The sequence below is a fragment of the Hypanus sabinus genome, chromosome 25, assembly GCF_030144855.1.
Source record: "Hypanus sabinus isolate sHypSab1 chromosome 25, sHypSab1.hap1, whole genome shotgun sequence".
NCBI classification, from domain to species: domain Eukaryota; kingdom Metazoa; phylum Chordata; class Chondrichthyes; order Myliobatiformes; family Dasyatidae; genus Hypanus; species Hypanus sabinus.
In genome coordinates, this window is record NC_082730.1 from 34,815,932 (window position 1) to 34,921,155 (window position 105,224).

At 40.6% G+C, this 105,224-nt stretch overlaps 1 protein-coding gene across 2 annotated transcripts; it reads left to right on the forward strand.

Moving 5' to 3' along the window:
- Positions 1–25,341: 25,341 nt before the first annotated feature.
- Positions 25,342–99,558, forward strand: LOC132381166 (high mobility group protein HMG-I/HMG-Y-like). Of its 2 annotated transcripts, XM_059950453.1 has the most exons (6): positions 25,355–25,769; positions 25,925–26,055; positions 27,863–27,949; positions 54,622–54,675; positions 64,045–64,095; positions 93,782–99,558. In XM_059950453.1, exons 1-6 carry the CDS (start codon positions 25,682–25,684, stop codon positions 93,836–93,838), a joined length of 468 nt encoding a protein of 155 aa, XP_059806436.1. In that variant the 5' UTR covers positions 25,355–25,681; the 3' UTR covers positions 93,839–99,558. The 2 variants fall into 2 exon arrangements, with proteins under 2 accessions (XP_059806437.1, XP_059806436.1); XM_059950454.1 differs by lacking the exon at positions 64,045–64,095 and having other exon boundaries at positions 25,342–25,769.
- The last annotated feature ends 5,666 nt before the right edge of the window (positions 99,559–105,224 follow it).

The window sequence follows — 105,224 nt, forward strand, 5'->3', positions numbered from 1 at the left end:
GCTTAAGCGTATATCTTCTGAACTTTATAAGACTGAGGGAGATGTTGATTGAAATATAAAGTGCTGAGAGATCCTGACATTAAATGTGGTGAAGATGTTTGAGGGCTAAGGGTCCCAGTATAAAAATAAGGGGGTTACCCATTTAAGACAGAAATAAGGCACCTCTTTTTCTCTCAAAGATTTGTGAGTCTTTGGAGCTTGCTTCCTGTGAAGAAGAATGAATACTGCTCACTACCATACTGTCTTGCTGAAATCAAATTGTTAAAGGGTTTGATAGACTACATGTAGGAAGGATGGTTCCCTTAACTGAGGAGACGAGGCCCAGGGAAACGGTTTGAGGGTAAGAGAAAGGATATTTGGGACTGAAATGAGGAGAAACTTCAGTCAAAGTGAGAACATTCACCATGCTTTAAATTCTCAGTAGCTGTGGAAGTTGAGCCATGATATTTATTTAAAACAGACAGATTTCTAGGCATTAAGGGAATCAAGGATCTGGGGATAACGATGGAAAATAGCACTGCGTCAGAAGATAGGCCTTGATCTGAATGTCAAAGCAGTCCTAGTGGGAAGCATGGCCTATTCCTGTTCTTGCTCCTGCTCCTTATATTTGAGTGAAAAAAAATCATTATAATATTTCCAAAGTAGCCTTACGATATCAGAACCCTTTATGGAATTTGGTGTGTTTTAATCAACTTCATAAATACATCTTCAAGTAGTTTGAATGCAAGCAATATTACATATTGTCACTGAGTTAAATGTGCAAAACACAAGTAGTCACAAGAAAGACTAGCGCAGCTATCAGAGGGCACGTTGTACGAAGACACTAAACTAGTTGCTGTGTTTGAGTTGAAACAATGCTAAAACACCCTCATTGGAGATGTAATTGTCCCTCTGAACACTGGAGTAAAATCTCCAGGGAACAATATTGATTAAATCAGCAGATTAGTAATCCTGAGGTTTGAGCTAGTAATGAATGAATTCAGATCAGATCATATAAAGAAGGAAGGTGTACATGGGGGTCAGTCCCTCTGGTGGGTCTATCCTGTCAGTGCAATATCGACAGATAGTGATAGGTGTACTTAGCTGTCAGTGTGGCTTCCACAAACAATATCGTTATTGACCAAACTTCAGCTGGTCCAGCCATATAAACTCCATGAGTGCAAATGCAAGTCAGGTGATGGACATTCCATATCAGATGCACTTGCCTCTCGTCTCTTGTCTGCCCACCCATGTCATTGAATTTTCCATTCAGGACTTGCTTGGCTTTCCATTCCTTGCTTGGCTCCGGGCTGTCTGAAATCAGCTGACTCTGCACGGGGGAGATAGATGGTGACACCATATTTTCACCCCCTTTCCCACATCCTTCCTCCAGCCCTACCATTACTCATTTTTGACCCACTGCCCCTCCCAATTCCATCCACCTCCTATGTGCGCGTTTTATTTTGCTGGCTCTACCAGCCCCAGCAAAAGCTACTGTGAGCCACTACAGTAATGAATCCGTATAAATTCAACAGACAAAGCAGAGAAATTGCCTGTATGTAGTCGACCTTTGCCATTGGTTTGGGGGGAGGGGGGCAATTCATTGTTTTTCTTTGCAAAATCACACTTCTCATAGGTCGTGTTTGATTTGAAACCTTTAAAATGCTGGGTCATTGTGGCCTGTTGGAATTTGCAAAAATAAATGACTGGGTTCCTTTCTCCCTTTCACCTCTCCCCTAATGGCGCCAGTTACGTTATTTTACTTCAGAGGCCAGCAGTGATAGCCTTCACATTCCTGCTTATGCCCCTCCAGCAGGTTCGCCAACTTCACCCACCCCTACCCCTTCTGCCACCATCTTACTTACTCATTTGGTCTGCCCTATCTAACATGTCTCCCAATGCTACCTCTCTCCCTCCCTTACCTGGCTCATTTTACATTGTCCTTCAACACCCACTCCTCCCCTTCGTCCATTAATCACCTCTGGCCCCTGTCTCACCTGTCCTGCCTGGGTGGGCAAGCGGTTTGGGATGTTCCACATATATTCTGCTGATTGTGCATAGTCTCCTGATGTTTGAGGTCCTCAATGACTTTCAAGGTGCTCTTCTTCACTTCGAGCGGTCATAGGTGAGAGATTCCCATGGAGGCACAGGAGATGGCAGACAATGAAACTGTAACCAAACATCTGCTGGAGGAACTCAGCCGGACAAGCATGAAAGAGTCCCATGCGTTAATGAGGATGTTGCAAGTTTTCAAGGTAACTTTCAGAATATTCTTAAAAGTTTTTCTATGTCATCTTAAAAATCATTTACTTTGACGGAAGTGTACTGGTTTATGGATAGCTTTTGGACAATGTAGACCATCCGCTCCAGCTGGTTTAGTGTGACTGAGGTTGAGGATTAAAACATAAAATGCTGGAAATATTTTGCTAGTCCATCAGTATCCACAGGAAGAGAAACAGAATTAATGTTTCAGCTCCAAGACTCTTCATTGGAAGCTTGGCCTGAAATAAAGAGATAAGAGGAGCTTGTTAAAACTGCGAGGAGGGTGGTGGAGGGGGATGTATCTGATAAGAACATGGAGATAACCTGTGGACAAGGCATATGACCTTCACAGAGCAAAGTGCTAAGCCATATAGTGGTAGTGTCCTCAAACTGTAGCCTGAGAGTAACATTAAGTGCAGGAATATGTTCTTCTTGGGCGGAGTTAAAATGGCGCCAATTGGCTTCAAACTCATCTGCAGAAACAGCCTAAAATCCTCTCTTTAATGTCTTTTTCCCTTTTCAAGGTGGCTGGGGTTCTATTGAGCTCCTGATCTGCAACAGCACTCAAACTGGGTTTTATTTTCTGGCGGATGAGTTCCCGCTCGTGGAGCTCACCGGCTGACCACTTTCCGATATCCTCCGGGCTTTGCTTGGAAAATGGCGTCTCCAGGGTGCAGCCCTATGGACACCTGATTCCAGGCGTTTATTGCTGATTGATGCATTGTGGGAGAAGAACCTGAGGCTTTTCACTGGATGTACAGATGGAGGTAGTCTGTAGTCGAGCAATCGCACTCTCTCTCTCCTCCTCTTAATGTGGGGAGAGTTTGCTGCCAGTTCTCGAGTCAGAGAATCTCTGAGAAAAAAAGTGACGCAGTAGACTGTAATATTGGAACAGTGACTGTCAGCCTCCCCTTTTGCTGTGAAAGTGGGTGACATCTCTCTGTGCCTTGTTAGTTAGAGAGAGAGCCAGTGGCATGTTGAAATGTCGGGTAAACAATGGTTTTTGTTGACTGCAGATCATGGTCTCTCTTTGGGGGCTTTGCTCTTGCTTGATCGGTAGAGGGTGCTGACGTTTTCTTGCTGAGGCAGGAGGAGCGGGGAGGTTGATACGTTGATTATTGCTGCTTGCATGGGGTGGGGGGGGGGAAGAGGGAGCTTCAGGAATCTAACGTTTTTTTGTCGTTCATTCTTTCCGGGTTCGGTTTCTCATGGATGTCTGCGAAGACAAGTATTTCAGGTTGTGTACTGTATACATTCGCTGATAATAAACGGAGCCATTTGGAGAGCTTCTGGTTGATGGCAATCACTGTAGGCAAGCAACGCAGGTGTGATGAACTTGTGAACACCTTGGTCACCTCTGGGAGATCACTGAATTTATCTGTCAATAAACCCAGCTCCTGGTATAGACATTAGGATATCTCAGTTTTTCCACCAAGAGCTCCAATAATCAAGAATCAAGGACTGACTTTCATTATCATATACACTTACACGTATTGGCAATTTGCTGTGGTATGTCAGCATGGCATGCAACAAAAATGATAACACTTGACCATTATAAAGAATAAACTATATAAAATAAAAATAGTGAATCTCCAAGTTCTTGGTACCTACTTTCTTCTACAATGCACAATTTTGCATGATCAGATTTGCCCATGTGTGTCACGGCTTGATGCTGCTTCAGTATAGCTCCCTTTAAGTACCATAGGCTAATTTTCATTAACACTACCAAGTTTCAGTATTTAGAATCAGGATCAGGATCAGGATCAGGTTTATTATCATCGGAATGTGTAGTGAAAATTGTAAACTTAGCAGCAACAATTCAATGCAATACATAATATAGAATACGAAGAAAAAAAGATAAATAATAATAACATTAAATTCAATAGGTAGTGTTCATAGGTTCAATGTTCATTTAGCAAGCAGATGGCAGAAGGGAAGAAGCTGTTACTGAATTGCTGAGTGTGTGTGCCTTCAGGCTTCTGTGCCTCCTGTGAGAAAAGGGCATGCCCCGGGTGCTGGAGGTCCCTAATAATGGACGCTGCCTTTCTGAGACACCGCTCCTTAAAGATATCCTGGATACTTTGTAGGCTAGCACCCAAGATGGAATCAGCTAAATTTACAACCCTCTGCAGCTTCTTTTGGTCCTGTGCAGTAGCCCTCCCATACCAGACAGTGATACAGCCCGTCAGAATGCTCTCCAAGGTACATCTATAGAAGTTTTTGAGTGTATTTTTTGACATACCAAATTTCTTCAAACTCCTGATGAAGTATAATCGCTATCTTGCCTTCTTTATAACTGCATCGATATGTCGGGACCAGGTTAGATCCTTAGAGATCTGACACCTTGGAACTTGAAACTGCTCACTCTCTCCACTTCTGATCCCCTTTGTGGATTGGTAAGTTTTCCTTCATCTTACCCTTCCTGAAGTCCACAATCAACACTTTCGTCTTTCTAATGTTAAATGCAAGGTTGTAGCAGTGACACCACTCCACTAGTTGGCATATCTCACTCCTGTACACCCTCTCCATCTGAGATTCTACTAACAATGGTTGTATCATAATGAACATTATTAGTTTGTGCTGGCTATGTATATGAATGAAGCTTGCATGCTGCCTATTTTCTGATTAATGGATGGGGATTATTCCATATCACAATCCTTGAAACCAATATTAGGCGTCTCTTCAATGTTACCTTTTTCCTCAAGTAAATGAGCTGGTTAGGTTTTGTGCTAAATTATTGATTTTACAATGAATAGAGGAGATGAAATGGTGGTAGGAAAACAAAACTGAAACTTCTGTCTAAAACACAATATTTTTGACATTGGTGAAAACCTAGAGAGTTGCTCTAGGTGAATACTGAATATCAACAAGATGTTATTGGACAAAATATTTCATAGAAACATAGAAAATAGGTGCAGGAGTAGGCCATTCCGCCCTTCGAGCCTGCTCCACCATTCAGTATGATCATGGCTGATCATCCAACTCATAACCCTGTACCTGCTTTCTCTCCATACCCCCTGATCCCTTTAGCCACAAGGGCCATATCTGACTTCCTCTTAAATATAGCCAATGAACTGGCCTCAACTGTTTCCTGTGGCAGATAATTCCACAGATTCACCACTCTCTGTGTGAAGAAGTTTTTCCTCATCTCGATGCTAAAAGGCTTCCCCTTTATCGTTAAACTGTGACTCCTTGTTCTGGACTCCCCCAACATCGGAAACAAACTTCCTGCATCTAGCCTGTCCAATCCCTTTAGAATTTTATACGTTTCAATAAGATCCCCCCTCAATCTTCTAAATTCCAGTGAGTATAAGCCTAGTCGATCCAGTTTTTCTTCATATGAAAGTCCTGCCATCCCAGGAATCAATTAAATTCCAAGTGAAGAATAAGTTGTAACTTGTCTTTCTAAAGACTATTGTAAGGCAATAGAATGGATGACTTTATGCATAATCAAGATAAATACATGGGGCAAAGATCAAGTACTCTTCATCAGATAATACACTCGTTGGCCACTTTATTAGATACATCTGCTTGCTAATGGAAATACCTAAGCCAATCATGTGGCAGCAACTCAATACATAAAGCATGTAGATTTAGTCGAGAGTCATTCTGACTAAACAGAATGAGGAAGAAATGTGATCGAAGTGACTTTGACATGCAATGGTGCCAGGTGGAGTCGTTTGAGTATCTCAAGAATTGCTGATGTCCTGGGATTTTCACACGAAACACTCTCTAGAGTTTATTCTGAATGGTGCAAGAAACAAAAAAAAACATCCAGTGAGAGCCTGTTCTGTGGGTTAATATAGGCATCCATTAGTCTCACGAGACCATGGATTTGTGCCTTGGAAAGTTTCCAGGGCACAGGCCTGGCCACGCGCCAAGTCGGTTAAAACTCCTTGTTAATGAGAGAGGTCATGGGCGCCATGATAGTGTGACTCTTTTACAGCTCAGGGTGTTCCCGAGTTCAGAGTTCAATTCCAGCACTGTTGTGTAAGAATTCTCCCTCCGTACGTCCTCCCATGGCATGCATGGGTTTTCCCCAGGTGCTCCGGTTTTGCCCCCAGTCCGAAGACGCATTGGGTAGGTTAATGGGTCATTGTATATTGTCCTGTGGTTAGTCAGATCCGGGCAGCATGGCTCTAAGGACGGGAAGGGTCTGCTCTGCATTGTATTGCTAAGTTAAATAAATAAATACATAAATAAAATGTCCAGACAGGTTTGAGTTGACAAAAAGACAACAGTATCTCAAATAACCACGCATTACAACAGAAGAGCATTTCTGAATGAACAACGCATCGAATCTTATCCTGCAGCAGAAGACCACACTGGGTTCCATTCCTGTACCTAACATAGGCCACTGTGTGTAGATAGCAATAGGTTTTATTGATAGTATTAGATAAAGAAAAGAAGACAAGGTTAATACATAGCAAAAAAAAATGGTGTGAACCAATTGTCCCAAATCATTTGTTCCAGCTTTACCAATTCTATAGAATTTTATGCACATTAGAACGAATAAAAGGACATGAAAATTTATATCAACTTTCTGGTACTATCTAGTCTCATATATTGAATGTTCTTTTTGTCGCTTGAATTAACAATACAGCCAGAACTTGTCAAGTGACGGGACATCATTGGGTTAAATCTTCAAAATAGCTATACGTAAATTGCATGTAAAGTATTTGCATCCTTTGTACATGTATCTGCGAGTTCTGTTTTAAGTGGTAACTTGGAGATTCAGTTTAAAATACCACAGTTAAAACCACTTTGGAATGAGGTCAGGATTCCTGCACCAGCTGGCCTGCATTTTCAGTGCAATACTCACAGAAGAACATCTGGCTGTATTTCAAAACTGAAATATGGAAAGAGCGTTGAAAAAAAACCCACCCTGGTCTAGAGTAACATACGTGAGGAGAGCACAATCCAAGAATAACATGCAGAGCAGAAAATGGAATCCATTATAAGGTTTTGAATTTGGACTAATATGACTGAAGCGATTTCTTTTCTGTTCTGAACGTGTGTCAAAAAGGGTTGGGAAGGGCAGGGCAAGGTGAATTTAAAGAAACAATACCTCTATTGTTGCAGCATTTTAAGACCATATTAAGTGAAACCAAGCCTATATTGAAATCATTTATGTATTTGCTTCTGTTATACAAAAACAGCACTTAGAGAATTCAAGATTCAAGTTTGTTTAATGTCATTTCCAGTATACAAGTGTAAAGGAGAACGAAACAATGATTACACAATGATTACACAATGATTACAATGATTACAATGATGCAGCACGAGAAGAAAACAATAAGATAAAGAACATAATAAAAAAACACTAAAATATAAGTACATAAGATAGCTGATATACATAGATAGATTGATAGCTTATATACATAGATTGATTGTATGCCCAAGAAATGACGCAAGGCATAGAATGTCCTTACATCGGGTGACTCCAATGGGAAATGATAAAGTAGTGGTTGTGTGGGTGTGGAGAGGTGGGTCAGTGGGTGGAGCGATGGGATTGGGACAAACAGTTCATGAGCAGGTTGGGTAGGATCTTTTATGATGTTACTGACCCTTTCCCAGCACCTTTGTGTATATATGTCCTTGACGGCAGGTAGGTTGATGCCAGTGATATGTTGGACAGTTCAGAACATGTGTTGTAGAACCTTCTTGTCTGCTGCGGTGCTGTTTCCATATGTCTGCTTGGTAGAAAAACATATGAAACAATTAGGTTTTGGAAGTTAAATTTGTCTTTGAATAGTAACCATCGTCTTCTGATTCACTTTGCTCACATTTTGCTGTGGAAGTCTCTCATTAGGAACAATCCTGTTGGAAATCAAAAACCTTTCCTTTACTCAACTGTTCCTACTTAACAAAGGCTGTTGAATGCATGGGAAGTGAGTCAGTGCCTGAGTAAGTATTTCCAGTGGCAGGGCACCCATTAGCTGGTACATACTGTTTCATGGAATATCATTACGACAAATGGTGGTGATGATAAATGAAACTGTGGCTTGAAAAATGATCACTTTAATCAAATTTAGATGACGAATTTGGTAAGATGTATTTCCGAAACTTAGGATCATGGAAGTCGCATAGACTGTTGATTTCTGAATGGACACTCAACCCACGAACACAACCTCAATGCTTTCTTTAAAATTTCTGGTTTTTGAACTGCTTCAGTATTTAATTACTCGGCCTCGTAAAAACAAGAAGAGCTTGCTACAGGAACACCGTCATAACGGTGCCCCGATAACTCCACTGCTGAGTTAAAGGCTCTTCTTCTTCAATACTTAATATACAAATATATAATTACTATGCTCCAGTTTTTTCCCCCATATTTATCATGGATTGCATTGTACTGGTGTCCCAAAGATAACAAATTTCAAAATGTGTGCTGGTGATCTAAACATGATTCTGATTAGATCCATGTATGCATAAGAAAAGCTCATTTAATTATCAAATTGTATGATATTTAACTTTAATTTTCCTTAATCACATAGGAATATTACATTATGACCCTCTAATATTATATCAAGTTTAGTTTTAATTATTTGTGTAAAAGTGGGAGATTTCTATTGCACCAAATAGAATTGAATCAGAATTAGAATCAGGTTTATTATCACTGGATGTGATGTGAAATTTGCTAACTTAGCAGCAGCAGTTCAATGCAATACATAATCTAGCAGAGGGAGAGAAAAAAATAAATAGAATAAAACATAATTATAAATAAATAGGTAAATCATATTGGTAAATAGGTAAAACAGATATTGAATAGATTATTAAAAATGTGCAAAAACAGAAATACTGTATATTAAAAAAAGTGGGGTAGTGTCCAAAGCTTCGATGTCCATTTAGGAATCAGGTGGCAGAGGGGAAGAAGCCCTCACCCTGAAATGAAGGAAAAAACACATTTCTTGCTGATCGAAGTTTTGAGGAAGATTGAAACATTGAGGCAAATGCGGAGGAGGGCTGGGGTCGGGAGGCAGCTCCCTGAAAAGCTGAAATCCGCGTGGAAGGACTGAGTTCAAGCTGTTGCTGATGGAAGGTGTTTTTGAAATTCTGGGACGTATGTGTGGACTGTAGTTTATATTGGTCTCCTTCAGTTTTTCTGCTTTTTCTTTCTTGCTGCCAGTGGGCAGGTGGGCGATATGTTTGGTGAGGGAGGGGCTGGGGGTTTGATTGGTTTATTGTGTGGGAGGCTTGCGGTTTAGGGGTTTCAGCTGCCGTGTCCAGGCTGATGTTCTGTTAGTTTTTCTGGAGAGGTTGGGTAGGTTTGGGGTTTGTGAGTTTTGTTTCTGTTTCTTTTTCATGCGGGAGGGGAGCTCCAATGATTTTCTGCATTTTACAGCTAGCTGGAGAAGCCATATCTCAGAGTCGTATTCTGCATACATACCTTGATAATAAAGTGAACCTTTGAATGCCTTCCACGTTGTTTCCTCCAGCCCCACTAGAGTTTCTTCGAATTGCCTGTCATTGATGAACTATTTGATTTGTGGACCAACAAAAATGCCTTTCTTGATCTTGGCATCAGTCATTCTGAGAAACGTCTGTCTCAATTATCAAAATCCTTCACAGAAATGTTTCTGGCTGGTGACAGCAGATTCCATCCTTGCAGTCTTCACCCAGAAACTCTGCTTTTGCTTTTGGCAAACCTCAGCCTCACTTAACTCAGATTGAGTTAGATGATCTCACTCAACATAATGGGCTCAAAATCTCTATCCGTGTCAAGTGTCGTTTTCCATTCCTGGCTCACTCATCTTCGTCTGCCTCCTCTAGATTCCATGTCTCTGGTGGCTTTGGTACTGGAGGACTATCATCATGTGGTACAGGTTTCATGGCTGAAGGGATATTGGGGTGTTCAGCGGATTTCTTGTTTTTAGCAGAGAAACCAGACACACTGGTCAGACAGAGGTAGCAGTCTGTCTCATGATCTCCTTGCTCTCACCACGTCATCGGGACAGTGAACAGCATTGATTTCCAATTACCTCTGAGCCAAGCTCGGAGATCGACAGTGCATGTTGCTCAACTAATGTGAGGTTTTGTCTTGGTCAACCAAAATATAGCTCATGAGATTTCTTGATAAGAGGAGACTTGCCCCACCTTTGAAATCTAAGCATATACTCACCATAAATATAACAAAGTATCGTGGCTGTTGCAATATTGGCAAAACATTTTGCTATCACAAATATTTCTGAAAATACAATTACTTTGTTATAATGAGTACACACAATATGCTATGCGTGTAGAGCATGTGCATCAATGTGATTGTAAAGTGATATACATGAAAAGGCAATGCCATGAACGGTGTGTGAGTGATGCTTTTGCAGCCTTTCTAAAACGTGTCCTGCCATGTAGCATCTGTCAATTCTAAGCATACCCAGACAAGCCTGGACAAGAAAGAAAACTTTTCAGTGTACATTGTGGGCAACATTTTAATTGAAATAACAAATATAGATAATTTAACAGAATGGTGTGTGATAGGGAAATTTCATGGAGATTTTTGCGATCAGCAGCCCCAAATCCGTAAGATGCACCCAAAAGTATTCAGGAAGCAAAACCTTTGTTGTTCACTGTTATTGAATCTACTGTAACCCTAACCTGCAACATTTCCATCCTGTTCATCTACCCTATAGTCTTTCTCTTTAACATTGCAGGAATGAAGAACATTGCACTTATTAGCTGCTTCTATGTATTTCTCCCTTGGCTATCCCTATCTTGGTGCCTGAATGTCACTTTCTCACTTTTGCTGCTTAAAGCTGAGGGAGCAATGGCACCTGCAGAAAATTAACCAGCCATTCCTAAATCTTGCTATATTTGCTCTCCAGTCAGTACATAACCTGCTCTGGTGATGTGATTTCTAGCTTTCATTTTTTCACATTAATAATTTAATTCCAGATGGTATAGATATCTGTTACAGTATCTTGATTTGACTAAGTAATCAGGTTTACCTTGATTTCTGATTAATGGTGATTTTTTTGTTTGTTTTAGCTATGGAATCATACTGAATGAGAGCCCTCTGATCAAGCAATTCTGCTCCAGCTATCATTAATTCACCTAAACCAATCCTGCTCTAATCCCATTTTATTCTCACCACATTCCTTTTAAGAACATGAGATGAAGAGTCCTTGAAAGTGAGTCCACAGGTTGTGGGAATAGTTTAGTAACAGGGTGAGAAAAGTTGATTGGGGTTATCCCCACTGGTCCAAGAGCCCAATGGTTGAGGAGTCTTGGCCTGAAAAGTCAGCTTTTATTCCCCTCCATGGATGGCGCCTGACTTGTTGAGTTTCTCCAGCATTTTGTGTATGTTACTCAAGATTTCCAGTTTCTGAAGAATTTCCTGTTTCCCTTATCCCCTAATCTTTTCAATGTCATGGACTGGAGTTTGGGCCTTTCAAAATATTGATTGGAATCTGAACAGCACAACCCTTTGTCCTCCAGTGACCCATCACGTTCCCTGTATATTTGGCCAGAGTAAGAAATCCGCTTGGTCATTCCACGTTGCACACACATTTGTGCATGTTGGGAAATCGATCACTGTGTGTGCAAATACCATGGTTAGTTTCCAGGACCACGTGTCAAGTGGCTGCCTGCTATATGATATCACAGCTCTGTCTTGTGATATCAAAACCAATCATAGCTTGTAAGTATCAATAGAAGATTTAGTTCTCCGAGATTGTCTCTGTGGAAGAGGTTGTTCAAACTCCTCTGACTTTGTCTGCTTCCTATCAATTGGAAAATATATGAGACCTTCCACTTTGATGCTGGTAAAAGGCCATGACACAAATCGAGCCAGTTGTTCATCTCTCATTTCTACAAGTATAATAGAAGTACACCAATGTTATAATGTGATGCATCACAGAGAATGGATCATAATGATCAAAGGACTACAAATTCATCAACAATAGCTTTAAGTCTTGGAATGCAGATCCCTTTTCTCAAGTGCTTTTCTGTTTCTGACTTGTTGTCTTAAAGGAGGGAAGAAATGTTATGGGGTATGAAATTGAGTGGAAGAATTCCGAAGCTTTGTGGCGACCCATTTCCTAGCGTATCCGAACCGACTCACAATTAGATAGCCTACGGGGGTTTGCGAGCACAGAGCTTTGGAGCCTTTGCGCCATGGGGGGGGGGGGGCGGTTGACAGAGGCTTAAAAAGTGAGGCTGAAGTTTTCGAATAAAGTTTTTTCCTTCGACTGCAGTTACCGACTCCGTGTCGTAATTTTAGCGCTGCGTTTAGCACACCGCTACAGCTTGATATTTTGTGGACTGAGGAGCTGATTAATTTTGCAAATTTCTTTAGTTTCCCTTGATTCTGTACTGTAGTCCCCTCCATATCAGACAGTAATGCAGCCTGTCAGAATGCTCTGTAGAAGTTTTCAAGGGTTTTAGGTGACAAAGAAAATCTCCTCAAGCTTCTAATGAAATACAGCCACTGTCTTGCCTTCTTTATATATCGATATGTTGGGACCAGGTTACATCCTCAGAGATCCTGACACTCAGGAACTTCACATTGCTCACTCTCTCCACTTCTGATCCATCTATGAGGATTGGTTCCTGTTCCCTCATCTTACCCTTCCTTAAGTCCATAATCAGCTCTTTGGTTTTACTGACGTTGAGTGCAAGGTTGTTGCTGTAACACCACTTAACTAGCTGGTATATCTCGCTCCTGTATGGCCTCTCAGCTCCATCTGAGATTCTGCCAACAATAGTTGTATCATCAGCAAATTTATAGATGGCACTTGCACTAAACTTAGCCACTCAGTCACGGGTATAGAGAGAGTAGAGCAGTGGGCTAAGCACACATCCTGAAAGTTCCCCAGTGTTGATCATCAACGAGGAAAAGATATTATTATGGATCCGTGAAGATCGTAGTCTTATGGTTAGGAAGTCAAGGATCCAATTGCAGAGGGAGGTACAGAGGGCCAGGTTCTGTAGCTTATCAATCAAAACTGTAGGAATGATGGTGTTAAATGCTGATCTATAGTGAACAAACAGCATCCTGATATAGGTGTTTGTACTGTCCTGGTGATCTAAGGCCATGTAAGGACCTGTTGAGATTGCATCTGCCGTAGACCTATTATGGGTCCAGGTCCTTGCTGAGGCAGGAGTTGATTCTAGCCATGACCAACCTCTCAAAGCATTTTATCACCATAGATGAGAGTGCTACTGGATGATGGTCGTTAAGGCAACTCACACTACTCTCCTTGGGTACTGGTATAATTGTTTCTCTTTTTGAAGCAGGTGGGAACTTCTGAGTGTGCAGTAAGAGGTTGAAAATAAGCAGGCAGGAACAAATGAGGTACTAATGGAGTATAAGAAATACAAGAGAACATTTAAGGAAGAAATCAGGAGGGCTAAAAGAAGACATGAAATTGCTCTAGCAGACAAGGTGAAGGAGAATCCCAAGGGATTCTACAGATATGTTAAGAGCAAAAGGATTGCAAGGGACAAAATTGGTCCTCTGGAAGATCAAAAGAGATGGAGGAGATCTTGAGTGCATTTTTTGTATTTGTATTTACCAAGGAGAGGGATACAGAGTCGGTAGAAGTGAGGCAGTGAGATCATAGACTCTATAGAGGTTACAGAGCAAGAGATGTTTGCTGTCTTCAGGCAAATTATGGTAGATAAATCCAGAGGAGCTGACAAAGCATTCCCTCAGACCCCATGGGAGGCAAGTGCAGGAACTGCAGAGGGGCTAGCAGATGTATTGAAATCACCTTTAGTGATAGGTCGGGTACCAGAGGATTAGAGGATAGCCAGTATTGTTTCACTGTTTAAGAAAGGCTTTAAAAAGAAACCAGAAAATTATAGGCCAGTGAAATTGACATCAGCAATGGGAAATTTATTGGAAGGTATTCTAAGGGATTGTATATATAAGCATTTGGATAGACATGGATTGATAAGCGATAGCATGGCTTTGTGCATAATTGGTTGTGTCTAACCAATCTTATAGAGTATTTTGAACAAGTAACTAGGTATAATGTTGTAAATGAACTATAGTATGGCCATTGACAAGATTCCACATGAGAAGTTGGTCAAGAAGTGCCGCTTGGCATTTAAGATGAGGTAGTAAATTGGATTAGACATTGGCTTTGTGGGAGAAGCCAGGGAGTGGTAGTAGATGGTTGCCTCTCGGACTGGAGTTCTGTGACTAGTGCTGTGCTGCAGGGATCTGTGTTGGGCCCGCTGTTGTTTGTCTTCTCTATCAATGATCTGGATAATAATGTGGTTAATTGGATTGGCAAATTTGAGGATAATTGGGGTGTAGAGGACAGCAAAGAAAACTATTTCCCACTTGCAGTGGGAAAAATGGGCTGAAAAATGGTAGATGAAATTTAATGCAGACGACTGCAAAGTGTTGCATTGTGGTAGGACCAACCAGGGTAGGTCTTGTACAGAGAACAGTAGGGACTGAGGAATGCTGTAGAACAAAGGAATCTATGAATACAGGTCCATAATTTATGAAAAATGGCATTACAGGTTGATAGGGATGAAAGAAAGTTTTTGGCACATTGGTCTTCATAAATCAAAGTGTTGAGTACAGGAGATGGAATGGTACGTTGAAGTTGTATAAGACACTAGTGAGGCTTAATTTGGAGTATTGGGTGCAGTTTTGGTCACCTACCTACAGGGAAGATGTAAATAAGATTGAAAGAGCTTAGGAGGACGGTGGCGCCTAACGATGACTCCTTTGCTTGCATCTTCGGAAACAGCGCTATTTCTATCTTTGATATCTCTTTATTTTTCCTTTTCAATGTTCTTTTGAAGACCCTGATCTGGAGTTACATGCTGACTTTGGTTCTTTGCAGAAACGGGACCCGCTCTTGGGGCCTCATGAGTGGCCGCTTTTCGATATGCATGACAAAGAGCATTGGTGCCAAACACGGCCTGGTTTCGTGCCAGTACTGAAACTAGGCAGTGTTTTGGCACCAATGCTCTTTGCTATCTTTTTCAGCACAATGCTATGGGAAACAAAAGAGACAACCTTCAGACAGCATCTACATTTGGTTCCACACTGACAGAAATATTTTCAACCTCCGCCTCCTTCTCACCTGAACAAAAATCAGGCAAGAGCCCATTCTCGAGCTACTATGTGCGGACAACCGTGTTCTCACCAGGTACAGGAACAGTTGTTACCTTTCAACCTCACTTCACTTCACTCATCTCAACACTGAACTGTTCCCCAACCATTGGACTCACTTTGAAGGACTCTACTACTTGTGTTCTTATTATTTACTATTTGTTTATATAATTATTTATTATTATTGTTATTTGTTTGCTTTGTCATTGCGCAGGTTATCTTCTTGTGCAGATTGGGTGTCCATATGTGTGTGTAGTTTTTCACTGATTCTATTGTGATTTTTGTATATACTGAAAATGTCTACAAGAAAATGGACCTCAGGTATATATGTTGATATATACATAATTCGATAAGAGACTTACTTTGAACTTTAAACTTGGTGAATACTCTTCTGGCTGACTCTAGCATTTTGGGGAGAAAGCTCTTTGGGATTATTCATTTAAAATGTTGGAATATAAGTTACTAGTCCTCAAAAACACATGAGATGAAAATGCATATTTAACTCTCATATATCAGATGATGCAGGCATCACACAACATTTATGCTGTGTTCCCTTTGTAATAATATCACAATCCAGCCAATATTTACCATGGTGCTAAGTACCTATTGCCTCACCAGGTGTTCCATTTTTTTGTACATCTTGCACCAATTAACATGAGACCACGCTACTTAAAACACACCTTACTTTCTTAAAGTGAAGAGCTAGTACATTTTCAGCAGGCAGTTAATACTATGGTTGAAGGATTTGTGACTTGGAGAAAGCTTTTTTGCCCAAAAAAGAGACATAAAAAATGAGTACGCAGTTTTCTTCTGGCACACTGACAGTGGAGATGAGGACAGACGCTGTTTCCAGAGAGAGTCAGAGACCAGTCGAAAGGCACTCATAGGAGATATGTCCCTTGGATGGATTGCACAACCTCACAGAAGAACCCAAGGTCAGTTGAAACACATCAGCATCTGACATGCAAGTGATCAATGACACCTTTAAACATCACACATGGAAATGGTAGGTTGGCTTTTTGGCCAAGTTTGCAGATCATATAAAGACAGGTGGAACAGTAGCTAGTTTTTGAGAAAGCAGTGAGTCTGCAGAAAGACTTGGACAGATTAGGAGAATGAGCAAAGAATTGTCAGATAGAATACAGTGCAGGGAAGAGTATAGCCATGTACTTTGGTTGAAAGAATAAAGGCATGGACTATTTTCTAAACAGGGAAAAATGTCAGATTTGCACGTGTAAAGGGACTTGGGAGCTCTAGTGCAGGATTCTATAAAGGTTAACTTGTAGGTAGAGTTGGTAGTGAGGAATGCAAATGCAATGTTAGCATTTTAAGCCCCATATCTAAGAAAGAATCTGCTGATATTGGAGAAGATCCAGAGGAGGTTTACAACAACGATCTTAGGCCTGTGATTCAGTTAGAAGAATGAAGGGGGATCTCATTGAAACCTACCTAGTATTGAAAGACCTAGATAGATTGGATGTAGAGAGGATGTTTCCAGCAGTGGAGGAGTCTAGGACCAGAGTGCACAGACTCAGGATATAAGGCTGAGATGAACAGAGATGAGAATGAATTTCTTTCGCCAGAGGTTGGTGGATCTGTGGAATTGTTTGCCGCAGATAGCTATGGAGGACATTTCAATTTAAAATGGAGGGTGATAGGTGCTTGATTAGTAAAAGAATCAAAAACCAGAGGGAGAAGAAGTTGAGAGGGAAAAGAAATCAGCCATGATTGAATAAGAAACCAGACTCAATGGCCTAATTCGGCTTGTATGTCTTATGGAAAATAGAATGAAGAATCTCGCATGATGCAAGATAGAGAAAACCTTCAAATGCGGTTTTCTGCTGGTGATTAAGAGAATAACTAAAGCTGTCATGATTAAACATGTGTAATGCACGTTTACTTTGCTGTAGGTTTTGTTTTGAAATTTTACATTTATTTCACATGGTTACATTTATTATCAGAGAATGTATACAGTATGCAACCAGAAATCCTTGCCTTTGCAGATAGCGACGAAAAACTTAGGATTTATAATTGGGCATTTTTCAAATACAGAAGTACTAGTGATTTTGAGGAAGTATTGCCGGTTGTCAAATGACTATAGATCTGCTGAAAAAAGATCTTAAACTTTAAAATAAAGCAGTAAAATAAAACTGGCAAAGCATCTTATAGCATACCCTGTTGTGTGATTTAATCCAGGTAAAACCTGCATCAACATTGATATAAGCATTTGATCATTTATGGCTGATGCCTATAAATTGGACAGGATTTTACATGTTTTTCTTGACGTGCTTTTCATTAACTTGTACTTTGTTCTTTTGCAATTCATGTATGAAATGTTCCTAGTGAATATGTTTTTCCCCTCAGATGGTTAAATGCATTGATTTTCAGACGTTAAGATCAAATAAGTGCCTTTAAATTATGAAAATCTCTTGTTTTAACCAGTTGTTTTCTTTATGATGATCTGGTGTGTTGTAAAGTTCATTTTAAAAGAATAAATCTTGTTTTTGTATCGTGCCCTGACACACACACAATCAAGTGTAGTTATTCCTGTGTTGCTGGAAATTTAACACTGAATTTGTACATAAGGTTCCTAAGCATTAAGGTGGGAAATAACACAAATACTGAACCATATCAGATTGATTGCAAGAATGTGTTGGGTGCATATGCAGCTGATTGATCCATTGAGCCTATATGTACTCCTTTTTGGTGCAGGCTTTTGCGTGTGCATGCTTTTGTTTCAGCTGCTCAGTTCATAGCTCCCACACTGTAAGATGCCATGTGTGTACCATTGCTAACACGACTCAGTAAAAACATTTCATCATACTACTCTGTTGTCATTCTTGCTTTGAGCACATGTAACAAATACCTCAGAACTTTTTGGATGATAAACATTACTTTGATGTCTGAATTTCATTCACTTCTGCTGAATGCAATATGAAAAATCATTTTAACATATTATCCAAAGAATAAAACCTCTTTGAAGAATTTCATGAGAATTACATTTTAGTACATCTCCTATGAGATCTATGGGTCACCATGATGAAACTTAATATTCTGTATATTGAGATATCCATTAAACCACAGGACTCATTTATTGATTCTCAGTTGCATCCAGAAGATAATTACATATGGACAATTAATCAGCCGATATCCCAGTATACATCCAGCTTGTATAACCTATCTGATAAAAGCTCATCCTCAATCAATATATATATTCAACTCTTTTGCTGGTGCTTGGACCAAAGCTGCATAATGATCTGGAGTCGAAACCCAGACTGGGCATTGGTGATCAGGTGAAGAATTGGTGAAGAATTCCATTTAATAATGACACCTTCAATCACTGATGATGGAGACTAATAATTAGCCAGTTTGGATTTGTCCAATTCTGCTAATTACCTTGGTAATTTTCACATCTTGGGGTAAATGCTAGAATTGAAACTGCATTGGAACAGGTTGGCAGAAGCATACCTGGCTTTCGAGGACCAATTTTTGTTGCAATAGCTGGTATGTTGTCTGCTCCGAGAGCCTTTGATCTATGCAAGTACTGTCAGCTGGTTCTTGACATCACATGGAGTGAATCAAATTTACCAAACACATTTTTCTGCGCAGAACTCAGGAAGAAGCGTGCACACAACCTGCTTTATCATTTTCTGTTGATATAGTCTTTATGGTGAAGGTATTCCCAAAATTTCATTGAAGAGAGTGTTCTAGGATTTTGAGCCTGCAAAGAATTCATGTGTAGTGAGATACTGCTAGAGTAGTCCAGGTTAGTAACTGCAGTCAAGTTTCTGGATAGTACCCATGATGAATAAGCTCTCTGATGCATAAGTTTGATATGGTGATTGGCATCAAAAATATTGTTGTTATGTCACGGGGTACATCCCACCACGACTTACATAAAGTATGAAGCTCTGGACAATGTGGATCACCTCTGCCACTTCAGCTCAATTCTTCTTAGTTTGTTTAACCTTGACAGATAATGATTCTAATATCACATTTGCCAAAGTTACTTCATATACCTACTGCAACAGATTTCTAACTCCAAATATGAAGGCATTTATTTATTAGATTTACACCCTTAGTACAGCTCTGAATAGTGGGCCACATGTTACAAGAATGTCAGTGCCTCAAACATCTTTTGTTTATAACATATTTACATAAATATGTTATATATTTATACACAAATATGGAATTAAACTTAAATATAAAATAAATCTTCCATTTATGGTGACTCAAAAGAATATCTGAAATCACCTGACAAAGAGATTCTTCAGAGGGCTGGCCTGTAGACAACGTCATCACACTGGATTCTCCAGGACTTTTGATCTGGAACATCAGGATGGCATGCCTCAAGATTGTCTTTCAAATGCTGGGTCCTATGGACAATTCTGTAACCATTCAAGGTTAATCAAGATCTCAAGAAATTCTACATTCCTACTGTCAATTATGATAATTCTACCCATGATTACCAAACCTGGAGAAGTTGGTTAAAGGCCATTATTGTCACCGTGGAGAGCCAACATTGACCTTTACTAAAGCCCACAAAAAAGCTAAGAATCAAAATGTGCTCTAGCCTCCATCTATTGAGTGAACCAGTAGGAACTCTAGCAGTATCTCACTATGCATGAATTCTTTGCTGGCTCAAGATCCTCAAACAGTATCCTCAATGGAATGAAAATACTTGCCGTTCATCCTTCATCATGGAGCTGTCAAACACCATTGACAGACCTTGTTGTGCCAGTTTCACTTGACAACATGGTGGACATCCTCATCAGCACATGGCTTTCTAATTGAGTTTTTGTCAAGTTAACAGTTTAAATTCTTATTTCATTCATTCAGCTAAGTTAGCTTTTTTTTGGAAAAGATAACAAGGTTCTAATGTTTCCTTTGACCATCATCTTTTATGGAAATTGCGTGCACCAGTCCAATTTAGTGCATTAGGTCGCAGTGCAATTTAATCGAGCTATGGAAAGATACTCCAATGCAAGGAAACACAGCAGGAACAAAACAAAATGCTTTCTTTAATTTATTTAGGAAGCTAATTGGAAAAGTCCAATCATCTATAGCAAGTGAGTAATAAATGAGATATTTATGTTATATTTCAGTCTTAAACTTTTTTTTTGTTAAAATCTGCTCCAAAAAGGTGCTCTGTGAATGCAGGAAATTTTGAGCAACACCCACAAAAGGTTGAAGGAACTCAGCAAGTCAGGCGGCTTCTATGGAAGGGAAGAAACAAGTCAGTGTTTCAGGCCAAAACCTTTCATCAGGACTGGAAAGGAAGGGTGCAGAAGGCAGAATGACAAGATGGTGGGAGGTGAAGTAGTACAGGCTGGCAGGCGATAGGTGAGACCGGGTGAGGGGGGCCTGAAGTACGAAGCTGGGAGGGGATAAATGGAAGAGGTAAATAGCTGAAGAAGAAGGAATCTAATAGGAGTGCACATGGAAGGAAGGAAGGAGGAAGAGTACCAGAGGGAGGTGATGAGAAGAGGAAGGGTAGGAGTGTAAACAGTCTAAAGATTCCCCTCTAGAGAAGCTGCTGGATTTGCTGAGTTCCTCCAGCATTCTCTGTGTATTATTAATGGCTGCTGTACAATTTGTTATATCACCCAGAATAGTAGGAATTGAACTTAAATTTATTAGGATTGGAAATAAGCTTAAATGTGAAGTCCACATTAAAGACCTTATTACAGTGAGATAAATGCTATGTTCTGTAACTTCAAAAACTTTAAACTAATTCAAAGGAAAACGAGAGAGTTGAGAAATGCGAGTGTTATGTTTGTTCTTTACTTTAAGCGAGGCATTCTCTTGGTTTTCTTCAAATTAATTTAAAGTTTTGAAATTACAAAATGGGACAGGTACATATGCTACTCAGTTATTAATTCTACATGCGCACCAACAAAACCTGGGAACGTGTGCACACGATGTGCACTTATGAAGGACCATAGATATCAAAGAAGACATTCCACATGTGTAGCCGTGAAATACTAGAGGGGAACTATGGAAATCGGCATTGAAGGAGATTTATTAAGTTGTTTGTGTTATTCTTATAAACTCTTTATTGGCTAGATAAAGAATTCCATTGACAGAGATGAGATACTACTCATTCTCCTGTTGCTGATCATAGCTTTTACTACAGGTCTATAAAACCATGGTTAGACCTCACGGAGTGTTTTGCTAAGTTCTGGTCATCTCATTATAGGAAGGATGTGGAAGCTTTGGAGAGGATGAAGAGGAGATTAACTAGGATAACACCCGGATTAGAAAGCATATTTTATGAGGATAAGTTGAGTGAGCTAGAGCTTTTCTCTATGGACAGATGGAGGGTGAAAGGTGACTTGATAGAGGTGTACGGAATGATGTGAGGCAGAGATCGAGATTGAGTGGATAGCTGAAGAGCATTTCCAGGGCAGAAGTGGCTAATACAAGAGGGCATAACTTTAAGGAATTGGGAAGGAAGTATTAGTGGGGGAGGGGATATTAGAGGCAGTTTTTTATACAGGGTGTGGTAGGTGCATGGAACACAGGGCTGGTGATAGAGGCAGATATACTAAGAAAATTTAAGAGATAAGCACAAGGATGAATGGAAAATGGAAGGTTATATGAGAAGGAAGGGTTAGATTGATCATGATGTAGATTACATTGTAGGCACAACATCATGAGCTGAAGGGGCTGTACTGTTCCACGTTCTATGTAATTTTCTCTGGATTAATCACAGACGCGAATGGAATGGAGAAAAGAAAGTACTTTGTGCATTTCCTACTGTGGAAAATAAGCAACCATGAACACACTTGTCACATCCACACGATTAGAAGTCCTCCCCTATTAATAAATTAAACAGTCTGTTTTGTTTCCTATTGAACTATTACTTTAAAAAAAATTTAAATCACTGATATTCAAATGCATAATAATATTAACTGTTCTGTTTTGCAAAATAACTTTAAAATAGGACAAAAAGAACACCACAGTGAAATGGTAGTATTAAACAATAGCTTTGATTCTACTTATCTAAATAATATGGAAAACATATGATTTCCTCTGAGCTGAAAACAAAGACCGATAAAGATTCCTGCTTGAGGGCCACTTTACATTTAATTGTTTACATATGTTCAGCTGTCTGCTGTGGTTGAGAAGTCTTTTCATAGTTACTTGTTTACATAAGCGTTTAGTACTGTGAAGTAGCTTCCTGTTCTCTCTATACGTCTGAAACATTGGACTCAATGTTTCCGCTGTTTCCCTTCAAATTCTTCCCATTACTTGAAAATGAAGGCACTTGAGAGAAGAGTTTTATTACTGAACTTGCTAGATTGTCATTAACGGATACATATTTTAATCATATCAAAAGTTAAAATTCTTATGCTTCCAGTTTACCACAGGGACTTTACCAGTACAGGCATGACTCAATTATCTGACCACACTTCCTGTACAAACAGTGGAGTAGGATTAGGAAGTCTATCCTAAACAAAATTGCAAAACTTTCTGCATGAAGTGTGCTGCATAAGGCAGAGCTGCTGTTCTATTTGAGAAAAAGTGAGTTTTTTTTGGTTGGAGCAATATTTCACAAAAATCATTCATAACTGTATCTGGGGCATTGCCAATATGTTTGTATTCTCTGGGAACTGACTTTTATGTGTTTTTTTTTGTCGTGAGCATCCCTTTAAAATAGGTTGCATTAATACTGAATAATACCATGGACAGCAGCATTCTGCAACTGTAAACTTCTTTGAAACCTTTAACTATTTATTTCTAAGAGCAGTTTAAACCCGAGTCTATTTTATTAAGGAGGTCCTAGCATCAAATTTTTTTGAAAATATATGCAATGTAGGACATAGCAATTAATTAGGAGAGTATGTTCTTGAGGTTATTTTGTGGTTTTTTAGATGTAACAAAGCTCTTGCTTTGCAACTTCCAGAGAAGTATTCATGTGAAAGAATAATAAACAAGATGCTGCCCACGTTCCACGGTTCTTCCATCAGCTTCATGAAAATTATACTTTGCTACTTGTTTTACTGTTTACAAACTTCAAATTAGGACAAATTGCTTATCTGATCGGTGCACATCATTTAAGCTTACTGTAAAAAGCTAACTCTTGTCACTACAAGTCCAGGTCACTTTTTACTATCTGTTAAATATTAATTATATTCAAATATTTAAGCCACTGTTAAAGGTATGAAGTTTAATTCCTCCCATTGTTTATTGGCAATGGCCATTTTAGAACGGTTGATTTTTTCCCCCCCTTTTGTTTTGATCTATTTTTCTGTTCTATCACATAATTAACCTGCCTTTAAATTCCATATAATTTGAAATCAAGTTCACCCATGTTTCTACTTCTTTCTCTATTGCTTAAGTCTTAATATTAGAATTCCTGGATAGATTGGGATCAATGCACACTAGGAGTCCTACACATTTAGACACACATGCCTCGCTTCCCTCTGCAATGTTTTCAGCAGCATGCAAGAGCAAGTGTAACTAACATTTGGTACCCCTAGATGACTTCTATAGTAAATCTGGTTATTCTAGATATGGGTTGTTACTAAGCAGCATGGAGAAATACATCTTGTTATTTCCACTCCAACATTCTAACTTACCTATTGCATTCCATTGCTCTGTTTAATTTTGTTTGTGTAATGGAACAACTGAAACCATCTGTAGCTTATGTCAAAATCTAATCTTATAAGCAATGGGTATTTCATTCAAAAACTCAAATTTCAAGTCATTACTAATACTTTAGTAAACATCAACAAAATATATATATTAAAAAACAAAATGCTGCAAAATCTGAATTAAAATAGAAATTAATAAAAACTTGAAGCAGCAGTGATATAAAGAACAACAGTGATTATGAATTTGTGTAAAGGTATGACTTACTAATTCCCAGTGAAAATGCCTTTCAAGGCATTCAGTTGTGCCAAGGTATAAGATCTGACCTGGAAACCTATCAATAAATTGAAATCACTGGAATCCCCGACCAGAAGGTAACCTCCACCCACATGGTTGTAATTTTTCAAGATCCAGGAGTATGTTACCAAGGGCAATAAATGTGTCTTGCCAGTGATTCCAGCTCTTCTGAACTTTAAAAAATCTAGCAGAAATATTTAGCTATCACATGAAAACAGATAGTATATTGTTTGAAGCAGCGACTTTAAATTTATCGGACTTTCAAAGCAGTCTTTTCAGTAACAACATTTTAAGCATTTCTAGACAATTTAACTCTTATTCACTGCATCTGTTTTGAAGATTTTATGTCCTAAGGTTAACATAACTACTTTATATAACTTTATATAACTTTAATAAATACTTTATGGAATCAATGGCCCTCCTTGTCGTCATCTGCACATCAGATGGGATCACCTGAAATTTAAAATAGAAGCTTTATGAATGTGTTCCAATGATAAGGTGAAGTCACAATCTTAGCAAGGTGTTGTTCGGCTAGTTAATCCTCTTCAGTGGGTGTGTAGAAATTCTGTGGACTAAATCATGAAGGAAGTAACTGTCAGCCCCAGAAAGTATAGCTCAGAAAGAACGTTACTCCTGCCCACTTGTGAAAAATATATGTGAAAAGAAATTCAGGTATTAAGAGGAAGTTAATTAAGGTATAAAGGTCACCAGATTTGCATCTTTTTATACTACAGAATATTTTAGCATAAATATATATAGTTTTTAAAAGCTCCTGACATAAAGACCTTTTGTCACCAAGCTTCAGGGGTAAACAATTAAATAATGAAATTGAGAGCGTCAGCTAAAAAATGTCACCACAGACACTTGGATGTAGTTTTTACATCTGCCTAAGAGCTAGTGAAGTCAGCGTAGTTGTTGCTGATTTTGGAAGCCGGGAAAAGCCGTAGGCAGGGAGCAGATAGGTAGTGTGCGCTATCCTGATCAAAGTCTCGCCGCCTGGTGGGGAGGGAACAAAGTGAGGGCATGTGATAGTGCAAAGCACAAACCTCTGCACGTTGGCATGCGTAATAGGATCACTGCAACATGTTTTACATATTGATAATTTGTCCAAAAAAAATCCTCCTTTGCAAACAATAACAGTGAGTGCACATATTTGAGCGGGTAGATCATCCCTTAGGAGTATTCTGTTTAATAACCTGCTGGAAGGGATCCAATCAGAACTTGGTTTGCTGCTATGTAACTCAGTGCAGGCTGTGGAAAGTACTTTGATATTGTTTAGATTTTATTTAAATTACTTTTTATATAGTGTATAAAAATATCATCACTGTGCAGAGTATTGCCCGCCTTTGGATCTGAGCCAAGAGTGTTTTTTTTCATTTTCATTCTCCGTTTCCTTCCACCCGCCGTATTAGAGCAGCGTGATCATCATTCAGGGTACGAATTGACTCTAGAGGCAGGCCTAGTGTGTCTTATATGTGGGCTCTGCATCTGTACCAGCTTTTGTTTTATTTTGATCAAGGAGGGAAAGAGATTTCTATTGCACATTGGACGTTGCTTTCCTGTGAGTGTTTATTTTTTAAATTTAATTTGCCTTTTGAGCACAGCAATGCAAGCTTTTATTTGCATCGATTGTACGGCAATGTTTACTGTGGGAAGTTTCAATTTCTCTTTGCTGCATTGAAGCAATTTAATCCTCTGTCCTTTTCGCTTAAATAGGCGACTTACTCTTCTGCAGAAAAATAACGATGAGTGACACAGGTGCAAAATCCAGCCAACCTTTAGCAGTAAAGCAGGAGAAGGATGTAACACCAAAGAGAGGACGCGGCAGACCCAGAAAGCAAACCCAAGTATGAAATGTGTAAATTCTAAAATACTTAAAATATATATATATATATATATATATATATATATATATACATATATATATATAGAACTGGATGTGGAATAATTTCTTTCCAAATGGCAAGACACGCGTAAGGCAATTTCAGCTGAAGGTCTATATTTTCTCTTATAACTTTTTATCTGACCGACTATAGAAAATAGTATTTTAATGCAAGTTTTTACTGCTTTAAATATACAAATAGCATCTTCCGAATGCTAACACGTCTCCATAAAACACGCACGTTGGAGTCGGTTGTAGTTTTAATTCGATTTTAAGTACAGAATGCAGAAAGAATTTTTTTTGAATAATTTATCGATTTCAAAACTAGGAATTGCACAGCACCTTCGGGCTGTAAAGGAGCAAGCAGGTGTACATTTTCTTTGCTGGGTTTTTATTTGCACGACCCTCGAGGTACGCTTTCGGGGTTGCAAGCAGCAGTTGCTGTGGTTTTTATTTTGCAGCACGTTGCACACTCTCCTTTCTGCTGAGGTTTTGCCTTTGTTACAACGTTGCTTTCAGCACCAGCGCATAGCGAGACCTTTAAACCACGGTGAACCGGTAGTCCCGGCCCCTTCCCTCTGCTAATTGGTCGGGCGGCGGAGGTCGCCGCGCTGCTGCTGGCTGGGAGGGCTGCCAATCAGCGGGGAATCGCCAACTGTTTGGCTGCGTTTACTTTTCACTGGGTGACGTCACTGTGTTGCTCATGGCCGCAAGCCAAACAGAACTTTGGTGGATGGTTTGCAACTAGCATGGCAGGAAGGCTTTTAATACTTTAATTGTGATTTCTGTTCCCTCTGCCTGCTGATTAAGATCATGTTATACTAATGTCATATGGAAGTTAAATTGAAAAGTCATTTTCCTCACTGAAGGACAAAAGGTAAGATTTCAGACACACCAAACATGTACTATTTCAGTATAGGGTTGTGTGGTAATGAAATCACTTTTGCCTCCCATTCATTCCCTCGTGTGGAAATTACAGACTGTGTTTTTGAACATTTTGTAAGGAATTTGGTCCTCTGATTATTTCCTGGCAAGTTTTGTCGTTTTACTGCTGCACTGCAAGTTTATCAGTTTCCTGTGTTTTACTTGAATAATGCTTGAAGCCCTGTAATGAGGAGTTCTGATTGGATTGGAGACAAAGGAGAAGGTTATTATTTTAATGAGCTAGAAAATGTTATTTGATAAAGTATCAACGGAAGAGTAACGCAAAATGCTGGCGGAACTCAGCAGGCCACGTAGTGTGCATGGAGGGAAATTGACAGTCGACATTTTGGATCGTGACCCTTCGTCTAGACTTCATTGGATTCAGCCCCAAGTGTCAATTATCCTTCTTCCCTTCATAGATGCTACCTGACCCACTGAATTCCTGCAGCATCTTGTGTGTCACTGCAGATTCCAGCATTTGCAGTCTCTTGTGTATCATCGAAGAGATTGCCTTGTCTGTTTCCAAAGCAGCTCCCTTAAGTGGCCCCAAGCAGTGAATTAATAGCCTGTGATCTTAGTCATGGATGATCTAGTTTGGTTCTTTGTATGTTTTGTGTGTAAGACCTGTGAGAGTACATTTCTATTCAATATCTCTTTGTTTTTGGTAGTGGTATATGGTGTCTATAAAGATGAATTTTTGTAACGTGAACTGGAGTTACATGGAGTTACATTGTACTGGGGAGAAAACAACGGTGTAAATGAGTTTAAATAGGGTCGACTTGAAGCAAATATTTTACTTTACCATGATTGAGCCAGTAATTCTGATTAAAACCTTTTTATTTTTAAAGGAACCAACAGGGGCTCCTGTTCCAAAGCGTTCACGTGGAAGACCAAGAGGAAGTAAAAATAAGGTTTCTTCTTCTAAATCTGGCAGTGTAAGTGCATGCATTTGCAAGAACACCAGGGTCTCAGTAAATATTCGTCTTTGTTATTGAAGGTATTTGTAAGTCGACCACTCCCCCTTCCTTTCCATTCTGGTGTCCCCCACCCCCCTTCCTTTCCAGTGCTGCAGAAGGGTTTCAGCCTGAAACATTGACTGTTTATTCATTTCCATAGATGCTGCCTAACTTGCTGAGTTCCTCCAGCATTTGATGCGCATTGCTTTGGATTTCCAGCTTCTGCAGACTTTCTCGTGTTTGTAAATCTTCATTTGATATTGCTCATATTTTTGAGTAACTTGGGTTAAACTCATTTTCAGACTTAAGTTTGCACAGAAGTGAAATGTGCAGTGGTTTGACCTTTCAGAGTTGTGTGTATGCTGGTAATTTCTGTATTTTTTTTGTGGTGTATTTGTGCCCAGTGAGTAAAGATGTATTTCTTCATGATAAAGCATTTATTGATGTTAATAGTTAATTAGTGAAGACTTTTATTTGGAAAATTTTTGACTGACATGTGGAATAGTTATTTGAACTTACTGCAGAAGGTATAGCAGATTGCTTGTTAGCCTCAACCTCAACCTGGTTTTCATTGTGTCCCACTGCCAAGCATGGCTGTTGAAACACTCCATTGATAGATAAAATAGAAATTTCTATTGAGTATATGTAGAAATAGTGTTCCCTTAAGAACAGAAGCAATGTTACTTAATACTAAAGTAAAAGTTGAATTTGTTATATGCACAAATACATGTAAGTACAGATCTAATGAAAAATTTACTTGCAGCAGTAGCATAGGTACATAGCTTGAAGTAAATTTATTATCCAAGTACATATATGTCACCATCTACAACCCTGAGATTCATTTTCTTGTGAGCATAATCAATCGGTAATAGAATAATAACCATTATAGGATCAATGAAAGACTGCACCAATTTGGGTGTTCATCCAGTGTGCAAAAGACAACAAACTGCTTATATAAACAAAAACAATAATAATAAATAAAGTGATAAATATGAGAAAATGAGATGAGGAGTATTTTGGTTGTGGGAGCATTTCATTGATGGGCAAGTGAAGCCGAATGAAGTTATCCCCTTTGGCTCAAGAGCCTGATGGCTGAAGGCTAATAACTTTTCATGAACCTGGTGGTCTGAGTCATGAGGCTCTGGTATCTTCTTCCCGATGGCAGCAGTGGGAATAGAACAGTGGAGTCCTGTTGATGAATGCTGCTTTCCTGTGACAACGTTTTCTGTAGATGTACTCAATGGGGGGGACGGCTTTACTCATGATGGACTGGTCCATATCCTTAACTCAGCAGGCCAGGCAGCATCTATGGAAAAGAGTACAGTCAACTTTGTGGGCCAAGACTCTTCAGCAGGCCAGGGTGCTGAGTTCCTCCAGATTTTGTGTATGCTGCTTGGATTTCCAGCATCTGCAGATTTTCTCTTGTCCATATCCACAACTTGTAGGATTTTCCATTCAAGGGCATTGGTGTTTCCATACCAGGCTGGGATGCAACCAGTCCTCTCCTCTACAATTTCTTTGACAGAAATTTGTCAAAGTTTTAGATGTCATTCCAAATCAAGAAGTAGAGTAGAAGCATTGCTGTGCTTTCTTCATAATTGCACTTATGTGCTGGGCCCAGGAAAATCTTGAATCAGCAAATTTGAATGTGGCATTAGAGACAGTATTCATAAGAAAAGCATAAATTATACAAGGAAAAACAGGATTAGAACAGAAAAAGCTGGGTCTATTGGAGTGAAATGTGTTCATGTTTGTTGCTTTAGTGAAGTAGGGCTGTGAAATTTGACTCATCTCCTTTAATAAACCTTTTATGAAATACTTCTTGTAGGTTAAACACATGAGCTTCTTATAATTACAAATGGTTCACTTTTTTAAAAAACTGTCTGCCACAGTTACTACTGTGGAAAAGGTGGGGCTGTGGCGACCCATTTCCTGGCACATCCGAACCGGCTCACAATTAGATAGCCTACGGGGGTTTGCGAGCACAGAGCTTTGGAACCTCTGCGCCATGGGGGGGCAGGTTGAGGGAGGCTTAAAAGTGAGGCTGAGGATTTCGAATAAAGTTTTTTCCTTCGACTGCAGTTACCGACTCCGTGTCGTAATTTTAGCGCTGCGTGTAGTACACTGCTACAATTGGTGACCCCGACGGTCCAAATGATTTTTGGACCAGAAATGACCGACGCCGCCTCTGTTCATGCGGTTTCGTTGAAACTGCCGGGTTTCTGGACACAGTGACCGAACCTATGGTTCCAGCAAGCCGAAGCCCAATTCCACGTTCGCCAGATCACCTCAGAAGACACCCGCTACTACTACGTGGTGAGCTCCCTCGACCAGGACACAGCGGCCCAGGTCGCGGAGTTCGTACAGTCGCCCCCGGCAGACGGCAAGTACACGGAATTCAAAGCCCTGCTCCTCAGGACTTTCGGACTCTCACGGCATGAGCGGGCTGCCCGTTTACTGCACCTGGATGGCTTGGACGACAGACCTCCATCGGCTTTAATGAATGAGATGTTGTCTCTGGCTGACGGACACACACCCTGCCTCATGTTTGAGCAGGCATTCCTGGAGCAGCTGCCCGAGGACATACACCTGCTGCTGTCCGACGCGGATTTCAGTGACCCCCGGAAGGTGGCAGCCCGGGCGGACTTGCTGTGGAACGCCAAAAAGGTGAGCGGGGCGTCCATCGCACAGATCTCCCAGCCACGCTCCCGGCAGCAAACCAGTGCAGGCCCAGCCGCAGAGCCCGCCAACCCCCGGCCCAAGGAACACTGGTGCTTCTACTACCAGCGGTGGGGTGCAGAAGCCCGCCCGTTGTCGCCCGCCCTGCAAGTTCCCGGGAAATGCCAGGGCCAGCCGCCGCTGATGGTTATGGCGGCTGGCCATCGGGATAGCCTCTTGTATGTGTGGGATAGAAGGTCAGGACGCCGGTTTTTGGTCGATACTGGTGCCGAGATCAGCGTTTTACCTCCGACGAGCTACGACACCTGCAGCAGGGCACCGGGTCCCCCCCTGAGGGCTGTGAACGGCAGCACAGTAAGGACCTATGGCACCCGTCAGGTGCAGCTACAGTTCGGCTCCAGCCAGTTCACGTGGGACTTTACACTGGCCGCCGTAGCCCAACCGCTTCTGGGTGCGGATTTTTTGCGGGCTCACAGCCTACTGGTCGACCTGCCCAGGAAGAGACTGGTACACGCTGAGACCTTTCAGACGTTCTCCCTGGGTGCAGCCCAGTTGCCAGCCCCTCACCTCGGCTCCATCATGCTGTCTGACAACGACTTCACTAGGGTCTTGGCAGATTTCCCATCGGTTCTAGCACCGCGGTTCACGGCAGCCATGCCCCGACACGGCGTACAGCACCACATCCCGACCCAGGGACCACCCCTCCACGCCTGCGCTCGGCGGCTTCCCCCGGATAAGCTCCGACTGGCGAAGGAGGAGTTCCAGAGGATGGAGGAATTGGGGATCATCCGGCAGTCCGACAGCCCATGGGCCTCCCCCCTGCACATGGTGCCCAAAGCGACAGGAGGCTGGAGACCGTGCGGCGACTACTGCAGGCTGAACGAGGCTACCACACCGGACCGCTACCCTGTGCCGCACATTCAGGACTTTGCAGCAAACCTGCACGGCGCAAGGATCTTCTCCAAGGTAGACCTCGTCCGAGGGTACCATCAAATCCCGATGCATCCTGAGGACGTCCCCAAAACGGCTCTCATCACCCCGTTTGGCTTTTTCGAGTTCCTCCGCATGCCGTTCGGCCTGAAGAATGCTGCACAGACGTTCCAGCGGTTAATGGACGCGGTGGGACGGGACCTGGACTTCGCGTTCATCTATTTGGACGACATCCTCATAGCCAGCAGCAGTCGTCAGGAGCATCTGTCCCTCCTCCGTCAACTCTGCGCCCGACTGAGTGAGTACGGTCTTACAATCAACCCCGCCAAATGCCAGTTTGGACTCAATACCATTGACTTCCTGGGCCACAGGATTACTAAAGACGGGGCAAGCCCTCTGCCCGCTAAGGTAGATGCGGTCCGCCACTTCCCCCAACCCACCACGATCAAAGGCCTTCGGGAATTCGTAGGTATGGTCAATTTCTACCACCGCTTCCTCCCTTCAGCTGCCTGGATCATGCGCCCCCTGTTCGCCCTGATGTCGGGTCCGAGCAAGGACATTACCTGGGACGAGGAGTCCGCCGCCGCTTTCGTTCAAACGAAGGAAGCTTTGGCGAACGCCGCAATGCTAGTACATCCCAGAATGGATGCCCCTACCGCCCTCACAGGACGCATCTAACACGGCAGTCGGTGGGGTGCTGGAGCAACTCATCGCAGGTCGCTCGCAACCCCTGGCGTTTTTCAGCAAACACCTGCGGCCACCCGAGCTCAAGTACAGTGCTTTCGACCGGGAACTGTTGGCGCTCTACCTGGGAATCCGGCATTTCAGGTACTTCCTAGAAGGTCGGCACTTCACTGCGTTCACGGACCACAAACCGCTTACCTTTGTGTTTACAAAAGCGTCCGACCCCTGGTCGTCCCGCCAGCAACGCCACCTGTCCTACATCTCTGAATACACGACAGATGTCCGGCACGTCTCGGGTAAGGACAATGTCGTGGCGGATGCGCTCTCTCACCCTACCGTTCATGCCCTTTCCCAAGGGGTAGACTTTGAGGCACTGGCAGAGGCGCAGCAGGCGGATGAGGAGATTCCGAGTTACAGAACCGCAGTCTCCGGTTTGCAGCTCCAGGACCTCCCTGTAGGCCCGGGTGAGAGGACCCTACTCTGTGACGTCGCCACCGGCCAGCCCCGTCCCGTCGTCCCGACAGCCTGGCGGCGCCGTGTTTTCGACTCCATTCATAACTTGGCGCATCCCTCCATCCGGACAACTGTCCGGATGGTTTCCAGCAGGTTCGTTTGGCACGGACTCCGCAAATAGGTCAGTGAATGGGCCAAAACGTGCATGCACTGCCAGATGGCCAGGGTGCAGCGGCACACCAAAGCCCCATCGCAGCAGTTCCATCCCGCCCACCGGCGTTTTGACCACATTCATGTGGATATCGTGGGCTCCCTGCCAGTGTTGCGCGGAGTGCGGCACCTCCTGACTATCGTGGACCAGTTCACAAGATGGCCAGAGGCGGTCCCGCTCACCGACACCACCTCCGAACCTTGCGCCCGAGCCCTGATCACCACCTGGATATCTCGCTTTGGTGTACCGGCCCACATTACCTCCGACAGAGGCGCCCAGTTCACCTCCAGCCTGTGGTCAGCTATGGCCAGCCTTTTGGGGACTCAGCTGCACCACACAACTGCTTACCACCCACAGTCGAACGGGCTAGTGGAGTGTTTCCACCGTCACCTGAAGTCGGCCCTCATGGCCCGCCTGCGAGGAGCCAACTGGGCGGACGATTTTCCCTGGGTCCTACTCGGCATCCGCACAGCGCCCAAGGACGACCTGCACGCCTCGTCGGCCGAGTTGGTATACGGCGCGCCCCTGGTCGTCCCCGGGGAGTTCCTACCAGCCCCATGGGGGCAAGAGGAAGATCCTGCAGCAGTCCTGGGCAGACTACGCGAGAAGCTCGGTAACCTGGCCCCCATACCCACTTCACAGCACGGGCGGAACCCGACCTGCGTACCCAAAGACCTGCAGAACTGTAAGTTTGTGTTTGTATGAAGGGGCCTGCATCGGCCACCGCTGCAGCGGCCATACGAGGGGCCGTTTATGGTGCTCCGGAACAACGGGTCCACGTTCGTGCTGGACGTTGGGGGGAAAGAGGAGGTTTTCACTGTGGACCGCCTCAAACCGGTCCATGTGGACCTGGCACAACCGGCCGAGTTTCCGGCACCTCGGCACAGAGGCCGACCTCCCAAGCAGGTTCTGCCCAGACTGTGGACATTGGGGGGTGTATCGCCGGTTCTGGGGGGGGCGGGGGGGTGTTATGTGGCGACCCATTTCCTGGCACATCCGAACCGGCTCACAATTAGATAGCCTACGGGGGTTTGCAAGTACAGAGCTTTGGAGCCTCTGCGCCACGGGGTGCAGGTTGAGGGAGGCTTAAAAGTGAGGCTGAGGATTTCGAATAAAGTTTTTTCCTTTGACTGCAGTTACCGACTCCATGTTGTAATTTTAGCGCTGCGTGTAGCACACTGCTACAGGGCCACCTTTGCAAAAATTTTTTCTTATCTAGGAACATCTGTTTTTCACACTTCTGCTTTAGTGAAACCTTAATACCAACCTTTACTGTGATTTCCTCATGTTTTTAAATTGTTATGTGTAAATGGATGTAAGTCCTGGCAGTTCTAGAGTGGTTGCAATGATATCTTGCATACTGCATTGAACATGATGGACTGGATCATGTGGCAGGCATTATAAAATGGATAACTTCCTGAAGCACCGTATCTGTAATGGACCAAGAGCTGAGAAAAGGGGTTAATCTAAAATCCATCTTTTCGCTAGCATGAACAATGGCTGAATGATATTTTTTGTGCTGTAAATCTCTCTGATTCTGCAGTGCATTAGTAGGTACTGAGATGCAGGATACTTGGATAATGCTTTTAACTATATCAATTAAGGGGAAAAAAGTAAAGTTTGCATGTAATTGGTGAATGATCAATTTCCTAAGTCCATAGTCTATATTTTGTTTTAGAACAGAAGAGGCTCTCCATTGGTCAGGATCGACCATGGATATTGTGTCCAAGCTGTCTACGTGATTGGCAAGCCAGGGTAGTGCAATATGGAGAGCAGCTGTTGCCCATGTAACGGGCTCCCCCTCCCCACATAGCTGATGAATCCAAAGGAATGAAAGAGATTGATACGGCTTGGTACCAGTGGCATCTCTGGAGCTGCCACTGAGCAGCATTGAGGTAAACATGGGTCTGCCTTTGCTCCAGAGTTTTCCTCAGGGCTTACTCCCGAAGCCTTCCCCGTGAGTGGGTTTAGCTGCAAGGCAGCAGAGGTTTGAGATCAGAGTTTTCCTTGTACTAGATGAGCTGTCAACCATTGCTGATGGGCCCCATCTGCCCAATGCAGCTTGCCTTAAGGGGCCTTTGCCCCTTCTCCTGTCAGTGGAAATGGTTCCACTGGGCTTTGTAGCTAAGCCGTACGTGAAGGCCAGGAGCTGGGATTGCTTCTCAGAGGATATTTGAGAGGCACACCATTAGGAGTATTTAATAGGTAGGAGAGTTTATCCCACTACCTACCCCAACTATGACAACCTTAAGGAGCCAAAAGACATTGGACACTGTTTTAAAGAAATAGATGTCCTGTATGTAAAGTTATTATCTTCATTGTACTGGTAAGAATAGTTCATGACTTAATTGCTCTGATTGATGTAGTAAGAACTTATATTTAATGTCTCCAGAGATCCCAAAGATTTTAAAATAATCCTTGGAATTGTAATTTATACTATAGGGAATGTGGCTGTCAGTTGTGTAGTGTAATGTGGCGTAACCAACAACGGTCAGTACTCACTCTGATTAGTGTCTTTTTATCTTTCATACTTCAGAGCAGATTTAAAGTGCATCCAAAAAATGTCAAGACAATATTACTCCCCTGGGCTAAAATGTCAGCCTAATTTATAAACTAACATTTTTGGAATGGAACTGTGAACCTGTGTTCTGAATTTTAAAATAACACGTGTCAGCTTGGGTTTATAGCACTGTTGCCTCTCTTGCTAGGCTACATGACTGAGAGGCAGTATAACACTTTTTCTTTGGGTGCTACCTCTGCATGATGTTAAACTGAAGCCCTGTCTACTCTCTCATGTGGACCTAAATATACTATTTCAAAGAACAGTGAGGAGTTATTTATAGGTCTTGGTTAGGTGATCAACTGTTACTGAATCAAAAAAAGCACTGCTGGAAGAATTCAACCAGTCAGGCAGTGCAGATGGAAGTGAGGGAGTAGCTGATGCTTTTGGCTCAGGACCTGAGAATGGAAAGGAGAGCAATTCAATGTAATGAGAAATGAGGGAAAGAGGTGAGGCTGGAGCTGGTAAGCAATAGGTAGATCAAGGATAGCAGGGGTTGATTGGAAGATGGAGCCAGTGGGAGGAGGGATAGCTAAAGATTATGGTGGACACCACAGAGGGAGAGGGTCTCACAACTGTTGCAGAGAGGAAAAAAAACTTCTACAAAGGAATACCACTTATTCATGATGTCTTATTGTCACGTCTCTCTGTGGGAGATTGCTGTGTGCAAATTGGCTGATGTGTTGCAAATAAGATCTTTTTAAAATGATAATATTTCAATAGCTGTAAAATGATAAATGCTGTGATCAAAAAGCACATTGGTTGCTATTGTTGTGCTGAAAATAGAGGGTTCATTGTGTCACGCAGATAGTTAGTACTTTGCAACACAAATAGAGCTGCTGTATTTAAAATCCAATATCATTTGCTGTAATATGACTGGTATATTTTTTAAAAAAGTAAACAAGACTCTAGTTACAATCACATTAGTGTTGGGTGACAATGCAGGAAAGGATGTAAATAGTAGTAAATAGAATACGTGTAAAGACACATTTGTTGAGTATTAAAATGTTTGTATCGACCCATTATAATTGTATACTTATTGGTTGTAGGATATTTTGAGGTACTAATGCTGAAATATTATTATTTCAGCTTGCAATTGAATTCATTTTTCACAACTTTAGATATTCAGTTGAATATTGTAAAGAAAATTTTGGTTCTTTGCCTTCTATGTAGGGAAACGTAGATACAGGTGGTTTTAGTGCAGTGACCTCGCCAAAGGGTCTATTGAAGAGCTATTCAAGATAAATGCTTTTTCACAAAATGTACACAATAATTTTTAAGCTTCTGTCTCTTGATGTATCTAATGTGTATTTCACAGAACAGACACAAAATGCAGGAGGAACTCAGCAGTCCAGGCAGTATCTGTGGAAAAGATTACGGTTGATGTTTTGGGCAGATAAAGGGTTTCGGCCTGAAACATCAACTGTACTCTTTTCCATAGATGCTGCCTGGCTTGCTGAGTTACTCCAGCATTTTATGTGTGTTACTTGGATCTCTAGTATCTGCAGATTTTCTCCTGTTTGTGAGTGTATTTCACACATTTGTTTCAGTATAACTTATTTCTTAAGTGCTAAAACAAGCTTAACTTCATAAAACTTTTGTTAGCATCAGGGCATAGCAAACAAATTACAGCTGCTATATAAATAAAATACTTCATTAGTTTTCAAGTGAAGAAACCTGGTGCTTTCTTAATTATCTGGCAAAGGCATAGAAATGGTTCGTGCAAGTGAATCACCATGCTGTTTTGCCTGCCACAATTTATTAAAATGCTGGCATGCTGTATAACTAGCCGGCTGTTGGTGTAGTGGCATTCGCACTGCATTATGATATGAGTGGTCATGGGTTCAGATCCAGCTGACTCCTTGCACACTTTCTATCCATGCTGGGTTAAGTGTTGAGCTAGTTTAAAAAAAGACAAAAAATGCTGAAGAGGACTTAATGGTTGGCAGCCACATGGAGTAGTCGCAGAGAACAGGTGCTCAGTCCTACTTTTTATCTACACTCTCCTCTTTCCCCCTTACCTCACATCAAACTTTTGGACCTTTTGCTCTTCCCCCTGCCTGCGACTGTGTTCACTTCACAATGACCTCAAAGAGTACTAAATCGGGGAAAAAAGACAATTCGGTGGCTGGCTTGACAGTGGAGGCTATCTCCACGCTACTAGACCAACACCATGAGGCGTTAGCGGCCAAATTTAAATCTTCTTTCAGCCTGCTGGAAATGAAACTTAACCAAATTCAGTGCAAAGTGGAGGACGACGTCTACCCTCTCTCGAGCTTGCTACGGACAACCTGAGCCAGCGCATCAGTGAGTTGGAAAGCATCTACTCCAGCTTACATGAAAACAATACCAAGCTAATGGCTAATGTCACCGACCGGGAGGGCCAGCCAGATGGCAGAACCTACACATCCTGGGCCTGCCGGAATCTGTTGAAGGCGGGCGTCCTACTGAATTTTTTTCCAGTCTGCTTTGTGAGATCTTCAGGAAGGAGACGCTCCCATCTCCGCTGGAGATATGATAGAGCCCACCGTTCATTAGTAGCTAAACCAGCCCCAGGACAGAGACCGCGCCCAGTCATTCCTCGCCTACACTTGTGGAAATTGTTTTATCTCCCACAAAGCACAATGTTAGTTTAAGAGTGTTGAATGCTTACTTTTGCCTTTAAATAACCATAAAGGAGTTGAAGATGATGCTACGAGTGACGGGAAGTTGTACTGTTGGATGATTATTGTTCTTAAGAGCTTGCTGTAGGTGCTCTGGCAGCTGTCTTGTGGGTTGGGGTGGTGGGGGAGAGGGTACTCCAATGCCAGTTTTGTTTTAAGAACCCTTAGAAGTCCTTGTTATACAGGATCTGCCCTGTTTCTCTTTGTTTTACACTTTTGCCTCAGAACGGATATCTGAAATCTTGGCACCGCTGCCTGATCTGAGTTTGTACTTTCTCAATACTAGTTGGAGACTTCAGTTGTTGGTTAGGTCTAGTGTTGGATCGATCATCTCCTATTCCCAGAGTACTAAGCAAATCTGCCTCATTAATTCAGTCCTTCCTCTCCAACTATGGCATCTCTGATGTATGGTGCTTTCTCCACCCAAATAGAGAGAATATTCTTTCTTCTGACACGTCCATCACACCTTTTCCAGAATTGACTACTTTCTAATTGATAATCAGCTGATTCCATCAGTCTGTTCCTGTGTTTATCAGAGCATAGTGATATCAGACCATGCTCCGGTTGTCCTGTCTATAATGCTTCCTGGCCTTCCTCAAATAAATAAGCATCGGCGTTTTATTTCGACCTTACTGTCAGATAATGATTTTGTAAAATTTATGGAGGACCAGATAATCTTTTTCCTTGATACCAATACGTCACCTGAAACCTCAAGCCTGGTTGTTTGGGATGCTTTGAGAGCATACCTTCGGTCAAATAATTTCCTACACTGTGAATTTGAAAAGAAAGACCCATAAAGAATGACTAGTTCTGGCCAATCAACTTACAGAAATAGACCAACAATATGGTCAAATTAAAAATTCGGAGCTGTACAAAAATTGAGTGGAACTCCAAACTAAATTTGACCTTATTTCCACTCACCCAATTGAACGCCAACTTTTGAAGAGTAAGAGCAGGTTCTATATCCGTGGTGACAAATCTGGTAAATTTTTAGCCAACCAATTAAGGGGCCTCATAGCCAAACAACATATCACAAAAATTTGAATGGAAAATGGAAGCATCACCTGGAATCACTCTGCAATCAACAACATATTCGGGAGCTTTTACTCCCAACTTTACACTTCTGAATTCCCAAATGATAACATTTCGGTCGAGTATTTTTTAAACAGCTTAAATGTCCCCACCCTCTCTGCTGATCTCAAAATGAGACTGAATGAGTCAATATCATTAGAGGAAATATTCTCAGCCATCTCATTACAGCAGACTGGTAAATCTCCAGGACCTGACGGGTTCCCTGTGGAAATCTTTAAATCATTTTTGTCACTGATCTCACCTCAATTAACCTTTGTTCTATCTGACTCGTTTTAGCAATGTAAACTGCCAGCATCATTTAATGAGGCATGCATCATTCTGTTAGCGAAGAGAGGCAAAGATCCTTCTCATACAGGCCAATCAGTCTGTTAAATGTCGATGTCAAAATTTTAGCTAAAGTTCTGGCTGGTAGACTGGAGAATTCCCACACGCAATTAATTCTGAAGACAAAACAGGCTTTGTTAAAAAATTGCCTCCCCTTTTTTTAACATGCGCTGTCTATTACATATTTTATACTCATCTTCAGTTGGGATCCCTGAATGTGTCATCTCCTTAGACGCAGAGAAAGTGTTCGACTGTGTGGAATGGAATTACCTCTTTGCTGTTTTAGAAAAATTTGATTTTGGACCAAGTTTTATCACGTGGATTAAACTTAGAGGCGGTGTGACGTAAATATGTCTTGACAATTCTCAGCAATCCCAACCTTTCAACCTCAAACGTGGAACCTGCCAAGGGTGCCCTTTAAGCCCTTTACTTTTCAGTCTGGCCATAGAGCCACTGGCAATTGCGTTCTGCAGTTGTATGGACCTGACGGATTTGGAGGGAGGGAGTTGAACACAAAGTCTCCCTTTTTTGCTGGTAATCTTTTACTTTTTATATCAAACCCGATCACCTCATTACCCCCCATGTTCTCACTCCTTAACAAATTCAGCCAGTTTTCAGGATACAAACTTAATTTATACAAGAGCAAACTTTTTCCAATGAATGCAGAAGCACAGGCATCAGAGTAGCATAACCTTCATTTTAAGGTAGTAAATAACCAACTTACTTACCTTGGTGTCACAGTAACAAGGAAACATAAGTGTCTTTTTGGAGAAAATTTCATTAATTTGTTAAATCATACAAAACCAAGTCCAGCACAGTGGTCACCCCTGTCCATGTCCCTGATGGGCCGAATTAATGTTGTCAAAATGAACATCCTTCCTAAATTCTTATACCTTTTTCAATCCATACCAACTTTCATTCCTAAAGCCTTCTTTGACTTACTAGACTCAGTCATATCGTCCTACTTATAGAAGGGCAAGCGTCCCTGACTGCATAAAGTCCATCTTCAAAAATCTAAAAATGTTGGGGGCATGGCTCTGCCCAGTTTCTGTTTACATTACTGGGAAGCTAACGTACGCTGTCTCATCTTCTGGTCAACCAATCTGACTGCCCAATATGGGTGGCAATGGAGCTGAACTCTTAGTAAGAATTTCTCCATCTCCACACTTCTTGGATCTGTACTCCCTTTTCTTATGCCTAGACCAATTATTATCAGGCACAACCTGAGAGTATGGGCTCAGTTCAGAAAGCAAAGTGGACTCTATGGCTTCTTTCTTTCAAGTCCTATTCTATATAGTCATCTCTTCCAGCCTTCTATACATGATCCAACATTTCAAGACTGGTACAGAAAGGGCATCAGGCTCTTTAAAGATCTTTTTATAGACAACAGCTTTGCTTCATTTGAACAACTGTCTGCAAAGTTTAACTACCCAACACTCAGTTCTTCTGATATTTTGCAAATTAGACATTTTATCAGTGCTTTGATATCAAACATCATTGATGTGTTTCTCTGCATGAATCCATTGCGCGAAGGTCTAATATCTACTATTTGTGATAAGCTAGCGGTTTTGAGGCGAGAACCCTTTGACAAAATTAAAACTGCCTGGGAGCAAGATCTAAGTTTCTCACTGTCAGACAATGTATGGGATTCAGTTCTCAAGTTCGTTAACTCAACCTCTTTATGTGCCCGCCACTGCCTGTTACAGTTCAAGGTCGTACACAGGGCCCATATGTCAAACTAAATTACCTCGCATTTACCCAGACGTTAATCCCTGCTGCGACAAATGCAAAAGGGGCGAGGCTTCCCTTATCCACGTGTACTGGACATGCCCTAGCTTGGAAAAATACTGGAAAGATGTTTTCCAAACTGTATCCCAAATACTTAATTACAGTTTGGAACCTTTGATTGCTCTTTTCGGCACCTCCAGAGAGGGGTACACGCACCTAAGTCCAGTCAAACGTCGCACACTGACCTTTGCCTCTCTTTTGGCCAGGCGTGCAGTCTTGCTCAGGTGGAGGGATGCTGCCCTGCCCACCCACGCTCAGAGGCTCAGGGACAACATGTCCAGTCTATTGCTTGAGAAGATCCATTATTCAATTCTCAACTCAGACATAAAATTCCAAAAGGTGTGGGGACACTTTCTTGAATATTTTCAGAATTCCCAGCCAAACTAAAGATCCATTCTTTCTTCCTTTCCTCTGCACATAAATCCCTGACCTCCAGCATTTTTCGGTAAAATTCTACGGACTCAGATTTGTAAACACACAACAGTTTATGTATAAGGAAAATGCACCTTCTCTATACCAATGCAGCTCTGTGGGGACAAAGGTTCTGTTTAACCCTTTTTGCTAATGCACTGATGGCTTGGAGATGGGAATTGGGAGGGGTGGGTTGGGGCAGGGAGGTAACCAAAGCATGATTGTACTGTGGGTGCATCTCTTTTATAGGATGTGAATTGTACATTTGATACATTTGTTATGCACTACACAAACCTCCTTTATACTATGCTGTCTTTATTTTAAAAAACAATAAAAATATTGTTGAGAAAAAAATAGTAAAGAAATGTCAAAGTTGTTACCCGATGTACCACATGGTTATACAACAATGCTGTATAATTAATGCAAGCACATATTTAACTGATTTTTGGGTGGATGTTATAATCCTTTGTTCATATTCAGCTTTTACAGAATTAGAATCAGGTTTAATATCACTGACATGTGTAAACTTTGTTGTTTTGCAGTAGCAGTACAGTGCAGTACATAAAATCAAACTATAAATTATAATAAGAAATGCACTATATATACATGTATTCTGTATATTTAATTTTATATATATGTAAAATTAATTTAAGTAAGGAGTGCAAAATTAGTAAGGTAGTGTTGATGGTTTGTTTCATTGTCTGTTCAAAAATCTGATGGTGGGGGGGGGGAGGAAGAGGAAGAGGAGTGGTTTCTAAAATGTGGAGTGTATGTCTCCAGGCTCCTGTACCTCCTTCCTAATGGCAGCAATGTGGAGTGTATGTCTCCAGGCATCTGTACCTCCTTCCTAATGGTAGCAATGTGGAGTGTATGTCTCCAGGCTTCTGTACCTCCTTCCTAATGGCAGCAATGTGGAGTGTATGTCTCCAGGCATCTGTACCTCCTTCCTAATGGTAGCAATGTGGAGTGTATGTCTCCAGGCATCTGTACCTCCCTCCTAATGGTAGCAATGTGGAGTGTATGTCTCCAGGCTCCTGTACCTCCTTCCTGATGGTAGCAATGTGGAGTGTATGTCTCCAGGCTTCTGTACCTCCTTCCTAATGGCAGCAATGTGGAGTGTACGTCTCCAGGCTTCTGTACCTCCTTCCTAATGGCAGCAATGTTGACTGTACATCTCCAGGCTCCTGTACCTCCTTCCTAATGGTAGCAATGTGGAGTGTATGTCTCCAGGCTCCTGTACCTCCTTCCTAATGGTAGCAATGTGGAGTGTATGTCTCCAGGCATCTGTACCTCCTTCCTAATGGTAGCAATGTGGAGTGTATGTCTCCAGGCTCCTGTACCTCCTTCCTAATGGTAGCAATGTGGAGTGTATGTCTCCAGGCATCTGTACCTCCCTCCTAATGGTAGCAATGTGGAGTGTATGTCTCCAGGCATCTGTACCTCCTTCCTAATGGTAGCAATGTGGAGTGTATGTCTCCAGGCATCTGTACCTCCTTCCTAATGGTAGCAATGTGGAGTGTATGTCTCCAGGCTCCTGTACCTCCCTCCTAATGGTAGCAATGTGGAGTGTATGTCTCCAGGCTCCTGTACCTCCTTCCTAATGGCAGCAATGTGGAGTGTACGTCTCCAGGCTTCTGTACCTCCTTCCTGATGGTAGCAATGTGGAGTGTATGTCTCCAGGCATCTGTACCTCCTTCCTGATGGTAGCAATGTGGAGTGTATGTCTCCAGGCATCTGTACCTCCTTCCTAAGAAGAAAGACAAGTCTGATGTAGGTGGGGAAAAAATGCATTGAGGTGCCAAAAGCTGCTTATCTAAACATGTAGCATTTAGAAGAAATGTTTGTGTTTGTTAGTGCAAGATTATCAGCTACTTGTTTTGCTCATTACAAGTACATTTGATTCTGCTCAAGAATCTCCACCCTCTCCTATCAGTATTTGTTCAGGCGAAACAGGAGGAGGGATATACAGTATGTGTCCAAGTCTACCACCAGATAAGTGTAGCTTTTCCAAAGCAGCAGAGTAACTAAGCTGCTGTTTTCTCAATTGTTGCCTTAGTAACAAATGTTATTATTGATATTCATTAATCTTTCAATTTAAAGGATAAGTTTTGAAGTAAAGAAGTTAAGAATTAATTAACCTTCCAATAGTCCCAATACTCCTGGATCTATCTAGGCAACAGCAACATCGCAACACTACCAGGCACAAGCGTAAAAATCTGACGCTGTTTGAAAAATTAGGAATCTCACTGATGCTAAGTCTTCATGTATCATGGGTAGTGATTTATTTTCTTTTGGCCAGTGAGATACCCATCATTCAAATAAGAGTAGATTTAAAAAAAACTATTGACCACCTACATAAAATAAATTTAACTTAAATGCTTTGTGTAGGCTCACATCCTGCATGGAGCGAAGATTGCCTGCTGAGCAATATAATTCATGCCATTTGTCATTCTATTGCTCATTGATATATAAAAAACACTGGATTAAATATTATGAATAAAGCATTCAAAGTAATATTCATTCATTGATTCCAAGCCAAGAGAGGAAGTAAGAAATCTCTTTGGCAAAGAGACTTTTTTCTCTGCTCCTCTGAAATCCCACGGAAAATGAGCCTCTATACACATTTCAGATTTCATTTAATGTCCACTTCCTGTACAGAGGGAAAAAAATATTATTGTTTGTGTCATAAAACATTCAGTGTTGAAATAATTTTTGTCTGAGTGACACAATCTGAAATCCTGTTGCATCAGTCATTAGCTGTGGAAAGTTTTGATCACCTGGATGTGGTCTTGTGCATTTAAATTTATCCAGAGGTACTTCAATAATGTGATTACAAGAGAAGTTAAAGGTGGTGTTGGATCAAACAAGTATTTTTTTTGTGTTGCGAAAGAAATGGATTGAGGTTTGACTTACCTGGGAAGCAAAGGATGTCCAATATATTGATAAGAAATGAGAAGCACTGATGATAGACATTAAAAAAGAAGCTTCTATGGGTATGCAGATAGAAACACTGAAATCAGTTTGAACTCTATGTATTGAGACAGGCAAAATTGTATTGGGGAATAAGGAGATGCCACTGAAATGTAACTAACTTTTTTTGTCTCTGGCTGTATTGAAGAAAGCATAAAATATCCGATGATTTTGTAGGAGGAGCTGTAGGAAATTGCCGTTAGTACCAAAATATTATTATAGTAATGAACGATTCAAACTGCCACTAAATCCCAGAACCTGCAGAGGAGGCTTTAGGGGTCGTGACTCTATTGTCTGTCACTTTACAGAACTTCAGAGCCCAGAGAAGTTTTTGCAGATTGGAAGGCAGCAAATGTAACCACACTTTTTAAGAAAGGGGAAGAGGGAAAATTGGAAGCTACAGAATTGTGAGCTTGGCATCAACAATAGAGAAAGTACATGAGATATTGTTGGCAGGGATCTTAATCTGTTTAGTAAGAGTCGACATGGATGTATGGAAGGGAAATCTCGTGGCAAATCCTTATTTATTTTAGGTTGTAACCTGTACTAGAGGAGTGAGAGAACCAGCAGATGTGCTGAATTTGTACTTCCTGAGGACTTTCAAGAAGGTGCTACAAAAGTGACATTAAAGAAAATTAGAGGACAAAGAATTGGGGGTACGGTGCTGGTGTGGATGGAGGATTGCCTGATGTTTAGAAAGGAGTGTAGGGATAAATGGATCACTTTGGGTTAGGAGAGTGTGACTAGAGGAAAATAGGAGGCATTGGAATTGTGCCCCAGATTTTTACAATCTATATTAAGAATTTGGATGATGAGACAGAATGTAATAAATCCGTACTTGCTGATGAATCGAAGCTCACTGAGAGCCCAACAGACTGCTGATGCTGGAAAATCGAGCAACAAGCAGGATGCTTGCGTTGAGCTGTGTTGATTGTGTGAGGCTTCCTGGGAATAATATATAGGTTATGTGAATAGGCGATGCAAATGGATGGCAATGTTGAAAAATGCAGGGACATCCACTATGGTTAAAAAAAATATAAGCGTGGAGTCCCTTCTAAATGATGGGAGATTAGTTTTGGGTGTGGTACCTGAATTGCTGAAAGTTAATGTAAGTTTATGGTAAATGATTAGAAATGCAATAAAATGCTGAGGTAATAGTAAGGAGTATTGGGTGCAAGATTTAAAAACATTATCTGTATAATTTGACTTAAATTTCTCTGTGAAATTGACAGCTTAAATTGAAATTTGTAGCTTAATGCAGAAACCCTGAAGATGCTAAAGTGATTGCCACTTCACAGGCAACTCTTTTTTTTAATGTATAGCCATCTCCTGTCTGATGCAATCCCAGAAATCACTCGCTACGGTGAATGTCAAGTATTTGCAAACTAGGTCTGTTTAAAAACAGGCTGAAAATCTTCAGTTTAATTGCCTGGATTTCTCCAGTCTTTATAATATACTAGGCCATGACTTATGCTTATCAAGCTTTATGGCTTTAAAAAGCAACTATATCTAATGTATACAGGCAGTTTCCGGGTTACGAGCAAGTTCTGTTCCTGAGCCCGTCTTTAAGTTGGATTTGTACATGTCGGAATAGGTACATCTGGTATTATAAACTATGTACTGTATTTCAATAATTAAACCATTGTGTTGCTTAGTAATAATTGTAGCTTTCATCGGGGCAGGGCTTTTCACATGCTCCGTTATTCTCTCTTTATCCTTTAAAATTGTTCTGATCGTTGACCGACTGTAGCCTAATGCTTTTCCAGTGACCGATGGCGTTTCACCTATTTCCACCTTATTTTCAACCGTGATCGTTTTCCTTTTCTTTGATGCATCACCAGCACTTGCATTGGATTCATGCTTTGGAGACATGGTTAAAAGGGTAAATAACAGAAAAATTTAAGCCAGATACAAAGTTATGCCCTCAGCCCAGTGTTAACGGCAAATGGCAGACGGCGTTCTCCTTCCACGAGGCGACAAACTGCTGAAGCCGCACAATGTTTTCATGAGCGTCACAACGTAGTGCATGTGTTCGTTACCACGAACCATTGTATTTAACTCAGATTTTCAATATAATAGGCCTTATGGCAGTCCATTCGTAACTTGGGGACTGCCTGTCTGTGTTTCCATCTTCTATACATATTATCATCTTAAGAAATTTTAAGCTGTTCCAGAGATTTATAAGATTCTACTGGAGGTTGGAAGAAAATGGATATGGAAAACTGTTGCATACCTAAATGTTTAAATATAGTTTAATAACAGTTTGTTCCTGGTTTCCTGTCTGTACTCTTCATCCTGCATGGTTACTTAGCCATCTTGATGTGCACCAAAAAAAACACTTTGAATTAATGCTTCAACATTGGGGAAGCACTTTCCACAGGTTGGTATATCCTTTAGATGAATGCAGTGAAAATTGCACTGATACAGGATTTTTTTCTACGTTCCTAAGACCCTTAGTTACATTCCCATACATATAATGTCCATACCAAGGTTGACATTGCTGAATTGTATTTTTTTTTGCCAATTCTGAAACAAAGTTAATGTCTTATTGTTAGGTTGCCTGGCCTCAAGGTTTTTACTAATAATAGGTAGGAAGTGATATGGAAGCTCACAAAAAAGTTACACATGTTCAACAGGTCAGAAAACACGTGTGTATGTAGAGCAAATTTTAATGCTTCAGGTTGGTTTCTTTTGTCTCTAAACTGATGTCTTGTATTTCATATTGACTTGCCACGCATGTCAAGGAAGCTCGGTGGAGGATATGTGTGAACGAAGCGTGTTGTAGTATATTGTACAAAGCAATAAGTCTGGTGATTATAAGTAGTTTTCTGTCATTCAGGAAGAACTTAACAAGAAGGGCATTCTGATAGGGTGGCACCAATTGTTGAAGACTCTTAATTGAAGCTAGTCTTTGGAAGAACATTGATCAATGACAGTAGTAAGTGAATTTGTTTTTATATTGCAGGTAAAGACACTAACAACATTGTGCGCACACATACAGCTGTAATAATGAGTCATTGAATGTTTTCTGGGAAGTGCTCAAGTGTCTTAAACAGTTTCCTTTTGTGTACAATTAATTCATTTCAACTTATCTATTTTGATAATGTGAGGGCATTACGGTCCAATTTTCTCCGTAGGATATGCAGGCATATCACAACATAAAACTTTTAACAGAATAGGTTGTCACTCCTTTAATTGTTTTGGATTTTGTAATCCATTTGTCTGGGTCCAAAAGACACTTCATTTTCAGTTATTTTTGTGAATTTCATGTCCATCAATGTTGATTATACTCGTACATGCTTAATAAGCAAGGACAGAACTAATTTTAGTTTAAAAAATTATAAATAATTGTGCAGGGAAATATCCATTCTTATTTTATGCAGAAAATGTTACTGATCTTCAAGTATATTTGATATACAGTATAAAGTATATATTTTATGTGTCAGATAGCAGATGTCTGTTGTATCATCTTGCAGCTACCTTGTTTATGTTGTGTCACTAATAGGTGTACTGATGTCCAGATGAAGAACAATGCACCATTTATATTTTCAGTGGAAAGTTCCTGATGAGAGAGGATGACATTTTATAATAATTTTGTTAAGGAATCTATAGCATTGGGTGTGATTTCTGTTTGATTTGAGAACTTGTGCTTTTCTGCTAATGATATCCCATTGGCAGATAAGGATTGATTTTTTTCCATTGGTGATTTCAGCCATCTTGAGAGTAGCTTATGTAATTCCATTTTAAAACTCAATTGATAACTATAACGGAAAAAGAATTACATATATCACTATATTTTATTGGGGAAAATACTACATAAGAAGCCATTCTTATTTGGAAAAAATTGTGATTCTGAAGAGTTTTGCTTCAATTACATGAATCTGTTGCATATGTGAACTTCTAGTAATGTTATTTATACATTTAAAAAGTTAAATGATGAACGTATTGTCAAAGACATTTATGTACACTTAGAAATTCGATAGGTTAGTGCGTTCCTTTAACACTCAAATCATACAAAGGTTTTTAATCTAAGTATTTTCAGCTGAAATTGGACCTGCTACTTATGTTTATATTAACAAGTCTGATCTTGTGTCAGACTTGGTCCTAATGTTCCCAGTTTTTTTTCCCAACATCTGAGGTCCCTTGTCTCCCTTACACCTAGTGTTATTGCTATTTGTACAATGCTTTTATGCCCTTGCAGGTTTAAACAGGTACTTTTGGATGCAAGCTACAACCTTCATTGAACAGTCAAAGTGCAATTAGCATTCAATCTTGAACGATAGTGCCTCTGTCAAGGAGCCTGTTCAAGCATTGTTCCCAATCCAGGCAAAGTGACCCTCTCCACTCACCATTCAAAGTTTACATGCACTCAGTGGCTGTTTTATAGTTAATGCTTGTACCTAACAAAATGGCCACAATGTATGTTCATGGTCTTCTGCTTCTGTAGCCCATCCACTTTAAGGTTTGACACTGTTTCACTGTTGTAACGCCTGGCTGTTTGAGTTACAGTTGGCTTGAAACAGTCCAGCCATACATCCTCTAACCCCTCTCATCAACAAGACATTTTCACTCACAGAACTGCTGCTCACTGGAAGACACTAATGCATGAAAATCCCAGGAGATCAGCAGTTTCTGAGATACTCAACCCCCCGTCTGGTATCATCAATCATTTTACAGTCAAAGTCACTTAAATCACCTTTCTTCCTCATTCTGATGTTAGTTCTTAACAATTACTAAGTCTTTTGACCATGTCTGCATGGTTTTATGCTCTGAGTTGATGCCGCATGATTGCCTGATTAGACATTTACATTAACGTGTAGTGTACCTAATGCCCTTCCCTTGGACAACATCGGTGGCGTGGAGAGGGGAGACTTGCAGGTTGGGCAACTGCCGATCTTCCATATAAAAGCCTTGCCCAGGCTTGCGCCCTGGAAACTTTCCTAGGCGCAAATCCATGGTCTATCGAGACTAACGGAGGCCTACCAATGTACAGGTGTACCTAATAAAGTGACCACAGAGTGTAGTAATCAGTAATGAGGCGAGAAAGCCCACACAGGATGCAAAAATCCCTCACATCTTGTTTTACAGCACTATCTGCACTGCACATAACACATCCTGAATGAATTCCTGACTAGTTACTGAAGTAGCTTGTTTAGTTATTGTCAGCAGTATGTACCTTACACTCATGAATCTGGTGAGGGCGTGAAATTTATTCCTTTGTTCCTCATGCGAGTGGCATTTTGGAACAGACAGCTGAAGCCCCTATCTCCACCATGATAACCATGGAGTTTGCTGCCATGGAGAATGTTCACCTATCTCAGATCAGCAGATAGCAACATGTCTGTAGCTGCACTAAGTTGGGTGAAGTCCTGGGGGGGGGGGGGGGGGGGGGCATTTATGGCATTTATTTTTGAGTGTAAACCCACCATAGTTTGTAAAGTCTTTTTGGCCAATCTCATGATACTCTAACGGAAAACCAATTAGCTATTGTGCTTTATGCAGGACCTAAAACGCATGGACCAATTTTGAGATCATAGTTTGTTTTGTGAAAACACATTTGTAAATAGTAAATGAACCATTTCTGCTGGAACCATTTTTTAAAATAATATTTGGTTTGTTTTTGTTTTGTTATAGAGAGGGCCAACTGATGCATACCTTTGGAATTTCATGGCTGTTTGCCTGACACCTCCAGTTTGATATCTGGCAAAGTTTAGCATTCCAAATCTCTGACCAGCAAGAGTGATTAACTTCTTTGTTCGTTCCTACATTAAGCCAGTTGGTAAAACTGCTCTTCCTGATCCACCATCTCTTACTTTGTTTGCTTGTGCATAAACCACAAGCCACAGTGGAATCTGTGACCTTGGTGACTAATGTCAGGCTGAGAACAGAGTTGAATTTGAATTTATCTTATTCCAAGCATTTGAAAGACCTTGAAGAGTAAAGTTGCCAGTTACAAACTCCATGATGAGGAAGACTGGTCTTTTTATTTGAATTATGACCTTTCTATTATATTTGCACAGCTTTAAAATGTGATGGAACGATGAGGCATTTTTAAAATTCCTCTTTATAATCTCTAACTCCTCAGGAAAAATTATTTCGCTTCACAGAAAATAAAATTGCTGCATATTTAAAATTCATTTTTAGGATCGGAGTATCACTAGTAAAGCCAGCATTTTTGCCCATCCCTAATTGCCATGAGACAGTAATGGTGAATGACTGCCTTGAAATGCTTCAGTCCTTCTGATCAGAATCAGAATCCAGTTTAATATCACCGGCATATATCGTGAAATTTGTTGTCTTTGTGGCAACAGTACAATGCAAATAGAAAAAAAATCTGTGAATTACAATATGTGTGTGTGTGTGTATGTATATTAATATATATTAAAGTAGTGCAAAAATAGAAATTTAAAAAGTGGTGAAGTAGTGTTTTTAAAAAGCAAGCACGAGGAAATCTGAAGATGTTGGAAATTCAAGCAACACACACAAAATGCTGGTAGAACACAGCAGGCCAGGCAGCATCTATAGGGAGAAGCACTGTCAATATTTCGGGCCGAAACCCTTCTCCCTATAGATGCTACCTGGCCTGCTGCGTTCCACCAGCATTTTGTGTGTGTTGAATGAAGTAGTGTTCATGAGTTCACTGTCCATTTAGAAATCTGATGGCAGAGGGGAAGACACTGTTCCTGAGTCAGTCTGTCATTTGCCTTTCTTGGATCTTGCCCCCCCGGACACAGGTCATCGGGTTTGTGGGGGTGTAGCCAGGGTTAATCAGGGTGTGCCTAGGGTTAGTGGGGATGTGCCTTATTGGACCTTAGTGGAAGTTCCCACTTGTTTCAAAAAGGCAACCAGTGCCGAAGAAGAATAATGTGTGCTGCCTTTATGACTATCGCCCAGTAGCACTCACATCGACAGTGATGAAAGCTTTGAGAGGTTGGTCATGACTAGACTGAACTCCTGCCTGAGCAAGAACCTGGACCCATTGCAATTTGCCCATCGTCACAATAGGTCAACGGCAGATGCAATCTCAATGGCACTTCACACAGCTTTAGATCACCTGGACAACACAAACACCTATGTCAAGTGTTCATCGACTATAGCTCAGCATTTAATACCGTCATTCCCACAAATTGCAGAACCCGAGCCTCTGTACCTCTCTCTGCAATTGGATCTTCGACTTCCTAACTGGAAGACCACAATCTCTGCAGATTAGTGATATCATATCCTCCTCGCTGACGATCAACACTGGTGCATCTCAGGGGTGTGTGCTTAGTCCACTGCTGTACTCTCTATATGACTGTGTGGCTAGGATTAGCTCCAATACCATCTATAAATTTGCTGATGATACAACCATATTGGTAGAATCTCAGATGGTGTGACGAGAAGGTGTACAGGAGTGAGCTATGACAACTAGTGGAGTGGTGTCACAGCAATAACCTGGCACTCACTGTCAGTAAGACAGAAGAGCTGATTGTGAACTTCAGGAAGGGTAAGACATACCAATCCTTATAGAGGAATCAGAAATGGAGAGAGTTAACAGTTTCAGGTTCATGTGTGTCAAGATCTCTGAGGATCTAACCTGATCCCAACATATCAATGCAGTTATAAAGAAGGAAAGACAGTGGCTATACTTCATTAAGAGTTTGAAGAGATTTGGTATGTCACTGCATCCGCAAAGCAAACAGCATTATGAAGGACCCCACGCACCCCTCATACAATCTCTTCTCCCTCCTGCCATCTGGGAAAAGGCACCGAAGCATTCGGGCTCTTGCAATCAGACTATATAACAGTTTCTTCCCCCAGGCTGTCAGACTCCTCAATACCCAGAGCCTGGACTGACACGAATCTACTACCCTCTACTGTGTCTATTGTCTTGTTTATTATTTATTGTAATGCCTGCACTGTTTTGTGCACTTTATGCAGTCCTGGGTAGGTCTGTAGTCTAGTGTAGTTTTTTGTGTTGTTTTTACGTAGTTCAATGTAGTTTTTGTATTGTTTCATGTAGCACCATGGTCCTGAAAAGTGTTGTCTTGTTTTTACTGTGTACTGTACCAGCAGTTATGGTCAAAATGAAAATAAAAAGTGACTTGACTTGGAAAAACTTATATAGATGTATCGTGCATTCTGACAGGCTGCATCAGTCTGGTATTTGGTTGTGGGGGTGGGGGGGGGCAATGGTGCGGGGCTACTGCACAGGACTGAAAGAAGCTGCAGAGGATTGTAAATTTAGTCGGTTCCATCTTGGGTACTAGCCTACAAAGTATCCAGGATATCTTCAAGGAGCAGTGTCTCAGAAAGGCATCGTCCATTATTAAGGACCTCTAGCACCCAGGGTATGCCCTTTTCTCTGTTATCATCAGGTAGGAGGTACAGAAGCCTGAAGGCACACACTCAGCGATTCAGGAACAGCTTCTTCCCCTCTGCTATCCGACTCCTAAGTGGACGTTGAACCCTTGGACGTTACCTCACTTTTAAAAATTTATATATTTTTTCTCTTTTTTGCATGAATTTTAATTTATTCAATATGCATATAAGTGATTTATTTATTATTATTTTTGTTTTTTTCTTCTATATTATGTATTGCATTGAACTGCTGCTGAGTTAACAAATTTCACGACACATGCTGGTGATAATAAACCTGATTCTGATTCTTTAACTCACCATATTCAAGTACATGTTGATGGATTAAAGGGACAATTTACACTGATCTTCATCCAATACTCATCCCATTTTAATTTCCCCCAACATTTCCATCAATTCCCTATAGATTCTACCACTCACTACCCACTAAGGGCAATTTACGGTTCTCAGTTAACCTACCAACCTGCACGTCTTTTGAAATACGAGGGAAAGCTGAAGTACCGCCAGTAAACCCATGTGTTCACAGGGTGGACATCTATGCTCCATACAGAACACAGAGTACGTCTAATAGGAAGAGGTTCACTGACCTTAAAACATCTAATGCTCTCCTGGTTCCGCTGAGCATTTGGCAGATTTATTCAAATGAGATTATATGCCTGGGTTTACCATTGCTTCAGAGTACTTTCAAAATTGAGACCTGATGAAGGGCTTGTTTCAAAACATCAGCTGTGCATTCCCCTCTGACTTGATGATGCAGACTCTTTGATTATGCAAGAAGTTTGAAGTTAATAACTCATCTCCGTCTACCTTGGGCCACAAACTTATCAATCACCCTGAGGAGTTACTACAAACTTTCTGCGTAATCACTCAAAGAGTTGAATTGCATGTGCATGTAACGAGAGCCGTATAACTCATCTTTTGCGTTGAGCCACAAACTTATCAATCACCCCTGCTGTGGACATTTTCTGGAGGTCCAAGATCTGTATGCTCCACGACTGCTGGACTAAGTGTGTAAATGTAGGAGCGAACTATGTTGAGAAATAAATGTGCTAGCTTTTCTAAAATTGACTCCTTCTACCTTAGGCCAAAAACTTAGCAATCAGCCCTTGTAAATAATGAAAGATTCATTTTATTCTTTCCTTTTCAATTTTTCTTTCAGATATAAACTTTCCATTTAAATAAATGGATTGTGGAGACACTTTTATCCTGGTGCAGAATTTGGGAGTAGTGTAAATTCGACAAGTCTGTGCTCTCATGCTGCAGTGTCTTGCGATGGAGAGAGGTGGTAGATTTGTTGACAAGAATACGTCAGTGTGCTTTAACTTGCAAATACCTGTTTGATGTGGAGCTGGTGCCATTTACCAGCGTGTTCTGGGTCTTTGGTAGAGTTTTCCATTGTCCGCAAGGCTGCTAGTCATTTAGTCTTATCATGACTCCCAATTTTTACTTGAGTGAATGTAGGATGCAATTTAAAAAGACGATTAATTTATCGGTGCATGTTTGATTTTTGCATTTAATTCTTTTCCAGAAATCTGGTGGTGATGAAGAAGGAACAAAGCCCAGAGGTAGACCTAAAAAACTGGTAGGCAAACATTTCTGATACTGCATCTAAACCTGATTAGATCATGTCCATATATTAGAATCTGTGAATTAGGGGAATTGACAACAGTTTCCACTAGAACAAATGTACAGTCACATCAAATATTTCACAACATTTTACATTATTGGTTTTTTACTAACATGATACTGCAGTGGTGTTATTACAGCTCAGGGGAGTCTGGAGTTCAGAGTTCAATGCCAGTGCTGGTCTGTAAGGAGTTTGCACGGGTATTCCCCAGAGGCTCCGGCTTCCTCTACTGTCCTCAGATGTACCGGTTAGTAGGTTAATTGACCACTATAAATTGACCCATGGTTATGTTATGAATAATCAAGTTTGATGGGGATTGCGGTGACAGTGTGGTTAAAGGACCAGAAGGGCCTACTCTGCTCTGTATCACAAAATAAATAATAAATTCGTATGACAGTGGCATTCTCAAATTTTATTTGGCAAACAGTGAATGCAGTTAACTCAAATTTAGTGAATTTTTTTCTTTACTGTCTCATGTTATTTTGGTGAGATAATTTTCAGATGTGATACTGAAAAACTAATTGGTCTGTCTTGCAATTCATTGGACATTCTGAGATCTATATTTACATTTGGGGAATGGAACAAGCCATCAAGTTGTGTTAAAACATTTATTTATACTCCTAAATTGCCTGTGCATATAAAGCAATTCCAATTCTACAAGTATTCTGATACTAGAAATTGCAATATTAAAAGTACTAAAGTTCTGTAACATTACAGGATGTTTTTACTATTGTAATAATAATTATGAAGTCTAACACAAATTAACAGTGCCTTATTCTCATTTTTTATTTGGTGTTACTTTTCGTAAATGACCTCGTGTCTTGATATTTTTTCGAATTTGTTTAAGAAAATACTTAAATTTCCTTTCTTCCCTTTTTTTTAAATCTTGCTTCTGTTAATTATTTTAAAAATATGTGTAAATTGCCATTAAGATGTTACAGGGCCAGATTACAAAATTAAATGAATGGCTTTTAGTAAGTCTAAAACTGTGTGAAGCTGAAATGATTACACGGTATGAACAATTGGATCTTGTTATCCCAGTGTTTTATCAAATTTCTCTCCTTTTGTGTAGTATTGACTGTTTAGTTGAAATAAAAAGGAACCTTTAGCATGAGTTTTCATTTTCCAAAGTTTTAAAATGTTCTTTGTAGGTTGAGGGTTGGGACCACCTTGTGTCTCTATGCTCATCCAGCAACGGTTACTGGATAATGACTAAGAGTAGTAATTCAACTTGTCCCTGAGACTTTGAAGCCAGTTGTTTCAAAGCTGCCACAGTCTGGCTGGAAATGGGCTTATTTGACTTAGTATGTAAATTAAAAACTTTAATAGTTCTGTGGCTTATTAGGGGAATTTGCTGAGTCACTGCGCAAATCCCTGCAACAAACTTATTTTCATACCTAGGATAGGATCATTGGACAAGCATATTTGTGATAGATTTTCCAGTTGTCTTCATGAGGAAATTTATCTGCAATACTAGACAGATAAAAAGTGCTTTGGTTGCCTCTTTATAGACTGTGCCTACATTGTGTTTTTGTGACTTTGTATTTGAATTGTTTTCATCAATATGCAGACTTTGAAGAGCTTAAATATATTAAAATAGAGGTTTGCATTTTTAAAATGTCCAGATAGCAATCTCCTGGAAACAGAAACATGATGTTGATCAGGTAATTTGTTTTTTTAGTAGTATTGGTTCAGGGGTGATTATGTTGGGCAGGACTCTTAAGATTACTCCAATAGATGTCTTGCATCCAAGTGGGAACAGATGGTATAATACTGGTTTCACATCTCACCTGAAAAGCCGTATCTCCAAAAGTTTAAAATCTCGACTTGGTGCTTGGATTTCTATTGTGGGATTTGAATCTTACCATCTGACAACTTGCTGAGATACTGATTACAACAGCTGTTTTTGTTTTTATATATATACACACACACACAAAAAAATCATACTGCTTAGGAAAACAAAGGAATTAATAACGTTCATTTCTAAAATGTTGAGGTGTTTGCTGTACTTAGACAAGAAAATAGTTTTTTTCATACATTTTCTTTCATTGTTGTGGTTTTTCATATTTTTTTGTAGCATATAACGTTCACTTGCAGATTTCAGGAAAGTTTTTAACCAGTCTGCTCTGTGGATGATTGTTAATCCAGTATTCTAGTTCTTCAGTATTTTTCTTTCCCCACTAACTTAATGCTTCCAAAGATTGATTTCAGGAGCAGAATTAGGTTACTCGGCCATCAAGTCTGCTCTATTATCCCTTCATTAACCATTGACACCCTGATCAGCCAAGACCCTATCCACCTCTGTTTAAAAATACTTAATGACTTGGCCTCCATGGCTGTCTGTGGCAATGGTTCACCACCTTCTGGCTAACGAAATTCCTTCTCATCTCTGTTCTAAATGGACGTCCCTGTATTCTGAGGCTGTGCCCTCTGATCAGGCTTTCACCCACGATAGGAAATGTCCTCTCTGCATCCATTCTATCTAGACCTTTCAATAATTGGTATGTTTCAATGACATCCCCCTCATTCTTCTATATTCCAGCAAGTACAGGCACAGAGCTATTAAACAGTCCTCATACATTAATCATTTTATTCCTGGAATCTTTCTTGTGAACCTCATTCAGACACTCTGCAATGCCAGCACATTGCTTCTTAGATAAGGGGCTCAAATCTGCTCATTATACTGCAAGTGTGGGCTGACCAATGCCTCAGCATTACATCCTTCCTTTTATAGTCTGGTCCTCTCAAAATGAATGCTATCATTGCATTTGCCTTTCTCACCACTGACTCAACCTTCAAGTTAAGCTTCACGGAATCCTGCACAAGTCCCAAGTCCCTTTGCATCTCTGATTTTTGAATGTTCTTCCTGCTTGGAGAATAGTGATACTCCTTCTGAACGCTCTGCTCTCCACTCCTTCCGCACCAATCCCAACCTCACTATAAAACCCGCTGTTGTAGTCTAGCGTACTGATCTCTACCTTGCCAAGGCACAGCAACAACTCTTATTACCTCTTATTACCCCTCGATCATGACCCCACTAAGGAGCTCCAGGCCACTGTCTCCCACACCGTCACCAACCTTATCAGCTCTGGGGATCTCCCATCCACTGCCACCAACCTCATGGTTCCCACACCCTGCACTTCCCATTTCTATCTCCTACCCAAGATCCACAAACCTGTCTGTCCAGATAGAGCCGTTGTCTCAGCTTGCTCCTGCCACACCAAATTCATTTCTACATACCTTGACACTGTTTTATCCCCCCTCGTTCAATCCCTTCCCACCTATGTTCATGACACTTGTCACGCTTTGAATTTTTTCAATTATTTTAAGTTCCTGGCCCCCACTGCCTTATTTTCACCATGGACGTCCAGTCCCTATATACGTCCTTCCCCCACCAAGAAGGTCTCAAAGCTCTCCGCTTCTTTTTGGATTCCAGACCTAACCAGTTCCCCTCTCCTCTGTCTAGCGGAATTAGTTCTTACTTTCAATAATTTCTCCTTTGGCTCCTCCCACTTCCTCCAAACCAAAGGTGTAGTTATGGGCACCCGCATGGGTCCCAGCTTTGCCTGCCTTTTTGTTGGCTTTGTGGAACAGTCTATGTTCCAAGCCTATATGGGTATCCGTCCCCCTCTTTTCCTTCGCTACATTGATGACTGCATTGGCGCTGCCTCCTGCACGCATGCTGAGCTCATTGACTTCATTAACCTTGCCTCCAACTTTCACCCTGCCATCAAATTTACCTGGTCTATTTCTGACACCTCCCTCCCCTTTCTTGATCTTTCTGTCTCCATTTCTGGAGATGGCTTATCTACTGATATCTACTATAAGCCTACAGACTCTCACAGCTACCTGGACTATTCCTCTTTTCACCCTGTCTCTTGCAAAAATGCTATCTCCTTCCCACAATTCCTCTGTCTTTGCCGCATCTGCTCTCAGGATGAGGCTTTTCATTCCAGGACGAAGGAGATGTCTTCCTTTTTTAAACAAAGGGGCTTCCCTTCCTCCGCCAGCAACTCTGCTTTCAAACGCATCTCTCCCATTTCCTGCACATCTGCCCTCACCCCATCCACCTGCCACTCCACTTGGGATAGGGTTCCACTTGTCCTCACCTACCACCCCACCAGCCTCCGGGTCCAACGTATAATTCTCTGTAACTTCAGCCACCTCCAACGGGATCACAGTACCAAGCACATATTTCCCTCCCCCCCTTTCTGCTTTCCGCAGGGATTGCTCTCTACGAGACTCCTTTGTCCATTTGTCCCCCACCATCCTTTCCCACCGATCTCCCTTCTGGCACTTATCCTTGTAAATGGAACAAGTGCTGCACCTGCCCTTACACTTCCTCCCTCACCACCATTCAGGGCCCCAGACAGTCCTTCCAGGTGAGGCGACACTTCACCTGTGAGTCGGCTGATGTGGTATACTGTGTCCGGTGCTCCCGGTGTGGCCTTTTAATATATTGATGAGACCCGACGCAGACTGGGAGACCGTTTCGCTGAACACCTATGCTCTGTCCGCCAGAGAAAGCAGGATCTCCCAGTGGCCACGCATTTTAATTCCACATCCCATTCCCATTTTGACATGTCTATCCATGGCCTCCTCTATTGTCAAGATGAAACCACACTCAGGTTGGAGAAACAATACCTTATATTCCGTCTGGGTAGCCTCCAATCTGATGGCATGAACATTGATTTCTCTAACTTCCATTAATGCCCCTCCTCCCCTTCTTACCGCATCCCTGATTTATTTATTCCCCCCCCCTTTTTTTCTCTCTCTCTGCCCATCACTCTGCCTGTTCTCCATCTCCCTCCGGTGCTCCCCCCACTTTCTTTCTCCTGAGGCCTCCTGTCCCATGATCCTTTCCCTTCTCCAGCTCTATCCCTTTTGCCAATCACATTTCAAGCTCTTAGCTTCACCCCACCCCCTTCTGTCTTCTATCATTTCGGATTTCCCACTCCCCCTCCTAATTTCAAATCTCTTCCTATCTTTTCTTTCATTTAGTCCTGACGAAGAGTCTCAGCCCGAAATGTTGACTGTGCTTCTTTCTATAGATGCTGCCTGGCCTGCTGCGTTCCACCAACATTTTGTGTGTGTATGCCTTTATTCCTTTTACCAAAGTGCAAGACCATTACTTCCCTACACTATATTCCAGCTGCCACTTTTTTGCCCATACTCCCAGTCTGTCCAAGTCCGTGCATCAATAAGTTTATTAGTCCTTTTGTTAAACACATCACACAGACAACAGATTATACTGAAAACACAAGAGATTTTGCAGATGCTGGAAATCCAGAGTAACACATACAAGATGCTGGAGGAACTCAGCAGCTCATGCAGCGTCTATGGAAGTCAGTGTTCCAGGCCAAGACACTTCATCAGGACCTTCCAGAGGCAGAATCACTGACATATGTTACGAAATTGGTTGTTTTGCAGCTGCAGTGCAGTGCGATAAATATAAGAAAATGTGCTATAGGTTACAATAAGAAATATATACATTTCAACCCAGGGGAAATGATCCAGGATGAACTGCAAGCTTGGATTTCAAGCTAGCTTGTTCAGAGACGATGGAAGGATATTATTCTGGAAAGGAATAGAGTTCTGTGTCCAGTGATATGTCCAGCTACCAAGAATGGAATTGTGGACAGCATAAAGGACAATCTAAGTGGAATGTAGATCACTTACAGATATCAGCAGAGAAGTGTCAAGTGTGAGGTGTTGCACTTTGGGAGGTCAAATGACAGGACAAATGATAGAGTTTAAAGTAAAATCTATTATCAGAGTACATACATGTCACTACGTACAACCCTGAGATTATTTTTCCTGCCGGCTTACCCAGCAAGTCTATAGAAAAGTAACTGTAAACAGGATCATTGGAAGAGCCGAATTCACTACCTTTTGTATGATTTTCTGCTCAAAACCATTGGTGTTCCCATACCAGGCCGTAATGCAGCCAGTGACTACATGTTCCACTATACGTATATAGAAGCTTATCAAGATTTTTGGTGACATCCCAAATCTCCATGTACTCTTAAGGAAGTAGAGGCATTGTTGTGCTTTCTTTGCAATTACATTTATATGATGGGTCCAGAACAGATCCTCTGAGCTAGTGACACACAAGAATCTAAAGTTACTCTCTGCAACTTCTTAACTTGAAGACCACCATCTGTACGGATTTGAAGTAACATCTCCATCTCACTGACAGTCAACACTGGCATACCTCAGGGATGTGTGCTTAGCCCACTGCTCTACTCTCTCTACACCCATGAATGCATGGCTAGACATAGTTCAAATACCATCTATAAATTTGCTAACAATGCAACGATACTTGGCAGAATTTCAGATGATGACGAGGGCATACAGGAGCGGCTTATACCAGCTAGTTGTGTGGTGTCACAGCAAAAACCTTGCACTCAATGTCAGTAAGTCCAAAGAACAGATTGTGGAATTCAGGAAGGGTAAGATGAGGGAACACAAACCAATCCTTATAGAGAGATTAGAAGTGGAGAGAGTGGGCAGTTTTAAGTTCCTGGATGTCAATATCTCTGAGGATCTAACCTTGACCCAACATATCAATGCAGCCATAAAGAAGGCTATAATGACTATATTTCATTTGGAGTTTGAGGAGATTTGGTATGTCACCAAAAGCATTTGCAAATTTCTACTGATGTACTGTGGGGAGCATTCTAACTGGCTGCGTCACCGTCTGGTATGGGAGTGTAGGGGGCTATTGCACTGGATCGAAGTAAGCTGCAGAGAGTTGTAAAATTAATCAGCTCCATCATGGGCCTCCATAGTATCCAGGGCATCTTCATGGAGCGGTGCCTCAAAAAAGTGGAGTCCATATGCGCATCACCTAGGACATGTCTTCCTCTCATTGTTACCATCAGGAGGTACAGGAGCCTGAAGCAACACACTGGATGATTCAGGAACTGCTTCTTCCCCTCTGCCATCTAATTTCTGAATGGACACTGAATACATGAACACTATCTCACTGCGTTTTATTTCTATTGTTTGCACTACTAATTTAATTTAACTTTTAATATGCAATGGTTACTGTAATTCAGTTTTTGTTCTCCATTATTATGTATTGCACTGTACTGCTGCCACTTAAGTTAACAAATTTTACAACATATATCAGTGATATTAAACTTGATTCTAGTTTGACTGCTGGCCTGAGCCAGGCAACTCTGAATCCCACTTGGAGTGTGTAAGAAAATGAAAGCTTATGCAGTGATTGATTCAAGAAATAAAGTAGCTGCACTTCCATTGTTTCAGGATCTATAGTGTTCATTTTCTGATTTGTTTTCCCCTTAGCCTGCCTAGTTTGTTCATAAATCCCTTGGATCCGGAAGAAATTGCAACCAGCACATCATACTAGATAATTTCTAACTGTTTGCCCCTTCAGCACTGTTAATGTCCGTCCACCTGGGACAACTTCCATAAAAGGAACAGATCATCATTGAAATGAATGATAATGTAAATTATCAAAACTTTTTGACCTAGTATGAAATGTAAGGGCTTTAGCACCAGTGACACTGGTAAGGAAACTTGCAGAATATGAAGGCTTAACTACTGTAATGAAATTGGCAATTTCTGAAGGGAAATTGTAGACCGGTATTATTATCTGAGATCAATTTGAGGGGTGAGCAACCTTTTTTTGAAATGTTGGACACTTGGCAACATCAGAATGTTAAATAAATGCCTTCTGAAACTGTGGGTGAGCATTGATTCTGCTTGTTGGATTTTAAATAATCCATGTAATGATTATAATTAAGTAAGATAATGGCTAATAACTCATCCAACTTTTAACTTCAAAGGCAAAAAACTCTATTAAATCATTAGCAATTAACTGTTAAGAGACCCATGATGATTGCATGATAAGCATTGTGGTCAAGATGTCTGATAATTTTGTTTTTGTGCAGGATGTATTGTTTAATGACTGGTTTGTTATCTTAATCCTGTCAGTGACCCAAAATGATAACCCACAGAAAGTTGCCTTGTGCATTGATTTTTCTGCTTGTGGTTTTCAGTGTGGGTTTCTGTACCACACACACATTCAGAATTAAAGGAATTCTTGACCATTTGAAGATCAAACAATGTTTGCATTTTATAATTGGTTTGAAGCAGGATTATTGTAATTTTCATTGAAATTTAAACTGAGCCCACATGCAGTATGTTCAGTTGTTAAAAGGTTTGAATTGAGGCATAGGAAAATTTGGAAGACTTTATCAAATAATGAATTTAGGCCCAATGGTGACTCCTTACTGTAGAATTCAGTGATTCTTTTTATTGTTGATGTCCAATATAATTTTATTTTCAAAGTTAACTTTCATTTTCAGCTCAGAAATGGGCTGTTTGGCTCTTATAGTCTCTGTCAGCCTGTCTGTGCCTAGTTCCATCTCCCTCACTTGGACGTAGCCTTCCATAACTCTCATCCATGTAGCTATGCAATCTTCTCTTAAATGTTACAGTGGAACTCTTTACCATCTACCATTTCTACTGGCAGCTTATTCTTCCCACCACCCCCTGTGTGAACAAGCTCCCCCCTCAGATTCTCCTGAAGTACTTAACCTTTTACCCTAAACCTATGACTTTTAGTTTAAGTCTCAAACAACTTGAAGGGGGAAAAACATGCAAGTGTTCACCCTGTCTACTTGCCTCATAATTTTCTGTACCTCTATTAAGATCTCCCTTCATTCTCCTGCACTCCAGTGATTAGCCTTTCCTCTGGAGCCTTCCTCCAGAGGAAACTAATTTTCATCTTTACACTTACCAGTCTCTATTTTCTCCCATCATAAATGTTCTAATTGAAATCTTTGTTTAGAAGTCTCTTCACAACCTCACTACATTCTATATCATTGCACTGTATTACTTTCAAACTTACTTGCTCAGTTCTCCTCTCCCATTTACTGCTGCTTGGTACCAGTGCCTTCCAGTATTATGTATTTGCATCAGCACTGATTTCCTAAACCACCAGCACATCTTTCCCTCATTTTCAACATCACCTGAAGACACAGCCATTTAACAGCAACTTCTTCTTAAGCCCATCACCCCTGCTAGGGTAAAGGCCACTGACAGATCCTTCCTCTCCCGGGGGTGGGGTGTTTTGAAGTTTTGTTGGTGTAGCCCTGTGCTTGTACTGGATGGGCTTGCTCGCTCTGTGCCAATCATCCTCTTTTGGCCGCTGGTTTTGCGACCATCCGCGGCGGAGCTACCTTTGAACGACCAGGATTGCTACATTAAAGCTGCCATATAATTTTACGCTGTCTTTGTAGTGACTCTTTGAAAAATGATTGCATGTTAACTCTATTTTCCATGGAATTCCAGAAAGCTGAACCTACAGGAACAAAAAAGCCCAGAGGTAGACCAAGCAAAAGGGTAAGGATTTTTTAAATGCAGGAGCACTCCTACACTAACAGCATCTTTTTGTCTTTTTAAAAAAATGTTTTGACTCACTTGGGTACTGTAGTTTTTTTAAAACATGTAAATTTGTGCTATAACTCTAAAAGCTTAATTTTGCATGTAGAACAACTCTCAGTACAGTCACCTGTCATGCCAGGGCTGATTGTTTATGAATGAAGTTATTTATTTACATATCATGTTGTCTGCTTATCACGTATCTGCCACTTGAGGAAAAAGTAAATGCAGATGTGAGAATGCTTTGCTTGATTTAACACAGCGAAGTTCTACCACTGGCTGGCAATGAATAGTTGCCTAGTACTTCTGGCTCATCCTGTTTTTATCTTGCCAACTAATTAACTTGAATTTTCATCATCTTAAAAGTTCCTTTACTTTCTGAACTTGCTGATTACTTTTTTGTGTTAAGAAATCATTGGATGGAACATTTGGTTCCATCATGGGCACAGTTTGGGTATAATGAATGTCGTTTCTTTTCCAAAATGGCATAAGTATGCATTTACAAAGATAAATAAAAGTAGACTGGAGGTGTTGAAGAGTAAGATAGAAAGAGCCATATATTTGCATTATCTGCAACTTGTAATTTAGAAGAGAAATCAGAGGTAAGTGGCATGGAAGAAGATTTATCAATGACAATTTCACCTTCTTTCTGCGGCTTCAGCTTCACAATTGGCCATGGCTGCTCCAGTGTTGGCGAGTATAACATTCTCCATAAGGAGAGGATAGCTTCCATCTAAGTTAACTGCTTATCTTACCAACTGTAGCACTGCACTTTGTTTTCAAGTGTGTTCATTGGGTTTTGTGCAGTATGGTTGACATGCCTTTTTTAATAATGCTGTCACTCTGTGCAAAGTAATATGTGGGTGGCTTTTCTTAGCATTATACTTGAGGTTGGGGGTAAAGCTATTTAAATTGGTTCAATTTTAACGTTGGAGAAATGTATAGAATATGCATCCTGAAATTCTTTTTCTTTGCAAACATCCATGAAAACAGAGGAGTGCCCCAAAGAATGAATGACAGTTAAATGTTAGAAGTCTGAAGCCCACCCCCAGCTCCCCCTCCCATGCATAAGCAGAAGCAAAGTGATGACCCCCCCCCGACTAACAAAAAAGCATCGGCACCCCCTACCAAGCACTCAAGCTGCAGCAAAGCATCAATAAAGTCACATACTTCCTGTACCCCAAAGACTACTTGTTCACCCATTAACTTGACATACCATGGGTTCTCCCTAATAAGGGAAAAAGAGGTGTCCTCATTTCACAGCGAGAGGGGAGACATACAAAGCAACTCGGCAATTTGTGGTGTTAAAAGTCGTGTTGCTTTTTCTGATCCCTGTGCCAAAGATCTTGGGTCTCTGGGCACACAGCCAGCAGCCAGCTCACTGCTTACAGTCTTCTGTCGCCCACGACACACTGGTTTTCTGTGGTGGCACCGACCTCAAATCTGCCCGCCCCCAGAGCCACGAAAATCCAGCACCTTGAAGGCGCACTGGTCTTCTAGGCCGTGTCCTTAGCCTATTGAAAAGCAGCCGGTTGTGAGGCCCTGAGAGTGGGTCCCATTCCTGGAAAGAACCGAAGTCAACCTGTAATGAAAGAAGCCTGAAAAGGAAAAAAAAATTGATGTTAGCTTAAATGCTGATTAATGGAGGCTGTTGGTGGATAAACGATGGTGGTGCTGCTGTATTGAGTATTGCAGGTAACGTTGATGTTGGGCTTTATAATTTGACCAAGTATTTTGGTTCTTGATCACATATCTTGAATTAGTGGGAAGATGGTGTGGTCACCTTTCTGTCGTCTCCACCAAGACCTATAGAAAAACTTAGAAGTTCTAACCTTGTATTTCCTCTGTGAATTAAACTTTTTGTAGTGCTGAAAGCTTGAAAGTAGAAATGATAATGCAAATGAAACTGATTTTATTGGTAAGTTGCTTTTGGGGATGAGTGGGTGGGGGAAGACACCTCTCCCTCATGAAGAACTGAATCGATGACACTACTGGTCTCTGATCAGTTGTTAAACTTGCAACTGATTATCAGCACTTTCTTCCTTGTTTTAAGCAGCGGCTGCTTTACCAGATGTAATGTTATAGCTATACCTTCACACTTTAACCACCCACCACTTATGCCGACATAAGTTGGATGAGGATAAGTGCTTTGATGATATAATGAGAGAAATGTAAATGCATGTTTAATTACTGAGTGGATGGTAATGTATCATGGAAAATTAACACCCCCAAATATTTTAAAATAAATGTTTCATAGCCTACTTCTGTGTTCGGCTGCTAACTAAACACTCTGGTGCAGATCAAATTTGTAATCAGAGATCTGCCACTCATTCTGGTGGGTGGAGCAGTAGCCTCTGACTTGTATATTGCATGAGGCAATTATTGAAGTGGCTGAATTTTTTAATGGCTTATGTAGGCTCAAAACAAAAATCTTTACAGTTGAGAATAAACCATACATAGAGTAGGATGGTGAATCCTGTGATCTATGGTGCAAAGCTTCAGCAATGAAGTGTCACGAAACTTTGATATTTAGCTAATCTACTTAACTTCCCTGATTACCCATTTATTGAACTTGTATAATGCTTTAAATATAACAACTGTTCATGTTGTTTTAAAGATATTTTAAAATTACTGTTTATAAGCAAAAGCATTTAGAAACCCAATCTATTTAAATAAACTCAAGCATTTAAAAACTCTTTAGAACTACCTATGCTTAACTTTTCAGTTAAGCGTGGGAACTACCATTGAAATTAATGAAGAATTTTCTGTGCCTAATTTGGAGTTTCTGAATGTTGGATGTCTCAGCATCTGTTATTAAGCCTCTCATTTTTGCATCATATCCTGTTCTGCCATGCAACAATATATATCTTTCCCCAAAGACGGGTGTTATTTGTAATGGTTTATTATTCCCTCAATCCTCCATTCCACATGTAATCCTCTTGCAGATCAACGAGCCTCTAGACCTTTGAAGTCAGAGCCAGCAGTTTCAGTCAGGTATATATTGAATGGCTACAACTCACCTGGCATCTCTTGGAAAGACTCAAATTTGGCCATTATCTCATTTTGTGGAAGGTTGCTCAAACTCTGGGGTTTTGAGGATCTCTTCCAGCATCTAACTAGTAGGCTTGGTGTAGCACCTGGTTTCTTCAGGTGCTCCGGTTTCCTCCCACGGTCCAAAGATGTACTGTTTGGAAAGTGAATTGGTCATTGTAAATTGTCCTGTGACTAGGCTAGAGTTAAATTGAGGGTTGCTGGGTGGTGCAGCTTGGAAGAACCAGAAGGGCCTATTCTGCACTGTATCTCAAAAAATAAGTAAGTGCTATGAAAATGGAAGAGCTTGATTTGGTTGCCTTAGAGGCAATACGGCAATTTATCATGAATCTGTTTGTTATCCTGTGTTCCAGTGTTTTCTCTATGGAATTAAGTTTATTGTTACCTGTAGTTCCACCTCCCACAATTTCTTCTATTGCCTCTGGGGTGGCGGGGGGGGGGGGGGGGAGAGTCAATGCTGTTGATGTTGAAATCCCTATGGACCAATTAAGAAGTTAACAAATGACAGAATGGATGTAAGAAATAGAGGAGCCGAGGGTTAAGATATAAGACACATTAGCCTTGTAGTTCAATGACCTAATACTCTGATAGAAATAAAAATTGTTTTTCTCTGAATGAAATATCTACCATTTCCCTTCTGTTTTGTGTCATTCTGGATATTTGACTGGGCATTTCCTGTCATGAATCATACTTGCCTAATGTTACATTTATGGTATTGGACATAACAATGATGTTAATTGTGCAATGCTTTTTTTCCTAGTATTGGTGGATAAATTCCAATGACAGTGTATAAGCCCTGGAGGAAGAATCAGGATGTTCATTGTCTTACAGCAGATTTCAGATTAATTTATTCATCACATGTATATCAAAACATACAGTGAAATGTGTTCTTTGCGTTAAGAACCAACACAAGCTTAAGGTATACTAGGAGCAGTTTGCAAGTGTCACTGACGCCAACCTAGCATGCCCATGATGTTTAACAGGAAAACAGAAAAACATGCCCCTCTCCTTCCGCTGTCCACCCATCCACTCATAAACGGACAGTTTGACTTCAGACCTGTAGCCTCCATTGGACTCGCAGACATATGGCCTCCAAATTCACTGACTCACAGAACCGTCCTGTACCTCGGCTCCGGGGCTTCAGGTCGACCTGTGAACGTTGACCTTTGGTATCCACTCCAGGACACGCTGACGGTGGCAGCTGAACTCCAGAGGTGCGGACTCGTGTACCTAGAAGGTCACCAACCCTCATGCCTCCTGCCCACACAGATCTCAGTGAACTTGGGGGTGGGGGTTGGGTGGAGACCTGCCCTTGACTGGAAGCAGCATTGTTTGAAAGCAATCTCCTCCCTCAAATGCATTTTCTGAATTCTGTTGGCTAGAAGACTTGGATGTAGAAGACAGGACGATACAAGGACCAGAGCAAAGAGTATTATAATTTCTTCTGTCAGAGTCTATAGGGACCATTGTTTCTACCTTCTCTTTTTGAGACTCATTGTCTTGAGATGATAAAATAAAGGTGGTTGTCATGCTGACTGCAAACTCTGTGACTGTAACTCAGCTTGTGCCCATTTCTGGGTCTGGGTCAGGGTCATTGAATTATTCTGAGTATCTGTCGCTTGTGTCTACCAGTTCTCGTAGTTTTATTCCTTCAGAAGAAATGAGACAGGATGGGAATGAGGCTTTCGTGCAAGTTCAGATGGTAGGCAATGCTCATTTAGTGTTTTGGTGTGCACTGTAGTACCCCAAAATACCTTTATCAATCACAAGGGTTTCCACATCAAGGCTTGTGATTAACAATGCAAGAAACAATATGGTTAATGCCTGTGGAATCCTGAGGGAGGACAGAAATAGTCCTCTGCTGGATGAACATTGATACAACCAAGTGTCATGATTTGGAGTCTGCAAAAATTCTCCTTGCTCACAATGTCAATAGTGCACCTTCTACATCATTTCCTCCCTTACTGGCTGGTTGGCGGAATGCAAAGATTGGGAATAAAGGGAACCTTTTCTGTTTGGCTGCCAGTGACTAGTGGTCGGTGTTCAATATTTTGCACGTTGTATGTTAATGATCTGGATTACAAAATTGATCGCGACGTGGCCTATGTTTATGGATGTTACAAAGATAAATAGAGGAGTACAGAGTCTATAGAAAGATTTCAACAGATTGGGACAATGGGCAAATAAGTGGCAGATGGAATACAGTGTAAGGAAGTGTATGGTTATGCACTTCGACAGAAGGAATAAGGACATAACCTTCGATGTTCTAAGTGGGGAGCAAATTCAAAATTTGTAAGTGCAAAGTGAATGGGAGACCAAGTACAGAGTTCCCTAGTAGGGTAACTTGCAGGTTAAGTCAATGTAAGGAAGGCAAGTGTAATTTAGCCTTCATTTCCAGAGGACCAGATTATAAAAGGAAGGACTACATAAGGCATTGGTCAGACCACATATGGGGTATTGTAAGTAGTTTTGGGCTTCATATCAAGAAGTGATGTGCTGGTATAGGAGAGGGTCCAGATGAAGTTTACAAGGTTATGCCACCTGATCCTGGGAACAAAAGGGTTAATATATGAGGAGTGATGGCTTGATGGCTTCAATAGGTTCAGTAGAAATGTATACAATATTCAAACTTCTCAGGCTTGCTGAACTTTAGAAGATTGAAGGGGGATCTCATTGAAACCTAACGAATATTGAAAGGCCTAGACAGAGTGGATGTGGAGGGAGTGTTTCCAGTATTGGGAGATTCTGGGATCAGAGGTCTCAGACTCAGAATGTAAGGTCAGAGGTGAAGGGGAATTTCTTTAGCCAATGGGTGGTAGATCTGTTAAATTCATTGCTGAAGAAGGCTGTGAGCACCAAGTCTTTGGGTATATTTAAGGCAGAAGTTGATAGGTTTATGATTAGTAATTATGTCAAAGCTTGTGGAGAGAAGGCAGAAAAATGGGCCCGAGAGTGAAATCTAATCAGCTATGATGAAATTGCAAAACAGACTCGATGGACTGAATGGCCGAAATCTGCTGTTGTGTCTTATGGTCTTATTGGAGTGGCCTGTGTAAAAGATTCTGCAGATAGACTTGCCACTTTTCATGACGGGAACTAACACAGTAAGGAAGGGAGTAATAGGGTAGGGCTATGAGTCATGGAGACCTGATACCTGAATAGCCAACATTTCCGTTATGGACTATGCAAGTTATAAACACATTCTATGGACATTTCTCTGCAGATGAATGAGCTTCCATAACAATCAAATTTTAAAGTCCAACATGTATGCACACCTTTGCTCTTATGAAGGGCAGAATTTATTTCCTCTACCTAATAATTTTTAGTAATTGTTTGTATTAGTCTTATGTGGTTTTTGATGCTGCTCATTACAATATTGCAGAGGTGTGTTTACTGTATTTTCTGATTTGTGGACAGAATCGACTTCTGGACTTCTATATAACTGGAACCTGTTTATTGCATGAGAAAAGCTGTGCATCTCAGTAAAACATTGTAGAGGCAAAAAGTAGATTAAAATGGCCTTTCATCTACCAGAGCTCTTACTTTTATAAATCTTGTGAGCTCTGGATATTATTTTTATATTGATTCATATCTCAGATAAGGTGTTGCCTCCTGCCAAATACAGCTGAAGCCAGTCTTCCGACCACATGGTTCAATGGAAATTTTATTAGGCAATGCCACCTGGGCGGAAAATATGCTTTTGGGAGGGAACAAAATATATCTACATTGTATTAATGTCATTAAAGTTTGTATTCCTGAGGTACATTTTTAAAATGGTCAGTGTCAGCTGGAGCACTGTTAAGACAATTGTATTTGAGAGCAAGTGATCTTTTAGGCCACTATTTGATGACTTTATACAGTTTATTAATTTGTAAATTTTCTCCCTTAAGTGGAAACCTTTAATCATGTTCTCACTATTAATATTCAGGTTCTCAGGATTCAGTCTATTTTAGGTATTTATCGGTTATGTTTTAACAAAACCCGTGACTCTTTCTTCCCAATACCACACAAGCAGGAGAGGACATTGATGGTGATGGTGTTGAGGGAGGTAGAGTTGGGAAACTAGCATGTGTGAAAGTATCAAAAGGTGAAACATGGTCTCTTCCAATTGCACTTGTCCTTTCTTGCTTTAGAATTACCTCAGGACAAATTATTATTGTACTTGAATATAGTTGCTACTGTCTAGATATTAGGAGATGGAAGCTCCAAGTGATGAATGCCCCTTCTTGAACTTTTTGTGGGCCTGGTACAGTAGGTTTCACTGATGGTTTGAAATAAAAACACTGCTGCTAGTCTGGGCAGTTTGTCTCTAAATGCAGTAGGCTTTGCAAAATGGATGTCAATGGGTTAACTGAAGTGTGGTAAAGTTCCTGCTAGTGTCAAGAAAGGCCCCCTGTAGAGTTACAGTAGCAGACAAATCTAGCCTGCCAGTCTCCCAAATGTTTGTTCACATGTAAGGATTCATGTTGGGCACTTATAGCTTGGAGGGGATCTGCATATTATTAATGTGCGACAAGAGGCATGTGTATTTCAAACTAGTTCATCAATTTTGAAATGTATAACTTGAAAAATTCATCAGTACAGTTATGCTGCCAAAACAGAGCATCTAGGACCTGTATTTCCCATATCATATGATGCAAGCTGAGAGAAAATCCAGAGCTTAGATGGCTAGCAGTGTAAAGTTATAGGTCATTGTTGCATTGGTTGTGTTCTAAGCATTTTTATAAAATATATTCTACAGTATAGTAAGGATCATTTTCCTATTGTTAGAATTGGAATTTTGATTGCTGCTGTTCACTTTCTCATTAGGGATATTGGATTTTTGAGCTGGTAGTCAACATCGTGATGTGAGTCTGATCCTAATCAGAATTTCTTCCTGTTTCCTGTGCGAGTCAGCCTTTAGTCATAAGGGTTCCCATTTCCTCAAACTCACCACAAAATAAATAGGGTGTCTTACTCACACTGAAGCATGGGCGGTGATCCAGAGGTCCTTTGCTAGCTATTTATTGATATTTTCATTTCTTATACTTGGCCCAGAATATATATCCTTAATTTGTTTTGATTAAAAGAAAAAATCCTTTGCAAAAATGACATGATACATATCGTTTCTCCCTTCCTGTGAATACTCTGTGTGTGTGTGTGTGTGTGTGTGTGTGTGTGTGTGTGTGTGTGTGTGTGTATCTATATGTATATATAGATACACACACAAAAGGTAAAAGTTATCTGAAGCAATAAATAACAGCTTTTATTATTTAAAAAATATATTTGGAGGAAACTCTTTTGCTTTCGTGCCAACTCAGAGAACTTGCAAAAGCTGAGTGCAATGGGACATGAACTTCTTATAAGTAAAGCCACATGTGAATCCTTTGTGACACCATTAGTATTAGAGGTAAAGCATACATAAGTGGATTTATTTTTGAAATAGTAAATTAAGGAATGACTCAACTGAATATTAATATGGAACACGGTAAGTACATTTCCTAGAGGAACCTGGATACACTAACCCAATAAATGAACTGAAAACTCTTAGTCATTCTGCTCAAATGGCATGGATTCTGTGCTAAATGATTGGAGTAGCAGCATTTTGTTATTGCAGCTTCTACATTTCTGGCGTTGCACTAACACAGCAATCTTTTCTGCCGTATGTCTTGTCTTCTGCCTTTTCCTCTGCAAACCTACACACCATCAAGCCTGACGAATCCTCCAGCACTTAATTTTTCTGCTAACTTCCTAACATTAACACCTTAATGGATTATCCCTCAGCTTCTCTGTTCTGTTCTTGCCATTAATCTGTCTTCTGGTGTCAGTAGGCACAGTTTTTTTTTGTATGCAATTCATTTTACTTGAACATCACTTCCTGTATATAAGCTGAATTTTTAAAGCATTTCCTGCACGGGATAATCTGGATTTCAACTTGAACTACAAAGTGAAAAGACATCTATCTCCATTCTCACTTTATTTGCTCTTGAAGCAGCAATATTTATGAGTCTTAAATTTTGATAATATGTAAAGATTTAATAGATATATATAGAAGGAAGTATCGTTTGTCGTTATTAAGATGTTGCGCATAAATTTACTCTTGTCTACTTGGCATAGTTGTGTGTTGCTTGTGTGTATTATCTTGGTTGACAATGATTACGAGAATAATTAATATTATTAATATATTCAGGCACCCGACAATTCTATATTGAATTTAATACAAATTTTACTTGGCTCTCTGCAGTTTCACAAGTAAGATCTTAGTAAAAACCCTGAAGGAAGCTTCTGTCTCAGGTGATTTTTAAAAAAGGTATTTAACTCAGAACATAGTTTTGTACATCTGCACTGCGAGGACAGTATAGTGAAAAGATAACTCGTCCTCAAAGGAATGCTGTTCATTACAATGTCACCTTCCGATCAGAGCAACGTCGATCACTGAAACCTGGAAGTTAGGTCAAATGTGGCGCATTGAGCATGTCATCGCGATGCTCGAATGAATCAATAATTGGCATTGCTGCAGTATGAGCTTGTGCCAAAGCTGGAGTGGCAGGAATAAGAGCAGCTTGTGCTAAACGTGAAGTTGAGATGCAAATAGGGAACAGCTCATATAGACATGGAGAGAGCATATGTAGAAGCCGCATTAAGGAAAAGCATGAAACAGGCTGCTTACCAGAAGCAACCTGAAGTATGAAGCAGCAGCTGACTTAAACAGGATCAGTCATGTTTTGCCATCACAATAGTCAGTGCAGCTTCCTAAAGAATATGTCCAAACACATTTTGGTTATTAAAAGACGTGCTTGAAGCTGTTCACACCATGAAGCCTGCATGCCTTTCGCCTGGCAGGTGGAAAGCGCACAAGGAGCCAAATGGATTTGACCACAGGACCACTCACCATGAAGTCCGGTGTGGATGCCACTCGGTCACCAGCAAGCAAATGAAAGAGCCAGTGAAAAATGAGAGCAAGTGTAGCTGAGTGCAAAGGGTGCTCCAACGATACCAGCCGAAATGAGCTTTGTGATATTGGGAACATAATACAGGAACATTTAAAACCAAAGCTATTATTGATTGCAGAACACATTATGTTTCATAAGTGGAATCAAAAGGAAAGGGAGACAATTTCAGCTTACGTGGCTGAATTGAAGAAATTGTCCTAGCATTGTCAGTTCAGTGATGGGTTTAATGATGCACTGAAAGTTTGTGGAGTCTTCTAAGAAAGTATTCAGAAATGCCTCCTAACTGAAGCACAGCTCACATTTAAAAGAGCAGTTGAAATTGCTGTATCAATGGAAACGGCTGCCAGAGACGCAAATCAGTTGCAGTCAAGAATGAAAATGAGTGTGAACAAAATTGCAATGTCGAAGCAGAAACATGTCTGGCTGAACAAATTGTTACTGTTGTGTCAGAGGCGCACAAACACTGGACGAATGCAGATTAAAGTGAAAACGTGAAGAAAATGCAACAAAGTAGGACACACAAAGAGCATGTCAGGCAGACAGAAGTATATGGACTGCACAGGGTATAGAAAAAGATAAAAAGTCAAGTTGCATTTTCAGAAGAGCACTAATCTGCATGCTGTTGATGAAAAATCTGATAATGATAAGAATCAACAATTGGCATAGCTGTGGGACCAGCTAGCCTTGAGATTTACAATGTGAAATTAAAAGTCTCCCTACTGCAGCTGAGTTGATCCAAAAGGGAAACCAGAAAAGAAGCCCACACTGCCATGGCAACCTAAAATGACTGACTGGAACGTGCAGCAGAAATTCCAATTACCCCATTTTTATCAGCGCTGGAATGAACTTGCCCTTAATGGGGGGGGGGGGTTCCTTATGTGGGGAATAAGGAGTGTTGTATCATCCAAGCTGAGAGCTGAATGTTGGTGAAGCTACATGCTGGTCATCTAGGCGTGGTCAAAATGAAAGCACTGGCTCAAAGCTGTGGTTGTCTGCAATAAATTGGCAGATTGAGCAGCTTGCAGTGCGTGCACTGTTCGGGATGCTAACACATCCGGATGATGCCTAGAGCAGCACCTCTCCATCCCCGGGAATGGCCTGCATTGTCCTGGCAGAGGATTCATGTGGATTTCACGCAGCTACAAAGTGGCCAGAAGTATTCTCCGTAGCTTCCACCACAGCCTTGCTCGCTGTTGATGTGGTGTGAAGCCTCTTCCCGGGACTGGTGTCCCAGAATACTTGGTGACAATGGACACAGTTAGCTGTGGAACAGTTTCAGTCATTCTGGAAAATAGATGGAATAAGATCTATCTGCGCTGAATTACCCAGCGAAAGATGGCCTGCCCAGAGTCTAAAGAGCACGCTGCAAGCAATGTCGGCCACACACACTACACTCAGTCAGAAGCTTGCCAGCTTACTCTTTGCATATCATAATGTAGCATACTCCAGAACCAGCAGCTGGCCAGTTATCCCCTGCGCTCACGCTTGGAGCTCCTCAAACTCGGTCTCAGGAGGAATATGCCGGACGAATGGTTGAGACAAAATGAGGACTCCTCACATAAAAAGGTTTGATGTTTCACTCCTGGACAAGCAGTCCTGGGGAGTGACTAGAGAGAGGATCAAAAGTGGGTGTTTGCCAAAGATCAAGGACAGAACTGGACCAGTCTTGTACACAGTAGAGATTGCGTCCAATGTCATTTGGAGATGATGCTTTGATCAGTTGAGGAGAGCAGAGTCGATTATTAAGAAAGGTGTCTGGAGCTTTCAGAACCACTTCTTGCAGTCCCAGACGCAACTCCTGCAGTCACGATGAGGAGGCCCCAGAACCTGAAATTGTTTCACAGCCACAAGTCTCACCTGTCAGGCAGAGTGACCCCCCCCCACCCTTTGTTGGGAAAGACATTATTCCACAAGAGTTAGAAATCCTCCGGCTTGATGAAATCTTTAGGCCTGAATGGGACAATGTAAATATGTGTATATAAAAGACTAGAGAGCAATATGTTACATATTTGAGTTGAGATGCATTCTATATTGAGTTGTGAGTCTTAAGTTTTGTTAATATCAGTAAGCATTTAGTAGATGTATTTTGAAGGAAGTATCACTTGTCATTATTAAGATATTGCTCCACGAGTTTACTCTTGTCTATACAGCATAGTAAAGGAGTGTTGCATGTGTGTCTTAGCTTGGTTAACACCAATTGCAGGAATAATCGATGGTATATTCAGATCTGCAACAATTCTGTTTTGAAATTAATTTTACTGAACTTTCTGCAGTTTCACAAGTAAGATATCATTAAAAATCCTGAAGGAAGTTTCCTTCTCGGGTGTTTCGAGAAGGTTCTTAGCTCATTGTACATCCACATTGCGAAGGCTGTAGAGTCTAATAGGAACAGTGAAGCGTATCAGCACTTGATAGCAAGCAGCAATCCCAATGATGCTGTTCCGTTTTGTCCTATCTCCGAACTGGTGCACCTTCCGGGACCAAATCTTGCCGACCTCCACCACATTTCATTCACTGCTTCCATCTAGTGAACCAAACAGAATCACTGGTCAGCTCTGCATTTGGCTCTAGATTACACGTTCCAGGCATCCAGTACGTGGTGAAAGTAAGTAAATTCATTATGTTTATGGTCTTCCGCTGCTGGAGCCCATCCACTTCAAGATTTGATGTTACGTGTAAAAAGGATGCTGTTCTGCACGCCACTGTTGTAATATGTGGTTATTTGCGTTACTGTCGCCTTCCTGTCAGCTTCAATCTGTGGCCATTCTCTGACTTCTCTCATTAGCAAGGCGTTTTCACCCACAGAACTACAGCTCACTGGATGCTTTTTGTTTTTTGCACCACTCGCTGTAAACTCAAGAGACTGTCGTGTGAAAAAATCCCCAGGAGATTAGCAATTTCTGAGAATCTGAAACCACTGCATCTGGCACCAACAATCATTTCACTTAGGTCACATTTCTTCACCACTTTGATGTTTGGTCTGAACAGCAACTTTACCCCTTGACCACATCTGCATGCTTGTATGCATTGAACTGCAGCCACATGAATGGCTGATCAGGTATTTGCATTAACAAGCAGGTGTATAGGTGTACCTAATGAAGTGACCATTGGGTATAGTTACAGTACATACATTACATAAAACCTGTCTCTGACATGTCTCCGAAACTTTCCTTCACTCACTGCCCTGGTGATTGGTCATCTTTGTCCCTCGCGGTCTTATACACCTCTGTCAAGTCACCTTTCATCCTCCATCGTTCTAGAGAGAAAAGCCTTAGCTCATGCAACCTTTCCTCGTTGGGACCAGCATCTTGGTCAGTCTCCATTTAAAGCTTTTTACCCTCTTTAAAGCTTTTCCTCATCCTTCCTTTAATGAGGTGACCAGAACTGAACACAATACTCAGCGTTCTAACCAGTTGGCAAGATTGCACCAATGACTAACGGTAACATGTTGCAGATAGCTCAGGAAACAACTAGATACTCTTCTTCTGTATATACGGAACTGTGCAGAAGTCTTAGAGATATTTATATAGCTAGGGTGCTTAAGACTTTTACACAGTACTGTATTTGTCAGTGTGGAGCAGGGAAGGAGTTTGTAAGTCTGTCGGGAGCAAGGTGCATTGGGAATGGGGAAGGTGGCGCATTGTGGGAGGGATGTGGGACAGGTGAGAGAGAAGGCGTGCCACGGAAGGGAGGGGTGGGGGTTGGTGTGGATGCAGACGCTCCTGACCATGGGCCACCAGGCAAGGTGATTTGCTTCCAAGCAATTGGATTATTTGATCTCTCTGCTGCTTTCCTCTCCCTTCCCCTTTTCCCAAACATAATTCTCCTCTCCCTGCCCCCATCCCACTTCCAGTCTACAGTGGAGACCCATAGCAGAATCAGGTTTATCATCACTCACAAATTTATTTTTATTTTGTGACTGCAGTACAGTACAATACATAAAATGACTTCAGTACCGTGCAAAAGTCTTAGCATTGTACATGTGCCAAATACTTTTACACTGTCCTGTACTTCTGAACTATGAATGATTGCAGCTTGCAATTTCGGCTTTGAGGATTTATTTTTCAGCCGACTAAATGATCGGTGATTTTGTGATGATCCAGGGGATTTGGCACGGGCAAGAGTGAAGAGTGCAGGTATGTCATTGGTGCATATGCCTGTGTCGATTCCTGGTGGTGGAACATAAACCTGTGGTCAGCTCCCTTACTTTGTGCCTATGAAAGTGTGTGTAGGATTAAAATCAATGAGGACAAGAGCAGCAAATAAACGGGTATTCAGTGCCATCTGCCTGCATTTGGCTGATCTCCCTCTCCTCATGATGCTGCCTTCAGGCAGTGGGGGAGTACAGGAGTGTTGGGTCCCATGGTGACATGTTTGGGAGAAGTTGTTGCCCTGCAGCCATTGGCTCCTGGACAGGCTTGCCTCAGCGCTGAATGGGTTCACTTTTGGGGACTCTGCAGTTAATGTTCTGTGTCTTATTTGTGTGCTTTTTTATTGTTTGCAAGATTTGTTCTTTTTTTGTCCCCACACTTTGGGTCTGATGGCCTTTGTTGTATAGAGTTTTTAAAATGGGTTCTATTGTGCTTCTTCATTTTGTGGCTGTCTGCAAGAAGAGGAATCTCAAGATTGTACACAGTATACGTATTTTGATTGTAAATGTACTTTGAACTTTTAACTTTGAGTTTTTACAGAGTTACAGCATTGCTCTCGCTGCTCTTGAACTCAGTCCCTGACTAATGAAGGCAGCGCGCCATACACCTTCATATTCATCCCATAAATTTGTGCAGTAGCTCTGAGAGATCCAAGAACAAGATCCTTCTGTTCCTCCACACTGCTAATAATCTACCGTTATCCTCGTACTCTTCCTTCTGTTCCTCCATCCACACTGCTAATAATCGACCGTTATCCTCGTACTCTTCCTTCTGTTCCTCCACACTGCTAATAATCGACCGTTATCCTCAACTCTTCCTTCTGTTTGACCATCCAAAGTGTACCACTTCACCTTTTTCCTGATCAAACTCCATATGCCTCTTCTCTTCCCGGCTCTGTGTCTGTCTATATACTGAGCTTTCCTTGGCTGGTTGTAGCTTTATAAAACTCCTTGAGTTTCTTGAAACTTTCATCGGCTGTGGCTTATCTTTGTAAAATATTTATTTGGTGACAGAGTACTCTGTACAGTTCTGTTTGCCACAGTAAATATAGGACGTGATGTTACTAGAGAGAGCAGGTCTCTTCTGGTAAGATGGTGATGCATTGGCTTCTACAGGTCTAACCAAAGTTGTTACTTTCTGAACTGAAAGATAAGATTGGTAGCTCGAGTTGGCTGCTTGTTCGAAGGGTTGTTCGCCGAGGGTGGAGGTTAGGTCGCAAACGTTTCATCACCATTTGAGATGACATCATCAGTGCGCAACTGAGTGTTGTTTCTGCCAGTTGCTCACATATATGTTTGTCAATCTTGTTGTTCTGATTGGTTGGCTGTCATGCCGGCCACTTGTCTCCGCAGGATCTCGTCCAGCTGGATTGCTGAGTGATCTCCACTAGCCCGTATCCCTGGTTACCTGTTGTCGTGAGTGTTAGTTCCTTGGGTCTCTGTGGTTCACCGCTTGGCCCTGATCCTACAGACACATCGGTTGGTAAATTGCATCCAGTTCAGTATGATTCTTAATAGCCTTCGGTTGAGAACCAAGCTTCAAAGAATTTTCTTGATTTCTTGGTTTGTGCAACTGCCAAGATTTTTATAGTTTCCAGAGGAACTTGTGTCCTCCTTGTCCTTCCTGAACTGCGATGAGTGGCAGAGGATTGTGTCTTCATACGACTAGTCTCTTGGATGGTTCACTCCCTGTCTGTCCCAAATAGTGTTTGGGGCAGTCTCCACACTGGATTTGGTATACTACATTTGTTCTGTCCGTGTGGGCTGTTGGATCTTTGGGTTTTGAGATGAGCGTTCTGATGATGGTGCTGGGTTCGTGTGCTACCATTATTCCATGTCGTTGGGGCAGTCTTGTAGGACTGCAGGACTGTGCCACCAGCAAGTTGCTCACAAGCGGAGAAACTGAAGGAGATGGACTTGGTGTGGACCACGTTGCTGCTGCCTGCTACAGAGTCGCTGCACAAAGGTGTGTGCAGCTGGACAGCGAGTGATTCTCTTAGACGCTTCTCTTGTGATTGCAAGACCCTGTTGGACATTGATGATGTGAAATACTGCCAGAGCAGTTAACTGATTTATTGGCAGACAATGGTGAGGTTGCGTGGCATCAGTCATGAGGACTAGGCTTCAAGCCACGATGTTGCCTGTTTGCACTGTTCAGGAGAGAGGTGTTGGGGTCAGTTCTGGAGGTGTCGATGCTGCGCTCCGGTGTTCACCTGCCAGGAGATCAGTTGTTTCACGTTGGACTGCAGACTGCTGCAGCGTTCGTAGACTCAGAGACTTGAACTATTTCTTTTGTTTGACTATTTTACAGCTGCCTTATATGTGCTATATGTGCTTGTGCTGTGTGTGACTGACTGTTGGTATTGTGTTTTGTAGCTTGGCCCTGGAGCAATGCTGTTTCACTTGGCTATATTCATGGGTATTCTTGTATGGTCAAATGACAATTAAACTTAATTAAACTTACTCGGATAGGGGTTTCATTTTGGAGGAGAGACTGAAAAGTGGGTTTGCGTTCCTTGGAATGGAGAAGGCTGGAAGGGAAGCTGGTGCATGCACACAAAATTGGGAGGGGTGTATATAGTGGGGAAACTTTTCTGTATAGCAGAGATCTCCATAACAAGAGGGTAACACAGAAAACTGGATGAACTCAGTAGGTAAGGCTGCATCCGTGGAGGGGTAAAAAAAGCTGTCACTGTTAAGGCTGAGATCCTTCATCAGGACTGGATGAGAGAATGAACCAGAACTGTGCTTGTGTCCCCTTGCTTTCTAGTCCTGATTAAGGGGCTCAGCCCATAATATTGCCTGTTTATTTCCCTCTATGGATGCCGCGTGTGTGTTACTGTTCAAGATTTCCCATATCTATAATTTCTCTTGTGTCTATAACAAGAAGGAATAGTTTTAGAGTAAGAGGTAGGAAGATTTGAGGGGAGCTGAGGAAGAAATTTTATGGTCCACAACGTGGCTGGAATTGAATCCTCGATGATTGGCACAGACTGGGTGGGCTGAAAGGCCATTTCTGTGCACCTTGTTTTGTGAAACTTGGAAGTAAAATTATACACAGCTCTGTTGAAATAAAAATATTCTCAGAGGTTCAGTTTTTTTTCCCCCTTAGCTGTCCAGACTTACAGGCATGTACATCCTCACCCTTTGGAATATTATCAGTGTCAATAATCCAAGAAAGCAAACTGGTCTCAACCAGTGCATGTTTGTTTGTTCAGTGTATTGTTTTCCTTGTGGAATCATGAATTGTTTGATTAAGTCATCACTAATCAGACTTGGTATATTCAGTCAATTTCTGGATCATGACCCACTATCAAATTGTTTTAATGCCTGCAGAAAACAGAAATGTCTCCATCATACCAAACAATGGATCATAAATCTATTATGTAAAACTTGCCCTTCAAATGAACAATGCCTGTTAGGAGGTTAATATTTTGCTGTAATTCTGGCTGAGGAGACATGAGAGATTTGATGCAACCTGGTGCCTTGACTGCAAACAAAACAAAACTTTGCCTTTCAAGTTTCTGCTTCTCTGCTTGCTGCCTTTATTGCTCAAGTGTGTGAGTGCCATCAGACAACTGTCACAGCCTTTAATGGACAGTGTACAATTGCTGCTCGAGGACAGTGTAATTGCTGTAAGATTCTATACTGCTGAGTATAAGCCAAAAGCAACCTTGTTTTCAATAGTAATTTTTATATAATGTTTCTCTACTTAAGGAAAACCATTTGACCCCTGTTGCAAATATAACTGTTTTAAATGTCAGTTATTTGCATACACTATATTACAGTGCAGGCGTGATTAGAGAGCAGAGCTCCAATACAGTGCTTAATTGAGCTTCTCTTTCTATGGATATAGAAGGATATTTTCTCCTTGTATTTTATATTGAGATTACACACAACACACACTCTCTCTACTGTAGGGTGGTAGACGTTTTTTATATTACTATAATCTCACAGGAAGTTACCTGCAAAAGTAAACATAGGCACTTTGTTTCACCATATCCATGCCCATGTACCTGTCTATCATGCCAAAGCACTCAAAGTACTGGAGCAACTTAGCAGGTCAGGCAGCATCTTTGGAAAGGAATGGGGTTGACTTTTTGGGCCAAGACCCTTCCCAAAATTCTGACTCTTTATTCCTTTCCATAGATGCTACCTGATCGGTTGATTTTCACCAGCATTTCAGGTGTGTTGCTCTGGATTTTCACCATTTGCTGGATCTCTTATGTCTGTCATGTCAGACAAGACTTAAAATCAGGGAAAAAATTTTTAATGAGTGAAGCAAGATTTCAGCTTTGCATAAATGGTGAGGTAAGAAGATATAAATTTATAATAGCTTGTCACTGAATGAAACCACAATTTTTGGTGGTAAATTGCAAGGAGCACCTGCCCGGTTTCAGTCAATAATTTCCCAATGAGTTACCTGGGAGTGTAGTTTCTATAAAATTATCCATTTATTCAATGATGTTTTTATTAAACAACAGTAATGAGTTACTTAATAAAACAAAGGGCGTGTATTTAATCAGCAGGGTTTTAATTTTGTGTTCAGTTTCAACATACTTGAGTCCCTTGGGAATTACTTTAAATGTACATTCAGAATATATAAATTATTGAATATAACTCTAGGACTGAGCAAAGCACTCCAAATGAGAGAGATTTTGTTCTGTAGAAATGAACAGAAATATGTGCAAATACTCAGTTAAATTCCTAATTCTTGTGGGAAGCTGGATTGCATGTATCTTATACTCGATTACTCACTATTTTCATATTTTATGATATTTCCTTTGTTGTCAAAATGACTTTGCAATGTTCGTAATAGTCACAAGGTTATCAAATTATAGGACCATTTTATACATTATTTGTTATTTGAAAATACTTTGATATGGTTTGTTGGGTTTGGACATTGTATGTATCTGAAAAGTGCAGGGGATAGTGTCCTTGAAGGTGTATTTTATTGACATGTTAGTGTATTGAGAAAGCTTAGAGATTGCTGAATTTCTATAACTGTGCTTCGTTGATATCTATAATAATGCACTGGAAAAATTACAGGGTTGGAATATTTGTAGTTGCTGATGGCTTCAGTCATAGCCTTATTGTAAAGTGTTCAGAAGTTATATGCAGTAATTGTTGGGATGAAGCTGACAATTCTAATTGTTTACAAATGCTAATTGTAATGATTTTGCTAAGGGGTAATGCAGCTACTGCTTAACTTGTTAGTTATGCTGTGATCCCCAAAAGACAAATAAGGTAAAAATAAATATTGTAAGTGTTGCAGTAAAATAAACACAATGGTCTAGATCCTGCTAAGTGAATCCTACTGCCAGTGTTCACCGTTTAGATTCCCTCTTTGCTCTGTTCTTGCCCGGTTCAGTTCAAGGGAATGAATTTCCTGATTGACAGTGTCTTGGAACCCATTGTGCCAGAAACTCAAGGCACATTGAAATGTCGCAGAACATGGAGTCCTGCAAAAAGAATGGCAGGGTCACTTCCCTAGCTCTGTTGTCAAGTTTATGAAATGCTTCTGAATATCCCTGAATGAATCGTCCAAAAACAATTAAATGATGTTTTCAGTTATTTAAAATCCTGTATTTCCCTTGCTTGTCTTCCTCACAGCTGTACACTATCTATTGAAATAAATGGGCCGGGTGGTACTGTATCAGATTTCAGTTGGTGCACAATTCTAGAGCAGATTCTTCAGTATAAGTACTGGGGAATCTCTGCGAAACCTCCTGGAGTTGATTTGGTGGAGCACGTTAACAGATTTGGCTGCTGGAATGTATTCAGAGTTTCCAGCTTTGGGTGGGCTTGAGCTGAAGAACTGAACTTACTGGTCTTTTTGGAGAAACCGCATTGCATTTCCCAGCAGCTTCAAAGCTTTCAGATTCTTGTAGAGGAGCAAAGTCAAAACACTAGAAGAGGAATAAGTCATATACTTACGATAATGGGGGAGAACTTTAAAATGCATATCAGTAAGGAAGCAAAATAAGCAGGTCATAAGATTTGGGCAAGTGAAAATTAAAATTAAACTTTGTGGTTTTATGTTAATTTCCTTGTGGTTAGTAGCATTTGAGCTTTGCTTCAGATGAATGGTGATCATGGTCTTCATTTATATAACTGGAAATAACTAGAGACTGGCTGCAGCATAGCCTAATTCTTGCACTGTTCTTATGCGATTTTGAAAATAAGATAGAATTCTGATAGGTCCTCAACACTTACAATTGTGTTATCAGAATCAGGTTTAATATCACTGGCATATGTTGTGAAATTTGTTGTTTTGCATCAGCAGTAAGATTCAATACACAATATAAAAAAAAAACCTAAAAATTACAATATAAATTAAGTGGTAGTGCAAAAAGAGAGAGGAAAAAATAGAGAGGTAGTGTACTTGAGTTCCTTGTCTGTACAAAAATCTAATGGTGGACCGGATGAAGCTCTTTCTAAAATGTTGAGTGTGTGTCTTCAGGCTCCTGCACCACCTCCTTGATGGAGGCAATGAGAAGAGGGCATGTCCTGGGTGATGGGTGCCACCTATTTGAGACTAGTGCCCACGATGGAGCTACACACACAAAATGCTGGAGGCCAGGCAGCACCTAGGAAAGTCGTACAGTCAATGTTACGGGCCAAAACCCTTAAGAAATTCCTCCATCATTTGCTTGGATTTTCAGCATCTGCAGATTTTCTCTGCTTTGCCCATGATGGAGCTAGTTGAGTTTGCAGTTTTTTTTTTATCATCTACTGTTGTAACCAATACTTCTGTCCAGAAATAGAAACAGTAATTTTGAATCAGTGTTTTGTGATTCTAATGGTTTGAAGTGTGTTTCTGTGTATATCTTGGGTGTTCATAAGATTATCGTTCAACTTGTCATGCATTTTGTACTTCAATTTTCAATGTTATATCATTCATTAACTCATAGTTTCTTCTCAATAGGTTGAACTTATTAATTAGAAGCATTGGGGTACTGTATGTAAGTTAGTTCCAGTTTGCAAAAAGCTGCCAATTAATTTGTACAGGGCCTTTCGGCTCAATAGCAGGTACTCAGTGCACTCCATACTTTCTGGTCTACATTGACATGTTCAATTCATAATTGATATTATATCTGCCACACTTTTCCTGACCTACTTCTGATCTACCGCCATCAATTCTCCAGCTGGCAACGATCTCAATAACCTTCCTTGTGTCCTAAATAAAGTGCCTTTTCATCTTACGCTAGTTCAAGGACTTCCTTGACAGTCGTTCATCTTGCCTAACTGATTTTACCCCGTGGTTTACAATGCTATTGCTCAGTGAAGTAAGTTCACACGCATCTTGCTGGCAATGGTGGGCTTGAGTTATAAGGAGAGACTGGAGCGGCTTGGACTATTTTGCTGAAGTGTAGGAGGCTGAGGGATGTCCTTATAGAGGATTATAAAGTCATGAAAGGAATAGACAGGTCTCTTTCCCAGGGTAGACGAGTTTAAAATCGGAGGATATAGATTAAAGGTAATAGGGGAATGATTTATAGAGAACCTGACGGACAAATCTTTCCGCACAGGATGGTGGGTGTATGGAATGAACAGTTGGAGGAAATGGGTGAGGCAGGTACAATTAGTGCTTCAAATCCATTTAGATAGGCACATTTGGAAAGGTTGAGAGAGATATGAGCTAAACATGGGCAAATAGGGCTAGCTCAGTTCGGCAGTTTGGTCAGCATGGACAATTGGGCCGAAGGGTCTGTTTTTGTGCTTTAAAATATAGAGGCAGCCTGATCTGTGTTACATGAAAGGAAAACCACTGATTTCTTGATTTCTTCTGATTTTATAGTTTTGAGTATTTTCTTAGTGGAAACTAGTACCTCTGTTTATTTTCTGAGTTATTCTTTTATTATCGAGACACATACAATTTTGACCTCGGTTCTGGAATTGGTTTCTCATTTTAAGACTCTGCAGTTGGTACCTTTTTAAAAAGCAGTCGTTTATATGGACCTTATTCTGTCACTGGTGACATGAGACTGCATTGCTGGAATCTGGAGCAACCAAGAGGATTCTGGAGGAAAAAGCAGGACAGGCAGAGTCTGTGGAGAGAAATGGACACTCGGCATTTTGAGTCGCGACTGTTCATCCAGTCATCAGCCAAGATGAAAAGTCTCAGCCTGAAATGTCGATTGTTCATTTTCCTTCACAGCTGTGGCCTGACCCGCTGAGTTCCAACAATTGTCATCTTGGAAAAGTTTCTGCAGAACTGGGTTTATTTTGCTTTTATTTAAAGGGACATTGATGACATTGACAGATCTGACCTAGCAGCCTCAGATACAGTCCTCAGAATACTCTACCACTCACATGGGGTGTATTTTCAAATTATAGCTTATGCGGAATGTGGGAGGGGCACTCAGATGGTCAAATACCCAAAACCAGGAACAAAACCATGCCTTCTGCAAAGTGCTTGTTCCAAACTAATCTTCAGAAACTCCGGCCTAGACCTGTCAGAAAAGTGGTGTAGTTGCTGGTTTGGGTTTGCAGTGTCTGTCATCAGAAAGGTAGGCTCTATTTGGAGAGAAGACTTCTGTGTATATTTTTGTGGCCATTTGCAGTTAAAGTAACATTACGCTTCCTTGCCACTGGGCTATCCCAGATGGAAACAGTTAATTTCTTAGTATCTCACAATTTCATGAGCAGATTCAAGTGAACTCGGGCTAGATTCATCTGAAGGTGGCATAGCATGAGGTCTTACTTTTGAGAAACATCACAGATAAGTTGTTGCATTGCTGATTGATCTCATTCCAAATAAAGATACAGTTGGCTCTCCTCATCCACAAGGTTCCGGGACCTTTCGCGGATACCAAAAAACACGGATGCTCAAGTCCCTTATATAAAATGGCGTAGTATTTGCATATAACCTACACACATCCTCCTGGATACTTTAAATCATCTCTAGATTACTTATAATACCTAATACAATGGAAATGCTATGTAAATAGTTGTTGCACTGACTTGCTAAGGGAATATTGACAAGAAAAAACTGTACATGTTCCTCTTGCTCACAACACAAGCAGCGAACGAATGAGACGTGAGGCGACCAATGATCAAACAACGAGTAAAACTTGTAATACCTGTACAGTAGTTGTTACACTGTCTTGTTCAGGGAATAAGGACGCTTTGGAGGAGGCTTAATAATAAAGTCAGGAACTGTGGAAGTTGAGGGCTGAGGACCTTCAAGCATTGAACGTCGAGACTTTAGTATTGTAGTAATGCAGCTCCTCTGGGAATGCTGCTGTGGCCTGTCTGACATGTCCTCCAGCCACACACTTAATGCTTTCTCCGTCTTCGCAAGCACTTTACCACGGACCAGAGAGACCACTTTTGCCGTCGTAGGGGCAACACTAACACTTCCACGAATTTCAGCTTCTTTCTGCTTTATTGTGCGGATGCTCGATTCGTTCTTACCGACCTTACGGCCCACTTCGGAATGCGACATGCCACTTTTCAAAAGATCTAATGTTTCTACTTTGTCGGCGAGAGACGGCACTTTACGCCTTTGAGGAATTGCTTTGACCACCTAATTGCTTTTTAGGAGCCAATTTTTCACAGGAACAGAGTAGTGAACGAATGAGACACGAAGCAAACAATGCTCGAACAACAAGTGCTGGAAGAGCACTTCTGGGTTTTCTCGATTCGCGGTTGGTTGAATTCACACATGTGGAACTCGCGGATAAGGAGGAGCTCTCTGAAGGTTCTGTCTGAAAAGAGGATGCTGTCCAAGTTGCATGCCATCTTGGACAATGACTCCCACCCACTCCATAATGTACTGGTTAGGCACAGGAGTACATTCAGACAGAGACTCATTCCACTGAGATGTAACACTGAGCGTCACAGGAGGTCATTCCTGCCTGTGGCCATCAAACTTTACAACTCCTCCCTCGGAGTGTCAGACACCCTGAGCCAGTAGGCTGGTCCTGGATTTATTTCCCCTTGGCATGATTAACTTATTATTGTTTAATTATTTATGGTTTTATATTGCTATATTTCTACATTATTCTTGGTTGGTGCAGCTGTAACGAAACCCAATTTCCCTTGGGATCAATAAAGTACGTCTGTCTGTCTGACGGTACTGTAAGTTATTGTGATTGTTGGGATAACATTTAAAAACTGGGAAAATGGATTTGGTTCCATGGTTGTTTGGCCTCTATGGAAATGCTAAGGTCACCTCTTGATATTGGAAAACATTCCCCCTGTGTTTGCTTCCTCTGAGTCTAGTTTTCTGTTTTTCCTTCTTTTTGCCTCTTGGGGTTGGCTGATATTGAGAAAAACATGGGTTGGGTGGGCAGAAGCTGATGGTGGGATGGGTGTTGTGATTCTTTGGTGCGCCATAAGAGAGTAAAGTCTTTGGGACTTCGTTATATCCTGGGTATGGGTATTGCTTATTGGCAGTAATTTCTAATTGGAGGAGTAGAGATGTGTTGGTTTTCAGATGCATCTTGAATATGTACACCCTATCCTCGTTATACGTGTCTTCAGACAATGCGGATTCACAGTTATGCGAGGAACCTATTTCTACCAACGTCTCCTTATATGCGTCCAAAACTCACAGTTATGCGAGGAGCACTGCTTTCCCACCAATACAAGTCAGGTGTGCGCGCCTCACAGTCTCACTCCTGCCAGTCTCGCATTGGTTTTGGCAAGGTGTGGATGTGCGATCTTGCGCTCTTAAACTTCTGTTGGTTTTACCTACGGTGCAGCAATTTTGTGCTTGAAATATTTAACTATACCTCCTAAGCATCCGATGTCATGTCCTGGGCCATCAGCCGAGCAGCAGAGAACCACTTTAACACTTGAAAAAGAAGTTGGAAATTATAAACTGTGCGGCATCAGGTGAAGGTAACACAGCTCTGGGACGCTACTACCGGGAACAGGATCTCGCCTTTAAAGTTCTTTTGTTGCTTGACAATGCGCCAGCCCATCCTAAACATATGGACAACATTCACCCTAACATAACAGTGCGTTTCTTGCCGCCTAAAACTACATTGCTGATTCAACCAATCCACCAAGGTGTGATCCACATTCAAGGTGTTTTTTTTTAACGACTAACTATCTCTCAGATGCTGCAAGCAACAGACAATTTTGAAAATCCCGGGAGTTTACCAATGGTGAGGGAATGGTGGAAGTCGGAACACTTGGCACAAATGGCGATGAACATGGACCCAAGTTTAGAACGGAGTCAGCATTTCAGTCGTTCCCTGCCGTCAACCCTTCTTCCCTACAAGCAAATTTATGCTGAAAAACAAAATGCTGCCAAGCAAACAACCCTCACCACTTTCTTAAAACCAGTGTTATCTCCTGCTGCCGGCAGTTCTAAGAGTTCTGAGTGTTCCTTCACCCCTTGCTGTGCTTGATATGATCCTGACGATCACAATCATCCACCTTATCCATGTAAAGCTGCCCGACACCACAACAACCACTCATCTCTTGGAGCAAACACACCTGCCACTGTTGGTGAGTACTGTAGACCCTAGTATGTTAACTTTCTATGATTTATTACATTATTGCCTTAAATTGATGAAATAGAATACGAATTTTGCCTTGTGGTACTGCTTTTGTGTTGTATTGGTATGAAAATGTGAATAAATTACAGATAAAACATATTTAGGAAGCCTTCTGGAACACATCCCTATTTTTCTCCATTTAAATAATTATTCACATTGTGTGATTTCACATTAGGCGTCAACTGCAAGGAACGTATCCCCTGTGTATAACAAGGATAGGGTGTATTAGTACAGAGTCGTTCGTGCTGCTTTCTGAGGTTCCTTGCTATTGTGAAAATTCTGTGTGTAGTTGGGTATATGACAAAAACAGCTCTGTGTTTTGGTGGAGAAACGTAAAATACCTCCATTCTTTCTAAGCATGTTAAGTTTCATTGTTTTAATGTTTTGAAGACCATGTTAATGGGAACAATTTTATAGAGACTTCATTTCTGGGAATTCACCATAGCGTCTTACTTTTGTTAATGCTAATATATAAAGACAGTTGAACAGGGCAGACACAAATGAATAGCAGAGGGATATGTGGCTAAATTTTAAAAACATGTTCGGTTTATTTATTCACCAGTTTATTTTAAAATAAAAAGACAATGTAATAAGAAAAGGCAAGGGACTAAGAAATGTCTGTTTTGTTTGGCATAAACACATAGATTAGCAGCTGAAGCTTCCCTTCAGGCCAGGGTATATCAGTGAATACTTGACTGCTGACCTACTGTATGCTGTGTTTCACTCAGTAAATTTTCTGCATCCGATTCTCTCAATCATTTTGCCAAGGAGGAAGTGGCAGTGCTGACTCAGAGTCACATTTGAAATTGACTCATCTGTTTTCCACAATACTTCACTTTGAATCTGGCACTGATGTCAAGTATTGCAATGTTTTACTATAGGAATCTTCTTAATAAATCTTCCTGGCAGAATAAGCACTGTTAGGAGCCAATAATCCCATATAGACTTCCCTTTAGTATAAGTGCCATGAACTGAAATCTGGAATTTCTAAATAATATCATCATACTGATGATATTTTTCAAAGTACTTGCTACAGTGGAAGATTACATACAGATGCATACACTATGCTCCCAAAGAGATGTAGAGAATTTGTAAACCTGGGTTACGGCTTTTTTTCAATCAGCATTTGATCAATGTGGGTGGGGAAATCCCTGCACATGAGCAATGCTGTTCCGATGTTATTTCCTGTGTTGCTGAAAGCCTGAAATTAATCACTAGGTGGACTTGAGGGAATGCTGAAAATAGCTGAAGTTGGATCGCGCAACAAATTAAAATAGCCACAGTACAGATTAGCTGCTCTGACTTCATTGTCCTGTTCGTACTGCACCAGTTCTTCTGCTTTACCCCTTAGGCTAGGAACATGTCAGGAAACTGTGGACCATCATTCTCTTTTTTTTTATGTCATCTCAGTCAGCTGCTCCATCCTGGGCCAAATAAGATCTGAGTGCACTTTTTCCAGTTTTCCATCAGCCCCACGTCAAGTCAGTTTTTCAGGTTTGTGGAATAGTGCCGAAGTTACTTTTAAGAGCTCATGGCAGTTTCCAGGAAAGTGAAAGGTAGGGTGAGGAGAGGTAGAAGGCCAGAATGGGGAATAGAGAAAGAGGGAAGGGTAGGGAAAAACGTTTACCGGAAGGAGAAATTGATATTCATGCCATCTGTTTGGAGGCTACTCAGACTGAATATGAGGTGTTGCTCCTCCACCCTGAGAGTGGGGTCATCTTGGCTCGGACGAGGCTGTGGACTGACAGAATAAATACATCCTAACCTTTTTTTGAATGAATGAGGAGCTTTTCCTCTGGTTTCATTGCCAGTGTCTACTCATGACCTTGTAACTGTGAGAGTTTTCTGTGGCACTAATGTCTTCTATTTTAGTCACTGAGATAACCAGTGGGAATTCCCCTCTGTCTGTGAACAACAGCAGAATGCCAGGTTTGATAGATAATAAATGCAGTAATATCAAGGGAATGGGATGACTCATCTCCAGAAGCTATAACCATTCTCCTTTGTGCAGCAGTTGGAATATTTTTCCCTTTATGCCTACTGGTTTCTAGGCACCATAATGCCACACTGGATCAAGTGCTACCTTGATGTTAAGTGTTGTCATCATTGCATCTGTTCGTGGTACATCAAGGTGATCGTGATGTCTGGAGCTGAGTACATTGATGAATCACAAACTGGGTATCAGTGAGTAAATGCCACTCGAACGCGCAGCCAGCAAAGTCTTCCAGCACTTTGCTTAGGATCAGAGGAAGTTGGGCAGTGATTAACTAGGTTGGATCTCAAAAGGTTCAAAGATACATTTAATGTCAGAGAAATGTATACAATATACATCCTGAAATGCTTTTTCTTCGCAACCATCCACGAAAACAGAGGGGTGCCCCAAGAGTGAACGACAGTTAGAAGTTAGAACCCCAAAGTTCCCCTCCCTCCCGCGCATAAGCGCAACAATCCCCCTCTCCCACCAGCAAAAATAAAGCACACCCACTACCAGCACTAGAGCGTGAGCAAAGCAATAACAGAGACTTGCAGTTACCCCAAAGACTACATTGTTCACTGGCTGATTTGTCCTGCTTTATGTGAATTGTACCTTCTGGTAACTTTCCACTTTATTGGATAAATATTAATTATGGAGTGCAGGTCTTCATCATTACAGCCTGAGGTACTGTCTCTTCCCAGAACCTTTGCTGTATACACTGCTGTCGATTGTTCCTTGGCTTTATGTGGAATGAATTGGCTGAAGAAGGTGGTTCCTCTGAGGGTGGAATTCACATCATATATCAGATGTTGGATTGCATAGTCATCTGTCTGAAGTTGTGGGAAGGCTGAGCTGGCATGCGTTAGCTTTATCAGAATAACACTGTAGGTGACCTAGATGATAGTTTGATTATTTGGGATGACATAATATTGAGATTCCAGGAAGGATTTCCTGGTACAGTGGGTACAGCTTTGGAAGGTTGCTTTTGAATTGCTTGGAGAGCAAGGGAAGGTGAGGAATAGGACAGATTCTTTCCAGGACTGTATAATTACAGAAGAGGTATAATGATGCCAGAGTTGAAGGCACATTACCCAAAAGGAGCCAAGGGATTTGAGTTGGCAAACTAAAGCAGCATTTACAAGCTTGGAATAAATGAAATGAGAATTGATTATTTTAGTAGTTATGGAATTTTAAAAAGTTACTCAGTGGAAGAAATAATATCACTCACTTGCTTTTCAGGTCCAGTGGTAATTGCAATGGTGCACATCGTTTAAACCCGTTATATCACATGAATAAGGTGCATCATTTTCATTCATTTATGCAGAGAGAAATGTCATAATCTTCAAACTCGGCCTTCCACTGTTTTAGCATTGTCCAGTTGGTGCCAGTCTTCCTCTTTCGTGGACAGCCAGGGAGGCCCTGCTCAGTGCCTATCAAAGCCATCACTATTATGAATGTCTCTGAATTTAGTAATCATTCAGTACCCAAGGAGGAAATGAAGGACATTTAAAAAAAGATTAAATGACTGCACACAGTACAAAGACTACAAGAGTAACCCTGTTAATTGGAATGGAAGGCTCAGTGAGGATTCAGAGCTGCCTGGTTGACCTGCAGCTGGTATTCTGCTGAGTTAAGGTTTGTGCAATAACCCATTTAAAGGCTTATCTGCTGGTGAATCAGGGCAGCTCATTAAACTCTTTGGTAGTATATGTGAATAATTCAGTGTAGCTTTTACCTTCATTTCTGCAGTCACTGGATAATGGTTTCAGCATTGACATACAGTTTTCACCATTGTATCTCCACATGTAGTTAAACTGTGGAATTCTTTGCATAACCATTCCCAGCTGATAAATTTGTGCCTGTGAGACTTGATTACATTTTTATTTGTGAAAAGATTGCACTGCATACCACAGTGCAAAAGACAAATGTGAGGAAAGTCCACTTTGGAAGTCGAAATTAATTAGATTTATTGGAAAACCATATTTGTAGTACTTCTGATTATAATTTTCATTTTTGTTTGTAGGAAAAGGTAGAGCAAGAAGAAGAGCATGCTTCTCAAGAATCTTCAGAAGAACAATAAATCTGTAAGATTTTCACTACCTCATCCAACAGTTGGCTCCTGTCAATACCTGGACCACAAACCCTATCACACTGATTTCATTATAGTCTTAACAGGGAACTACCAACAGCACTGGAACACTACACTACATTTTTAAATACAGATCAAGGTATTTCAAAGAAAATGACATTTAACGAAGGGCAGTGTAAACAATTGAATTCATTATGTCATGTTTTGTCATTCTGGTAAGTTTCTAAGCATTGGCCTTCAAGTTAAACCAGTTAAGAGGTTGATGCTAATGAACATTTTAGTGCCAAGAAATAAAATAAAACAAGCAAGGGTCTGTTCTGTTGTTGATTATTCGTGTAGAAAATGTATATCACATGTTGGAGGTGTTAGCCCTTGGCAAACATGAAGATATGTACAATGGTTGTCACAATAGACAGCAGAGAGCAGCTCTTCATGCCTGCATTTGTAGTAGAATTCCAGCCCAGCTGGATTATAGAACAGCCGTTTCCTACAAGTCAAAACGGCTAACACATTCATAGCTACATAACCATCCATTTTATGCATTTCTTTTGTGAGTCATTTTATTTTTGTTTTCAGCATGGCTTAGAATTGTGTAGATGAACCTATGTTAGTCTATGAAATAGATTATGAATCATACTTTGTAGCCATACTTCCAAGTGGAAGAGAATTCTTTAGGCTTTATAGTTAACTTTGCCTGGAGCTAATCATGTTTATAGTATTAATAACTTTTGCATTATGTATACCATGCTTCATGTGACATGCAAATGCATTTTAAGTAATATGTGAAGCTAAGAGTGACATTTCATTTACATGAATCTTAGCCCTGTTATTCTTTCTGTATTCCAAATGCATACACTGCTTTCCATAAAATTAAGCAGAAAAAACTTTTTATTCAAGGAAAGACATTTGACTGTTTAATCTCTGAATTGGAGACTATAATTTGGTTTGTTGGTGAACACAAACACAGGAGTGAAATTAACTATTGACAGTGAAGGAGCATTTTGTAACCAGGCAGAGATTATTTGTCCCCTGTTGTATTGAACTTGAATCCAGAAGCAATTTTAGGTCAAATGAGGTAAAACGTTTCATTTCAATATGACAGTAAAAGTTTAAAGGCTCAGGAAATCCATAAGATTTGGAAACCTGTCCATTTAATAAGAATTCTACGTCTGAACTATTATTTTAAAATTCTACATGGGCAATGTTACTTTCTACATTAAACTTATAGTAATTACATATGCAAAAGAATTTTTTGTCCTCTTGGAGCATTTACACCAGCAGTTGTGCTTGTCATCTTGTAATTTAACTGAGTTCACTATGCCACTGATCAATAATGTGTTTAAATACACAAAATTAAACTAGGAACCATTGACCTGGTTAAATGAATGACTACAATAGCTGAATTTATTTGAGTCCATTCAGTTGATTTTGCTAATATAGAGATTTATATTCTGGCAATACAGATTAATTATTTTTTATTGCTATTCAAGTAAGAGAGTATTCTTTAGCTGGACTATACCGACTAATTAACAAATTGCACATATATATGTACCAATGAAATCCTCTAAAATTCAGTGGATACTCAAGAGGAGAGATTTTTAAGATGCTGCCAGTTAAGCCATGTTGAAACAGATATTGGATTAAGACTTGAGGGATAAAAGTGTACTGAAAGATAGAAATTATTCATTTTTACTTTTGCATGTTAAGTTCCTAGTTTATGACATGCTGAACTTTGAAAGTAACTATATAGAGAGTGATGATAAAATAACATTAATGACATTTAGAATATAATAATTGAGGTATTACTTGCAAATATAATGCTTCATATGATACCTTATTATTTAGATTGTAATACCTCTTACCAACTGCAAACATTTAATCAATACTGCTTTACTATAACAAACACCAAGTGCTAGAGTTAAGCTATAATTATAAGTTGCAGAGGCATTATTTGCTTGTTTAATCAATTTATTCAGATAATGCATAAGCATTGCTTAAAGTTAAATTTAGAAAGGACCAAGTTAACTAGTGTTTGTTAGTCTGTTTTCTGGATTTCACGTTCTGAGTAAAGCTTTAACCATCCACATTGTTTTAGGGAAGAGGACATTATAAATTTATTAGAGGAATAATTTTCATTTGCTGGGTTTTGAATATCATTGATTATTATTCTAATGCAGAATTGTGAGATCTATCAATTCTCGAGTGCCACTTTGTGCCACTTGAGAATCTGAAGCACAACAATTTTGACTGAAGCTCTAGTGCATAACTGTAAGTTTGCTACACTGTCAGAGGATACTGTCTTTTCAGTTAGCCAGTAAACTGAAGCCCAGTCAATACATTTGGCTAGATGTTAAGATAATTCCATGGCCCTATTTTGAAGAGAATAGGGGAGGTTTCTTCCCTCAGTTGCCCAAAACTTTGCCCCATCAACATCAGTGAAGCAGATGAGGTGCGATTGTGGGATTTGACTGTGTACAAATTGACAGCTGAGTTTCCTGTATTATGATAATTGATTGCCTGTAAAGTTAATTTACAATGTGACATACTGAAAGGCTTTATTAAATGTGTAACTTCTAATTTGGAATAGCACACATATGATTACTGAATTATTATACAGATAAATTCACTGGTTTTGCAGTTTCATTAATAGACTATTTAATACCCTGCCATTTTAATTTGCGTCTTATATTAAATGTTATTGAAATTTAGATTTAACCTGCTAGCTAATATGGACAAGATAAACGTTGTATAATAAAAGTGCTCTTTCATGGCCTCCTGTGACTTTAGGTATCAGAATTTTGAGTCTATGAAATCCTCTTTCACAAAGTGCTCAGGCTGCTCAACTAAACAAAATGAATTTTTATGTTGTTTGACCATGAACAAATACAGAAATCTTTTATGTATTGAACAAAATGGCTGCCAAATTATAGTATGCCTCTTTAATTGTTGTGTTTATCCTAGATATTTAATTGAAAACTGGCTTGAAGTAAATTTGAGTTGGAGAAAGGACAATTAAAAGACTGTTTAAAGTTATGAAATACCCAGTTTATGGATAAGTAAATGAGATATTTCTTAAATGTCAATAGATATAATGAGGCAAAACTCAATAATGGTAACTTGTTAATCCATGTTCTTAAATATTTCTGTTGAAGTACTGGTAAAGTACAACTTTCTTTACTACTTATGAATGAAATCTGCTTGTAAAGATTTTTCAGCAGGAGTCAGTTCATTACTCAGATTTCACATTATTTTGCAGTATTAGTACTGTGCTGAACAGATGCAACTTTGGTTTCCGTATTCATAACTACCTCTTTTTAGTTTCATATTTTCTCAGTTGCTGCTGTACACAAAATACAATTCATCTGTGCATCTCCTTAACCACTGATTAACTATGGTGAATAAAGTATCTGAATTTATTGCTGCAGGTTTCATGTATAACTCACATTGCGAGAAAAAAATGTAAAGATTTGAGTTTGCTGCTTATTACATTGCAAAAAAAAACAGTAAGTTGGTAAAAAGGGAAGAAAGGATTTGCATTGTTAATGTTAGTTATTTAAGAAAACATTCAAGATATGAATTTGCAATCTCTTTCAGACTTTGAAGCCACAGAAAAGATTGTCACAAGACATGTTGAGAGCTATAATGCTTGAATTTCATAACTAAATTCAAATTAATAGATTATAAAATGGCATCTGTTACGAAAACATTTAATGGTGTACCTGTGTTGTATCATTCCCAAAATAGTTAATTTTTATGTAAAACTGATTGCTAGACAACCATCTTCATGTTAAACCCATCCCCCTCAAGTAGGCGGATCTTGGAGCCACTAAAAGTAGTAATTTGAGCACTGTTTCACAATATTTAGAATATATTTTAAACATTTTTTTCTAAATTTAATTCTTTACTAATAAATTTGGAAAAATGTTTGGAATATTTATTTTAAATTACAAATCATGAATGTAAATAATTGTGTCTGGGCTTCTTTCATAGTGTGTAATCTACATTTTATAGCTGCCAACTGCTCTTTAGTTCTACAGTATACCTTGTTGGATATGCGGCCTCTTTAAGCCTGATCTCATTATTCTGCTCATAGAGGCCATTCTTTGATCAGACACAATATTGTTATTTCAGTGCTGCATAGTACAAGGAGAGGCACAAACCTGGATTCCAGTCACCATTTGGGGGTTCAGTGATGTTAAGGAAAGAAATACCAGACTGAAAATGGAAAAAATACTACCTATTGTGTAGATTTCTTTCTGTGGACATGAGTTCTTGTAAGCTACCCTATGTCCATGCCACTTCACCATATCCTTAATAGAAAGAGTACATCATCTTTTTTAATAATAATAATTATTGTCAATGAACACAAACCCAATTCCCACATTAATGGGGAAATACTTGCATTGTTTTGTATCCATGATCATTGCTGTGATGCAAATGCATACAACCCATATAAGATAAATAGAACACTGCATTAAACACAAAGTACACTGCAGGTGCTGTGGTCAAATCAACACATACATAAGCTGGATGAACTCGGCACGTTCCGAAACGTTGACTGCTCATTTCAACGGATGCTGCCGACCTGCTGAGTTCACCCAGCTTGTGTATGTGTTGAACACTGCATTGAGACTGTAGCTGTGGAGGAAAATGTTCTTGTGCAATCTGTGGAAGTAAATTGCAAACATGTTTATACAGACTTTTATAATTTTGTTGCACCAAACATTAAGAGACTAATTCTCCTTCCTTCCAACACTGCCAAACCAATGAGTTCAGTGCCAAGATAGACAATCTCTGTTCTGGTGGGCACCTGGATTATACTGCAGCATCACTGATCGTACATGTGTTTTATACTGCAAGGAACTGGACTGACAGGTATCAGATATGTTTTACAATTTTACCAACTCACTGTTTAGAAATTGAAATTCATGATGTTAGCTGTTTTACAAATTGGTGGAAATTTGAATACAAGTGAAGAGCTGATTACTATATTGAAATAAAAGATGTTAATGAAACTACAGAAGAGAAAATCACTTGTTATGCAAAGGAGATGAAGCACAGATTTGGATTGTACCTCAGTTAAATAAAAATCCTGGTTATGTTCAAGGCAAATCACAGAATGCCTACCTCAGGACAAATGTTGGTGAACCTGCTGACTTAATACATGCATAGTTTAGAAAGTTTTACTGAAATCTCATATTTGCTAAACGATGTAAAGAGAAAATGTGGAAACATTTTATATTCATGATTGAAACTTGAAGCAGTGATTGTGAAAAATCTAAATAAATGTGTGTGATTAAGGGCACAACAGTTATACAATGTTATAGTTTAATATTTTCCCATCAGAAGTGTTTTGCATTCCAGCCATTTTTAAAAAATCTAATCTCTTGGCACTTTGGGAGTTTGGTACTTTAACATGTTTACTGATCAATAAAATGTGGCAGATGATTTGTACGTGAATGCCTTAGTTGTGTTTAATTGCTTACATTGAGATTTTATTTTTTGAATGATGTTTGGTGCAACAATAAAAACAATGATTATTCAAACTTGTATTATTGTGTGCCCTTTTAAACCAAAATTGTGCTTCTGTGCTGCCATCTGCTGGATTCCTCATGACATTACATGCTCCTTTCAAAACACAAAAATTCACTTAAAAAATTCGTAACTAATACATAATGTTACAGAACTGAGTACAGTTTTATGTGCTAAGTATTGTCATGAAATAATCATAGGGATGAAATAAAAGCATTTTGAATAATTGTTGGGGTGATTTTTTTGATTAGTGAAATGTGCATTATTTCACAATAATATTAAATAAAACTCCAACAATCCATTACTCCTGGGACTTTGGAGCCAGATTTTCAGATTTTCTGGACTACTGGATTTTGTTCTTCTAACTTTCTCTTTTTAGATGTTACACAGGTGCTATATAAATTTTCCAATGAATCTGGTAAACTCGTGCTATAACAGTGACCCTGCTGAGTTGAAAACGATTATGGTGACCAGTGAGGTAAAAGGTACGGTGGGAGCCAAAGCCTTGGAGATTTGACTGGCAGAAGCAGCAAACATCACTTGGTTAGCCATGTACCAAATCATCAGGATTTCTGAATAATTGGATAGTGGATGGGTGTCTTAACATCCTTCTCAGTTAAAATCCTCACAGTACCTTATGTTGCATTTGGGGGTACAAGATATTGCAGAAAAAAAATTTGTGGTAATTCAATATACCTTGCCATAAAACTCAAATCATTTGCAGTGCAGTTTGCTCCCAACTATTAACACAAATATGTTACTTATTGATTAAATTCAAAACATTATTAAATTCTAATTTATGCTTCAGAAGTAATCAAATCTTGAGCTGAAACCACAATAATGAGCGATGCTGTTTAAATTCAGTGTTATTGTCAGATGTACAGAATTGGAAAGTTTGTCAGCATTTGCAGTGTTACAGCTTATTGTGAAGCCAGATTCTCAGTACATTAGCAGGGATTGGGTTGTATCCAGTGCACAACTTCTTCCTGATTTCAAGATTTTTCAGTACCTGGGATTCTATGGAATACATTACTTGGTACTTAGCCTTGCCTGAGTATTGTCCGTGTCTTGTTGCATGGGATGAGGGACTGCTTAAGTACTTGCCGATTTGTGAAGGGAATTGGACTAAGAGATTCGGAGCTGAGTAGTCCCGATGAATCTCTGGTATTAGTGACCAGGTTACAAGTGAATTAGTGCCAATTGTTGGAAAGACATCCCATCACTTGCTGATTATTGAGAATAAGTAGTTGTGGCAGGGATTCCCAGATTTGATTTGCCTTAATTTTAGTGAACAAGGCAGAGTTGTACAATTTTCATTGCCACATAGAAGCCAATGTTTTGGTTGTCTTGAAGCTAATTGACCAAAGGCACAAATATTTCTGATTTCTGAATTTTCTCTGTTTAAAAAAAATCTACATCTTTACTCCTTTTACCAAAATGCATGACCATGCACTACCCTGCACAATATTCCATCTGCCAGTCTTTGCCATTTCTCCTAATCTATCTTGTCCTTTTACAAACTCACTGCTTCCTCAACACTGTCTACCCTTCCACCTGCCTTTGTAACATCTGCAAACTTTGCCCTAAAGCCATCAGTTCCATCATGTAATTCAATGTGAAAAGAAACAATGGACTCCAATACATTTCTCAAGGAAGATTTCCCCCTGAAGGCAACCATGCTGATTTCAGCCTAGTTTATCATGTGCAATCAGGTACCCTGAAACCTCATCCTCAACAATGGGCTCCAGCATCTTACCAAGTACTGAAGTCAGGCTATCTGGCTTATAATTGTTTGCCTTTTGCCTCCTTCCTCAAAGAGTGAAATGACATTTGCAAGTTTCTAGTCCTCCCTTGTCTTTGTGACAGTTGACTCAATATGGCGGGCTTGGATTAAGCGGCTGACAATATTTCTATCGGACTTGTGGCTGCAAAGTCCTGTACTCTGCAGAGCCGTTCTCAGAGTTGCAACTTGGAAGATCCGTTGGTACGTGTGGCGTAACTGCCCTGATCTCACTGCTCCCAGCAAGATCCGAGAGAGAAATTGTGAAACAGAAATGCCAGATGTCATTAGTATAATGCAAATGTTGAAGCATTTCTGTTCTTTTTAATGTAGTTCAACTTTTGAAATTTCTTGTTAGGTAAATAATTTAGAATTCATCATCCCTGTTATTTTTGTTGTCGTGCCACAAAGACTAAAGCAAATGTTATCAACAAACTTTGGCATAAAGTCGGTTGCTGAAATGTTTAAAAATGATTTTCATATCAGAGCACACTGTGAATAATGTATTCAAGCGAAGCTGTTTTTTTTATAAAAATCCAATATTTTTGTATAAAATCAAAGGATTGTTTAACAATCTGTGCTTCTAGGTCTTTTATTAATGTTGTACAATTGAGTTATATTACATCCTTCTGCAGAATGAATGATGTTTAAAATGTGGCATATTTCTGTAGCTATTCCTACTTTTGATATTACTGTAACCTCTAACCTCTATTTGCAGTGCTTTGAAAAAGTATTCATCCCCTAACCCTTTGTTCACATAAATCAGTGTGACAATCAGGGATTCTGATCAATTTAATTGACAATATTTATTCGTGAATCAGATGCTCCTTTGTTCACAACAGAGCCCAAAAAACGGGGAAAGTTGTAAAGCAAGAAAAACTAAAATTTCCTAAGCTGTAATGTTGGGAGTTCAAAAGTATTCATTCCCCCCTCCCCCTTTGCTCAGTACTTAGTTGAACCAACTCTGGCAGCCAGTAATCTTTTTGGATAAGTCTCTGTTAGCTTAGCACAATGTGATGAAGCAAAGTCGCTCAAGCTGTGCCAGGTTAGTTGGGGAGGGCGGTGGAACAATTTTGATTGAGGTCTTATCAGAGATGTTTGATCGGGGTTAAGGTTAGGATTCTGACTGGACGACTCAAGGATATCAGTTGTCTTCATTTGAAGCCATTCCATGGTTGCTCTGGCAGTGTCCTTTGCATTGTTGTCCTATTGAAAGACGAACTTACTCTCAAGTTTAAGGTTTCTGGCAGAGGCTAGCAGGTTTTTCTCCAAGATCTCTTAATGATCTTACCACCAAACATACAGTATCTTTACCCCACCCCACTTCCCTTGGTGATCTCTTGTCCATTTGTCTCCCCCACCCCCCACTAATCTCCCTCCCAGAACTTAACCCTGCAAGTGGCCAAAGTGCTACCCCTTCCCATTCACCTCCTCCCTCCAATTTAGGGCCCCAAGCTGTCCTTCCAGGTGAGGCAGCTCTTCACCTGTGAGCCTACTGGGATTGTCTACTGTGTCCAATATCCCCGATGCTGTGGCCTTTATGTGGATGAGACATAAGGCCTTTGAGATGGTGTTATACCCCTCCCTGATTATCTTGAATGCTCTTTTGTCTTCATTTTGGTTTGGTCTGTTGAAAGTGTACCATACTGTTGGTTCTTACAGAGAGACGGTATTTATTTTTATGAATTTATTGAAAACAAGTGATGCTCCAATTTTCTACATCAATAAATTGGGTGATTTGGTAAGGTCTTATAGTGTAGCTGAGTAAAGTTAGTTTAGTAATTACAAAAGTGAATACTTTTTCAGCCTCAAATTTTGGTTTTAAATTTTTAGTAAGTTGTTGACAGGTTTTGGAATTTTCCTTTTGTAATGCGATGCACAATCTTTTGTAGATTCGCTCAAAAATCCTACTCCAATATATTTCAAATTTAGAAAATGAGACAGTAAAATGTGGAAGTAGTTATGGGGGCTGAAGGCTTTCAAGGCACTGTATGTATTCTTTTGTGTCGTCATGCAAAAGAACTCGCCTTTTTAGAGAACTTCTTTGCTGGGCAAGGAGAGATCTTTGAGTTACATGGCCTTGAACAGAAAACCCGAGATGTGAAAGCAAGCTTTACTTCACCGCTGCTTTCTCCTCCTTTCACAGATGTGGAAATCCGCTAAATATTGTGTTGCTTTTCAGCTTTGTCACACAAAACTTTTTAGAATCTGAATCAAAATCAGGTTTAATATCACAGACATATGTCATGAACGTGTTGTTTTGTGGCAGCAATACAGCACACTACATTAATAAGCAGTGCAAAAAAGAACCAGAATTGTGAGGGAGTGTTCATGGAGCGTTCATTGTCCATTCAGGAATCAAAGAGCAGAGGGGAAGAAGCTGTTCCTAAAGCGTTGGATATATTCAAGCTCCTGACCACCACCCTGATGGTAAAACTGAGAAAAGGGTATATCCTGGGAGGTGTGGGATTCTGCCACCTTGAGGCATCAGCTTGAACTAAAGCATCCAAGTCCTTTTAAAATATCTATCAATAAAATTAGCAATCAGAATTTGGCATGGATCTAAAATTTATAGTTACAGTTTGCATTCTTTAACTATTCATTTTTCAACAGTCTGTAAAATTGTGGCTTCCGGGTTTGATGAAAAGTGTAGTCAGTCTCTTAAGTTAACTGCCTGATAATTTTTCATTGCTATGACAATGATGGTATTGTGGTGACGAATTCAAAGAATACATGCAACATACTTGCTGGTTTCAGACACAGTCTGGTTTCTCTCAGATGCGCTTGACATCTTTGGTGAGGAAAAAGAAACATTAAAGCTGCTCAGTTCACCAAGCTGGCTCCTTGCACTAAACCTCCCCCTTGTGTTTACTTTCATCTTTTCAAAAAGAAAGAACTCTGTCGGCTTTGAGAGTGCATCCGCCTGTGCTGTCTGTGAATAATGTTTTTGTGTGACTCTGTGACTGAAATGCATGATCATTGCTGTAAATCGAAGGTTAACTACAAACGGCCTAAGCTCTGCAGCTTGTAATTCTGGTTTTAATTTTCAAACGTTCCATCTATTATTCGGGCTGAAGGTTCATTAATACCAACCTAATTTAAGTAAGGAGATCTCTTAAGGCATTTTGGTCTGTGCAGTTTCTACTTAAGGCTATTCTTTGAAAAGCAACGTGTTTTATGCTTTGGAGGAATGTCAGAAATGTGGATTTCTAGATCAAGTATCACACAATTGAATAATAAAGTAGATGTCTTTATGTTTTTGGAAATAAAGGCCTGTTAGCATATACAGTATGTGCAGAAAGGTTTGGAAGTTGCAGCACAACTTTGAGAGAAACATTAAGCATAAAGAGGTACTGGACTTAATAAATAAAGGGACAGGGAGGTTTACCTGCCTTAATGACCCGGAGAGCTACGTTAACTAGTGTCCGGGCTTTATGCTTCGGCTCTTGGTAGATTTCACCCGTGTCAAACAGGTCAAAGGGTAGAGGCCAGGCTAGGAGTGGTCTCCCCGTCTTCCAGGTTCAGCTCAGGACTAACAATCCTGACTGGTCAAACAAAACTTGCGGAAACAGCAATGAAGAAACCTTCTCCATCTGTGTGGTCAAGGATAGAGAGAAATGGAGGACCTTTATTGCAGCCCTAAATGCCAGCAGCATAACGGGCAGTGGGTAAGTAAGTATAAAGCAAGGAAGGTATGTTAGGCCCCAAAAAGAAAGTTGCATCCATTTACATACACCATCCTTGAGCAAGGGTGTGGATACCCTTGATACTGTGCCTTGGCCATAGAGTCACAGAAACAGGCCCTTTGGCCATCTGTCTAGTCCGATTGATATGCACTGGACCATACCCCTCCCATTCGGTACCCATCCAAATTCCTCTTACAAGCTGAAATTGACCCAGCATCCACCACCTGCTCTGGCAGCTCGTTCTACACGCTCACCGTCCTCAGTGAAGAAGCTGCCCCTCATGTTCCCCTTAAGCATCTCACCCTTAACCCATGACCTCTAATTGTAGTCTCACCCAACCTGCCTGCTTGCATTTACCCCTCATAATTTTGTGTATCTT

Excerpts from the sequence above, each read along its gene's own strand:
- LOC132381166 (XM_059950453.1), top strand. The coding sequence starts at position 25,682 with ATGTGGGCTCTGCATCTGTACCAGCTTTTGTTTTATTTTGATCAAGGA. Across the intron at positions 27,950-54,621 it reads CTTCTTCTAAATCTGGCAGT|AAATCTGGTGGTGATGAAGA; the intron begins GTAAGTGCATGC and ends ATTCTTTTCCAG. Across the intron at positions 54,676-64,044 it reads GAGGTAGACCTAAAAAACTG|AAAGCTGAACCTACAGGAAC; the intron begins GTAGGCAAACAT and ends ATGGAATTCCAG.